This window comes from Ictalurus punctatus, chromosome 28 (assembly GCF_001660625.3).
Source record: "Ictalurus punctatus breed USDA103 chromosome 28, Coco_2.0, whole genome shotgun sequence".
NCBI lineage: Eukaryota > Metazoa > Chordata > Actinopteri > Siluriformes > Ictaluridae > Ictalurus > Ictalurus punctatus.
The window spans coordinates 4,701,382-4,845,162 of NC_030443.2; the positions used below are offsets into that span (position 1 = coordinate 4,701,382).

Genomic DNA, 143,781 nt, shown 5'->3' on the forward strand with positions numbered 1-143,781 from the left:
GATAATGAGCAGAAAAATCAGTGGTGATAGATGTAGCAATCCCAAGTGACAGTAACATCAAAAGGAAGGATATGTGATGCTGGAGATTTATAGAGAACTGAAAGAGAAGCAGAGAGAATGTCAAAAGGTACAGGTCGTATTGATGATAGAAGTCATTGTCACTGCAACGTAACATATTTAGGATAGACATTACATAACCCAGTTCAGTATATACACTCACTATCCACTTATCTTATAATGGGAAAAATGAATCTCAGTGACTTTGACCATGGCATGTTTGTTGGTTTTAGTAACTGATACTCTCCTGTGATTTAAATGTACAGCTGTTTCTATAGTTTACACAGAATGGTGCAAAAAACAAAAATATCCAAGTGAATGGTGGTTCTGTGGGCAAAAACACCTTGTTGATGAGAGAAGTCAGACGACACAGGAGCTGACTGGAAGGCCACAGTAATTCAAAAAAACCACTCTGCACTGACATGGTTAGCAGAAAAGCATCTCAGAATGCAAAACCATCGAAGCTTGAGGAGGATGGGCTACAGCTACATAGCTGCCTAGGTACAGTAGGTATGTACTAAAGGTACAAAAGATGTGCTCTTGAGGGTACCTTCAAGGAAAGGTACATTTTATTACCTTTTACTATAAAATATACTGGTGATCATTGATGCATTGCAGCTGTTTTGTGGCTCACAAATTCTGCTAAGCACCCAGAATATTTTAGCCCAGAATCTGGTTGCGTCTGCCAGGAGGTTAAAACTTGATCATCATCTTTCAACAAAATAATGATTGCCAAACCAGCACAGAAAAGACTGCAGGAATGCTGTCAAATCTCCTCATTTGACTATCACTGATTTTTTTATTTTTCCCAACAAACCTGTCAAAATTTTAAACCTGTATGTATCTGTGCGAACCTGAATGTAGATGTACGATGGACATCTCGACAACACAAAGACCGTAAACATACATCCAAAATAATTCACAAAGGCCCTGCATGGCCTTGACTTTCTTGAATGATGCAGGTTTTTGAAATTGCAAGTCCATCAGAGGGACCCTCATAACTTTGGGGAATTGAAGACGATTTTCCAAGAGCATTAGGAATCGCTGGACAGGTGCGCAATACAAGCTTTCACAATGCACTCCCTATTCAATACTGTAGCAAAATTCACTTGGAATATAACCAGCACAGAAACTTGCACACAATCATTATATAGCAGCGACAATTTCATGAATGTTTTCACTGGCAAAATTGAAAATATTCAACAACAAATTCAGACAATTAATTTACAACCAGACAGTCTTATAAGTAACCCTGTAGATAATAATATAGCAATATCACATCAACGATTAGAAGGTTTTACTCCCCTTACAGACGCCAAAATAATTTAATTGATTTCTTCATCACAATAATCAACTTGTATACTAGATTCCCTACCTCCATGTTTTTTCAAACAGATTATTCCAGAAGTAATCAAACCCCTTCTAAAAATAATAAATTCTTCCCTTAGCACTGGCTATGTACCGAAATCCTTTAAACTAGCAGTTATCAGATTCCTGATTAAAACACCTGACCTCGACCCCTGTCAATTGTCCAACTGTGGGCCAATATCAAATCTCCCCTTTATCTCCAAGATCTTAGAAAAGCTATGCTCTTACCTACATATGAATAACACCCATGAAATGTATCAGTCAGGACTTAGGCCTCATCATAGCACTGAGACAGTAAATGACCTACTACTGGCCTCTGATCAGGGTTGTGTCTCCTTGCTTGTGTTGCTTGACCTTAGTGCAGTTTTTGATACCACTGATCATACTATTCTCCTTCTCCAACCCCCCCAACATACACACACACATTTTTGCATTCACCCAGGTTATGTCCCAAGGAACCCTCATTTCTGTGTTATCTTCTGGCTCTCCCTTTTAGTTATGTTGTCATAGCTAGTTGCCAGAGTCCCTGATTGCACTCAAACAAAGTACATTGTCCTTAACCATTACGGGACAATAAGCATACCTAATATTCTCTCCCTCTCTATCCTTTTCTCTCACTCTCTCTGTCGAGCTACACATGATACTCCTGAGATACCAGTGATCCTGACCCCTTCTGCTCTCTGGATCTATCTGATCCATCCTCATGCCCTACTTCTGGTTGGAGTTTTCATCATTTGGAAGTTACATGCTCCTGCTGAGGATGGCCCCACATGCTGCAGCCTGGAGGTCACTGGGATTGCTGAAGATGATGCCCCTTGAAGACCATGAGGATGGCTTTGGACCTCAACTCATGTGAACAGTTGTGCTATGATGGCCAAGACTACAAATTGCTATTATAGCCTCAGCACTGCAATCACCACAAACAGTTTTGGGCTCAAGTCTCCATCAGTGAACAGTAGAGAAGTTCAACAAAACAGACTTCATGTAAAAACTGTAATGAATTTTCCTGGTTACACAACTGCACTATTTGACCATGTAGTATTAGTACATTAATAGAAGGGATTTATAATTACACTATTCTGTGTCACCCAGATGAGTATGGGTTCCCTTTTGAGTCTGGTTCCTCTCAAGGTTTCTTCCTCATATCGTCTCAGGGAGTTTTTACTCATCGTAATGATAAGGAAGGTAAAAGAGAAGCCATTAGTCACTCGAAAAGAGTTGCAGGATGACCTGAAAGCAGCAGGAGCAAAAGTTACACAGAGAACAATAAGCAGTGAACTGCACCACAATCATCTCTGTTCCTACACCTCACTCAATACTCCTCTGCTAAAAAAGCACAGAGATGTGCATCTAAAAGTATTTACACAAATCAGACCTCTTTTAAAAGAATAAAAGAGGCAATATGAAATGAAAATAGTACTCTTAGACAATATTCAGCTTGTCAGGTTCTGAGAAAGAAGGTTTGCCCGTATGATCCTAAGAACACCATACACACAGTGAAGCACGGCGGTGGGAGCATCATGATATTAGGCTGCAAATGCTACTACAGCGTTATACGTTGTTAAAAGAGGATACTAGAGAAGATTTTAATCTTAGCCCAGAAACTGAATTTGGGGAGAATGGATGGACATCTCGACAAGACAAAAACCCCAAACATAAAGTAAAAATCACTCACAAAGACCCTGCATTTTTATGCCTGTCTTTAATCCTATTCAACATTTATGGAAGATTTGGAAATCGCGAGTCCATGATAGGGACCCTCATAACCTTGGGGAATTGAACAACAATGCTGGAAAAAGCTAATTACTTCTTACTTGTCTCGAAGCTGTAATTGTCAACAAGAGCTTTGCAAAAAAGTACTAATGTTGGTAATTTGCCATGTCTGAATCAGTTCCCTATCAATTTTGTTTTTCTGTATGTATCTGCAACAAGCTGGATTTTATATTATTGGCATGGGCACACACGCACCATAATATGAAGATATGTGCTACTTATTTAGAGAAAACGTTAAGGCTTAGAGATTTGTAGGAATGAAGCAGTGCTACTGTGGAAATCAAGTTAGAATGAGAACTATTAGACCCCATCTCTCTAATTTGTGTTTTCTGCTGTTCCAAGCCAGAGGCAGTAAATTATAGGCTGCATTGTGTATTCTCTAAGATATACTTTGCATCATGCATTCTCTTAGAAGTTCCCTTTAAAGCCATAAAAAAAATTCTCACATTTCAGTTCTCTCAGATGTTGTATTCTGTTTCTAACTACTGCATCTCTGGCCTGTATCAGATGAGACACACGGCTAAAAGATCAAGCTTGGATGTTTCATACCAAATTTAGATTTGGATTATAAATTTAGATTATACTAATGTTGTTTTGCAGGAACATGTTGCTTGGGTACAAAGTGCAAAGTTGAAAGGTTTATCCAGCCACAGAGATTCTGCGGTAGTGTTCCTCACTAATTAATTTTTTCCCCCCTAAAATGGCCCAAGGCTCAGAATAAGCAAACCTCTGCTTATCATTTCATAGCTAGAAGCTCTGTATCAGCCCCTTTAGATATGCTAATTAATTAAATGGAGTGCAACAGATAGATCATTAAAACTGCATTTATAAATTCTGTGTATTCTAATAATTTACATTTGCTGCAAGATGTATTCATATTGTAAAAAAGAAAAAGAAAAATGGCTGACACCTGAGACAGAGCATTTGCTGGAAAGTGTTTTCTTAGGAATGTTTTGCTAGATGCACACTATTATCATCCATGAGGAAAGAACAGAAACAGTGCTCTTTTGTTAGATAATAACACTGCAGTGCTGCTAACTAATGCGTATTAGTTGAATGAAGTTGAATTAAGATAAGATAAGATAATACTTTATTAATCCCCAGATGGAGAAATTAGGGAAGAATTACAGAGTGGAGGCAATGGCAAGCCACCATCCTAAGGCGGCCAGATTTCTAGAATAATGTTGTTTTGTAGCAAATTTATATTAAATTTGGACACTTTTGTTTCAGGTCACATACTGCATTAATGCTGCAGAAAATGTTCTCCTGCAAGTTTCACCTATGTAATTATAAATGACGTTGGATGGAAAGATTTTAAATCAACAAGTAGCAATCCTGGCAAGGATTTTGGGATCTAAAAGCATTTACACAAATCAGATCTATTTTAAAAGAATAAAGGAAATCAAACGAAAAAATATTACAACTCTTTGGCTATAATTCAGCTCGTCATGTTTGGAGAAAGAAGTATGATCATAAGAACACCATACACACAGTGAAGCACGGTGGTGGGAGCATTATGATATAGGGCTACTTTTCTGCAAATGCTACTGTAGTGTTATGCATCGTTGATGGAAACAGGAATGGAGCCATGTAGTCGGACATATTAAAGGAGATTTTAATCTTATCAGCCATGAAACTGAATTTGGGGGAGAAGATGGGCATCTCGACAAGACAAAGACCTCAAACATAAAGCAAAAGTAACTCACAGATGTCCTGCATTTTTATGCCTGTCTTGAATCCCATTCAACATTTATGGAGGATTTGGAAATTGCGAGTCCGAATCAAAGGGACCCTCATAACCTCTGGGAATTGAAGACGATTTGCCAAGTCCAAAGGGCCAGAATTGAACAACAATGCTGGAAAAAACTAATTACTTCTTATTTTAGATTGTGTCAACAAGAGCTTTGTAAAAAAAAAATAATAATAATAAATAAAAAAAAGTGCAGATGTTGGTAATCTGTCATGTCTGAATCAATTCCTTATCAATTTTGTCATTATCACTAAACTTGGTTGCCTCTGCCAGATGGTTAAGGCATAGATGAATCTTTCAACAAGACAATAGTGATTCATGTTAGATCCAATCCATAACCACGTGCTGAAAATATAAAATATCAGTGGAAGGGATGGAAGACTGGAAGGAAAATTTGACAAAATCCCTACATCTTCAAGATATTAAACATTCCTTTCTTTGGTATAAATGTTTTGAAATTCTAAAACTTTGTTGATTTCCAGTTTAAAAATCCCATTCTTTTAGACCTCACTGTACATCCAGTACTACATTAAACTCAGTAGATTGCAGCAACTGGCAAGTGAGACTGATTGCCTGTGAATGTCCATGCATCAACTTAATTATGCATCAATATATATGTGATGCTCCATGGGATGGCATACAGAACCCCTTATATCAGTCAGGCACAGAACCAATAAGCAGTCGGGTGATTTTGAAAGATTTAATCTTGGGAATGGAGGCAGGATTGTAAAATGTGTCATAAATAATAAGCTTGGACCTCTGCTTTGATGATCCAGCATGTGGGTTCTGAGATGAGGTGAAGAGGTGGATAGCGGGTAAATCATATTTTTGGCTATCAAACTAAAACATGTCAAATATCTGAAGTCATTTGCAAATGTTGACCAAATCTCTATATCTCATGTTGGGATGAGAGTTGCTCTGAGCGCTAGATGATGCCTGTTTACAAATGATAAAAAAGAACAGACTTCAAGAATTAATGAAGACACTGGTGCAAACCAGAATAGGTTGTTTTCTGAACTCTAATGTTTTTTGTGGGAGAGTAATGCTGACATCTTTTGGGTTGTTTAAGAAACGCAAGCATGTCTGAGGTCCTCTTGTACGGTCAATTAAAATACTTACACAAAATTTATTGTGTACGGGTTTGCCAAGGTACAATCCTGTAGGCATATAGCAAATAAATGCAATGTGATGTGAGAAATTTGAGATTAAATGGGATGCTTTATAGTTCATTAGAAGGTTAGAAGTTTCGAGAAGGAATTCACCATTCGTGGAAGCTCATATTTTTGAGCTCAGGGAAAAGAGGAAATGATCAAAGGCAACAGACAATAGACTTTCTGGAGACTTGGAAGAAATTTTTATGTATTTAATATATAATATGCAAACTCAACTTATGCAAAATGTAGCCCTGAATATGCCTTTTTGCCCTATCTTTTAAAACTGTGTTGTTAAATTACTCATAAGCATCTGTCTGTCAATCATTTTTTTTTAATTATTCTATTTGTAAAGAAAATGGCCACCGCCTGCCAATAAGTCACTGCAAGGTTGGAGCTTAATTGACTCATACAGCTATAACACATGATGTGTATTGGATGGATTCGCACAAAAAAAATGTGAACAGTACAGTAGATATAAAAAGTTTTTTGTTTTTTTTTGTTTTTTAAATGTTTTACATGTGAAAAAAAAAATTGAGACCCAAGATTAATCGGGGGGGGGGGGGGGGGGGGGGGGGGGGGGGTTACATTAACCTGGTTGCATAAGTGTGCATACACCTAAACTAATACTTTTTTGAAGAACCTTTGGATTTTATAACGGTATTCAATTTTTTTGGGTAAGAGTCAATCAACTGGCACATCTTGACTTGGCAATATTTTGCCATTCGTCCTTGCAAAAGGATTTTAACTCTGTCAGATTGGCTGGGCATCTCCTGTACACAGCCCTCTTCAAGTTACCATGCAGAGTTTTGATTGGATTTTGGTCAGCCATTCCAAAACCTTGAACTTGTTTTGGTGAAGCCATTCCTTTGTTGATCCATGATCCATGAGCCAATAAGCTCATGTATATCCTGAGGGTCAGTGCTAATCCTCTGACTTTGAGCAAAACTCACTTGTAACGTATTTATGACCTAAAAGTTCCTGTATTTATTACCTGAATGGTCATCAGTGTATCACCTTGCTTAATTGGTTTATTACACCACAGCTCTGAGTTCTCCATTCTGATTGGTCAGGGGGTGTGGGACCATTTTCTATAACAGTAGCTCTGACAGTAGAGCAGATGCAAATCACGGGTTTATATGAATTCTATAGTTATCTACGTTATCGTTTCTATAGTAGCAGCTCGTTCACTGGGATTTGTACAGGTTATAGCTGCTATAGCGTACGTGAGAACAGGAACGAATGTATAATTCGTAAACAGATAAAAGCGTATAAATAAATAAACAAACAATTCCATAGTTGACAAATCGTTGTTGTGTAAGAGGAATAAAAGACGTTGGGATGTGCTTTTACTTCAGGATGGTAACAGTAACTTCTCTTTATCGCATCCTGGAGCTCATTTTTATTAAAGCAACAGAACGACACGAGGAGTGTTTTATTCATTGCATAAAAGGATCAAGCTACGTTAACTTACATACAGGAGCATCTCAAAAAAATGTGAATATCGTGGATTTCAAAATATTGGAACAAGATGGAGGCGATATTTTGAGATTAAAGAGAAAAAAATTAAACTTTTCCACGATATTCGCATTTTTTTAGCTGTACCTGTAAAGATCCTAAAAGCAAAAATCAGGTGAAATTAATGACACTGCACTGTGTGAGTGTTTTCTCGTTATCTTTTCTAGATTATTCCGCGGGTGCAGGAAGTATCTGAGACAGAGAGCGATCTGAAGTCTGCATCAGAGAGAGAGAATGAAGAGAGGGAGAGAGAGAATGAAGAGAGAGAGAGCAATAGAGAGAAGTGTTTGTGCCATTGTTCATGGTTTAAAAGCTGTTCTTGGTTTTAAAGCTGTTCATAATGTGTACATAAGGAAGAGAGAGAGAAAGGGAGAGAGAAGGGAGGAAGAGAGAAGGAAGAGAGAGAAAGGGAGAGAGAAGGGAGAGAGGAAGAGAGATGGAGAAGGGAGAGAGAGAGAAAGGGAGAGAGAAGGGAGAGAAAAGGAAGAGAGCTAGAGAAGGGAGAGAGAGATGATGCTGCGGGAAGTATGTGAGACAGAGAGCGGTCTGAAGTCTGCATCAGAGCGAGAGAAGGAAGAGAGAGAGAGAGAGAGAGAGAGCAATAGAGAGAAGTGTTTGTGCCATTGTCACTAACAAATGGCTGAAGTGCTGTTCATGGTTTAAAAGCTGTTCATACATTCCAGGCAATATAGGTGCACACAGTTATCTTGCATAACTCAATCCAGTTATACAAACCTGCCTGGAATTTGTTACGTTACATCCAAAGAATGGGTCAAAGATTTTTGTAAGTAATAGCCCCATTTCCAGAAAATTTGGGATTTTTTTTCTAAAATACATTGAAAACAAAAATCTGTGACTTGTCAAGTCTCTTGAAACTTTAATTAACTCACAAAAGTACAAAGAAAATATATTCAGTGTTTTCACTGACCAACTTAATTGTATTTTGTAAATATAAACAAATTTAGAATTTAATACTTTCAGCACACTCAAAAAAGTTGGGAAAGAGGCTAGATAAGACTGAAAAGTTTATAGAATATTTCTTTTCTTTGTACTTTTGTCATTCAGATTTCAATGATATCTTTTTTATTTTGTAAGGCACTTTGAATTATTGTTATTATTATATGGCTGAATAAGGTAATGCGATATTAAACTCCAACGCCAAACTTCTGCTCTAATCACCATGACTTCCTGACACGTTTCGTGTTACATTCTAGTTCTTTCCTTACACCTCTCTGCTGCTGGCTGTCTTCATGTACGTTCCCACGCTGTTCTGGCGCTTTTAATTATTATTGTTATTATTGTTAATAAAAAAAACTATACACGTTTATGGGAGTTGTTCTTCGTGTGCGTTTTCACTCTTTACACCGAAGCGCAGTTGAATTCACGAAGCTGATTGCTCGTTGTTTCTGTAGTAACGACAACTAACTCGTACTGCCTCGCACGCTGGACGCTCCACATAAACATAAACCCAAGCTGTCAAATACGGTGAGGTTTTCTGTGAGGAGATATTGATGTCAATTTTTGGAAGGAGTCTCCAGTGTCGGTGCTTTGTCACAGTCTGAGGTAAAGCCTCTTTTCTTTTTCAGGCCCCCCCCCTTAATCGTACCCGAGTTTGCTGTACCTCTCTGACGTTAGTTTATCCATCACCAATAAATCACCTTTAAAGTCTAACCTTGTCCTGCAAACTCAGATTTAGTCCTTAGTCAGTAGTTCAACCCGTAGGTACTAGTGTCAGTGTGTTTCAGATGAGAATGTTTGTTTAGTCTAGGACAGACATCAACTTTTACATAGCAGACAATAAAAATAAACTCTCAGAATATGATCTTGCTCACATGTACAAGTGCATTACTCTGTAAGGTTCTCAACATTTAGACCGGGCTATCTTTAAAAATAAAGAAATAAAAATTCCAAGGACTATGATCAGGAGAAATGAATTGAGTCGAATGAATCAGGAGAAATGAGATGTTTCCTGTCATTTGATTCGAGTGAATAAATTATACTGTAGTCTACAGGAAGGTAAGAAGGTCTTCATGTTCACGAATTGCTCAGTTGAGTTAAACCCATTCAATTCTCCAGTAAAACAGGTTCGTAACTATAAGAACAGCTATAATAAATAATAAATACGTTCAATAACGGTGTGCTGTGATTTCCACCACTTTAACAAAGTTCCACCACTAAAACAAATCAAACATGACCATCTAACTATGTCTGATGGATCCCGAAGTGCTTTTATAAATGTTAGATGTTCATTTTTACCAATACGGTTTGGTCATCAACCTTTCGCCCGAGCACAGGAAACACTAACACGTGTCGTATCGCCCGTGTTTGTGGAGCTCATTAACGGTTTTGCCTGGTTTCTGGTCCAGGAAAAACATCTTCACAAATTACACCCAACAGCTGTCGCCTTCTGTTGCCCTCTGAAGCAAGCACCCTGTTTTCTACGCAGCATTTCTGTTGTTGTTTTTAATCCCCAATAATTGGAGCACTTTGCTGGACACATGATTCAGGGTTCCGTTCGCTCTGATGAACTTTTATTCCCGAACTGATTTGAAGTGAAGTTCTCCGAATGCACGCTGGAAGGAGTACGCCAACGTTCACGCGACTTTTCCGAAGAAGCGGGCGTCTGCTCTGGAAGTCGAGTCCGTTCAGGCATAAAAGTGAATTAGCTAGAACAAACACAGCTAATGTGGCATGTGCGATTGGACAGCCACTTAACAGCATTAGAGGTTCTGTGCACGTCTGATGCGCTTTTTTTCCGCTGACTCTGACGAAGCCGACCTGCTCAGGTATAAAGGTGGAGAAGAGCCACGGCTCGTCCTCAACCACCTCTGATCTCTCAGCGTCTCCGACCACCTTCGTAGAGCATCTCCTCCGTCAAACTAACACAGGTAAGACAATCACATCTCCTATTATTTATTCATTTAATGGTTCTTTTGGGTTGTGTATATGTTCGGAAGAGCTAGCCAAACCCTATACTGCTTTAAAGATATTTACATTTTCTGTTATACTTTGGTATAGATTATTAGCAGATGTAAATATCTTGAACAGTGACGTACAGATGTGGGATCGGGATCAAATAAAACATATCGGGGTTTCCTTTCGAAAGAGTTTCTTCAAAACGGAAAGAAACATAAACTATTTCGGCTGTAAAATAAGATTTGACTCGATTTCTTACAAATTTGTATGAGCCCTAACTCCTAAATAATTTTAACCTTTGAGAGAATTGTTGCTTATAGCTGCTTTAACCCAGAAACTAACTTGTTTCTCAGGCAGACAATTATCTGTAAAACGACATTATAAAGCATGGAAAGAATTATGTTTAAAATGTTTATTATTTTTTATAATTATATATAATGAGAAATAAAACACTTCATGATGTGTCTGTCTGCTTCCTGTTGGGTCTCCACCTCATCCCAAGTGGGGATGGTTTACTTTAGTTACACGGTGTCTGATCACAGAGTCTAATCAAATACAGTGTTCTTCTTTTCTTGTTCCTGCCCCTCTGTGTCACTCAGACAATGGCGATTTGGCTCCAGGGTGGTGCTCTGCTGTTCGTGCTGGCGTTCTACAGTGCAGGAGTCAATGCTGGGGCACCCCAACACCTGTGTGGTTCTCACCTGGTTGACGCCCTGTACCTAGTCTGCGGCCCGAACGGGTTCTTCTACAACCCTAAAAGAGAGGTGGATCCTCTGCTGGGTAAGGAATAATTCACGTTTAAATGTGATTCTTTCTAGTGTTTATCCTCAGATTGAAAATGGAACCAACGTTTTTGGATGACTGATTTATGAGGCCTGTTTCCAGGGTTCCTTCCCCCAAAATCTGCTCCGGAGGGGGAGCTGGCTGAATACCCCTATAAAGAGTACAGTGAGCTGATGGTGAAGAGAGGCATTGTGGAGCTGTGCTGCCATAAACCCTGCAGCTTACACGACCTGCAAAACTACTGCAACTGAAACACCAGCAAACTGTCGTATTACCTGCTGCGAATGAGACGACAGCCTGCTTAATTGTGGGGGTTTTCCCTAGAAAATAAAAAGGTACATCAAATGAACTTTTACCGTGTCGTGGTTCTTCTTTAGTGACACATAAAGCATGAACTATACAAACAAGACCATGAAGAACAACACTTGAATCAGACATTATAGACTTTGACTAAGTTAAAAAAAAAAAAAAAAAAAAAAACTTGAAAAGCAGGATACTAAAGCAAATATTCACATTTATACATTTAGCAGACGTTTGTCCAAACAGTGGGTTTAAAACGACCCAAATTGGGTTATTTTTAGCCCAACTGCTGGGTAAATATAGAACAGAACACATTCTGGGCTAATCTAACGCATCAAGTTGGGTTGTTCATTTTAACCCAGCAAAACAGGTTGTTTTTTCAACCCAAAGGACAGTTTCATTTTTATAAAAAAAAAAAAAAAAAAAAAAAAAATGCTGGGTTCATTTTATGTCATAAATGGGTTCGTATTTTCCGGGTTATTTTCACCCTAACAAAAAAAAAAACAATCTGTCAATTACAAACCATCAGCTAACCATTTAAACTATTAACAATACTGTTTCTTAATGGTATCCACTAGATATAACATGTCACCAATAGAAGGACAACAAAGTAGAGTCCAGGAGAGACCCAAAGGGACCATTACAGTTTCATTCAAACCAACACAATTCCCATTATAACCATTAAAACAATTAATTCTTTCAATTGCTTTTTTTTTCCAGCAGGGATCAAATTAATTGTTGCAAATGATGAGATGAGCTACAACGCATATAATAATAATAATAATAATAATAATAATAATAATAATAATAATAATAATACTATATATTTTTTTAAAACACTAAATACACAAAAAAAACAGAATACAAGCCCTAATATTTAAATGGTGTTTAATGATTTGTAAATTATATCGAAAACATTACACTGTTATGAAGATATTTGCAATTGTTTGTACTAGGTCTCATTATGTTTGGGGCTAGAGCTCGTTGCGTTTACACTGTTTGGCCAGCAGGGGTCGCCAAAGTGTGGCGTGAAACAGTGAATCATTTTGATTCAATTCATTCGAAGCTTTGAAAAGCTTCGTTTTTCCCTTCAGTACTATTAATAGATTTTTTTTAACAATTCGTTTAGTATATTATTATCAGTATTATTATTTTTATTTTTTTAAGATCCCCGGATGCTAGTAAATTAGCATGTCACTGACTTACTAGCATTAGCATGTTCTGTTTAGGCTGGATTAGCTGAAATGTTTCTCGTGCATGCTGAAGTCTTTGCAGAAAGCTACAGAATGTTATTGCTTTAATATTAACAGCCACATTTGTGCTAGCCATGTTACAGAACTGTATCACAGTTTATGTGTTCTGTATGAACGCAGAAATGAATTTTTGTATAAAATGCGAATAGAATGTGGTGACAGTTATACAGGATAGTTTATAGTGAGAAAAATCGGATGGGAGGATCAAGGGGTTCAATTCAGAAAACAAGTTAATCACACTAATATAAGTGAACTCTACTGGAAATATCCTATATACTCACAAGTGCAAAACCTTTAAGTTCAGGTTCAACCTGCACTCCCTGAGCAGCTTCTTATGACTGGAACGCCTGATTCAAATTTTATGGAATTGAAAATTTAAATATGCAACATACAATAATGAAATGTTCATATGACGTACTTGTACATCAACCGGAGGCTAAAATACGACAATAAATGTGTTCATGATACTGCTAGAAATACAAAATAGAGCCAATCTAAAAAATTACACAATTAAAAACACAATCATAAAAATATATAAAATTGTCCTATTTTTATATACAATTCTGTAGAACCGCACAAAATAAACGAGTGTCTTATTGCGTGCAAAACAAAGTGCCTTTACGAAGACATGCAAGGTCCGCTAATCCAGGCTCGATCCAGACTCCAGATCATTCACTAAGAACGGCTCTTTCTCCCGGAGGATTTTACAGAATTCTTCTTTCACAGCTCTTCCACCCGTGTCGAGAGATCTGTACAGGAGCCTCATTTGCTTATAAGATGTTGATTCCTCTTTAATGTCATAGTACATTTCATCACGAATCATGTTCTTGCTTTTTAAACAGTCTGCTATCTCCATTACAGAAGAAACTCTCTGAATGAGCGTTTCTCTGTGTTTGTCCACAAACTCAGCACCTAAAATGCAGATGATAATCGAATGATTGTAAACATTAAACATTTAGACAGTGTACACAGCAACTGGATTAGATATGCAGCAGTATTTCATAGAAATATTTTAATATTTAAAACACAAAAAACAAATATATTTGCCATATAGTCTAACGTGAAATGTGCAATCTAATGTGAAACTTCCACCGAGTTCAATGTTACAGAGAGCCTTACCTGTTCTATCCATTCTGGCTCTCTCTGTACCTGATGCGACAAGACAGAAAACTAGACTTGATCATCTCATTAATATACAGCCCGAGCTACAGTTCCTGAAAACGAGCCAAAACCATTCGTTCATATTCAGTAACCAATAGGGGTGTTTCACTCTGTGTTTCACACCTGACCTAGCTGCTATTTTACACTATGTTTACAGAAGCAAGCAAGAAAGTGACACTCAACCATTGATTTCTTCAATTTCCCCACTCACAGCTTTAGTTCCTACCTGCAATTACTTCCTAAAAATCTTATCCTTGTACTGCTGATAGACGACATCTGTATAAGTGTACAGAGCTAGTCCATAGCATGTACCACGTAAATCAAACTTAACTTCTATTTACATTGAACTGGTGGGTATAAATTATATAGTGGGCTGTAGGCTAATCATTATTGTTACTACCATATCTTATCCAAGATAAAATAATAAATACATAAATAAATAATTTTAAAAAACTGGACAGGCCACACCACAAGTGACAATAGCACCCACTACAAGCCCACAAGAGACTACAAACTACAACATTGCTTCAGTGGCCCTGGCTTTTATGAATTTGGAAAATTGAGGTCAGAAATATCTAGTCTATTGTCTAATAATTATTTATTTTAGGAGTTTTGCAGGAATGTGTGTGTATATATCCTCTGCTTTAGTGGTATTGTAGGCTGTTTTGGTATTCATGACTTACTGCAGATACCACATTCTAGACCTAGTTGTTCTTTTCATTTCCTTGTGGCTTTCTTCAAGGCTCTCCTCCCAAAAACATACCAGTTGGTGGACTGGCTGCACTAACGTGTGTGTGCGTGTGTGCGTGCGTGCGTGCGTGCGTGTTGCCCTGTGATGACCTGGTGTCCCATCCAGGTTGTATTCCTACCTTGAGTCCCGTATTCCCGGGTGTAAGGATGTGTTCTAGCTCCGCTACAACTCTGTTCAGGATAAACAAATGAAAATTGCTTCTATGCAAATATAAAAACTCTGTTAGGAAGATGACAAACTACAGTACATTTTTTGTGTGTGTTCGTTCCATCATACCACCCATTCCTATACGGCACATCCCCGTGTGTTTCCTTACATAAATGTTGTATAATCTCAGATTGTCACAATATCAGGGTTTTTTATTTTGACACCAGTACCAGGTGTATTGTGATTGTCAATACTAAAACGATACTTTTAAATGAGTTATTTCGTTAGATAACGACTTAACTAAGTAGCATTAGTGCTGCATCAATCAGGACTCCATAAGAATGCCATATGTTCACAAAGGTCATACATGTGGGTGGCACACATTCACAGTCTACCTGCCCTGGATTTAAGAAACCATTCTGTAGGTGTCAGTGATAACACAAAGATAAGAGCCATGTTTTTACTTCTGCCATAAGGTGGATTGCTTACTATAGGGTTCACACTTGAGTACTGATCACCCTTGAGTACAACTTTTTACTTGAAAGAGCCACTTTTCATAAAAAAGTTTCTCATTTCCAGAGTAAATGGCATCTGTGTGTCTCATCTCTATGGTCCTTGGATAAAGAAAGGATAGACCTTACTTATCATGTTTCTCATAGACTTTTCAAGGTCAAACCAACGAGGACTGTACTGTAAGTGTAGCCAAACAATATACATTCGAACAGTAGCATTTTCCATAACAATGCGACTGAATCTGTATAGGAAATAAAGATTAATATAAAGAAAACAAAACACTCTGAAAACCACTCAGACAAGCTTATTACAAAGTCCAATATTCAGACTACATGTAATTCTACTACAGGTTCATTAACAACACTGCAATGTTTTTTTACTGATGAGCCTCTGAAAACAAGTTCTTTATTTCAAAACATAAACAGTACTTTTGAGGTCAGATATTTTTAAAACAGTAGAATCAACATGTAAAATCTGAAAAGCTTCCAAATGACTGCCAATGTTTAATTAATTATTACCAGGGTAAAGTTTCCCATTGATAAACGAGGCATAAAACATATATCAAACATACCGTATCTCAGATAACAGACAGATACAATAGCAGTATAGAAGAGGGAAGAAAAACAGTTGATGATTGATCAAATTTGTCTGAATAACATTTGATAAATACAGGTATTCTTTCTGATTTACTTTCTGAGTATTTTTATATTACTCCAAACCCATGTAAAAAAACTGAAGGGAAAAAAAACTACTGCTTGCAAAAGTATTCAACCCCCAGGTTCCAGAAGCTCAAGATGAATGCTATTGTTTTACTTAGGACCAAATTCACTTTTAATTGGCCTTCACCTGTGAAATATTAAAACATCTACCATTTTCTTTGTCATTGAGCAGACTGAAGGAAAGGAGTAAAAATGAAGACTAATGAGCATTCTAAGGAAGTTCAATATCATTTAATAGAATTTCCTTACTTAGGAATGAGGTGTAAAATGATATCCAAGAGGACATCCCAGTAATCACTGTCACGTCAATAGTTAGGATGCAGCATCACACCAACCAAGCACTACCAGGACAAGGCCTTCCCTCAAAACCCAGTGCAAACCCAAGACAGAGACTGTTGAGCTCTTAACTGTTAAGAGCTCTGTATGTATTTTCGAGGACTGTATGGGAGGTTGGCTAGAAAGAAACCATTGCTCAAGAAAAGCCACATGAAGGCACAAGAGTGATCCAGTGAAGATGTGGTTTTTTGGTGTGATGAGATCATGATTGAGTTGGTGTATTTGGGGAAGTTTCAAAGCACGGTGTGGTGTAAACCTAACACAGGTCATACCTCAGTTAAAACCATCCCTAACAGTGAACAATGGTGGTGGCCACATCATGCCCTGGGGATGCTTTTCATCCTCAGAATCGGGGCTTCTTATCAGAAATTTGACGGAGAACAGACGGGGCAAAATATAAGGTGGTAGTACAAGAAATCCTGCTTCAGTTTGCTAACAAACCCCCATAAAAAAAACCCTCAAGCTTGGGAGAAAGATTCAATTTCAGTAGGACAACTTTGCCAAACACAAGACCAATACACAATAAGCAATCCAGATCTGAATCTCACTGTGAATCTGTGGTACTGCTTGAAAATTGAAGAATGGGCAAAAATGACTCTCAAACAGTGTGCAAAGTTGAAAGGAAAGTACTAGCCTGAAAGGACTGAATACTTATGCAAGCAAGATTTTTTCTTCATTTTTTTTAGATCAGTGACAAATAATGATTAGTTGAAAATGTACTTGAAGAGCATAATGGTTTGCAATAACAATGCTGTCTGGTGTGCTATCTGTGTGAGTGTCATTTGTAATCCAGATGAATCTGATGACTTTGAAGGAGGATGAATACTTGAAGGCACTGTACTTGGTTGGAATATTTACTTTGTTTACAATAACACAACTGAAAAATGCAAGCATATGTGCTCTCCATTAAGTGTTAACTAAACCTGAACTGCTCCGATCTCCAGTTCCTCGACCAAGAAGGGCTGCTTCTTTTTAAGAATTTGATAGAATTCAGCTTTCACTTTTCTTCCTCCTGATTCCAGATGTTTGTACAGTTCTCTCATTTTCTCTTGAGGTGTTGACTGTACCTCAATGTAACTGTACATTTCCTTAGTGATCATTTCCTTGCTTCTTAGACTGTCCGCGATCTCCATGATTGAAGTAACTCTCTGAATGAGCATTTCTCTGTGCTGATCCACAAAGTCAGCACCTAAAATGCAGACAGTAATCAAATGATTGTGAACATTAAAGAGACTTTGTAAGTGTTACACATCACACTTCCAATGCATCAGGATATTGGATTGGTGAAAAATCAGCATCACCCATGGAGAACTAATTTCATTTACAACATTTACAGGAAGTTGTCAGAGTTGTAGTAATATTTTATAGAAATATTTCAATGTTTAAATTTGAATGGACTTGTAGGACAGTCTGTTGTGTAAGTCTATCTGGAGTCTCTTGCTTCCAAGAAGTAAACAAAGTCAGACTTACCTGTTACATCTGTTTTGGGTGAGGTTGCCTCTATACCTAATGTGACAAGACAGGAAATAAGGCTTGATATGACTTCATGTAATTTTTTTTTTACAGATTTAGTTATAGTTACGGGCCTCACAGTGGTGTTGGTGTTGCTGTGCACATGCCACCAGACACAAACACTAAGGAAGCGCTTGGGACATTTTACTCACAAGTCCGTGTAAATTACAGACTGCACAACCAGATGGTCTCTTCGTCAATGCTGGGGACTTTAATCAAGCTAACCTCAAACTAGTCCTATCTATATTGCACTGAAATGTCTAGTTTGCAAACAGAGGAAAAAACACATTGGTCCAGGCATTCACAAATGTACTTGAAGCCTACAAAGCCGAACCCCACCCCCGCCTCAGACGATACATATTCACTAGGCTAAATCCAGCCAACAGACCACTGCTCAAATGAAAGAGGCCAGTTCTCAAGCAACTAAGAATATGACCAAAGGGTGTCACTTCAGCTCTATTAGACTGCGTTAACTGTACAAACTGGTCTATGTTTAGAGAAGCAGGGTTAGGGTGACGATGACGTCACCACTGATATGGAGAAGTGCACATCATCTGTTACAGGCTACATTAGCAAGTGTAAAGAAGCTGTCACTGATTCCAAGAACATCAGAGTTAACATTAAGTGTGGTTTTTGTTTCAACCTTGTAATGTTGCCTTCAGATCAGGTGACATGATAGCACTCAGCATATGCTGCAGCAGTGAAGCATCCCTACCGAATGTGCTGAGTGACTTCTACACTTGGTTTGAGGCACAGAACGACATTCCTATGAGAAAGTCCACACTTCCACCAGTCAACCATGTGCTCTGTCTGTTTAAAGTGGATGTAAGGAGAACTCTATCTAGGGTTAATCCACAGACAGCCAGACAGGACCTGTTCTGTATGACTGAGGCTTTCATGGTGACTCATATCAACCTAGCAGGCCATACTAACTTCATGGAACTGCCTAATTGGCAATACAACATCTGCTTGGCTTGCCAATTCAAATGTTCAAGAAGGCGAGACCCTTACTGCTTATCAGGAGTTGCACTAGGCTAGGCTGGATTAGCACTGTCTGTCAATTGACCATCATGCCTGGTAACATCAATACCCCATGATGTTAGCTGTGGCAGGTTGCCATACTCGACTGGAAGTAGGTGAACTATTCAAGACAGATTAAAGAGGCCATGAGTATCCTCAAGGCAAAGACTACACATGTAGAAGTAGATGGTCGAAGGTCAAACTACTACTGTCCTGATCAAATTTAAGCAAGTGTGACCTGTCTACTCTCCACTGGGAGATGATAAGACATGTGTCTTGCAACCTATGGCTTATAGCTTCCTGTGGACGTCAGATAGTCAGGGTCAAGTTCACTTTAGTGTACTTGGTGTCCTATTCCAGAGTTGCCATTAAGTGTCTGCACTCAATGCCTTGGCTAGATTCCAAGACACTTAACAATGTTAACTTGATTTAAGTTTGTATCTTGTTGATTTAAGGCATTTTTTGACACTTAAATGTCAGAAATATAGGATCTCAACAAAAGTCATACTTGTTATATCAACTCAGTAACGCTGCTGGTGAAATCACATGATAAGAAGCTCCTGGAACTTGCAGAAACAAACAAATGGATCCAAGGGTCTCCCTTCCTGCTGCAAAACCCCAGTGAAAGACTTAAAATTGTCCGACCTGTTAAGTGGAACATCTGTGACATTACTGGTGCTGCCGTAAACCAGCCAGATCCCAAGAGAACCATAGGTGCGGAATATGTTCAGGAAGAAGTACCCTAAATTGCCCTCACAGAGGTGGAGGTGATTCAAAGCCATTGGGATATGTATCTTCTTAGGATTCTGAACCAGTGACTCCAAATGTTCTTCTGATGGGGTAGCCATAGGGATCCTTACTTCGTATTGTGTACCCAAGGAGGAGCTCCTGAGTGGCTGCTGATGCAGATACTTGCAAGTGTTGGCAGGCCACTTTTGATATTGCTTAATCTGGCTCAACTTACATGCCAGAAGTGATAAGCTACACTAGCTATCACAAAAGAGTCTTTGGTGATGATTGTGGAGCCCCAGATGCCTGTGGCCCTTTGACCACTGGGAAAGTTCATCCAAGTCCACCCACAGTTCAAATAGTTATGTCAGGGCAGCTGACATGAGGGTGAAGGAGGGAAAGTAGACCCGACTGAATGTCGGGCTTGTGGTTCTTCAAATCAGTGAAGAGAAAAGTTCTCATTCAGTAATTACGTTCTGTACATTGGTGGCACTTGGTTGAAGATAGGACTGCAGGCTTTGGTACAGATTCAGGGATATTTAAAAAATCAATAATGGGAGAATACTAAATGAAATCACACAAGCAGCAAAGAAACAGGACTAAGACTAAGATCCAGCCTTGATACAAATTTATGAGTTCCAACTATTAAGTAATGGTTGATTTTCTTGCTTTTGTCCATGAGGATAAATAGATAAATATAGCCAGTCCACCTACTGAGATGTTTTTGGAAGGTGGGAGGTGACTGCAGAACCTTTGTCGTTCTCTCCAATAATGTCTTTTCCTCTGGTCTCATCTTTTGTAATATATTTGAGTCTTGGTGAAAAAAGAGACAAGTTGTTGTCATAATTAAGATAATTGAAAATGACTATTCTACGGAAAACAGAAGATTGACTGATTTACAAAATAACTCACACACATGTTCGTTGAACACTTTTAACATCCTCTCCATCAGTCTCTCATCCTCTACTTCCTTCGACTCTTCTACTCGTCGTAATGTCTTCGGGACCTTTTCGAAATGATAGCATCCTTTTTCTGTAATCATCTGTATCTTCAGCAGCAGCTCAGTGACCTGAAAACCATCGTGTGCCTGTCTATTGTTAAAGACATGATATCTGTTTCCACATTTCTCAACCAGCCACCGTAGAGCCTCCCCTTCACTCTCAATGTGTCTCTCTATGGTTGTGTTTCCCAGAGAGTCCCCAAAGGTAAACAGAACTATGGTCTGACTCCAGATTTTGTCACCAAGAAGCTTCATGTATCCTGCTAATATTGTTCTGTCTTTCTCTGTGAATATCCTGTCCCCATTTACCACCAGCAGTACAGCACATGGTCCTGGAGGACATTCGGACACACTGAGGACAATCTCCTGTTTAAGCATCTCAGTGCTCTCCTCGACAGGTCTATCAGGCCACCATCCTGGAGCTTCAACTACAGTGAGATTCATCCCTGATACATTTCCCTGTCTCTTGACACAAGTTTTACTTTTACTGTTAAACTCTTTATCGTTCCGAAGGATTGTGTTTCCTGTTGAACTTTTCCCAGAATTCCTGCAGCCCAGCAGTACAATGCTCAGCTCTGAGAAACCGTGTAGGCCACCTGCAGGACACAAATATTCTGATTAAGACCTGAAAAGAAACTCTTTGTTCTCATAGTTAGGATAATCAGGAACAAATACTCTCCCAAAAACAGAACACTGAATTCACAAAATGACTTACGCATGTGTGAGTGAATGAATTCTCTGTGGTTTGACACCCAAAACATCCTCTCCATTGACCTTTCTATCTCTTCTTTCCTCCTATCTTTTAATAGTGATAGATTTGTGTCGATTTCCAAATGGCAGTCTTTGTTTCCTGCCACTATCTCCTCTATCTTTTCCAGCAGCTCTTTGACCTGAATATCATCCCTCTTTTGAATGTTAAAAACATGATATCTGTTTTGACATTTCTCAACCAGCCACTGGAGATCCTCCCCTTCACTCTCGATGTGTCTCTCTATGGTTGTGTTTCCCATAGTGTCCATAAAGGTGAACAGAACTATAGTGTGACTCCAGACTTTGTCACCGAGAAGCATCAGGTATCCTTCTAATATTTCTCTGTCGTTCTTTCTGAACATCCTGTCCCCATTTACCACCGCCAGTACAGCATGTGGTCCTGGAGGACACTCGGACACACTGAGGACAATCTCCTGTTTAAGCATCTCAGTGCTCTCCTCGACAGGTCTATCAGGCCACCATCCTGGAGCTTCAACCACAGTGATCTTCCTATCTGCTGCATTTCCCTTTCTCATTACAGAATCCACAGCTCTGTTTAATTGAAATGCTTCTCCGCGTAGGATGATGTTTCCTGCTGAACTTTTCCCAGCATTCCTGCAGCCCAGCAGCAAAATATTCACCTCTGGAAAATGGTTTGTCGGACCTGCGGTATACAAACAAGACTCTTTGTTGTGATAATTTGTATAATCTAGAAAAACTATTCTACTGCAAACAGAACACTTACTGAATTTATTAAATGACTTACGCATGTGCTTTCTAATTTCTTCTCTCTGCTTTGACACCTTCCTTCTTCTCTCCATTGATCTCCCTTGCACTACTCTCCTTTTCTCTTCCAATTCTTGTAAAATCTTTGTGTCAGTTTCAAAATGGTGACCCCTGTTTCTGTCCACCATCTCCTCTATCTTCTCTAGAAGATCTGTAACCTGCATATGATTCCTATTATCATTCATGAAAACATGATACCTGTTGCCACATTTCTCTACCAGCCATTTGAGGGCATTCCCTTCATCTTCAATGTGTTTTTCAATGGTGATGTTTTCCAGCGAGTCTCCAAATGTGAACAGAACTATGGTGTGAGTCCAGACCTGGTCACCAAAAAGATTCATGTGTCCTTCTAATATCTGTCTATCAATATCTTGAAAATTAATGTCCAAACCTACGACCAGCAGCACAGCATGAGGTCCTGGAGGACACATGGATACACTGAGGACAATCTCCTCTTTAAGTAAATTGGTGCTCTCTTCTACAAGTCTATCATTCAACCATCCTGGAGCTTCAACCAGAGTGATCTTCGTCCCTACTGCAGTTCTTTGTCTCTTTACACATTTTGCAGTTCTACTGAAGCCAAATCTTTTTCTGCCCAATATGGTATTTCCTGCTGAACTCTTTCCCGACTTCACATTTCCCACAAGCAAAATTCTCAGCTCTGAGAGATGTTGGTCTGATCCTGCAACAAAAAATAATGTTAACTTCCACAAAAAATCTATTTGTCATTTTGGCTTTGTCACAAACATTTTCTGAAACAAATAATAAGGAACATTTACATTTACGGCATTTTAAGAGCAGACGTCCTTATCCAGAGCGACTAACAGAAGTACTTTGAAGTCTCTATCAATAAATACATCCCGATATTAATTCACTAGGTCACAGACTAAGAATACCATCAGTCTTAAAACTCTGTTGGGAGGTAATATAGTAAGAAAAACACAAACAATACAAAATTTATTTGTATTTTTAAAATGAAAAGTACTAATTTAAGTACTTTAGGAATAGGTAGGTCTCTAGACGTCATTTGAAGACCACCAGTGATTTGGCTGTTCAGACATCTAGGGTAAGTTCATTCCACCACCTAGGTGCCAGGTCAAATGGTGCTCAGAGGTCGAATGGTGCTCAGAGGAAGACTTGCTAGGAGTGAGTTGCAGTAGTCCCGTCTCGAACTGACAAGAGATTGAACCAGCACCTGAGCGGCCTGTGCGGTTAGAAATGGACGAATCCTTCTGATCCTATAAAGGAGAGATCGTCATGAGTGTGTCAGATTAGCAATGTGAGAGGAAAAGGACAGTTGATTGTCCAAGGTTGCATGCAGTAACTGAAGGTGGGATCAAAGAGTTGTCCAGGGAGGTCACAAGATCCTGACATGATGATGAATCACCTGGGATGAAGAGCAGATCAGTTTTGCTGGGATTAAGTTGCAGCTGTTGAGCTGCCACCCATGATGAGATGTCTGCCAGACATGCTGAGATCTGAGCAGAAACAAGAAGACCTGAGGGAGGGAATGAGAGGATGAATTGAGTGTCATCTGTATAGCAGTGGTATGCGAACCCATGTGAGGATATAACCTCAGCAAGAGATTGAGAATAGAGGGTGAACTGAAGAGTGCCGAGTACTGAGCCTTGTGGGACACCAATGGAGGGTCTGCAGGGAACAAATGTGGATCCCCTCAACATCACCTGGTATGAGCGACCTTCCAGGTAGGAAGCAAACCACTGCCATGGTGCACCACGAATTCCAAGACTCATGAAGGTAGACAAGAGAGTCTTGTGGTTGACTGTGTCAAATGCTGCTGAAAGGTCGAAAGGATGAATACGATTACAGTTTGGCTGATCTAGCAGCATGTAGCTTCTCAGAGACAGCCAAAAAGGCAGTCTCTGTGGAATGTGCTGCTTTGAAGCCGGACTGGTTAGGATCTTGGAGGTTGTTCCGTAAGAAGTAGAGAGTTGAAGTTGTAGAGTTGTAGACAGTGCGTTCGAGGATTTTAGAAAGAAATGAGAGAAGTGATACCAGTCGGTAGTTGCTGATGTCAGAGAGATCCAGAGTGGGTTTCTTCAGGATGGGAATAACCCTTGCTCTCTCGAATGCAGTTGGTAAATGACCAGATGTTATGGAACCATTGAGGATAGTCATGATGAAGAGGAGGAGGTCTTGTGAGATGGTCTGGAGCATTGCGGAAGGGATTGAATCTAATTGGCAAGTGGCAGGATTGCAGGACAAGATGACCTGCAGGATCTCTTCTGTTGCTAGATTAGAAAAATGTTCCAGTGAAGGAGAAGGGGAATCCTCAGTAGGTCGTGTAGGAGTTATGGTAGAAGTGAAGGGCTGGCAGATTTTTTTTAATCTTCATCATAAAAGGTACACTATATGGCCAAAAATATGTGGAGACCTGACAGTAACTGTCTGTAAATATGTGGTTATTTCCCAAACTGTTGTCACAAAATTGGAAACACAATTGTCTAGAATGTCTTTGTATGAGTTAGTATTAAGATTTCCTTTCACTGGAACTAAGAGACCTAGCCTAAATCTGTTCCAGCTTGACAATGCCGTTGTGCACAAACTGAGGTCCACAAACATATGGTTTGCCAAGGTTGATGTGGAAGAAATAGAGTGTCCTACACCGAGCCCAGACCTCAACCCCACCAAACACCTTTGGGAGGAACTGAAACACTTCATGGCGGGCTTTCTTGCCGGACACCACTTACACCACCACTTACACCACTTCTAAAATCTTGTGGAAAGATTTCTCAGAAGAGAGGAGTCTGTTATAGGAACAACTCAATAATAAAGACGCTGGTTTTAGAATGGGATATTCAATACTCATGTGTCCACATACTTTTGCCCATATAGTATAAATATAACAACTTTGGTAATGACTTTTTGTGACTTCCAACACTGTAATAATATTTAAATGTCCTTTGCTCCACATTGAGAACCCCTCTTAAAGCCAATCAATTTAATTCAGTTCAGTTCAATTTTATTTGTTTTATGCTTTTTCAAATATAGTTTCATATCTCTTAAGTGACATTGCCAATGAAAAACTGCCTGAGACTATATGTTGTTATAGCTGTTATTATTGCTGTTCTGACTGAAGAATGTTTGGTATGATCACGTTGTGAGCAAGTCCTGGGATGAAAATATGGATTGTCTCTTTAAGACTACAGCAGCAGTTCTCAGAGACAATAAACACTTGACATTTGTGGATGTAATTGATATGATTGAGTATAGATAACCATGATCTAAAATCTTACCAGATCCGAGGTAAGTGAGTGCCATGTTTAACTGTTCCTCCAGCTCTTTTTCACATCTACAATGCAAGATAAAAACACATTTTGCTAAAGAACATTTCACAGTGTCATGCTGTACGGACATCAAAACCAGGATAAACCTGGCTAATTAACTAATTAAAAACATGCCACATCTTCAGCTGTACACAATGACAGCAGGACAGGTAGAGCTGGAACAGGAATTAGAAAGACATGAATCAAGAAACTGTGGCATGTACCAAACTTCAGCAGAATTCAAACTGAAAACAGAGCCAACTTACTATTACTCAGAAATATTCTTTGTTAAATGCAGGTCACCAACCAGTGATTCAGTTTTGTAGTGCCGTGTGAAAAAGCACACAAATAGAATTCATTTATTAATTTACAAAGATTTAAAAGCTACTACCAAGTTATTATTATTATTATTATTATTATTAACTGCCTAATCATTACTGTAAAATAAAAACTACAGATTAATTTCGGAAGAGGTAGACCGCCTTTAGACGTCATTTGAAGACCGCCAGAGACTCACCTAGGTGGAGTAATAAATTCTAATGCTGCACGTACATCAACAAGCTACTTGTAGAACCGGTTCCTTTAAATTAAAGATGATTCATTTCCAAGAAACTGCTGAAAGACAAAAACAAAGCACAGACTATAAGATGTCATGCTGCTTATTGCTGTCCTGGAGCTGGTTCACGTCAACAGGTCGCCGTGGATATGCCAGTTGGCCAGACGGACGATGCTGGTAAAAACTAATATACATTATTGGTGCTCAGACTGGCTTTAAAAATACTGCAAAATACTAAACAGTTCTTCCAACTTGCTGGGTTTTTGGGTGCTGGGTCAAACTGAGTTATTAATGAGCAAGCCAGCATACTAACAATAAAGACTTCCACATTTACTTTAACTACAATGAGGATGAAGAAGCTTGAACAAGCTTTATAGATCTAAAGCTTGATCTAAAGTAAAACTCCCCCTAACCTATATAAAAGCACCATCACAAATAAAACAGTGTTTAGTGTAGAATAACAGAAATAACCTTCAGACTAAGAATACATTACATTTGTGTAAAACGGTAAATGTAAATGAAAGGTTTCGATTAAAATATGAAAGATTATTCAAGGTTAAAATATGAAACATTCCATAAGCAGCAGAAATGATGTCTAGATGATTCCTACCTTACGCTCTCACTGTTGTTGAGGAAATGACATATGAGCAGTTCAACAGTCTGCTTTCTTTGTGCTTTAAGAATTTAAGCCTGTATATAGGTTGACGCCCACAGGAATGTACAGTCATTATGCAACCCTAAATAAAGGAACAGTTTTGTTTGACAACATTCGAAAAAGGAGTTATTTATTATCCATGACTTGAACTCTATGTATCTTCTGAACTATTGGGAGTTTGCTTCGGTACCAGCACCTTGTGTTCACTGTGTGCAACAAGAACAAGGATGACCAAAAAAAATACCCATAAAAACCTTCAAACTTGTAGAACTACATGAATATTTAAAGTGAAATATGTCATGTGAAAGACAAAGTTTAAAAAGGTTAATTACAGCTAATAAGACAGTGTTAACGTTTCATGAAAATGGCCACCTAAAGGATCCATCATTATAATTCCTTCAGTCCCACCTGAGGGAGCTGCTGTCTGCTCACGCTTCACTGACTAATAACTGTAGAAGCATCAACCTGAAACACAATACTTCTTCATTTCAACATCTTCCTATGAATATTAATAATATTTGATACTTTCACAGACTGGACTTCCAACTAGACGTTGACAGCAAGAGTGGGATTCCATGCGACCCAACAAAAAAAGTTTGAGTGGGTTGGATTGGATTGGTGAAACTTTCTAGGGATGCTGGTGGGATTGGTTAAGAGTGTCTGCATTAGTGGGTGTAATTGGTCCAGTGTTCTGTGGCAGTTTACAACAGGATCTTTCTAATCCTGTTATAAGGAGCTATTGATTTGGGTCTATGAATAAGTAGCTATTCATCTGATTTGGACGACAAAAGCACTGCTCCAGTGGGTTCCGAAAGTATTCAGATTCAAACCCTTCACGTTTTCAACAATTGATTGTATTATTGTACATATAATGAAATTAAAATGGATTTAATGATCATTTTTTGACCTTTAATCTGAATACAAAATCATCCATAATGACAAAATAAATTGTACACACACAATAAGAACAAAGAACACTGACATTACAAGTGTGTGCATGTGTTAAACGCGACAACAGTCCTGTACAGTCGAGTCCAAGTATTTGGACAATAATTGTATAATTTTGCCTCTTTACACCACTACAATGGATTTGAAATGACGTAGTTGAGATGTGATTGGAGTGTGACTTAACTTTAATTCAAGAGTTTTTTATTATTATTATTATTATTATGAACCATTTACATTACAGCTAATTTTTTTTATTTATTTATTTTTTTAACATAGTCCTTCCATTTTCCAAGTGGACAAATAAACAACCATAAATATTAGGATTATTTTTAATACTTTGATGCAAATACTTTATAGTCAGTGACTGAGATCTGGATTCCATGGACCTCACAAAATGCTTTCTTCCCTTGAGATGTTTTGCCAGAACTTTACTGCAGCTGCTTGTTTGTATAATAATAATAATAATAATAATAATAATAATAATAATAAACTTTTACAGTAGCTCTTCATGACCCTGTTGCTGGTTCACCGGTTGTCCTTCCTTGGACCACTTTTGGTAGGTACTAACCCCTGCATACCGGGAACATCCCACAAGACCTGCGCTTTTATCTGGGTCAGAGCCTGTATATCACAATCTGGCCCTAGGTCAAAGTCTCTCAGATCCTTACACCCGCCCATTTCTCCGGCTTCCAACAGATCAACTTCGAGACCTGACTGTTCACCTGATGCCATACAGTTTATACTGTTTATCCAGTGATGTAATCAGATGATGAAAGTGATTTATTTCAGAACAGGAAATAATGTGTATGAGTGTGTGTGTGTGTGTGTGTGAGAGATGTAAGCAAGATGAAGACAACAATACAATAGCAGTGTACTCCAGGATTAACCCTTTAAGATCCTTTATTAATACACTTATGAACAGCAGAACTACATTTACATTTTCAGAACTACACACTAGTCTATATATTATTAGTATCAATAGTATTATAAGTAGCAGTATAAAAATGAGTATTGTTAGTAGTAGAATTAAGGAATAATCTTAGTAGTACATGCATGTTGTAGAAGATGCTATAATTATTTATTTAAAATTAAAAACAATAATTATTATTATTGTTAGCAATAGTAGTAGTATTGATTTTAGTAATAAAATTGTTACCAGTAATTGCCTTAGTTGTATTACAGATCTTTTTATTAGGCGGTGTAGTATTTATAATATTAATATCTGTAGTTGCAGCAGTAGTAGCCATTATAATAGTAGTATTAATACCAGTAGTAACAGCAGTAGCTGTATATAAATAAACTCTCTATGATCATTTAAAGCAAAGGCAATGAAACAAATTCATACATCTGTAACTAACTTTGTTTTGTGCACATTAGATTTCAGGAGGTGTTAGTCTGTTATTCCACTAGAGGGCAAAATAGAGCCACACACACACACACAAACTCAGATACTGACAATATGCTAATGAAGTGTAATTATTCATTAACAAGCTGAAAATATGATGCTGTTGCGTGTTTCTCAGAATCAGTAATAAAGTAAATAAAGAGATTTGTTTGTAATTAAAATAAGTTTGACACCCCTGCTCTAAAAATTCAGATACAGCAAATAATAATATACAATATAGTCAACAATAATAAATGTCCATATTAAGTACTTCATCAAACCTCTGGAAATAAAAATACTCGAATAATCACATAATAAATCAGAATAAGCACAAATGTACACCTTTTTTTATATCACCCAGATGTGGAAATTATTTGAAAATAAGGTTGTAAGATTTACTTTTATATACCATATTCACGGTAGCAGTGAGAAATATAAAATATAGCATAATGTGTGTTAATGTCGTTTACTCAGCGTGTGAGATTTACTGCATTAAGTGTTGACTAAGCCTGATCTGACTCAGACTTCAAATCGTCTACTAAATAAATGTACTTCCTTTCAAGGATGTCATAGAATTCTTCTTTCGCAGCTATTCCCCCTGAGTCGAGACATGCGTACAATGCTCTCATTTTATCCTGAGGTGTTGGCTTTGCCTGAATGTTATTGTACATTTCAGCAGTAATCATGTTCTTGCTCTTTAGACCGTCTGCAACCTCCATTACTGAAGGAACTCTCTGAATGAGCTTTTCTCTGTGTTTGTCCACAAAGACAGCACCTGAAATACAAATGATACTCGAATGACTGTAAACATTAAACTGTCTAATTGGATGATGAACCTGTAAGTCCCTGTATTTCAAACACACACCGCTAACATTTACAGTAAATCATTCGGTTTGTAGGAATATTTTATATAACGATTAATATAACATTAGGTTTTCCTAGACAAGATTAAATAACCAAAATATTTGCACGTGTCCATGTTAGGAAATAGTTCAATACATTTGCAGTACAGTCTAATGCACCTAAAAGTGTATTCGTTCCAGCAGGTAATTAATTCAGACAGGCTTACCTGCTGTATCCGTGTTTGTTGAGACTGCCTCTGTATCTGACATGACAAGACAAGACAGCAAGACCTGAGACTCAGGACTTTACATAATTAAATGCCTAGAGATAAAGTTCATGAAAATAATCAAAAATCATTCATTCATTAACCTTCAATAACCAATAATAGAAAAAAATATGTAATTCTCCTGCCTTATTCAACCTCTTATTAAACGTAGAGAGACATTTAAACAAACGGTGGGTATAAATCGTTCAGTGGGCTATAGGCTATACATTTTGGTTACTACCATTTCTCATCCAAACTAGAAAATCCTGGACAGGCCACGCCCACAAGAGACAAACGTGCAACAGGTCATCTGCTGCTGTGAATGTAAGGATGGGAGGAGCTACAGTCTGGGCTAGGAAGAAATCGGCCCCAGGGTCACGTCTGTATAGTTTGTGCATTATTCTTATGAACACTGGTGGTGCTGTTGCTTAGTTTCACAACCCGTAATAACAGCAAATTTGGTTGTGTTGCTGGCAAAAACGTCATCAATGCCACCTTCTATTTCTATTATTATATTCTATGGGGTTAACCCATTTACACCGGCCACTCTTGAACGCGTGCACACTGCACATTTAGAGAATGAACATTTGTTCACCTGTAAGAAGCGGGACATCACGTGGGGTCCACACCTCCTGGCCATTTTCATCCAAAAGACTTAGAGTGATCTTATCAGGCTCGGTATTAAACAGCACCTCAAACGTAGGGTGATAGTTGGGGCCGTAGTCAAGATCAAACGTCTCTTTCTAAGGAAACAGGTGACCGAGATTATTCCAGAAAGTTAACAATGTTTCTTAAAATATGACCAAGTGTTGATGAGCTTCGTGTTGTAGTCAAACGAGTCGGACGTTACCTCTGGTTGAGGTACGTAATCACGCTCAGTAGTTTTACAGCACGGCCTGTATAGTTTCCCAGGGATCAGCTGACATTTGGAGGTTGTCTCGATGTTCTCATTGCACTTGCGTTGTTTCTGCACCTTCAAGAGAAAGGAAATGAAATGGTGTTTGTGGTGCTCATGTGGATAGCATCAGGAATAACGTAATATGTTAACATTTTCATTAAAGCAGATTACCTCTTTAACTGGCACATTCCCTGGCAACAGATGGATGTTCAGTTTACTCACACTGTGTTTTTCAGTCTTTTTTTTATGGAACAAGAGAACTTGGGCTCTAATGGGATACGCTTGGAATACCAGCGCTTTTAATAAACCAAAGAGGGAGAGACCATGGATGTGTATGATCACATGTGTGTCTGTTACTTTTAGCGGCTGAATGATCTCCACATTTCCACTAGTTGCGTGCGCCACAGTCAATTTAACCACATTGGTAACTGTAACAAACAATGAAGGCATTTTGGATCATCATCATCATCATCATCATCATAATAATAATAATAATAATAATAATAATAATAATAATACCACCCTCACTAATATTGGTACCCTTGTTAAATATGAGTAAAGAAGACTATGAAAATTGTCTTTATTGTTTAACCTTTTGTTCACAAAAATACTCTGCTCTCGTGGAAATCCAACAATTGCAAATAAAACACACACACACAAATATATCTTTGTTAAAATGTTTATCTTTGTTTCACACCTATGAAAAATAAAGTTGAAGTATATTTCCATTGATATTTTAGATTGTTTAGTACACCTGAGTGATTAGGAACCGGAAATTGTTCAACCATGACTTCCTGTTTCACAGGGGTACAAATATGAGGTAAGACATAGGCCAAATTCCCTTAGTCATTCATAACGGGTAAGACCAGAGGAATATAGCTGTGATGTGCGGCAAAATGTTATTGAGCTTCACAAAATGGGAAAGATTTACCAAGGGTGGCAAAAAAATTTTTTTTCACGAGTCAGCTCGGATTTTAATTAATTATTTAATTAAGTAAGTAATCATATATTTAAGTTTAATGGCGATGGTCTAGATGATGTTAAAAATTCTGTCTTCGATGCTTCTGCTCAAGAAAAATCTGCCGGCCTTGGTAGCGTGAACTACACGGCATTTGCGTATTATGTTTAATGAGCCCAGAAAATTGACCCAATTGCAGCTTATTTATTAGTGATTAATAGGTCATCATTTCAATAGGTAATAGGTCTCATGACTGAGATACCACAGCCTAATTAACCTAATTTGCAACTAATTAGGTTAATTGGGAAGGGGTCAGTAACATGATTGGGTATAAAATGAGTATCTTAGAGAGGCAGAGTCTCTCAGAAGTAAAGATGGGATGGAATCTGGATGGAAGCATATGTTGCTCTAAAACCTGTATATACCTTTCAGCCTTGATGGTGCAAGCTGCCCATTCCATAGGCACTAATGTACCCCCATACCATCAGAGATCAGGCTTTTGTACTGAGTGATGATAAAAGCTGGATGGTCCTTCTCCTCTTTAGTTTAGAGGACGCAGCGACCATGATTTACAAGAAGAATTTCAAATTTTGATTCGTCTGACCACAGAACAGTTTTCCAGTTTGCCTCAGTCCATTTTAAATGAACTTTGTCCTAGAGAAGACCGCAGCGTTTCTGGATCATGTTCACATATGGCTTCTTCTTTGCATAATAGAGCTTTAACCAGCATTTGTGGATGGCACGGTGAACTGTGTTCACAGACAATGAGTTCTGGAAGCGTTTCTGAGCCCATGCAGTGATTTCCATTACAGAATCATGCCTGTTTTTAATACATTGCCGCCTGAGGGCCCGAAGATCACGGGCATGCGATATTGATTTTCACCCTTGTCCTGCGTGAACAGAGATTTCTCCAGATTCTCGGAATCTTTTGAGGATGATGATGATGATGATGATGATGATGATGATATGTACTGTAGATGATGAGATATTCATAGTCTTCATAATTTTACGTCGAGGAACATTATTCTGAAATTGTTCCACAAATTGCAGGCGCAGTTTTTCGCAGATTGATCGGTGAACCTCTACCCATCTTTACTTCTGAAAGACTCTGCCTCTCTAAGATACTCTTTTAATCCCCAATCACATTACTGACCTGTTCCCAATCAACCTCCAGCTATTTCTTTTTACTAACACTTACTTTCCCAGCGTTGTGTTGCTCCTGTCCCAACTTTTTTGAGATGTGTTGCAGCCATCAAATTCAAAATCACCTTATTTTTCTCTTAAAACGGTACATTTCCACAGATGAAACATTTGATATGTTTTCTATGTTCTATTGTGAATAACATACGGGTTTATGAGATCTGCAAATCATTCCATTCTGTTTTTATTTTATTTAAACTTTTTTGGAATTGGGATTGTATGTACAAGCAAAAAAAAAAATTACAAGTTTTAAAAAAATGTATTAGATAGTGCAGACACTTGTTAAATAAAAACCTCAGAATAATTAATAAACAAACAAACAAACAAATAAATAAATAAAAACAGATTTTCTTAATTTACTTATTACCATGGTAATATGCCTTTATTTCGAGAAACTGCTTAATTTCATTTAAACATTCACACTATTTTTAATTAGCAGAAACAGGCTTCGACAGGAAATGCTCATTTCACTTACTCATTAGGGCAAACACACCAAATTTGCTCATTCTGAAAGATGCACTCTTCCATAGACCCTGTTAATAAATCAGTTCGGATGTTGTTTTCTCAGGTGTTATCACATTTGCACATTTTTACACGTGCAAATCACTGGTAAACCCAGGCCGGAGAGAATTATGTAACGCTAGCTATGTTGGCTCCAGGCTGGTATAAAGAATTTAATATTTAATGTTTGATGAATGTTGAGAGGATTGTTGAGGGCTGAGAGGAATAGCTCAAATCCAACATTTAGTTGGTTCTACAAGCAGCTATTATTCTTCATCTATATAGTGACACTGTGTATGTTACAAGAATGATTTTTATTACAAATGTGTCTATATGCAATTTAGTCTCATTTTAAACTTACATCTTGCGATGAGCAAGTCATTTTCAGTCATGTTAAATACAATACTGCAGCATCGCACACAATATTCACCTACACACCCTTTATTAACTGTTAGTGAATGGTCAACGTACCGGTCTCACAGTGTGGAAAGTGCAGACGATGGATACAACCTTCAGGGCTGTTGATATCATACAGAGGTCCCGCAGGCTCCTTTTGACCCAATCCATCCAAGCGTCTCCTGTCCCAGGATACTATTCTGTACAGCACTTCCCCTTTACCTTCCGTCTCAAACACAAGTTCAGTCACTCCGCACTTAAACCGACCAGCATGAGGGCAAAGAAACCTGAACAACAGAAAACTCAGCTGAGCATGTGTTTGAATGCAGGGATGGACAAATCATAGGTTTTTTTTTTAATTACATGATATTTATTACATAGAAGCTGTTGACATGCAGTAAATATGAATTTTATTCTATGAGACTGGATGCTAGATACATAAATACACCAGTAAGGCCATAAACATGCGCGATACACATCCGGCAGATACCTATAATTAAAATAATGGGACGTGAACAAAACCAAAATTAGAAAGATTAAACATAGAACTTTACACTATATACATGCTTACACCAGCGGAAGCACGATGGGTTCAAACGGGTTTATGGTATATGCCATGATCTATGGGATTGTGCAAGCACTATGGATAAGTGCGGAATTTTATTTATTTTTTGTTTGCTTGTGTTAGTGTTTCCATGTACACAAGTGGTCCTTATTCTGTGTGAAAAACACAAACAGAATAAACACCAAATAAAAAACTATTATTTTGCAAAACTCAGTAAATCTACTCGTTTGTGGGCTGAAAAAAAAACATAATAGCCGAGACAAAACCTGTGTCCCCTACTGTAGACGCCCAAGCTACTGACGTGACCAACCCTGGAGTGACCGAATTAAATAAGCATGTATGATACCTGTATTTATCTTCGTCCTTATCCTCAGAACACCTTTTAACCAGTTCAGGAGTAAATTCTTGGATGTCTTCTGGGTGCTGAACACTTCGGTTTGAAATTTGTTTCTAAGACAAATGTAAATAGTCAAGTTGGTGTCTCTTTATTTCTGAATTAAGATGCATTTTACATAAGTAGTTTTTTTTTTTTTTTTTTTACATAAATCAAGTAATTGTTCCCAATCAAATCAGTATCTATTTAGATAGTGTTTATTTATTCCTACGGTGGTCACTAAAGTTCTCTAGGTGTGAAGAATAAACACATTCATTCATTCATTCATTCATTCATTCATTTTCCCATCCACACACACACACACACACACATTTACACACACATCCATATTTAAGGACAATTAGCCACAGCCAGTTGACCTACTGACATGTTTTGGGGAGGTGTGAAGACCCTTGTAGGAACCTTGGGTAGGATGTGTGGGTTGAGGTTTGCCTGCTGACTCCTTTCCTATAAAACACAAAAATATTTTTAGACAGAATTTGAACAGATTATAATATATAAACTGTTCTAACTGGGCTTGATTAATCACAGTCCTCATGAGCGAGTCTAGTGAATGAGAGTAAATTACTAAAGCATCTTGGAATATTTATACAATGTTGTACAATAATTCTTTATTTTATTATTAAAAAATGTAACACTTGGCATTATTTCCTTAATTTAGCGCCACACAGGAACAGGGGTAAAACAAGACATGTTCTAAAGGTAGCTAAACCAAGAGGAGAATATTTTGTGGCAAGAGGATAAACAAACGTTTATTTATTTATTACACAGTGTCCTCCTCCTGCTCAACATTTTAATGAGTAAATGCAGACGTACTTACCAGGGTTGTTTAGATGTGTAATGGAACCGGGGCGGGAGGGAATAGGGGAACACATCCGAGCAGGCCGACGAACAGGAGGAGAGTTCGAAGCTGCTGAAAAGTAGTACAAAAGTAGGAATGAAAATAGGCACGCAAATTCATAAAATCAATAGCCTTACTCTTTTTTTTTTTTTTAAAAATGTGAAGCTCCTCATGGACCTGGCTGGAAGTCAGTGTTGGACAAGCTATTAATTCTTGAATTATTTATTCAACTACATTAAAGCTCTCCATCACTAACTACACTAACAATTACATGCCAAAAGTAGCTAAACTACACACTACTTTCAGTCATTGTTTTTGACTTAATAATGAACAACTAATATTAATTTGGACAGTTACTCATGAGGACCGATCGTGGCTCAGCGGTTAAGGCTTTGGGAAATTGATCCGAAGGTCTAAATGCTAGAAGCACCAAATGAGTAATTGCAAATGTTAAACAAAGTGGGTCAGGGGGTGTCAATAAATCTATAGGCAGATAACACATCAGCAAACACCACATGAACTCACCTGCAGAATCTTCCACCTTTCTTTCCTTTTCCTTATGTTTCTTTGTCTTTTTCTTTGTCTTATGCTCTGCTTTTGTGTCCATTTCAAAATGGCAGCCTCCATTTCCTGCCACCATCTTCTCTATCTTCTCGAGCAGCTCTGTGACCTGAGAGACATCATCTCTCTTTTCATTGTTAAACACATGATATCTGTTTCCACATTTCTCAGTCAGCCACTGGATGTACTCTTTTCTTCTCTCCATGTATTGCTCGAGGGTTGTGTCTCTCAGAGAGTCCCCAAAGGTGAACAGAACTATGGTATGATTCCAGACATCGTCACCAAGAAGATTCAGATATCCCTCCAACACATTTTTCTCACTCTTCCACGATTTGACGTCTAGACGCAGGACCAGCAGAACAGCGTGGGGACATGTGGATGCACTGAGCACAATCTCCTGTTTAAATGACTCAGTGGAGTTGCTTACAGTTTTATTTCTCTGCCATCCTGGAGCTTCAACCACTGTGATCTTCCTCCCTGCTACTTCTCCATGTCTCTTCACACACTCTGCGCTTGTCCGTAAAGCAAATTCGTCTCTGCCCAGGATGGTGTTTCCTGATGAACTTTTCCCAGCTTTCCTGCAGCCCAAGAGCACAATCCTCACTTCAGGGAGATGGTGTGCGTCACCTGCAGGGCAAAAATAGAAAACATTTTTGTCTCCATCAATGCCTTTGATTAAGTACTGGTTATGTTGTGACTACTGGGAACAGTGAGTGATGCATAACTGCAATCCGTGGGTTTGTTTCAAGGTTTTTATCTAAAAACTCACCAGATCCATAACTGAGGTCACTGGAGGACATCTTTACTCCACCTTTCTTTTACATCTGTGATGAAAAATGAAAACATTTGCTACCACATTTGATAATCATGGGTCATATGGGGAAATATGGGGGGAGTCCAGGAGAGGGGGGGGCATGCGAACGGGACCAAAACGTTATAATTTACTCTCCAGCGATAATGCATCATGGTAACAGAAGACAATATAAGGTTTCAATTCTGCTATAAAACCATACAAAATATCTAGAGGACCTCGTTCATAAATGCACGGAAGTAGAGACGCCAAATTTATCTAGGTTGGCTAAGCTACGTAATCTGATCGCGACAAACACAACTGCTTCTGCTGGCCTACATTGTATTCACGAAAATGAGCTTGTAATAAATGATCATGTGTTACACATTGAAATTGCACATTACTTTTGATAACATTAAATGACTACATTTACAAGTAGACGTGTTTTTTTTTCCCCCGACCTCTGTAGATGTGTGCAGATGTTCAAAATTGCATAGTGTCCTCATTTTTTGTATATAGCTATAACAATCTTTAAATGTTCCATGATGTAGTGGGTGAATGAAATGTCACAAGACAGAAAAAAACTGTCTGTCAGAAAAGGGGAGGGTCAAACATGTCAAACGTGTACGTGTACTATAGCTCAATAGCTCTTGAGACCATAAAATTAAGATTCCAGTAGACTGCTAAAAATAACAGAGAAAATAAGATACACGGATAATAATAATTCAATGTAAATAACCTGTCCATGAGAGTAATGTTGTAAATAAGTCCAATCCAAGACATTATACACACGATGCATCATCAAGTACAAGCCGTGAAGACAGAACAGGTAGAGCTGGAGCACGAGTAAACAAGACCTGAAACATTAAACCAGTCTTGTGACATTTTTGTTTTGTTTTACTGTAAGAACACTGCTGGAAAGAATGCATCATGGGACAAGTCAAACCAAGGACTTCTCATTACTGTACAGGACTTTACAGTACAGCACCAAAAACACAGGCTGAGTCGCTCAGACTGCTAGAACATGTTTGCTGGTGGAAAAGGAAACAGTTTGTGAATGATCGACATCGTAGACATGTTCTTTTAGGAAAAGAATACAACAGTAAGGCGATTAGAAAGTCCCAAATATTTGATTGATATAGTCGAATAATAAAGAAAACAAGGTCGTCTACCAGCTTGATCAGCTCGGCCTGAGTTTTAGCAGCTAGACGTTCAGACCAAGCTGGATTTATCAGCAGGCTAAGGTCCAAAGGTAGACCGTATCCAGGTAAAGAGATACCGAAGTATTTCTGAGAATGTACAGTAGTATGGCATGTATTTATCATTACAATGCTGATCAAAATACTTTACAATCCACAACTATTGGTTCTACTTTTAATTTTTATTTTAATGACTCGCACTACAAACTTTAAGTTACGTGACATGAAGTTCTCGATACACCTACAGAACAGATGTGTTTACAGGACATTAATAGTATTAGTATTATTTTTAAACCTGTTACGCTGTGGTAAATGGTCAATATGAAATAAAAAATTAAAGTAGATATAACAGCACATGCTTTGTGACGGAATTATTATTTCAATGTATTTATTTAGTTTTATTTTGTCACCTAGCCAAATTGAATTAGCACCATGAATAAAAGCACCATGAGAATGAAAAGATTATGTAGAATCGGCATTAATGTTGGAAGTGCAGTTCAGATAAACTATAATACTGTAAATTTCTGTAAAAATAGATTGTGAAAATGAAATGCTTTGAATAGATATAAAATTGCTGGAAATAATGCACAAATTATTCCTACCTGACTCTCTCGCTGCTACTGTTGAGGAAATAACAGGTGAACAATTTAAACTGTGTTCATTCTTTCTTTACTTTCTTTTTTTTTTTTTTTGCAAATGAGTTCAGCACCATCTACTGGTAGATAGTCTATGGCCTATAAAAGCACCATCACAAATAAAACAGTGTTTAGTGTAGAATAACAGAAATAACCTTCAGACTAAGAATACATTACATTTGTGTAAAACGGTAAATGTAAATGAAAGGTTTCGATTAAAATATGAAAGATTATTCAAGGTTAAAATATGAAACATTCCATAAGCAGCAGAAATGATGTCTAGATGATTCCTACCTTACGCTCTCACTGTTGTTGAGGAAATGACATATGAGCAGTTCAACAGTCTGCTTTCTTTGTGTTTTTGCTTTAAGAATTTAAGCCTGTATATAGGTTGACGCCCACAGGAATGTACAGACATTATGCAACCTTAATTAAAGGAACAATTTGTTTGACAACATTCGAAACTATTTATTATCCATGACTTGAACTCCATGTGTCTTCTGATCTATTGGGAGTTTGCTTCGGTACCAGCACCTTGTGTTCACTGTGTGCACCAAGTAGAAGAACAAGGATGACCACAAAAATAACCATAAAAACCTTCAAACTTGTAGAACTACATGAATATTTAAAGTGAAATACGTCATGTTAAAGTTTAAAAAGGTTAATTACAGCTAATAAGACAGTGTTAACGTTGCATAAAAATGGCCACCTAAAGGATCCATCATTATAATTCCTTCAGTCCCACCTGAGGGAGCTGCTGTCTGCTCACTCTTCACTGACTAGTAACTGTAGAAGCATCAACCTGAAACACAATACTTATTCATTTCAACATCTTCCTATGAATATTAATAATATTTGATACTTTCACAGACTGGACTTCCAACTAGAAGTTGACAGCAAGACTGGGATTCCATGCGACCCAACAAAAAAAGTTTGAGTGGGTTGGATTGGTGAAACTTTCTGGGGATGCTGGTGGGATTGGTTAAGAGTGTCTGCATTAGTGGGTGTGATTGGTCCAGTGTTCTGTGGCAGTTTACAACAGGATCTTTCTAATCCTGTTATAAGGAGCTATTGATTTGGGTCTATGAATAAGTAGCTGTTCATCTGATTTGGACGACAAAAGCACTGCTCCAGTGGGTTCCGAAAGTATTCATATTCAAACCCTTCACGTTTTCAACAATTGATTGTATTATTGTATATATAATTAAATTAAAATGGATTTAATGATCATTTTTTGACCTTTAATCTGAATACAAATCATCCATAATGACAAAATAAATTGTACACACACAATAAGAACAAAGAACACTGACATTACAAGTGTGTGCATGTGTTAAATGCGACAACAGTCCTGTACAGTCGAGTCAAAGTATTTGGAAAATAATTGTATAATTTTGCCTCTTTACACCCCTACAATGGATTTGAAATGACGTAGTTGAGATGTGATTGGAGTGCGTCTATATGCAATTTATTCTCATTTTAAACTTGTATCTTGCGATGAGCAAGTCATTCTCAGTCATGTTAAATACAATATTGCAGCATCACACACAATATTCACCTACACACCTTTTATTAAATGTTAGTGAAAGGTCAACGTACCGGTCTCACAGTGTGGAAAGTGCAGACGACAGATACAACCTTCAGGGCTGTTGAGATTATACAGAGGTCCCGCAGGCTCCTTTTGACCCAATCCATCCAAGAGTCTCCTGTCCCAGTATACTATTCTGTACAGCACTTCCCCTTTACCTTCCGTCTCAAACACAATGTTGGTCAATTTGCACTTAAAATGACCAGCATGAGGGCAGAGAAACCTGAAGAATAATAGAAAACCCAGGCAAAGATATTCTGCTATGCATGTCAGTAATCAAGAGGTTGTTAGAATGAATTGATTGACAAATCATGAATTTATTAACTGAAGGTGGCCATAAGATGGTGGCGAGCTAATTTGCTAGTCAGGTGCATTAATATAGACTAAGGGAAATCAACAATTATATGATTAATATACTCTTAACATACTCTTCTAATAAAGTTTTTGATGGAGCAGAGTGTTAAACAAAAGTTGTTCTGCTATAATTAAAACTGCAGGTATGTTACCTGTATTCATCCGTGTTCCTATCCTCAGCACCGTTTACATCCAAAATAGGAGCAAAAAGTTCAGGGTCTGCTGAGGGCTGTTAAACAAAATAGGAGAAATAGGTGTACAGTTTTTTTTTTTAGTTTACTAAATAAATGTGCTTCCTTTCAAGGATGTCATAGAATTCTCCTTTCTATGAGTCAAGACATGCATACAATGCTCTCATTTTATCCTGAGGTGTTGGCTTTGCCTGAATCTTACTGTACATTTCAGCAGTAATCATGTTCTTGATGTTTAGACAGTCTGCAACCTCCATTACTGAATTACATCACTGAATCAGCTTTTCTGTTTATGCACGAAGTCAGCACCTAAAATACAAATGATAATCAAATGATTGTAAACAGCACATTTCCACTGCAACAGGATTCATCTGGTGTTCACACAAATTGCATTACGTGGGAAATCAAATGAACCTGTAAGGCCCTAGGAGAACCATTTTCATACAGCCACCAGTAATATTTATAGGAAATTGTTAGATTTGTAGTATTCCATTTAAATAATTCCATAGAAAAGTTCAACAGCCTAAACATATTTGGATGTGTCCCTGTGCCCTCCTTAAGAAAACTGGGTCAGTACAGTAAAAAGATTGCAGTAGTAGGGTCTAATGTGTAAGAGGTTCTGGGTTTCTGGAGTGTCTTACTTCCAGTGGGTAAGTTGGATGTTAAACTCTGAGCTTCAGTCTTACCTGTTGTATCCATATGGTGTGAGGCTGCACCTGCACCTGATGTGACGAGACAAAGAACAAGACCAGATTCCAAGGGCGTAACCATGGTATGGACAAACCCTCCCCAATATCCAAAATTTGATAGTGAAAATTTGTATATTAAGGACATAGTTTTAGGATTACAGTTACCGTTTGAATTCATGTGATTTCTGAGTGATAGAAGAGCAATGACCGAATTGGATGATGATTTTAATTTGATAAACTGAATATCCTGTTTGTGTAACTGGTGTTATTTATTATATTAATGTCATCATGCTGTTATGTAGCTTGCTATGTAATAAGTGTACAACAATATATAGTGGTAACCTGAAATGTTAGTTATGTAAAGGGTACTAGAGTTTTCTTTTCTTAATACTAAAGACAAACTGCAATAACCAGTTCTGAATGGATAACTACAATACGGCCACAACTCAGACGTTAGTGCCATATCTCTCGTTGCCAAGCTGGCACATCTCAGCATTATGCTGAGCCTTATATTTGTAAAATCACTCAGCTGTACTTGTCGTGGATAAATCAACCTTTTTAGCCTAAATCAAAAACTTCAGAGACAGAGTTTAGTAGATGTCAAAAAGTAAATAAACTTTACTGAAAACCAATACAGTGTGACAGTCTGCAGAAAGTCCAAATTGTACATACACAAACATGTCTTTATATACTTTTTGGAAACAGTAAAATTATCCCTTGGTGGGGCATTCACCTTTTCTTTCTAGGAACAAACCAATCTCTATTGCCTTAATTAATTATTCATGTCTATGCGTTACCTTAAATTTGTGGAGCATCTGTCTGTCTCTATCGGCTGTCCTGGCTGATATCTACCTCCCTTCCTGAGGCCCTCTTCCAACTCCCTAACTAGCACGTGGCATCAAGGTCATTCATCCACAAAAGCGAACATCTAATGCAAATTTATTGCAGTGCATAAAAGTGCCAGTTGATACAGAAGAACATTTATTGTACTCAAACCACACTCAGAATTTAACTTGATCAAACATTGTTCTATGGATTTTGATTATGTTTCTAACTATTGATTATACATATAGATTCTGCTTTTTAACCAATATTGATTATTCAATTATGCTTAAGTAATAGTTCTAAATGTTGGTTATATATATTAAGTACACTTCATTAACATATCCCAATATTAGTTACACATTGATTACACTTCAGAGAAATTTTCTATACATTTTTCCTATGGGACTTATTAAATTCCATCTAGCTTGAGAGAGTAATCTCACAATCCAGTCCCTTCATTTACACCAACTAGTGATCAACGTTGTTACGATGCGGTCTATGTCAGTCCACGTCATGAACACTCCTTCCCTTATACTCACAAACAAAGGAGAAAAGGGTTCCCTTTTCTATACAGTGCAAATTGGGACATAGGCTATTGAAGATCCTAATTTGACTCAAATATTAAAAAAAGTACAAGAGTATGTGGTACACAACTGTTAATTCTGCCGACAAGGGTACAAAAATACAAGAGTAAATTCAATATATTTATGTATATAGCACTTCAGCTAAATGCCAAAAGACAATGCATAGCGTTTGGTATAAATGAAAAGAATGAACTAGATATGTAACACTCAGCCTAAATAACAAAATGTGAGTTTATCAAATATGTAACACCCAAGCTCAATTAGCAGAAATACAGCATATCATGCATTCTTCAACAAAGGTTGTCTCCCCCCAGCTGGACCACACACCCTGTCTGTGGGTTAGTGACCGAAAAGCCTACACATACAATTTCTGGGAATATTTTTATATATTACAGGCCTAGAGGTTCCAAATAATTTACACAACGGGCAATCTGGTAGATGTACAAAAATATTTACATTGCCAAGTTCTCGGCTGCTCCACAATTTTTGTTAAAAAAAACAAAAACAAAACAAACAGTTATTGATACCAGAGTAATTATAATAATACAAACTGTCCCACCCCACAGTCGTTACAAATGATGTAATCATTCGAACCACATTCAAACATTCAATGAAAAAGCAACAATATTTTACGAGTATTGTGTCCTCCTGTCCAGGCTTGGTCAGGAACTGAGGAAAGGTCCAGTGATTTTGAAAATCTTGAGCCATGGGTGGCATTCATTGTTCATGTAAATTCCCGCATTGTTCTGGTGAAAGGAAGACCTATAAATGTCTGCAGGTCTGTTCCGTAACACGATGCACAGATAAATTGTTTATCAATGAAATTTTGTTTTACTTTCCTTACACGCTTTTGTTGCTGGCTGTGGTTGTCTACATTCCCACGCTGGTCTGGCACTCCACTGCTGCTCCTCAGCTCTCGGCTTCATCATGGAGGAGCTGGAGCACTGCTACAACAACGCAATTCTCCTCGCCTCCAGCGACCCCGTCGCCAAGGACATCACCGAGGATTTCTGCAGGTAATTGTGCACCTGTGGGAAAAATTCTGAAGAACAAACCCTAGTTCGTAACCAAAGACTTTATGCCTTTTAGTCGTCATGAGTGTGTGTGAGACAGGAATCTGCGGCAGGCGAAGGACTGCGTTAAGTACCCTCTGGTGGAACAGTTTCTGAGAACCAAACTGGTGACACAGGCACTGGCGTGGAAGTACCTGCTATGTCGGCTTCTCACTCTATCCACGTTAATCCTGGCTTGCAGCTGCCTGCTGTACTACATCAAGGTGTCTCAGATTGACCACTTCTCCTGCGAATTGCACACTGGTATGTCAGACCTTCATGACTGATGGATTCCAGTGTACATGGATTGCATGCTGTCATGTCAGTCCCTACGAGCGTTTAATCGCTAATCCGTGTGTTCTCAGGTGTTGTCCTGAATCGGAGCGCGTGCCATGCAAGATGGTGTCCGTGGGCGTGTTCCAAGGCTTCAGCTGCGTTAATGTCTTTGTGTACATGATCCTGCTAGTGTTTGTGGTGATCCACGCAGCATGCCTACGTGCCCGGCAGAGGCAGCAAAGCCAGTTGCTTAAACCCTACGAGCGCCTGCCTGCCTTCGTCTGCACCCAGGGCCTGTCTGACAGCTGTAGTCGCTTTGCCGATCTGTTTAGCTTATATTTGTGAAATCACTTAGTTGTCCTTAGCCCAAATGTAGTGTCAAGGAATGAAACGCTGCTATCCTCATAGTGAACTCGGCGGGAGGATATACAAGTGAATGTACCGTTAATGGTCAAAACCGGAAGTGACGTTTGCATAGTCTACTTCACCGGTTTGAAAATATCAAAATTGAATTGACATTATTAAGAACAAACTAAGCCATGGTATGATGACTTCTATACTAATCTAAGGTCACCTACTATTTAGGTAACTAGTTACTGACTGTCTGGAAAAAAAGTTCGTATGTTCTGCTGCACTTTTCTACACTTGGCTGCTGTCTCCATTTCTTACAGACTGAGCGGCTAATATAGCAAGGAACTTGCGTTGAGTATGGGCGCAACCAAGTGTACAATTGGAGTGGGGGTCACACCTATTTTCCTTAACAAACGGAAATATATTAAAAGAGAATAGACAAATAAATAGAATAGATGTAGAAAAGACAGATCTGTTGGCAGGGTTGATTAAACGGGGACATATAGAAAATATTTTGTAATTATATATATATATATATATATATATATATATATATAGGGATTTCCTCAACATTGGGGTGACACGACCCCCCCTTAAAGAATGCGTGGTTACGCCCATGTCTGATTAACTTCACAGCTCTGTATTGCAGTGCATTAGTTCTTGCTGTATCTATAACCGATAACATTAGCTCTCGCTGTAATAACAGTCGATAGAACATGTTTCCTAATTTTCTGATGAAGAAACCCACCGAGGGGACATACAGAGGGGTGCACGTGGTACTGGCCACAGATAAACAGGTTACTCGTCACGGTGGGGCTTCCTCTGCTACTTATCTCCCTCGCTTTTGCCAAGGAAGTGTCCATGGGTGAGTGTGTGTTTGTGTATTCATAATCATCATTTTTGCTATAAAAAATAAAAATAAAAAATTAAAAAAAAACTTGCTTGGTTCTCACATTACTGATTAATTTACATGCATGTGTGTGTGTTTCTGAGCCTCTACTCTCCTGATCGTTTAAAGTTACCTCAGCGGAGAAGTTTTTCTGATTGGCCAGTTCAAATTTGAGCGGAAAATCCTCAGCGTAGGAGTTTGTCTGATTGGCCAGTTCAAATTTGAGCGGGAAAATCCTTAGCGGAGGAGTTTTTCTGATTGGCCAGTTCAAATTTGAGCGGAAAATCCTCAGCGTAGGAGTTTGTCTGATTGGCCAGTTCAAATTTGAGCGGAAAATCACTCTGGGAAAGTGGGGGCGGGGTTTAGCCCGGCAGGAGGTCAAATTTAAAGCATTGTACGTTTTTGACCAGTCATTAGTGACTAGTTTAATTTTACTCACCATTTTATTTGTGAAAGCAGATCAACAATATTAATTAATGTAAGATTTACTCTACAGAGGTTTTAGTACATTGTTTAAATTTTGGAGGGAAAGTTGGTTTATGGCAATAGGAGGATGAGTATGGCTGTGATTGTATAAAATACACACAGCTTTTAAATGTTTGCCTGTAAATCACTGCATATTAGTCATTTACAGGTGAAGCAATAATACTACTTAAAATAGTTTATGCTATTTTTACTATTTATGATGAGTCTTTCAAAAATATCTATTTTAATCTATAATGTGTCACATTTAAATCTACGTATTTCAGCCTTTTTAACCAGTGGAGGAACAGATATTGAGATTTATCTGTCAGCAGGTAGTTTGGATTTAGTTTGAGGTGATAATTATGAACGGAACGATTGTAATTGAACGGTTAATAAGTCAAGTGTGCGGATGCACACCGCTCCTTTGTGGACTTCTAAACCCTAACAGTATCTAGGTTACACCAGTGAGCTTCAGCAGGTGTCCCTGTTCTTCACTGGGTCTTCCAAACTTTGCTACCGTTCCTGCAGTGCTTGCTTGCAAGGTATAGACACTGATAAATGTGGATTAAATAGTCAACTCTTTTCTGCTCTTAGATTCACAGATTAGCTGTTTCCCACCCGCTAACTTCACCCCGCGCCAGGCACTGTACGTCAATTCTTTCTGCTGGGTTGCTGCTGGATGGCAAAGTACAGAGAACGGCTTCCCTCTATTGCTGCATAAGGTAACCCAACGTTAAACTCCAAAGCCAAACTTCTGCTCTAATCACTGTGACTTCCTGACACATTTTGTGTTGCATTCTAGTACTTTCCTTACATTCTTCTGTTGCTGGCTGTGGTTGTGTACATTCCCACGCTGTTCTGGCGCTTCACTGCTGCTCCTCAGCTCTCCTCGGACCTCGGCTTCATCATGGAGGAGCTGGAGCACTGCTACAACCACGTGATTCTCCTCGCCTCCAGCAACCCCGCCGCCCAGAAAACCGCCAAGGATTTCTGCAGGTAATTGTGCACCTGTGGAAGAAATTCTTAAGAACCAGGTTAGAATATGATCCGTTAGCAAAACTAAAAAAAAAACCCAGTTCGTAACCAAAGACTTTATGCCTTTTAGTCTTCATGAGTGTGTGTGAGACAGTAATCTGCAGGAGGCGAATGGCTGTGTGAAGTACCCTTTGGCGGAACAGTTTCTGTTTAAAAAAAAAAAAAAAAAAAAAAAAAAAAGGACACATGGGCACTGGCGTGGAAGTACCTGCTATTTCTGCTTCTCACGCTATCCACGTTAATCCTGGCTTGCAGCTGCCTGCTGTACTACATCTTCAAGGTGTCTCAGATTGACCACTTCTCCTGTGAATTGCACACTGGTATGTCAGACCTTTATAGCATGGAGGTCCTTCATGACTGATGGATTCCAGTGTACATGGATTGCATGCTGTCATGTCAGTCCCTACGAGCGTTTAATTGCTAATCTGTGTGTTCTCAGGTGTTGTCCTGAATCGGAGCGCGTACCCTCCGGTGCCATGTAAGCTGGTGTCCGTGGGCGTGTTCCAAGTCTTCAGCTGCATTAATGTCTTTGTGTACACGATCCTCCTCGTGCTTGTAGTGATCCACGCAACATGCCCATGTGCCCGGCAGAGGCAGCAAAGGCAGTTGCTAAAACCATACGAGCGCCTGCCTGCCTTCGTCTGCGCCCAGGGCCTGTCTGACAGCTCTAGCCGCTTTGATGATCTCAGCATCTACCTGCTGTTCCTAGAGGAGAACCCGAGTGAGCTCAAGAGCTTTAAATATGTGCAGGTCTGTTCCGTAACACGATGCACAGATAAATTGTTTATTAATGAAACTTTATTTACATTATGATTTGTTTACAATGACGACTCTGAAATGGGAAGACTTTGGTATGGGGGGGCAGGGATTTAAGAACATTCCATAGTTTAACATTAAAATAGAAACGATTTTAGTTTCATGAGATCAGTTGCTTTATTTCTTGCCATCACCTGTATTATATTTGGAGACAAGAATGCAACATGAACTGTTGAATGAAAAAATTGTCTTAAAAAAAATTTAGTTAATGACATTTGCTCACAGATAGCTGATCCACACCATGTGTCCTGCGAGTTTCTGCTTATAACCAGCATGTTTTGGTGCGAATGTACAGGTATTGGACTCACTGATTGTGGGAGAGACTGCTGGCTATTCTGTCCTGCTGGGCCTCTTGAGCTCTCTTGGACAATTGAGGACCACCACCAGTGGGGTGGAGAAAAAGTGAAAGCCTGAGGGTCAGATGAAGCAGTGGTGCTCAGTCTGTCTTTTAGTGTTCCCCTGAAAGACTCAGACTCCTGTTCTTGTCTTATGGGTGTTGAACCTGATGTAGTCTACTGCTGTTGTAGTTCATCCACCTCAATGTTTGATGTGTTTTTTTTTTTGGTTTTCGCACCACTCTGTGTAAACTCTAGAGACTGCCGTGAGTGAAAATCCCATGAGATCAGCAGTTTCTGAAAAACTCAAAGCAGACCAGCACCAAACAACATGCCATGGTTAAAGACATAGAGATCACACTGTCACAAGGTGGATATTTCTGCCCAGTGTTCGAGTTTCGTAGTTCTTTGCGTCTGAAGAGCTAAGGAGGCTACACTAGTTTACCTTAATAAGGTAAAGGAGAACGCCACGCCCCCCTCCCCCGAAACAGAAGCTGACCCCAATACAGGGCTAGACAGCATGACGGAGACTACCGCAGGACAGAGAACACTGGTGTTACTGTTGAATACATATTTCTAAAATTGTATGATGTTTTTGTTGAGTTTTTATTACACAAAAATTTTCTGGCCTTGACAAATAACCCATTTTACAAAACACTAAAACTAAGCATTTTCAACAAAATACAAATTAAACTAAACTAGCAAACCCGCGTTAAAAACTAATTAAAACTAAACCGAATTTGAAAACATGGAACTAATGAAAAATGCAAAACTATAATAACCTTGATTCCCACTGAAACAATATTTTGGGATACAGAACAAAAAAAAGGATTTGACACTGTTAGTTTGCTCAAGCTTAGCAATGTTCTACTGATCGCTGGAAGGTCATGTATTTCGTTTAGAGACATTAATTGGAGTAATTTAACTAATTATTTTAACTACGTAATTTAACTAACTTATTTTTCATCCATATTGGTGTAAGAGAAGCTTGGGTAAAATATATAACACACCAACATGTGTATGCAGTATGTGAATATATAGTTACATCAATGTTGTAAATAATAAAATCCACTAGTATTTGAAGATCATTGTGGTCAATTAGCGTTATCTGCCTGTTTTTAATGAATATTTTTTATGTTCTTAAACTGGTAAGTTAGTCTAGGGCAATCACTAATGTCATCTTTATGACTTTCAGATAGTACAAGAGACAGGAGCCTATCAGTGATTGTCAACTCACTGCACGATGGGTCAGTGGACTAGCAGCAGCATGATGTTGTGTGTTGTCTTAAATCCATTGCAAATAACTGAAATGTGAAATTAAATTAATCCTAAAATCTTAAAACACATGTTCATACACAATCACATATTTATGTATGTTGACTTTTGCTATGCACTTATTTACAGCAATGGATTTATAAATACATTTCTAATAAACTGGAAAGCATGTCAAGCATTTTGTCTGTCCTTTCCTCTGTGTTGTCCTTGTATCGTGTCCACCATGGTTTGCTGTGCTACAGAGAAAGGAGTATGAATGCATGGCTCATGTTTTGATAAAATGTCTTTTGACCAGTGTTTTCGTCCCCAACCTTGATTTCTGCCTTGCCTTGTTTTGTTTGTCTGATCGCCTGACCTCTATCTGTTTCTCGACCATGAACTTTGCCTTCTCCTTTGGATTATGTTGCTTCAATTCTGTATACCTGCAACTGCTTCCATTTCCACCGGCGGTACATAACACATAATGCACCCCTGGACCTAGAAACAGAGCACATTGCTGCTGATCACAGCTATAGTGCTACAGGTGACATGGGTATAATATACATGAAGTCTCACTAAGTCATATTTCTTATTTTTAAATTATATGTTCAATATTTATAAATTAGCAGTAGCATGTCTCCTGCCCCAATCAGTTCCAAAGATTGAGGAAAGAAGGGATGAGGACACATATATTAATAGGATGCATCATAAAAATAGCTCTCTTCCAGAAAGGAGATATTTTATTCTCTATTATTCTCTAATGTGCATTAAAGAAAAAAATGGATATCCTCATTTTACCCTCATCCCTCTCTGCAAAGAATCATGTTTGAAAGCCTTTTCCTGTAATTTCACAACCATGGATGAAACTGCATTGTGTGTGTGTGTGTGGGGGAGGGGGGGAATGGGATTTCCTCAACATTGGGGTGACACGACCCCCCCTTAAAGAATGCGTGGTTACGCCCATGTCTGATTAATTTCACAGCTCTGTATTGCAGTGCATTAGTTCTTGCTGTATCTATAACCGATAACATTAGCTCTCGCTGTAATAACAGTAGATAGAACATGTTTCCTAATTTTCTGATGAAGAAACCCACCGAGGGGACATACAGAGGGGTGCGCGTGGTACTGGCCACAGATAAACGGGTTACTCGTCGCGGTAGGGCTTCCTCTGCTTCTTATCTCCCTCGCTTTTGCCAAGGAAGTGTCCATGGGTGAGTGTGTGTTTGTGTATTCATAATCATCATTTTTGCTTAAAAAATAAATAAATAAAAATTAAAAAAACCTTGCTTGGTTCTCACATTACTGATTAATTTACATGCATATGTGTGTGTTTCTGAGCCTCTACTCTCCTGATCGGTTAAAGTTACCTCAGCAGATAAGTTTTTCTGATTGGCCAGTTCAAATTTGAGCGGAAAATCCTCAGCGTAGGAGTTTTTCTGATTGGCCAGTTCAAATTTGAGCGGAAAATCACTCTGGGAAAGTGGGGGCGGGGTTTAGCCCGGCAGGAGGTCAAATTTAAAGCATTGTACGTTTTTGACCAGTCATTAGTGACTAGTTTAATTTTACTCACCATTTTATTTGTGAAAGCAGATCAACAATATTAATTAATGTAAGATTTACTCTAAAGAGGTTTTAGTACATTGTTTAAATTTTGGAGGGAAAGTTGGTTTATGGCAATAGGAGGATGAGTATGGCTGTGATTGTATAAAATACACAGCTTTTAAATGTTGAACTTTTAACTGAACACTGATTATGATGAGTGATATTGTTGGAAGATGTACTTATGGCAGGTAGTCACATGGCGTGCTGCAATCTGCCTCGTACCGTCTCGATCAGGCTGCCGAAGTGCCTCTTCAGAACATCTGCCGGAGCCTGATGTCGTTCGGCCCCATGTGCAGCACGACCGCTCCGATGCTCTCATCCTTCTTAAACTCTTGCTGTGCAGCTCTCAAATTTTCATGAAAATTCTCTGAAGTACCACAAAAGGTATATCGTAGTTCTTTGGGATCCTCAATGTTCTGAACATAGTGTAGTCTGAACATCTTCGTTCTGAAACAATCTCCCCTTCCAGTATCACAGCAACATTCAGGACATCTGCTGGGAAGAAACCATCACGTCTGGTATCCTCACTCACAGTCAGGATGCCCACCTTAACTGTGACTTCCACATCATCAGTTGGCTAAAGAGACAAGAAGAGAGGACTAGTCATTTATTGTACACCACAACCACAATAGGAATACAATACTACTACTGGGAGATAGATAGATAGATAGATAGATAGAAAGCTGTAAGCAGCAATGGCGGATTCTTCCTCAAGATGGTGGACCATTTAAAAATGGACATGGTGGAAAAATGTATCCCATACATGCAACATTTCAACACATTTGGCAGATTTTAAGTTCATTTTTGTAGTTTTCCACAAATGATCACAAAGAAAATGTAATTGCTGTATTTTTTATGTTGAAAAAGTATATGATATGCTTTAGAAGGATGGACTTCCAATTAAACTCGACAAACTAGGAATAAATGGTAAGATATATAATTAAGTATTAGACTTCTTGAACAGAAGAGCAATAGAAGTTAGAGTAGGTGCAGAGTACTCAAAGAGGTATGCAGTGGAAAATGGTACCCCACAAGGCAGTGCATGTAGCCCAATACTGTTAATATTATGATTAATGACATATTTGATCATCTCGGAGTAAATATAGGCAAGTCGCTTTATGCGGATGATGGGGCACTCTGGGTTAGGGGTCGGGATGTAGAATATTTAAGAAAGAAAATGCAACATGCAATAGGGAAAGTAGAACAGTGGGCAAATAAATGGGGATTTAAACTATCAATTTCAAAATCACAAGATGTATGTTTTTCTAAATGCCATAAAACAGTACCACTTAAATTATATGGGCTAGACCTTGAACAGGTCAAGGTTGTGAGATTTTTAGGAGTGATTTTTGATGAGAAGCTGACCTGGGGTCCACATACTCATAAAATTAAGAATAAATGTAAAAAGATAATGTCTCTGTCAATGTCTGTCAGGGCGAGCAAGTAGGGCATCGCTCATAAATATCTATCAGGCTCTTATGAGGGCCGCCTTTGATTATGGCTGCCTAGCATACATGTCTTCATTACAATCAAATCTTAAAAAGCTCAATGTGAAACAGGCACAGGCATGCCAGATCTGTACTAGAGCATTAAATCACCAGTGACCGCATTACAGGTTGAGACAGGAGAGATGCCGTTGTGTATCAGGAGGGTTAAGATCATGCTGGCATATTGGGTAAATGTACAAGGGCATAGCAGGGTGCACCCCACGAAAGTCATCTTACAAGAATGCTCAGGAATTCTACAGGACTAACTTTAATAGCTTTGGATGGTTTGGAAATGCAAAAGGCACAAAGCGCAGGTCTCAGTGAGCTAAAAGTAAGCCCCATTGTGACGATACCAAGTGTACCACCCTGGAGATTCATAAAACCATCTGAAGATACAAAATTACAACAAATTTTAAGAGAATTCTAAAATAGTGCCACAAGGGATAATAATTCAAAACTATATGGACCAGTATCAGGATAAATTACTCATATACAGATGTTTCCAAACAACCTGAGACAGGCTGCACTGGTGAGGCCTTTTTCATTCCTCGGTTTGAAGTAGCAGTCAAAAAAAGGCCGACCGATCATTTATCAGTGTACACTGCAGAATTATTAGGAGTCCTATTGGCATTGCAGTGGTTGGAAAAAAATAATCAGAACCAAGATGTCGCTATAGCCTCTGACAGTCTGTCAGCACGATCAAGCATACAGTCAAGGAAAACAAGACATTGTTTACCAAATTCTTTATCTGCTTCTCATACTTCATACTAAGGGGCTAAATGTTTCCTTCTTCTGGGTTCCAGCACATGTAGGGATAGAAGGAAATGAAACTGATATACTGGCAAAGAGATTGATATAAACATGAAACAGCTGATATACAAGTACCATTAAGTAGAGCAGATCAAAACCATTATAAAAAGGGACACGCATATAAAATATGGCAGGAATACTGGGACACAGCTCACGCCAGACGACATCTATATACCCTACAAAAACAAGTAGGCATGAGTGAGGCAGGGCAGAAAGGAAGAGATGAGAATTACGCGTCTTAGAATAGGTCATGATGGCTTAAATCTAGCATTAAACAGAATAGGAAAAACACCCCACTGGACTCTGCACACAGAGCAGTACACAAGAGACGGTAAAACACATTCTGTTAGACTGCAAAAGGTATGGGGAAGAAAGAACTGAGCTAGAGATGCAGACTGGAAAACAAAACCTGACACTAGAGAACTTGCTGGGGAAAACATCTGGGAAAATGCACCGCCCTAAAAAATTCTGGGTTAAGTGAGACACTCAATCTAGTTGGAATATCTAGTATATAGTTATTCATCACTTTATTTTCTTTTATTTATGCAGTATTGTTTCGGTATTATTATTTTTCTATTTTATTTTCTCTGCCATTCTACTGCCCACCCTCCAATCCAGTAGGTGGCGGTAATGCACCGTTAACTGGTTTGCCAACGGCCATTAAAACTCAAAGAAGACGAAGATGCAGATTTGGGCGTGGCCTGTAGCACCACCTTTGAGCTCATGTGGGCCATTTGTTTTGTGGCAGTTACTCGTGGCCTGTAGAATCAATGTGTGGTAAAACTTACCATTCAGATCTTGCAGTACTGGCACTTTAGGAAAGTAATAATAATAAAATAACTAATAATAATAATAATAATAATAATAACAACAACAACAACCTTCCTCAAAGTGACTTGTAGAGCGCACAGTGGAAATGGTCTGTGAACACGTGCTGATTACACGTGCAGAACGATCAACCAACACGTGCAGCCCTAACCGACTGAACAAGTGAGAACGACTCAAATGATTCTGAAACGGTTCATTTAAGAAATCATTACCAAAGCCGCTTATCCTTTTTCGATGGTTTTAATGAAGGAACTGAATCAGTTGAACCGACTCTTCATTTAAGCAAAATCACCCAGTAAGCCAACGCCGACGAGACTTAATTAAAAACTTAATATTTTTGATGCATTCAAACGAATTGGACACGAATTTATAATTCCAATACATTTAACTAAAAAAAAAAAAAAAAAAAAAAAAAACAACCTACAATCGGTCTGATTAGCTTCAAATGCTCAGAGACAAAAAGGAGACACGAATTTGCTTGAGAGAAACAACGGATTGAGATTATTTTATTCACACACAAAAAAAGAACAATACTCGCTAAAATAATAATAATAATAATAATAATAATAATGTTACCGCAAAAAAGTGACAAATTACCTCCTTAAAATAGTTTACCGCCTTAAAATGCATGTGTTGTCGCAATGCAACTCATCTATCAGCAAACTGTCAAAGTTAACCAAAATCTAAGAGAAATTTTGAGAGTAATATCAAATACATATTAATATTGAGATTAATATTATATAAAATGAGTTACCCGACATGGATGCATCCAAGATGTCCACCGATGAAAAAAGAACACAATCATCCTTGTGAGGGACACTTAACGGCGTGCGGAAGTGACGTAGGCAGTAATGTAATTGGTTGATAGTTAATACATTGTGTTGAGAACGTGTGATTCCATATGAATAATTAAATGTTGAGCCAACTTGTTTAAATGACAATAAAACTAAATCGGCTATTAATTTGATCAACTGAATAAAATAAGTTGAACTTACTAAAGTCAATAAATATTTTTACAGAGTACTTTCAGTGTGGACTATATAAAGAGACTTTTTATAGAGATGTTTGCGAGATTAAAGAGATTTTTGTGTGAGATTTTAACCAAATAACCTTTTTGTCTAAGTCATGTTTTAAGCTATTTTTTTAACCTTAGCGGTTTCAAAGTGCTTTACACTGGTTCTCATTCTCACACACCAAGGTTATAATCGAAAACGAACGAAAACTAGGAGTGAAAAAAACCTAGTTGTTAACTGAAATCGAAATAAAAACGACAACTAACTAAACCTGTATTGTCTGTTTGCAAAACTAACTAAAATAAAATACAATTATAGAGCAAATGTCCTTAGTTTTTGTCATTGTCAATATCTTTGAGAGTTGACATTTCCGACTGGGAAGCCGGAAATTACGACATTTCATGTCAAATTGAACACAGCATAGCTCCTCTCACACCATGCTCCTCTCCTGGCATCATGGCGGTACCGGAAGTTGGAAGAAAGTGGCAGAGTCCTATTTGGGATTACTTTATATATGACTGTGTGTCAGATAAAAGCAAGTGTCCTGCAGTGGAAGGTGGTGAAATATGTGGACAATTTATTAAAGGGGAAAATCCCACGAATTTGAAAGTACATTTGAGAAGCGCGCACAAGGAGGCTAACCTAGTTTACCTTAATAAGGTAAAGGAGAACGCCACGCCCCCCTCCCCCGAAACAGAAGCTGACCCCGGTACAGGGCTAGACAGCATGACGGAGACTACCGCAGGACAGAGAACACTACAGCAGTGCTTTCACCAGAGAACCGGTAGCTGTTGGTTAGTAAATACACAGGAACACCACAATGAGAGGAAGCGCTGGTTCATATGTTTATTGATACTGAGATGTCTACACAACTGTGTGAGTCGATTGCCTTCAAAAAGTTCTCCACTTTACTCGAACCAAAGTTCAAAACACCTGGAGCTGCAAGAGTCAGTAGCCTTATTGGGGCTAAGATGGATACGGCAAAGCAGAAACGAAAAGAGATCATTAAAAATGTGAGGAAGCTGAACCTATGTGTAGATGGTTGGAGCAAGAGAGGATTAACAGAATCTTTCATGGGTGTGTCAGTTTATTTGTGCCCATATGTACATTTTATGTACTGGTGTTATTGTTGAATACATATTTCCAAAATTGTATGATGTTTTTATTACACAATACTTTTTCTGGCCTTGACAAATAACCCATATTACAAAACACTAAAACTAAGCATTTTCAGAAAAAAAAACAAACAAACTAAAATAGCAAATCTGCTTTAAAAACTAATTAAAACTAAACTGAATTTGAAAACATAAAGTCAAAACTAAATAAAAACTATAATAACCTTGACTCCCACTGAAACAATATTTTGGGATATAGGACCAAAAAAAAAGGATTTGACACTGTTAGTTTGCTCAAGCTTAACAATGTTCTACTGATCGCTGGAAGGTCATGTATTTCGTTTAGAGACATTAATTGGAGTAATTTAACTAATTATTTTAACTAAGCAATTTAACTAACATATTTCATCCATATTGGTGTAAGAGAAGCTTGGGTAAAATATATAACACACCAACATGTGTATGCAGTATGTGAATATATAGTTACATCAATGTTGTAAATAATAAAATCCACTAATATTTGAAGATCATTGTGGTCAATTAGCGTTTTCTGCCTGTTTTTAATGAATATTTTTTATGTTCTTAAACTGGTAAGTTAGTCTAGGGCAATCACTAATGTCATCTTTATGACTTTCAGATAGTACAAGAGACAGGAGCCTATCAGTGATTGTCAACTCACTGCACGATGGGTCAGTGGACTAGCAGCAGCATGATGTTGTGTGTTGTCTTAAATCCATTGCAAATAACTGAAATGTGAAATTAAATTAACCATAAAAACAAAAACTTAAAACACATGTTCATACACAATCACATATTTATGTATGTTGACTTTTGCTATGCACTTATTTACAGCAATGGATTTATAAAGACATTTCTAATAAACTGGAAAGCATGTCAGGCATTTTGTCTGTCCTTTCCTCTGTGTTGTCCTTGTATAGTGTCCACCATGGTTTGCTGTGCTACAGAGAAAGGAGTATGAATGCATGGCTCATGTTTTGATAAAATGTCTTGACCAGTGTTTTCGTCCCCAACCTTGATTTCTGCCTTGCCTTGTTTTGTTTGTCTGATCGCCTGACCTCTGTTTCTCGACCATGAACTTTGCCTTCTCCTTTGCGTTATGTTGCTTCAAGTCTGTATACCTGCAACTGCTTCCGTTTCCACCTGCGGTACATAACAAACAATGCACCCCTGGACCTAGAAACATAGAGCACATTGCTGCTGATCACAGCTATAGTGCTACAGGTGACATGGGTATAATATACATGAAGTCTCACTAAGTGAAGTCATATTTCTTATTTTTAAATTATATGTTCAATATTTATAAATTAGCAGTAGCATGTCTCCTGCCTCAATCAGTTCCAAAGAGGAAAGAAGGGATGAGGACACAAAGATATATTAATAGGATGCATTATAAAAATAGCTCTCTTCCAGAAAGGAGATATTTTATTCTCTATTATTCTCTAATGTGCATTAAGGGAAAAATGGATATCCTCATTTTACCCTCATCCCTCTCTGCAAAGAATCATGTTTAGAAGCCTTTTCCTCTAATTTCACAACCATGGATGAAACTGCATAAAGAGAATGAATCCATTCATGGTCCATTGCAGTGAACGGAGTTGAAGCAATTATCTCTCAAGGGCTCTATGTTTTTCTTTCATTTTCAGCTGTATCTGTCTGTTTGGCTTCGTGCTTTTCAGACTATATAACATACATATGACATAACAAGGCTACTTGCATGTCTGGAAATTTAACGAACTTGAGTAGCTAGTACTTACCGACACATTCCCTCTCAATCGGTTTGAAAAGTACAGGCAATAAGATTATAAAATGCTGAAAGAATATCAAATCATGAAAGAAAAATACGAAAAAGACCCAGGACTGTTGAGCAGCTAAAATCCTGTATCAAACACGAATGGGACAACCTTCTTCTCCCAAAACTCCAGCAACTGGTCTCCTCAGTTCCCAGACATATATGAACTGTTGTTAAAAGAAGAGGTGATGCTAGACAATGGTAAACAGGGCACTGTCCCTACTTTTTTCAGGTGTGTTGCTACCATCAGATTCAAAATTACCTTATTTTTCCATTAAAATGGTACATTTCCTCAGCTGAAACACTTTGTTTTCTTTGTTCTATTGTGAAAAAAAATATGGGTTTATGATCTTTGCAAATCATTGCATTCTGCTTTTATTTACATGTTCCACAACGTCCCAACCTTTTTGGAATTGGGATTGTGTATATATATTTGACAAGATGACTGCTTATCTGCAGTTGAAATAGGATGCATTTCTACATGAATGGATACTACCTGAAACATCTGTTTTAAAGGAAATAGTTTGAATGAATTTTAACATATAAATCCTGCACATGTGCTAATGTGGACATTTTATGTTAATAGGCTGTCAGCCCGCCACCCCTCCCTCTCTTTTTTTACTTTTATTTTCTTTGCATGTTTGTTTGTTTGCTTGTTTATCTATGTTTGTAAAAAAAAATAAAAAAAATAAATAAATAAATAAAAACTTTAAAATTAAAATTATTTCCCTTCTCATTAGCCATACAATTGTGATTATTAAACAGAGAGTGAATTTGTGTTAACAGTTAATAAGCATTTAATTCGTTCATCAACTTCTACAGTCATATTACGTTTATTCATTCCTCCAGTAAAATATCAGTGCGCTTCAAGGCGCCATCTAGAGGCGATTGAAGGTAAGTACTGGAACTGCGAATAAAACGGCGCTTTAAGAAAGCCGGACGCGCCGCTGGTCTGTGACGTCACGACGAGAAGTGGAATATAGAAGGCAGCTTGTTGTCTTCAGAACAGTTTGTTATTCTACAGTTAGTGGTTGCATTAACCGTGAGTTTGGACTGAACGAAAATTTAGACATGGATTTCAACCTTGCGGAAATTTTACATTCAGGAATGAGTCGTTCTGAGCTGTACAGGGTTCTATCATCAGAGGGAATTCGTGCTGCAGAAGTCAAGTCTGGTGTTTTGCTGTACTTGTCTACAGGTGGTCTGTGAGCTGGCGACCCTGGCTGTCCACTTGGTTACTTGGTTAAAACAAATGCTTGTTTTATGTGTAAATATTTTCTGAACTGCACAAATATCATGTAGCTACAATTCTAACTGGTGATTCGGTCGGGACTTGATCTCTTCTGTTCACTTATGCTGTGTGCTTATCTTTACTATCTTCCCAAGAGCAACAATCAGTTTTCATAAACTGTTTCTTTGTTTACATTGTCACTACTTACTATAGTACATAACTTGACTACATGAACAATGGACAATATTACAATTTGAATATAAATAGTCATTTGATATTTAGCACCTAAAAATGGCCAGTAACAGGTGCTAATTTCAGTAAGTGCAGCGGACGGTAGATTTACCCTATTATTTAGTTACCAGGAAAATACCACCATTTTAGACAAATTAGTTTTAGACTCTGTGTTTTTTGTACGAAATGTATTTTGCTGGAGTACTCTTGTTATCTTATTCTTCTCATTGTTCTTGTACAGTATTCTACAGATGGCCAATCGATCACAGAACAAAACTAGTTGCATGTAAGTTAGGAATTTTTGCCCTGCACTAATTTCTTAGTACATTTTGAACTGAGCAGATTGTAATGTCTGTTTGAACTACACTACAGGTGTCAATGCTGCAGGCGGTTACATAGTGCATTTCACAGGTATCTTTATTTTACTCTGGAAAGTTATGTTACAAAACATATTTGTGCACATGGCAGTACATCAGTGTTACATAATCTTGCCTGCAGACTACATTATTCTGGCTGAGTGGGTGGAGGAGAACGTGCAGATAAGTGACACCATATCTCATGTTATCCGATGTGCTTTCACAATGCTGGAAATGTCCAAAGTCCAACGGTGTAAATATTCCTATGTGGACAATATCAAAATAGGTGCTTATTTAGTTCTACATGCATAATTTAGTGTCTTTATGTTTGTTAGAATATTTACATGTTGTTCTTGTTTGTGGTAGCATTATCAGCTGGGGCGTTCACCAAAATGAGACTGGGAGAAGAAGAGAGTCAGGTTTGTGCTGTCATTGGCCCGGCTGTGGAAGAGATACGATCGGCTGAAGTGCTGCTGAAGCGACGCAACATCATTTTGTGCCCTGAAGCATGGCGGCACTGTGACAGACAAAATCTTATTGTCAAAAGTATTAAAAATGAAGAAGCTGTCAAGGTTGGTCTTAAACCTCATCTAGCATACTTTTTTGAATTCCCTTTCCCTTAAGTTCCCTTTCTCTTCAGTTCAACTAAAGGTTAACTTAATGATATAAATGTTGATACATCAGTTGCTATGCAGCAGGGAACAGAAAAGTATGTCAGTGGATGACCTGCGCCGTTACAACATTCACTTTCCTATGAAGAGTAAGGCACTTTTTTCACACAGCTTTTAATAAGTAAATTTCTATTGTTACATAAATCAATTTACATGTTTTATTTCTTTAGACTATCCAATTACATACATATTAACAAATGAAGAGAGAGAAACCTTCATCCGTGAGTTTATGATTCATACAGCCTGTAACAAGGTGAGTACTATTTGAGGCAATAATGTATCAGAATTAGTATGTTAGATGGTCGTACAGTACACATTCTTGGTCAGAGTTGGACCTTGGTGTTTGCTTCGTGCTCCAACTGCACTTACAGCATAAGTGTAAATGGAGAATGGGACGAAGTTATTTATTTTTCTTCTATTAGATACATGAAAATCAGCAATGGCAAGCCCCCAATCCTGGCCTGCCAGAGATATGGCCTACCACCATCATGTTTGTGTATCTGCAATTCGTGCTGACTCAGATGGATCTGAGATTCGATCGTCACGAAGTCAGCGAAACTATTGCAGGGCAGATGTTCAGGTGCCGTGGGAAAATCTGCAATGTCTTCTTTTTTGAAGAGGTACGTTTTCCAGGTTTTCCTGGTTACTTTATTATTATTATTCTGCTTATTATTATTATTATTATTATTATTATTACTACAGTCAGTAACAGACATTTAACTGGGTAAACAGTTGATAATTTTACAGAGTTTAAAGTATAAAGTAACATACAGTCACAATCACAATTACAGTTTTATTTTCATGACGAGATTCTTACCTACTCGAGCGCACGGTGGCTTAGTGATTCCAGGGTCCGGGGTTCGAGTCCCGCCGGGGCCATGTGTGTGCGGAGTTTGTATGTTCTCCCCGTGCTGCGGGGGTTTCCTCCGGGTACACCGGTTTCCTCCCCCAGTCCAAAGACATGCATGGTAGGCTGATTGGGGTCACTAAAATGACACCTAAAATGTCAGTAGAATGGGTGTGTGAGGGTGTATGTGTGTGCCCTGCGATGGACTGCCAGCCCGTCCAGGGTGTACCCCGCCTTGTGCCCGATGCTCCCTGGGATAGGCTCCAGGTTCCCCCGCAACCCTGAAAAGGAGTAAGTGGTTGAAGATGGATGGATGGATGGATTCTTACCTACTAATAATAAGGTCAAGTTTGATCAGCCTTCAGAGAAAACTCACACCTGCCATTTTTACCACTGTAAAGCTGAATGGGAACATCACATGCAGTCATTTCTCTGTATCGGTCATGTGATTTCAGGGCTGTATTTTTGTGTGTGCCGTTGGCTTACCTGGGGATAAGAGACAGGATAAGACTGCTCAAGCAGTGCAGGCTGCCTTGCGGATACATGATACATGCTGCCAACAAATGGACAGTGTTTCGTAAGTCACAGCATGGAGTGTCCCAAACAAACTCCTCATTATCATTTTACGCACTTACACACCTGGAGAATTTCGACTTGTCCTGTTTGTGTCCTATAGGAGTATCTCTATAGGCGTAGCTACAGGAAGAGTCAAGTACAAGTTTGAAAAGAGCCCTTTGAGAGAATGTTTCAGTGGTGAGTGTTTTCCTACACAGCGTTACTTCAGTGTTCTCTAAACATTGATATTTTGTTAACTGTTAAAAATGTACCATTTCCCTCTGTGACAGTGTATGGAGAGAAAGTGCGTGAGGCTGCAAAGTTGTTGATGAAAAATCCAGGGATTGTGTCATGTGATGAGCCGACCAAACACTACTCCATGCTGCCTCTTTCAACCTTTAAGCTTCCAAATTGGACCCATGAGGTTGTGTAAGTGTATTATCGTGGCGATGCCAATCAGATGTAAATGCGTACAGTTCTATTTTTATTGTATTTTAATTTTTTTGTGCTGTATTGTAGTTTTTTTCTACTGATTGAAATCATCTGAACACAATGAGTGACAACCGATACAAAAGTGGATTATTTAACAATAATCTGAGGAACTGGTACTGCATTACAGGTGTGTTCTTGAACCTGGATTGTCATCTGATGAGATGAACGCCAGGCGATTGGGTGAGTGTTTAACTTTCGTCAATGAAGCACATTCCTTTTTTTCTAAACAAGGCTTACCTCAGCAATGCACTTACTACTTTTTGTTATATCTTGTCTAGCTTTGGCTAACATATGGACAATGCTGTACGAAGAGAAGGAGGTGGTGAAATATGCCGCTGTTATTGGATCCTTCACCGATAACAACTTCAACTTTGAGCAGCTGAAGAATACGATGCCTCCTAGGGATAATCAGAAGCTCATAATCCTCCTGAGATCACTGTTTAGAGTGGGCATCTTCAAGTGTGCCTCAGAGCCCAGGAACATCTCATCAACCAATTCCTGTTACTGCAAGAACAACTGCGAAGGTAAGAGATTATGAGCGGATGTGATTTATTTATTTTTTTCCCCTCAACTTTAATGGCTTGTTATCCTTTTCTGTCTTTTTCTTGGGTTTGCCCAAAGTATTGAATATTTGTCCGGAGGGATATAGCCAAATAGTTTTAGGTTGTGAGTCTCCATTGCTGAAACATGTGGTTTTGTTTAGAAAACAAATACATGTGCTTTTGAGGAATGACAGAGGATTTTAATATCGCTCTCAAGTTTAAGGTCAATCATTTCGATTACGTGTTTGTTTTTTTTGTGTAGACTACTGAAACTAAATTGTTTTGTGTGGTAGAGAAGGGGATTTGATGCATTCTTGTCCTGATAAAGAAACACAACCTCAAGGTTATAATGCTGACAGAAAGATAGAGGAAGTTAAAAGACGTAAAAATAGTGAAGAAAAAGTTGATGAAGGGGAAACGGTGACTAATCGTATTGAGGCAAGTGCAGGAAGAAGAAGAAAGGAACCAAGAAGGATGTGTTGAATGAAATCAAAGGAAAAATATGTGGGAAAACAGGACAATGTTGGTATAGATGTAGATGATGCAGGCTTGTTCTTTTCCTCTTTTCAGGGAGGATGAAGCAGTTTTTAAAATGCCAGCAACTAAGAGGAAATTTAATAGATGAGAAATGGAAGAAAAAAATCAATCTCAATGTTCAGTTCAAAATTTGAGGAGGGAGAACTTGGTACAGATGAGTTTTCAGGCTCAGAAAGTTAGAGAGTCCTCTGATTTGTCAGTTGTTGTCACGTAATAAACGTAATGGACGATAGAATGGACGCAAGTGCAGAAAAGAGCTTTTATTTGAAGAGAGGCAGGCAGACCAGTCCAAATCATCAGACAATTGCGTGGTCACAAAACAGGAAATGGGTCAGGTGATTGGCAAACAAGCATAAACGAGGCAAAACCAGAACCAAGAACGAGATCAAAACAATAACACATGAACCGAGAACAAACGCTTGGTATACGGAAAACTCACTTCACAAAGTCATAAATGACAGTCTGCCAGGAGGAAAGCTGCCACTGAGTTGTGCCACACAGTCCTAACTTTACTCCCAAGAAAGGTGATCTGAAAGAGATCAAGAACCGGAGGTCAGAGGCTTTATTGTGTGCTGATTGTAAAATCTTACCAAAGGCTTTGGCCACTAGGTTGAAAGAAGATTTCAGGCAGATCATACATACGGACCAGTCTTACTGTATACCTAACAGATTCGCAAGGACGAATTGGAAAGTGGAAATGGTTTTTGCCAAAAGATTTCCTGTAGGGGGAGAATTCGTATCAATAATTTACTTGCATCTGTTTTGTGGTATTATTTGGCAGTTTTAGAGCCTTCAGTGGGTCTTCCTGAAAAAGTTAAAACAATTATTATTATTTTATTTTTTTTGTGGGAAAACTACATTGGATTCCAAACAGTGTGCTGTATTTGCCATTAGAGGAAGTGGGTCAAGGGTTAATACATGTTGCAAACCTGAAGAGCTGCTTTTAGATTGCAGTTTAAGAAATTGTATCAGAATTTATCATGGGCACAAATAGTTTGTCTCCTTGTATGTGTGGTTGGGGGATTAGGTTTTGGGAAGAATTTCTTTTGGACTGACTCTAAAAGGGTAAATATTAAAGTAGTTTCCAAATTTTATGAGCATTCAAAAAGACTAGAGTGTGGTTAAAGTCTCGAGGTCTACAAATTGTGTACTGTTTCTTGAAGGAGCCTCTGATCAATGGAGTGTGTTTGGATTTATCTTGTGAAACATGGATTGGACAGAAATGAATAAATACGCACGCAATCACAATATAGGATCTCGTTGACCTAGCTCGGTGGCATTGGATAATAGTCTAATAATAACCCAGAGACTAGGCATTCAGTCTATAGGGACAGTTGGACACTTATTGGAAAGATGTTGAAGTCTTTTAATTGAAGATGGAATGAGTCTTTTACACAACTGCTTAATTGCACACTTCAGCCTAGATGCCGAGCATAATTTTCCAGGTCTAAATATCTCTCCAGATTTGCCGGATGTAGAAGTTAATTGTCCATTAGCTGTTTCAAATAATTTAATTGACTGGAGTTTAACATCAATCGGAGGCTAATCATTGTATTAAATATGTGTAAAGCAGTTAAATAAAGAAAGTCTGATACATTTTAATGCTCCTTGGAGGATTCATGTATGTGGAACTTCAAATTTTAAACCAATGGTGCGTGCTCATGGAATTCATGCCAAGTTTCTTGGAGGTCTGCAGTGTAGCATTTTGCTTGGTGTTATGACTGTTAATGATTTTTTTTTTAATCTGTTTTAAATCATTCTGTACAAGATAAATGTGTTTTGTTTTGTAATCAAAGTCTTGTGAAAGTCTTTTAATGAAATGTTTACCATGCTTCTTTTCATTTTTGACTTTAAATATTACAAAGGAAACAAATGAAGGGCCGTTTGATAAACTTTGTATTGGGTCAGGCAAAAATTAAAGTGGGAAACAGAAAATCAATGTTGGAAATGATTGTAATTTAGTCAATGTGTTCAAACGACTTATGTTCCGCAATGGGATATCTTTTTTTGGAATTTGAAAGCATATTGACGTTTGAAGAGAGATTGTGAAAGGTTGAAGACAATATTCTGTATTTTGCCGATGGAACAGGATGAAAAGTATGTTTGTTTGGGGGGTTTTTTTGTGCTATTGAACTGATGTTTTACTGGTAATAATAAAGGTGATTTACAACTCTAGTTCTCTCAACATACTTCACTGACTCGTTCTTATGAAAACATGGATTACAAAAATTAATGTTTGATCAAAGATCATTTTTGACATCACTGGATAACATTTACGTTTCCAAAGCATGGCACAATTTTGAGCAAATAAAGAATTGTTGTTAATCCTGATCAGCATCACGAAATCCTTGTGATTGTACTGTAATCACTTAACAACCCTAAATGTAACTCTTCTGTAATACTGAACAGTGCACTTAAACACTTAAACTGTTTCTCTCTCAGAGTTCATTTGGTTCTCAGTGGATCCTGTGTGGACGTGTCGGCAGATGAGTTTCTGCACCAAGGGTGAAATGGAGACATATGTGGATTTAATCTATTGCAATCAATTCGACGGTTACCACAGTGGCCGTGCCGAATTCCTGATGAAAAAGACCTACCGCTGCAGCAAGTGCAACGCCAGGAGTTTCCAGTTCGAAGAGGAAGTGGTCATAGATGACAATAGCGAGCATCTCCAAGAGATCTACAAGGCAATACGGCATTATGAGATCTTTCGTAGCCAAGGTCAGAGATTGAAATCTTGACTTCCATTCCAGGGCCTAATTCATACAAACATATATCAAATGCTTAAACCTTCAGATTGGTTACAATGTTGGCCAATACCAGATTTTCACCAATACTGACCATTTTGTTGAACCGTATCAGCCACATCAGCCAATTTTATCAGCAAGCCAATTAGTTGGTCAGGTCCTATTGTGAACAAGTTAATTCTTATTCATTACCGTTCTAAACATGCAAATATACTGTAGACACACACACTCAAGAACTCTATTGAGGTCAGCTTATGTTTATAAACACTGTGAGAAAAGAGTGTAGAAATTGTAAAATAAGTGTTTTTTCTATGTAGGGATGTGCTCTCGAAATAAGGTGTACACAACTGAAGGAAATGGGTGAGGATACAGTGATTGCATTGATATAGACAAAACATTTATTATAAAGATGTGATCATGATTCAGAGCTTATGTACAGATGCTGATAAATCTGATGGATGCATTGCTGTAATGTAACCTCACCATATACAGGGAGTAACATTGCTTGTGTGTATGTATGCAGTAATGATACAGAGAACTTCCTGGGCAAGGTGATGTCAGTACTGACGGAAGCGCGTGATAGGACGACTGCAGGCAGCTGCTGGTGTGCTCAGCTAGTGGAGACAGTACTCATCCCTACACTGAAACACTGGTGGCTTTCAGGATGCGTGTCCAAGACATTTTACTACCTGGTGGAGAGTGCAGCTGCCTTTGTATATCTTCAGAATTATGATAGGGTATGTGTGTAGTCTAACTGCTTATTTAACTGTATAACTGACCTAGTTGTGATCATTACACATGACTGTGAGAAAGTGTGTCTTGTTGCAGGCGTTGCAGTATTTGACTAAGGCCAGGCACTTTCCGGAAAATATAAAAAAAGGCAAGCCTGCATTTCCATCAGCCTTTAGACCTTCCCAATATATCGATGACTTTCATCAAGTATTTATGCATCGGCTCACAGGAGAGGTATGTAAAGACTTGGGTATCCAAGACTCGAATGCAAATCCAAAGTGCAAATATAACTTGGCAAATACAAACAGGTCTTCATTATGTCTTAATTTCTCCCAGATTCTGTTTAGAGCAGGGAAAATTCTGGAGGCAGAGGAGAATTTTAAGAACGCCTTGAAGATCCTGAACTGCAATCTGCCTCGCAGTTCTGTTGCACAATCCTTTAAGCTCATATACGAGAAGCTGAAGAAACTCCATTATCGGTCCAAACAGTTCCAGATCCCAAGGTATGAGTCTATTCATGTTATCATTGCACAAGAAATGAAGACTGTCAGAATGCAGAACGTTTTATAAGATGATTGTGTCTGTGTGTGTCTCTGTGTGTGTGTGTGTGTGTGTGTGTCTGTGTGTGTGTGTGTGTGTGTGTAGGGAAAGAAAGCTAGAGCGTCTACATGAATGCATCAATTGTCTGTCTTTCCTTTGGAAAATCAATTGCATGCGTGGCCGGCTCAGGTGTGCATCGCTGGCCATCACCATGGAAATCAATCTTGCCTTCCAGAGTACCAGTCCGTTCAAGGTCAGTGTCAAAGTTCAACAGGATTAAGACATGCGGACATGAGTCTGATTTTAATTATGATTCCACAGATTAATCACAGAAAAGGAAAACAGAGAAAGGTGAATCAGAGCAGAGAAAGAGTCTTATTAAAAGTGTGACCAATCATATTTAATGGAGGACATGTTTTTTGTATTATTTGCTTTTAGTTAACTTCAGTCCCTTATTATACCTTTTAATGTATGAACCTAGATTGTTAAACACAGATCTCAGACAGCCATGATCTTTTAAAGATTTGTGCTTTCCTTCAGGTTTGTTAAAGTCTTGTGGCCATTCATGACTAGATTGTGATGCCCATGACACGGACAAGAATAACAAGTCGTGTGATTGTGTATCTGCAGATCGTCTACTCCGCCATCGACTATCTCAAATACAGTCAGTTTACAGGCGAGAAGAGCGAGTGCAAGCGTCTCGAAGCCTTCCTGTACAGAACTTGTGCCAGCCTTTCAGACCACCCTGGGGGACGGAGGCTGATAAGCCACTTGACTCAAACCCTTGCCGTCGTTAAAATGTGCACAGGGGACCTGGAGCAGTCAATCGAGTGCAGTATGTAGACGTGTCCTTCTTAAAGGCTCAGTTTCCTAATGTGTATATGAAAGAACAAGACTAAGTTTGTGGTGGTATGCGTTCGACAGCTATTCGAGCTCAGCAGCTGTGTGAAGTCCAGAACATACCCGGTTTGGACGTGAGGACCACAGCTGCATTACACCTGCCTCTGCTCCTCACTGACAGGTGGGTATGGGTTGGTGTTGCTTCAGTTATTGCTTGAAACAATTATACCTGATGATGCAGAACATGTGACTGTGTGTGTATGTGTCAATGTGTACAGATACAGCGAGAGTGTGCAGCAGATCCAGACTCTGAGCAAAGAAATGTCAAGCAGCATAGCAAAGGGCTGGTTTTATGCTGCCTGCATGAACTTCTTTCTGTATGCTGGTATGCACTCTGTCAGTCATGGGAAGATCCATGATTATTATTCTGTTACACGTGAACAGCAATGGGAAAAAATTCGTAATGGAGCAAAATAAAATCTATGTATTACATTTTGCAATAGAAAAATTAGATCAGTATTTTTCTATTCTACAATCTTCAAGTACGAATTTTAGAAATACTGTTGTGTAATTTAAATACATATTTCAGACCCATGTATCATAAGTTCAGCCCATCCCTGTCCATGGTCAAATCAACTTTTAGCTGTTATGTTTATGGATAAACAGTAAACCGACCTGAAAATAATTATCTGAAATCTGTCCAGCACGAACCGTTTTGTCCTTGTTTGGTTCAGGATTTGTATTCAGACCATTCGAGGAGTGTTTGGCTTTTGTGGAAGAGTCTCGGTCAGATGCCAACCTGGAAGCTGATAAGAGTCTGATGCTGCATCTTTACTCTGCAGTGGCTCTGTGGTGAGACGTTGCTCTCAGTCACATAGAGTAACTTTACCATATATGACTCTCAGTCACATGTAAGATAGCATTCAGGATTGGTGTAAGACTAAAATACTGGCTCTGTAAGCGTGTGTGTGTGTGTGTGTTCAGGTATGCACGGCTGGAAAATTGGGAGATATTTGCTGTCTTCTTTGATAAGGCGTATAAATTGTACACTTGGATTCCAACCTTCATTGAGTCTATCAGTAGTGGTGGGGTCATGCTCCTGGAGTGCAGCATCCTACTCTTCAGGAAAGAACTGATTGATTGCAACCGTCAAAGAAGGATTACCCTTAAAAGAGCACAAAAGGTTTTTTTAAAGCTTTAATTCAGATTTTTTTTTTTTTTTTTAAATGAGCGGAACTGAAGCAAAAACAGATAATACACTTTTAATGTGAACCTGTCTGGAGAGTTTTTCCAAACTTGGTCCATACGTGATAAAGAACTACTGTGTATGTGTAATATTTTACGATATAGCTTCTACACTACATAAACATTACCTCAATCACTATATACATGATGTAACATGCCGTATTTTCTCACACAGCTCTCTTCAGACTTCACACGTTTTGGAAAAAGTCACATCTTCACCCCACGTGTGTTGCACCTGAATGCTTACCTGCACCACCTGACTGGAAGGAAAACGCTGGCGCAGGACCTCTTCAAGGAAGCTCTGGTGCTGTGTGAGAAACAGGGCAACCTTCTAGACCAGAAGTGGATCAGGCAGAGCCAGGTACACAAGCTCAACCATGAATGTCCTCACGCTGTCCACCGACTTCCTTTTACCATTACCCAAGAAAAATGCCTGAAAACTGACTGTATATCATAGAGTCTTAGTGAATTTACATTCTTTAGTGAATCTGGTTTCCTCTCTCGTAGGTTGACTGCTCTGGTGCATGTAGCCACACTCCAGCAGAGTGGTCTACAGCTGTTCTGAGCATGCCCAGATGGGACCAAGCAGCAAAACTCCAGCCTGAGGAGCTGCTTAACTATCGCTTCCACTGAAACAAGCAGAGGTTAGACGGCGTTCCCATATTTTGTAAAAACTTGCAGGTGGTCAAATGTGGCATGAAAATACAAATTGGAAATAAAATAGTGACACCAAACCCAAATCTGTGTCTGTCATTATGAAATATTATGGCGTGAACTGCAACACTTTTAATCATGAAACATTAAAAGACAGACGTGCAAACAAACGTGCAAACAAAACAGAAGGATGTATGTACGTGTGTTTAGTTACTGTCTTACTGTGTGGCCACATCATTTGCCATCACCCCCCCGCAGAACCTCACTGACACAGCGAGAAATCACCCGTAGCATTAGCTTCACCTGGAGCATACTGGACAATAAATCAAAAGGGCTGCATGGCCAAGTACCACTGCGTAATTCTGCTATCTGCTATTACTATAGAGCCTTATGGTCAGTTTCCACAATAAACTCTCCCCAACAGATAATATTTTGGGGAATCTCGAGCCCATTTCACAGCCAAGCACTCCTTTTCGATTGTAGAATATCGGACCTCTCTAGGAAAGAGTTTATGGCTAATACAAGCCACAAGTTGTCGTCCAATGGGTGGCCCTTGCAGAAGCACGGCTCCAATGCCTCGTTCCGAAGCATCTGTTTGCACAATAAACAATTGATTAAAGTCAGGCAACACAGGGTCCTCACCCAGGACAGTCTGGATGTCTTGAAAAGCCATTTTTGCTTCCTCAGACCACTGAAACTGGTTGGGGCATCTTGAGTACACCATATCAGTCAAGGCTGCTGCTCTGCCAGAGAAATTGGGAATAAATCTGTTATAAAAAACCTGCCATACCAAGGAATGATCTTAATTCTTTTTGTGTTTGAGGTATAGGACACTGTTGAATGATTGTACCCTCTTCACCTGGGGTCTGACCACCCCTTTAGGAATGATGTAGCCCAGATATTCAATTTCAGTTTGGCCACAGCACATTTAAATGGATTGATGGTGAGGCCTGCTTGTTGGAGTCGCTGCAGAACTTTTTGAACGTGTTGTAGGTGCTGTTCTCAAGTGTCACTGTAGAAAACAATGTAATCTAATTTGTCGGTCGTACAAGACAAACCATCCAATATCTGGTCCACAAGCCTCTGAAAAGTGGCTGGAGCAGGAGACAGGCCAAAATGAAGAACCCTTAAATGAAATAGCCCTCGTAGGGTTCTAAAGGAGGATAACTCTCTAGATTGAGGAGTGAGAGGAATTTGTCCTTATCCTTTGGTGAGGTCAACGGTGGTCAGATACTTGCTTTGACCTAGGCGGCCAATTAGGTCACTTATTGGGGGAGTTGAATAGGAATCAAACTTAGACCGTTCGTAGAGGGTTCAGGTATCGAAAATCGATAGAGAATCTTAAGGTTCCGTCGTTTTTTGGAACTAAAACCCCTGGTGATACCACTCACTCTTAGAAGGCTCGATGATTCCCAACGTCAGCATCAGCTCAATCTCTTTCCTCAATGAGGCTTGTAATCACTCAGGTATTCCATAACTCATCCTTTTAACAATAGCATCACTTTTCAACACAATCTCATTTTTAATCAATGTTGTGATGCCCAGATAGTCAGAAAAAAGTTCCGGGTTGCAAAGAGCTCTCACCTGCTGATACCTTTTGGCAAATGATCTAAATTAACACATTCTGTTACCGGCTGAGGCAAATATTGCTCTTCCAGTTCCTCTTCCTCAATCACCTGTTGAATCATCAGGACTTGCGACTCTTTCTCAGGATGAGGAATCCACCCCTTAAGCAAGTTAATATGTAACACTTTACTAGACCGGTCCAGACCATGTGTGGCAATTTCATAAGTGGTGGGTCGAAGCTTCTGCTTGATCTCAAATGGACCCTGCCATTTCGCCAATAGTTTGCTCTCTTGATACCAGCACTTTCTGGCCAGGGTTAAAGCTCCGCTCACAAGTGGACCGATCATGCCATGACTTCTGTTAGCTTTGTGCTTCAGCCATGTGAGTTTGAGCCAGTTTTGTCATTGCCTCCAACCGTTCCTTCACCTGCACAACATAAGAGATCACATTTACAGGGCCCCCGCTACCCTGGGTTCCTTCCCAGTTCTTGAAGCATGGTCAACGGGCCTCTCACCTCATGTCTATATATCAATTCAAAAGGAGAAAATCCAGTCGAGGCCTGGGGAACTTCTCTATATGCAAACAGGAGATAGCACAGCCACTGGTCCCAATCCATGCCCAACACACTGATGAATATGTGAAGCATTTGTTTGAAGGTTTGATTGAAACGTTCTGTGAGGCCATATAAGGAGTTGTATGTAAACTTTCGATACAAGATTATACACCTGCTTTAAGAGAGTGGACATGAAGTTAGTACCTTGATCAGTAAGAATCTGACATGAGAACCCCACTCTACAAAAATGTTGCATCAAGCTTGTTGCTACATACTTGGCCTTAATGGCCTTTATCAGGAACACTTTGGGATATCTGGTTGCATAATCAGTTACGACAAGCATGAATTGATTTCCAGCTCAACTCCTTTCTACAAGGTCCACAATATCCATACCATCCATTCATCCATCTTCTACTGCTTACTCCTTCTTCAGGGTCATGGGGAACCTGGAGCCTATCCCAGGATAGCATCGGGCACAAGGCGGGTTACACCCTGGACAGGGTGCCAATCCATCGCAGGGCACAATCACATACACACTCACACATCCATTCATACACTACGGACACTTTAGACACGCCAATCAGCCTACCATGGATGTCTTTGGACTGGGGGAGGAGACCGGGGTACCCGGAGGAAACCCCCGCATCACTGGGAGAACATGCAAACTCTGCACACACACGGCCACTGTGGGAATCGAACCCCCGACCCTGGAGGTGTGAATCGAACGTGCTAACCACTTTTTTAATAAATAAATTAAAAGAATTATTTGTACAGCATTGTATAAATATTCCAAGATGCTTTAGTGATTTACTCTCATTCACTAGACTGGCTCATGAGTTCACAGGTTCCTGTGATTTTGATTTATTTATTATTATTATTGTTTAAGCTCTTTAATGGCAAATTAAGCAAGATAATTAAAAAGTGATGTTTTCATTCTTTAAAAAAAAACTATTAGTAATCCCCGTCTGAAAAACCAAGTTTTATTTACTCCTGTATTTATTTATATCTCGTTATCCTTTATCACGGCTTGGGTTAGAAACATCCGGATTTCATCAGTTATACTGTATCTAGGACACTGGTACATCTATGGGTAACTACAACACGACACTTTTATTTAACGCATAACCAAAATGCTTTCACTGGACCTTCAGATTCCTGAAACATTTAGGAAGTGGATTGTTTATTTACAATAAACCTCATAAGCTACTGTCAGATATTCAGATGTTCTTTATAAACTGTGTCAGTAAAATCACATGACTCTATATTCAGATCAAGGAATCTTAATTTTTAGACACATTTTCATATTTATTCCTATTATCTGTTCAGAAGGATATTAAAGAGGAACATTTACAGATCGTTAGACTTCAGTTTTATAAAAGGGATATTTTCAGTCACGTTCGTTAGCTGTTGTAAAATCCTTGAAGTGATGTGACTGCCTGAAAATAACTCTTCTCCAGGTTTAAAACCAATGAAACTATGACAGTTCTGTGACTCCAAATCACAGGTTTATATTACTGTGCTCTTTCTAATGCTTTATCATCTCTATAGCAACAGCATCATTAATTGGGGTTTGTAGGAAAGATGCTAATTAACTGGTTTACAACAAAGAAAAACACTTATGTAGGATACTATTATTTTAATTCCTATGGAAGGAGTCTCCAGTGTCAGTCAGGATAGAGGAGTGTAAGCCTTGCAGATTTGTTTTATGACTTTCAAAAGAAAAAGGCAGCGGGTGAAGGAACAACCATTCATAGCTGCTATAACGTATGTGAACAGGTTTCAGTCGTTCTGCAATATAACAACATTTTTTAATCAAAAATTGCAGTTGTGGGAAGAAAAAAATAAACATCAGGGTGGTAAAATAGTAACCATAACAAACCACCGCATCACAGTTTATTTCTTATACAGCAAAATACTAGACAAAATCAAACGAATGAAAGTTAATGCATGTGCCAACAAACCGTCGTTTAAGCAGTTAAAACACTTGATAAAACACTCAAGCACTTTTCTATATTTCCTCCCTCGCCCAGACATCATCTTGGGTTGATTATGTTCCAGTCTTGGATAAGAGTTTAACATGTTCATGTTTATTCAAAACACTACTAGACCTCTTGCTCTTCAGACGCAAAGAACTACGAAACTCGAACACTGGGCAGAAATATCCACCTTGTGACAGTGTGATCTCCATGTCTTTAACCATGGCATGTTTGTTGGTGCTGGTCTGCTTTGAGTTTTTCAGAAACTGCTGATCTCATGGGATTTTCACTCACTTTTGCAGTCTCTAGAGTTTACACAGAGTGGTGCGAAAACCAAAAAACATCCCGTCAGTGGAGGGCCTACACGCTGAAACACCATGTTGATGAGAGAGATCAGAGGAGAATGAGCAGACTGGTTTGAGCTGACAGGAAATCTGTAGTAACTCAATCACACTTTACAACTGTCGTGAGCAGAAAAGCATCTCATAATGCAAAACACATCAAACATTGAGGTGGATGAACTACAACAGCAGTAGACTACATCAGGTTCCACACCTGTAAGACAACGTTTCAGGTTCTGTGCAAGCTGACATGCTTTTCTGGTCACCTTCCTGAGACCTCTCTCATCAACATGGTGTTTCCACCCACAGAACTGGTGCTTACGCAGTGTTTTTGTTTGTTTTTCACACCATTCTGTGTAAACTCTAGATTCTGAAATACTCAAATCAGACCATCTGGTACCAACAACCATGCTATGGTTAAAGTCACAGAGATTACACTTCCACTGAAACAAGCAGAGGTTAGACGGCGTTCCCATATTTTGTAAAAACTTGCAGGTGGTCAAATGTGGCATGAAAATACAAATTGGAAATAAAATAGTGACACCAAACCCAAATCTGTGTCCGTCATTATGAAATATTATGGCATGAACTGCAACACTTATAATCATGAAACACTAAAAGACAGACTGAGCACCACTGCTTCATCTGACCCTCAGGCTTTCACTTCTTCTCCACCCCACTGGTGGTGGTCCTCAATTGTCCAAGACGGCTCAAGATGCCCAGCAGGACAGAATAGTCAGCCTCTTTCTCCATCAATGAGTCCAATACCTGTACATTCGCACCAAAACATGCTGGTTATAAGCAGAAACTCACAGGACACATGGTGTGGATCAGCTATCTGTGAGCTAATGTCATTAACTGAAAATTTTTTTTTTTAAGACAATTTTTTCATTCAACAGTTCATGTTGCATTCTTGTCTCCAAATATAATACAGGTGATGGCAAGAAATAAAGCAACTGATCTCATGAAACTAAAATCGTTTCTATTTTAATGTTAAACTATGGAATGTTCTTATCTACCCCCCCCCAAAACCAAAGTCTTCCCATTTCAGAGTCATCATTGTAAACAAATCATAATGTAAATAAAGTTTCATTAATAAACAATTTATCTGTGCATCGTGTTACGGAACAGACCTGCACATATTTAAAGCTCTTGAGCTCACTCAGGTTCTCCTCTAGGAACAGCAGGTAGATGCTGAGATCGTCAAAGCGACTAGAGCGGTCAGACAGGCCCCGGGCGCAGACGAAGGCAGGCAGGCGCTCGTATGGTTTGAGCAACTGGCTTTGCTGCCTCTGCCGGGCACATAGGCATGCTGCGTGGATCACCACAAGCACGAGGAGGATCATGTATACAAACACATTAACGCAGCTGAAGACTTGGAACACGCCCACGGACACCAGCTTACATGGCACCGGAGGGTACGCGCTCCGATTCAGGACAACACCTGAGAACACACAGATTAGCGATTAAACGCTCGTAGGGACTGACATGACAGCATGCAATCCATGTACACTGGAATCCATCAGTCATGAAGGACCTCCATGCTATAAAGGTCTGACATACCAGTGTGCAATTCACAGGAGAAGTGGTCAATCTGAGACACCTTGAAGATGTAGTACAGCAGGCAGCTGCAAGCCAGGATTAACGTGGATAGCGTGAGAAGCAGAAATAGCAGGTACTTCCACGCCAGTGCCCATGTGTCCTTTTTTTTTTAACAGAAACTGTTCCGCCAAAGGGTACTTCACACAGCCATCCGCCTGCCGCAGATTCCTGTCACACACACACTCATGAAGACTAAAAGGCATAAAGTCTTTGGTTACGAACTGGGTTTTTTTTTAGTTTTGCTAACGGATCATATTCTAACCTGGTTCTTCAGAATTTCTTCCACAGGTGCACAATTACCTGCAGAAATCCTCGGTGATGTCCTTGGCGGCGGGGTTGCTGGAGACGAGGAGAATCACGTGGTTGTAGCAGTGCTCCAGCTCCTCCATGATGAAACCCAGGTCCGAGGAGAGCTGATGAGCAGCAGTGAAGCGCCAGAACAGCGTGGGAATGTACACGACCACAGCCAGCAACAGAAGAATGTAAGGAAAGTACTAGAATGTAACACAAAATGTGTCAGGAAGTCACGGTGATTAGAGCAGAAGTTTGGCTTTGAAGTTTGGCTTTGGAGTTTAACGTTGGGTTACCTTATGCAGCAACAGAGGGTAGCCATTCTCTGTACTTTGCCATCCAGCAGCAACCCAGCAGAAAGAATCAACGTACAGTGCCTGGCGCGGGGTGAAGTTAGCGGGCGGGAAACAGCTAATCTGTGAATCTAAGAGCAGAAAAGAGTTGACTATTTAATCCACATTTATCAGTGTCTATACCTTGCAAGCAAGCACTGCAGGAACGGTAGCAAAGTTTGGAAGACCCAGTGAAGAACAGGGACACCTGCTGAAGCTCACTGGTGTAACCTAGATACTGTTAGGGTTTAGGAGAAGTCCACAAAGGAGCGGTGTGCATCCGGACACTCGACTTATTAACCGTTCAATTACAATCGTTCCGTTCATAATTATCACCTCAAACTAAATCCAAACTACCTGCTGACATAAATCTGAATATCTTTGTTCCTTCACTGGTTAAAAAGGCTGAAATACGTACATTTAAATGTGACACATTATAGATTAAAATAGATATTTTTGAAAGACTCATCATAAATAGTAAAAATAGAATAAACTATTTTTAGTATTATTGCTTCACCTGTAAATGACTAATATGCAGTAATTTACAGGCAAACATTTAAAAGCTGTGTGTATTTTATACAATCACAGCCATACTCATCCTCCTATTGCCATAAACCAACTTTCCCTCCAAAATTTAAACAATGTACTAAACCCTCTGTAGAGTAAATCTTACATTAATTAATATTGTTGATCTGCTTTCACAAATAAAATGGTGAGTAAAATTAAACTAGTCACTAATGATTGGTAAAAAGCATACAATGCTTTAAATTTGACCTCCTGTCGGTCTAAACCCCGCCCCCACTTTCCCAGAGTGATTTTCCGCTCAAATTTGAACTGGCCAATCAGAAAAACTCCTCCGCTAAGGATTTTCCCGCTCAAATTTGAACTGGCCAATCAGAAAAACTCCTACGCTGAGGATTTCCCGCTCAAATTTGAACTGGCCAATCAGAAAAACTCCTCCGCTGAGGTAACTTTAACCGATCAGGAGAGTACAGAGGCTCAGAAACACACACATATGCATGTGAATTAATCAGTAATGTGAGAACCAAGCAAGTTTTGTTTTTTTTAGCAAAAATGATGATTATGAATACACAAACACACTCACCCATGGACACTTCCTTGGCAAAGGCGAGGGAGATGAAAAGCAGAGGAAGCCCCACCGCGACAAAAGTAACCCGTTTATCTGTGGCCAGTACCACGCGCACCCCTCTGTATGTCCCCTCGGTGGGTTTCTTCATCAGAAAATGAGAAAACATGCTTTATCTACTGTTATTACAGCGAGAGCTAATGTTATCGGTTATAGATACAGCGAGAGCTAATGTTTTCGGTTATAGATACAGCGAGAGCTAATGCACTGCAGTACAGAGCTGTGAAGTTAATCAGACATGGGCGTAACCACGCATTCTTTAAGGGTGGGGGGGTCGTGTCACCCCAATGTTGAGGAAATCCCCCCCCCACACACACACACACACACAAAATATATAGTACAAAATATTTTCTATATGTCCCCGTTTAATCAACCCTGCCAACTGATCTGTCTTTTCTACATCTATTCTATTTATTTATGTCTATTCTCTTTTAATATATTTCCGTTTGTTAAGGAAAATAGGTGTGACCCCCACTCCAATTGTACACTTGGTTGCGCCCATACTCAACGCAAGTTCCTTCCTATATTAGCCGCTCAGTCTGTAAGAAATGGAGACAGCAGCCAAGTGTAGAAAAGTGCAGCAGAGCATACGAACTTTTTTTCCAGACAGTCAGTAACTAGATACCTAAATAGTAGGTCACCTTAGATTAGTATAGAAGTCATCATACCATGGCTTAGTTTGTTCTTAATAATGTCAATTCAATTTTGATATTTTCAAACCGGTGAAGTAGACTAGGCAAACGTCACTTCCGGTTTTGACCATTAACGGTACATTCACTTGTATATCCTCCCGCCGAGTTCACTATGAGGATAGCAGCGTTTCATCCCTTGACACTACATTTGGGCTAAGGACAACTAAGTGATTTCACAAATATAAGCTAAACAGCATGATGACATTAACATAATAAATGGCACCAGTTACACAAACAGAATACTCAGTTAATCAAATTAAAGTGATCATCTGAGCCAGTCTTTGCTCTTCTGGGGAAATAATGGAACCTGGTCACAGTGCAGGCAGCACAGCATTGCTTGGAAGCATCCGTGGGGAAATTGTATTTACAACATATATAGTGTTGAATTTAATTTCATAGGTAACCATTCTTTGTGAGTTTGTTTAAAAGTCGTGTTTAAATGTTAGCGTGTGTGGTTCAAGGTTATAATCGAAAACGAACGAAAACTAGGAGTGGGGAAAAATATATAGTCGTTAACTGAAATCGAAATAAAAACTAGGCATTACCCCCCAAAAAAACCCCGACAACTAACTAAAAGTATTGTCTGTTTGCAAAACTAACTAAAATAAAATACAATTATAGAGTAAATGTCCTTAGTTTCGAGTTGACATTTCCGACTGGGAAGCCGGAAATTACGACATTCCATGTCAAATTGAACACAGCATAGTCCATGCTCCTCTCCTGGCATCATGGCGGTACCGGAAGTCGGAAGAAAGCGGCATAGTCCTATGTGGGATTACTTTATATATGACTGTGTGTCAGATAAAAGCAAGTGTCCTGCAGTGGAAGGTGGTGAAATATGTGGACAATTTATTAAAGGGGAAAATCCAACGAATTTGAAAGTACATTTGAGAAGCGCGCACAAGGAGGCTAACCTAGTTTACCTTAATAAGGTAAAGGAGAACGCCACGCCCCCCTCCCCCGAAACAGAAGCTGACCCCGGTACAGGGCTAGACAGCATGACGGAGACTACCGCAGGACAGAGAACACTACAGCAGTGCTTTCACCGGAGAACCGGTAGCTGTTATTTAGTGAACACACAGGAACACCACAAGCGGGAGGAAGCGCTGGTTCATATGTTTATTGATACTGGGATGTCTACACAACTGTGTGAGTCGATTGCCTTCAAAAAGTTCTCCACTTTACTCGAACCAAAGTTCAAAACACCTGGAGCTGCAAGAGTCAGTAGCCTTATTGGGGCTAAGATGGATACGGCAAAGCAGAAATGAAAAGAGATCATTAAAAATGTGAGGAAGCTGAACCTATGTGTAGATTGTTGGAGCAAGAGAGGATTAACAGAATCTTTCATGGGTGTGTCAGCTTATTTGTGCCCATATGTACATTTTATGTACTGGTGTTATTGTTGAATACATATTTCTAAAATTGTATGATGTTTTTGTTGAGTTTTTATTACACAATACTTTTTCTGGCCTTGACAAATAACCCATATTACAAAACACTAAAACTAAGCATTTTCAAAAAAAAAATAAAACTACAAACTAAACTAGCAAACCCACTTTAAAAAACTAAACTGAAATTTGAAAACATAATGTCAAAACTAGATAAAAAATAAAAACTAATAAAAATGCTAAACTATAATAACCTTGACACACACTCTCCCACCAATGGTAGCAGAGCTGAGCAACTTGGAAATCAGTGTCTTGCCCAAGGATTCCCTCCACAGTTATGTCTGGTATCTGACAGGTACCTTTATCTGATAAATTTCTCCAATGTGAGCAGATGATTATCAGCACAGTGTAATAGAATGTTCTATTATGGACAGAGAAACAGTTATATTCTGCTTGTTCAAATTTATCATTAAAGTCTGGCATCATGCACAGAAAGTTTACACTGTATTATTCACATCCACAGCAGAATTCTGGAGTTGATCAATAGAGGAAAGAAGAAGCAGGTGAGAACAGCATTAAAACTAAAAGAACCTGAACAGAAGATTTGAGATTTTTTTTTTTAATCAGTAGAAAGAAGAGACAAACAAGCTAGTACCGGATAAAAACAGGTTTCTTCAAAAGACCAGCAACAGAATGTTTTTTAAATGAACAATTATTATTGAACCCCCGACCTTCTGATCAGTAACCCTTAGCCTTCACCGTTGAGCCATGACTGCCCGTCTATATTTCTGCATAAATATGATCTAAATAGATTTTCACACAAGTCCTAAAAGTAGACAACAAGAACCCAATTAAATATATAAGACAAAAATATTATATTATATATACATTTATTTATTGAGGAAAATGATCTAATATTACATGTCTGTGAGTGGCAAAAGTATGTGAACCTATGCTTTCAGTATCTGGTCTGATCTCCTTGTACAGCAATACCAGCAACTATTTCCAGTAACTGTTGATCAGTCCTGTACTTCGGCTCCAAGGAATTTTAGCTCGTTTCTCAGTACAGAACAGCTTCCACTCTGGGATGTTGGTGAGTTTCCTCACATGAACGGCTTGCTTCAGGTTCTTCCACAACATTTCTGTTGGTTTAAGGTCAGGACTTTGACTTCGACATTCCAAAACATTAACTTTCTTCTTCTTTAACCGTTCTTTGGTGAACGACTAATGTGTTTAGACTCCTTGTCTTGCTGGATGACCCACTTTCTATTCAGATACAGTTCACAAACAGATATCCTGACATTTTCCTGTAGAATTTGCTAGTATAAATCAGAATTTATCGTTCCATCAATGATGGCAAGCCGTTCTGGCCCATATGCAGCCAAACAGGCCCAAACCTTGATACCACCACCATGTTTTACAGGTGGGATAAGGTTCTTATGCTGGAACGCAGTGTTTTCCTTTCTCCAAACAAACAAAAAAATTATGTTTTGGTATCATCAATCCACAAAACATTTTTCCAACAGCCTTCTGGCTTGTCCACATGATCTCTAGCAAATGCAGACATGCAGCAATGTTCCATATTGAAAACAGTAACTTTCTCCTTCCAACCCTGCCATACACACCACTGTTGTTCTGTGTTCTCCTGATGGTGGACTCATGAAGGGGCGGAGCTTGCAGATGAGAGAGGCCAGGGCAGTGAAATATAGGAGAAATGTAGAGATGTTTGCTTGTTGCCTGTGTTTAAATGCTTACCGTTATGAGGTAAATACTGAATATGAGCCGCTCTGAAATGCGGACACACTTCAGCCAAAGCAGCAGATATGTTTATATGTGGAACAGAAAATTTAAGATGGGTAAAAGTACATGTTCGTCACCAATGACTCAATAACCTGTCAAACGAATCCAGCACAATACACTGTGGAATTGTGCTTTAAAAATAAGTATTTCTAAAGTTTTTCTAAAGCATACAAACTACTTTTTAATAAATAATTATACCAAATATTTTTGCAGGAATGACAGAAAACATTTTTTAAAAAGGAATAAAACTCTGAGAAAGATACAGGTGCAGCAAGGCGGCATCAGACAACTTAATGACTGAACAACTGAACTGGAAAAAAAAATAAAAGAAGAGAAGGACAGAGAAAAGAGAACTTGAGAGTGAGCTGAAACTAGAGGTACAGTGAAGGACAGAGATGGAAGAAAATGTAAAGGAACTAAAACAAAAGAGGGAGAGAGATGGAGGAACAGTTCAGCAGACAGATGGAGGGGAAGGACAGAGAGCTAGAGACTCTTAAACAGAAACTTTCAGAGCTCACAGAGACTCTGTTTGAGGAAGTTTATGAGAAACCTGCGAAAAGTAGTTCAGAGAGAGCAGCTCCAACAAAAGAGGCACCAAAGGGAAGGTCTCAGATTTCAAAAGGTTTGCTTCACAAAATAACAGATATTATAAAGCCACAGAGACTCACCCATTAAAAAATGGCCAAGAAGCAGAAATAAACTCCCTGAGGGGAGATTAGTCTGGTATTCTACTGAGGTGGAAGGATGGCTGAGAAAGCCCCATGTCGACTTTCCTGTGTTGGAAAACTTAGTACAAAATGTTGACACTGAAGTCTCCTTCCGTTATTGTTAAATGAAGCTCTCCGTAAATAAAACTTCACCAATTTTTGGTTAAATAATAGCATAGCATGTTTTTTTAATGAGTTCTTTATTACAGAAATTATAATGTATTAAAATGTCAGAACTGCTGTTATAAAAAATGAACCAACACCTTCCGACCAAGTATATTTAATGATGCTTTAATGGTAAAATTGTAGGCTAGTTAGCAACAGATGCTTTTAGTGAATTAACATTGCTTTGTTCATATGAATTTGGAAACCAAGCACACGTACAAGCAGACTACTCTTTAAGAAGGAGTTACTAAACAGGAATACATCTGACTCATTGAAAAACAACACGTAGCAGAACAGCATGACCTACACAGCATATATAAAGCAAAGAAAGACATTTATGTTCATTGTTAACTCAGTAAACTTGTCTTGTATGCAGTCTTATAATAAGGTAGGGTAGAACTGCAGTGTTTCACTATCACTAGCATCATTTTCTTCATAATCAGTAATCCTGATTGGCTCAACTATAGCGGTCACCAAGTGTTCAGTGGGATTTGTAGTTTGCAAGTCCAGTGAGGTGACTTGCCCTCCAATAGGGAGTGCGGCGTCTGTTGTGTGACAGGGAGATAAAGCGTACATCTCCAGTTGATCTTGAGAAGTAGAGGCAACCTCAGCAGTTACAGCAGAGACACCAAGGTCAGTCGAGCACGCAGGGCCTACAGTGGAGCGGATTTGGCTCGTTAACATCTGAACAAGCTCCGAGGCATGTTTCTGCTCTGTGATGATCCTCAGAGTGAATCTGGGTTTATGGTTTCTACCTGAACCTGCAAAAGGCACGATCTCGATTTCTGCCATTTCCCTGAGAGAGAGAATAAGAGAGGAAATCAAGTGCTAATCAAGTGCATGTGGGCATGTTTGTTCATGTATATGTGTAGGTGTGTGTGTCAGTACTCTCTTGTTTTGTGTGTGCGACGGCTCCTTAAGAGACAGCAGACCACAAACATGTAAATAACTGTGAGCGACAGGACCACCATAAATACGATGAAAACATCAGATTTCAGCCACTCAGACATGAAGCTCACCCTAGTGTCAATCACACACACACACACACACACACACACACACACACACCAGACTTTACCTGTTCCATTCATAATGACATAATGATGTATAGTAACAAGGCAGAAATACTGTATTTAAGTGTTTTTTTAATGATATATTCTAAATAACTGAAGTATAAATGCATTTGTCAAATTTCACCTTAATTAATTACCTTTTTAAAAGTAACCAGCCACTTTAAAAAAAAAAAATGCTGATAAACGTCTACATACACCTTCAATACTTACTGCAATACACACTCTTACGTCAGTTCAAAAATAAACCCGACCGTTACTTCAAGGCTGTCTGACCACTAAAACGACTCTAGGAGTCGACTCTCAACGTGTGTTTCAACAAATCGATTCAAATAGCCGACCCAGAGAACCGACTCATTCGCGAACGATTCCGTTGTTCCCTTTCAAAGTGAGCTTCACGCGCGTCACCGGCATCTGAGGCTTGTGTACATTTACATTTATTCATTAAGCAGACGCTTTTATCTAAAGCGACTTACAAATGAAAAAATACAAGCAAAATATGTAATAAATATAAATATAAAGATGGCGGCCCGAGATCTCACCTCGTTATGACTAGTTGCACTTTGATTTGTCATTCCAGTGTATTTCTATTTCAGTGGCTGCAACTCTACTGCACTGCTAGCATTTTGTGCTAATTTCCGGGAAATATTGAGACGATCCGCCATTTCTGTAAGTTGACCCAACTCTCTCCCTCGCTCTCAAGGGCTCCGAGTTTTTCTTTAATTTCCTGCCATCTCTGTCTGTTTGTGCCTTTACCGACTGTATAACATACATATAATATAACAAGGCTACTTGCATGTCTGGAAATTTAACGAACTTAAGTAGCTAGTACTTACCAACACATTCCCTCTCAATCAGTTTGAACGCTACAGGCGATAAGAATATAACATGTTGCTAATATTACGAAATGGTTAACAGAAGAGCTAGTGGTTTTAGCAAGACACATCGAGATTGCATCATGATAATGAGACTATTTGATCGCAGACTCGAGTCGGACAAATAAATAGGAAAATTCTCACTCTTGTGATTAATTTGCTGTTTTGTGCACGCTCACGTGTTAATTTGAATTCTAATGCTTTTTACATTATATAATTGTTTATCGATTTATGTCGAGAGGGGCACTTTTAAATAATTTAGAAAAAGAGCAGGGGCTCAAGCCCCCAGAGCCCCCCATTCTGCACATCACTGCCTCAGTGCCAGTGTGACAGATGCCCTATGGGTCTGCGACCAACGCTGCAACTCCCCCAGTTTGCTGGATGTGAGCTTTAACTTAATTTAACCTTTTGATCTGATTTTTTGACCTGATGAATTCCAGAAACATTGGTCATCCGAGACAAATTTTGAGAATCCTAGAAGATTCTTGTAATCGTACGCCAAAATCGGTAGTCTTTGATCACTAGTTTGACGTGTTCCTCGACAGCCAATTAATAGCCGTTGCGATCAAATGTATCCTCCGATTAAATTCTGGCAGTGTCAAAAGATTTGAGGCACAGTCGTGTAGTAGTGAGGCTTCTCCTACTCCATATCAACCTTCTCGCATCTTGACTGTCGTACAGTCTGACATTAATGACAACTGAGATCCTACAGTGACATGGCATACAGCGAGGATCATGTTCATACAGTCTGACAAGCAACAGTCAAAAAGCACATTAAAAATCATATTAAACATATTAAAAACATTAAAAATCGCACAGTGTGAACCTGGCTTAATAGAGGTTTATGATTTCATCAAGGGATTGAGAGAGCCAGGTATAAATTGTTGTTGGTGTGTTGCACCACCAGGTTATTGACAATTTTATGCTGTTATCAATTGCCATCAACATTTTGGCAAATTCACAGTATTGTATCCCAATGAATGATTTGACTCACTCCTTTTTGGTTTCATTTGTTGAGCATTATCGCTGTTTGTATGGCAATGAACAGGTAGTATACAATATTCATGTCTTGGTACATCTTGCTGGCGATGTAAAATTGCATGGTCCTTTGGACAGCATATCTGGCTTCCCCTTTGCAAACTTTCTTGGAGAGCTTAAGTGTGATGAACAGGCCATGGAGGCTATGTTAGGATCAATGTGCAGGAACTTTGATTGAAAATACACAATCAAACAATCCAAATTGGTAAGCAGTGAGACATAGTTGAGGTGCAGGCAGATTAAGTTCTGTAACCCAAAAGAGAGTCCAACCAGGCAAACAAAACAAAGGATAATCCAAAAAATCAGTAATTCCAAAAAACAGGCAAAGGTCAAGACATGAAGCAAATATGGCAGGCAATGGAAAACGGCTCGGTAATGCAGATGAACTATCAATACTTTGCAAAGGTGAGGTGGAAATGGCATGTTTATATATGCAGCAAACCGGAAGTGAGCCTGAGGCACATGTCCATGTTTAGTATTCGGATAAGGGCTCCCTCTGGTGGGTGGATAGATGTGGAGCAGCCTCATTCATTACATTAAATTAGTGTTTCTCAACTAGGGGGGCACAAATTGTTTTCAAGAAAAAAAACAGACAGGGCATCATTTTGGTACTCTGTATTTTATTGCTTTTCAAATAGAATGTACATAAATGAAAAACCCTGAGCTTTCGTGCCATTATTTTCTCCACTTGTCGATTATTGTCTTTACAAATGTTCCATGGTATATCAAATGCCTTGGAAATTTTTTGTAACCCTCCCCTGATTGATATTTTTCAACGAGATCCCATCCATACCTACTTTGTAATCTCTTTGCGGCCTATGGTTTTTCAAATTGGATGTTACCAAGATGGTGTCGGTGGAAAAAAATCCTTCTTCTTCTTTTGCTTTTAATGGCAGTTGGCAAACCAACTTAAGGTGCTTTACCGCCACTTACTGGACAGGAGTGTGGGCAGCAGATTGGCAGGAAAACAAAAAAAAAGAGTAATAATAATAATTTATAACTATATATACTAGATATTCATACTAAATTACTAAAGTCTCTCACTTATCCAAATATTTTTCAGATAATTAATTAGAGGACGGTGCACTTTTCCAGATGTTTTTCCCAGATAGTTCTTTAGCGTCATGTTTTGATTTCCAATTTGCATATCTAGGTCAGTTCTTTTGTCCTCATATCTTTTGAAGTCTAACAGAATGTGTTTTACTGTCTCTTGTGTATTGCAGAGGCTGCAGAGTCCAATAGGGTGTTTTCCTATTCTGTGTAATATTAGATTTAAGCCAACATGACCTATTCTAAAACACATAATTATCATCTCTTCTTTTGGGTTCCTGCCCTGCCTCATACTCACGCCTACTTGTTCAGGAAAATCCTCTAGGAACAGATGTACTTTATTTGGGGTTAATCAGTGAGGTGTATACTAATTTGTATTTAACATGAGTTTGAAAGTGATTGGTTGATTCTGAACACTGCAACATTCCCAATTATAAAAGAGTATGCACACTTGTACAAGCTGGGTACTGGAAGTGTTTTATTATTATTATTATTATTATTATTATTATTATTATTATTATTATTATTTTCCCTAAAATGATTCTTATTGTTTTCACTTTAATTAATAGGTTAAAATTTCACAATAAAGGTAGGTTTTGACATTTCATTTTTTTAACATCACAAAAACCTGCCATTTTTACAGGCGTGTGTAGACTTCTTATATCCACTGTATATTCAGAACTATATTTTGAGACTGTCTGCTAAGACTGGGGTTTGAGCACCCTCAAGGGGTGGAGTTAAGTCCAAATACCATTTTCCTCCATATTTTCTCTCTAATTTAGTCTTAGCCAATTTCCACCCAGCAGTCAGGTCTCCTCTATCATGCAACAAACCAGCTAATGGTCATACTAAATTCAGGCAAAATCCATGCAGCCTATCAAAATCATTATTTCACATTTTCAGGAAAATGCAATGCCTGAAATTCAACAACTGTCTGAAACTTGGCTGACCCCAATGGTCATTATTCAGCCAAACATCCAGTATGCTGGGGTCACCTCCAGGGTTAGGGTTACCTATTCAGCTGGGACTGACCTAATGGGTAATGGGCACAGATACAAAGGGGGATAGAGCTTTTTCAGTTGTTGCCTCTCGTTTGTGGAATCAAATGCCACTGGACATCCGCCTTGCACCTTCTTTTACCACTTTTGAATAGAGGCTTAAACCATATCTCTTCTCCCAGGCGTTTAAATCAAATTTTTACTATTGTCTATGGTCTCTTATTATTTGGTTTTATTCTGTTTTACTTTCCTTGCTCTGTTCAGTGCTTTGGTCAGCTTTGCTGTATGAAATGTGCTATTTAAATAAAATGTACTTACTTACTTACACAGATGGCTCATAAGTATCTTCAACAACAGATGAAACCCTGGTCTGTTCAGTCAGAATGAGGCTATCAGCAACACAGTCTGTTGAATGCTGTGTCATCAATAACAGTGACGAGCAAACAGCTGAATCACCTGTTTGTTCAGCGTATAGAATGACAGTTGTTTTAAGAAGTCTCCTCTTTTTTTTAAAATATGAAATTATTTCACCATGGTCATTTCTATTGGTTGTTTTTCTATTAGCATCTGCACTTCTGTAGTCAGTTTAGCCAGTTTGGTTTTGTACCACTGTGTGGTGGACCCCTTGTGTTTGGTGTGAAACTGTAAACACTACACTGTAGCCAGACAGACGTCATATCCTCCATACATCTTTTATACCGCTTATCCTTCCTTCAGGGTCACGGGGAAACCTGGAACCTATCACAGGGAGCATGGGGCACAAGGCGGGTACACCCTGGACAGGGTGCCAATCCATCGCAGGGTGTGCCCACATACACATTCACACACCCATTCATACACTACGGACACTTTGGACACGCCAATCAGCCTACCATGCATGTCTTTGGACTGGGGGAAGAAACCGGAGTACCTGGAGGAAACCCCCGCAGCACGGGGAGAACATACAAACTCCGCACACACAGGGCCATGGTGGGAATCAAATCCCCGACCCTGGAGGTGTGAGGCGAACGACTAAGCCACCGTGCGCCATATCCTAATAAAATTGAATAAAATGGACAGTACGCTACTGAAAAATCCAGAACATTACATCAATTACAGCATGGACGAGTTGTTTTTGACAAAACAACACAACAGTAAGGCAATTACCTCCAAAATGTATTGATCAATTTAGACATAAGGATGCTGCAAAATCCATCTGTAAGTCCATCTGTTTGACCAATTGACCATGTGTTTTTGGAGATGGTAGCTCAGTCTAAACTGGATTTCTCATTAGGAAAATTTTGGCAGTACTCAGGTTTGTTTGTGGCTTAAAGGCAGTAGTACATTTTATTCATGGTTATTAATTTATTAACAGAATGATCTATTCTGACAATGCAAATTGGTGGTGAGTTTAATATCTGGACCATAAACATTAAAACAGTACCAGTGGCTAACCCATCCGCCATATTGGAAGCGTCCAGGCTGCCATATAACTCCATATATGCATGTTATCCTGGTGTACTCTGATTTATTTATTTTTAAATCAACTGTAAATGGCTTCATGTTGAATAAAAATTTTCCACAAATTTGCCTTTTTACATTCACGACAAATGTCTACACACAGAAAAAGATTTAAATGTCACTTAATATATGTAATGGCTGCTTGGAAAGCAATTACATTTTGATTAAATTTATGACTAGACATCTGCCTTTTTTTGTCGGCCAAAAATAATTCTACGCATGCGCAGTGCACAGGAAGCGCAGGCAAACAAAGAGGAAGCGCGTGTGCTTGACTTAAAGGGGGACGCGGTGTGCAGCGAGCACAATTGTTTGCTTCGGTACGCCATTTCAAACAAACAAAAAGAGAAGAAAATCGGAATTAGGACGAGAAGAGAACACAAATACCGATGAGGTAAGACGGGTGGTTTGTTTTAGAGCCGGTATGAGCATGTACATTACCTGCCTTAGCTGACAATCAAGTCAGCTTTAGCTGCAGCAGTTAGCAGTGCCCTCAGGCTGAATCCTAAATGCTCCTGTACTCCCTATACAAGTGCACTAGGATAGTACAATATGATGACTTAGGCACCCTATGTTGCGCACTTGATATACAATACGTGGATATTCTGGATGATACCTAATACCGGAGTCGCGATATGGTGTGTAACAAGTTAGTTAAGCAGGCTAGCTTCATTGTCGTGGTTCCAGTGAACAATATGTTCTTGTTGTATGATTGAACTGCTTTTACATTTTTACTCACCTTATTATAAATCGAATTGAGTTAGCTTTGTTAGCTAACGTCTTTTACTTTGCAAGATCCAGCGTCCTCTGTGAAGTTATTCAAATTCAGACACTATATATATTTAAAAAAAAATAATAATAATAATTCAAAAGTATAGTGGCTGCTGTTATTTGTGAGTTAAAGTTTACTTTGTATCTTAGTATTGTTATTATTAAATGCAGAAATTCAGTCTTAAGGTTCAATTGCAAACACTTCCTGTTTATTCGTGTGACGTCATCACGCTGAAGTAAAGATGCCACGTGAACTTAATGCTGATGTTGATTTTATGTTTATCCTGTCCTCTAGATATCACACTGCCCTCTGTAAGATGCCCCACCTTCCAATGTAACCCGGATGCATGGGCTCGGCTTTTGCAAGGCAGCAAGAACCCTCTGCAGGACTTTCCGTCTGTGCCAGACACAAAGCACGTGTCCGTTCCTCCTGCAGTACTGTTGCCCTCTGATCCACGCTTGGGGCTTTGCCTTGTCAGCGAGACCGCCGTCGAGACGCTTCGGTCTCTCATCTCAGGCTTTCCTCGCCGTCTCTCGGGCCACGTGGCAGGACGAGCGGACGACCATGGCTGAGCAGAGATTCTGTGTGGAGTATGCCAAGCGAGGCCAGGCAGGCTGCAAAAAATGCAAGGAGAGGATCATGAAGGGGCTGGTGCGCATCGGGAAGATTGTGCCCAACCCGTTCAGCGAGTCTGCAGGAGAGATGAAGGAGTGGTATCACGTCAAGTGCATCTTCGAAAAGCTGGAGCGTGCGCGGGCCACCACCAAGAAGATCGAGGACATTACTGACCTGGAGGGCTGGGAAGAATTGCAGGATGAGGAAAAAGAGCTGATCAATAAGCTTGTTGCAGGTATGAAGGGAGTTGGGGGTGCAGGGGATCCACTCGGTGATGCTGTTTGAATGCTTAAATCGTCCACTCTCTGTCTCTCTTGTCTGATAAGAACTGGCTGCTAAGGCTAACGCAAGTCCAAAGAAGAAGGTGCAGGCCAAGTTAAACACCAGCGGCCAGTTATCAGCTCCTCCTGCTGATCCGACGGTGAACGCGCCACGCAAGTTTTCCGGCTTCACAGGTATTCACCGGAGATATGTTAATATCGGCAGCACAGTAAACTCTCGAAGAAACTCTTTAGGATGTCCTTCTGGGTGGTGACGGTAAATCCAGTTCACATTGGGCCATATCGCACTGCCTCGTTATTGATTATTTTCCAATAACAGCATGTCACACCATGTTCTAAGCTTTACATGTACTATCATATACGTCATTATAGACAATACAGTCTAACTCGCTCTTGAACCTCTGGGGTTTGGGGGGGGGTTATAACTCGCCTCCACCCTGTGTGCGCAGAGTTTGCATGTTCTCCCCGTGCTTCGGGGGTTTCCTCCGGGTACTCCGGTTCCCCAGTCCAAAATACATGTGCTGTAGGGTGAATGTGTGAGTGATTATGCCCTGTGATGGATTGGCACCTTGTCCAGGGTGTCTCCTGCCTGTTCCCTGGAATAAGCTCCAGGCTCTGTTAGGCTTATTAGGTGGCTTATTTTGATACCTCAATATATCGTGCTCATAGAGTACTTATGCTGTCCGTCTTCCACAGCAACAAAGGCAGGTCCATCTTCGTCGAGTCCAGGGCCATCACCCGCAAAAGCGTCTCAGGGCAGCACGCTGTCCACTCAGTTTTGCCAGCAGGACCACAAGGACTGTCTGTTCCGCGAGTTCCGCAAGCTCTGCGCCATGGTGGCCGAGAAGTCCAGCTACAATGCAAAGACAGAGATCATCAAGGACTTCCTAAAGAAGGGTTCTGCTGGAGGTGGGAATTAGGAATAGGTCAGAAACTATGGTTTCCTTTTGTTTCAAAGAAATGCCAAAGGAGAACTAGCACAACCTCTTCTTCTGTTTCTCTCTCTCCCTCACTGTTCCTCCCACAAAGACAAGTTTAAAGGAGATCTCTACCTGACAGTGAAGCTGCTCCTCCCAGGCGTAGTGAAAAGCGTTTACAACCTCAACGACAAGCAAATTGTCAAACTCTTCAGCCGCATCCTGAACTGCAACCAGGACGAGATGGTGCGCGACCTAACACAGGTCAGTAATCCTGTAACACATTAAAAACTATACGATTTGGAGAGGGGGGAAAAACCCGTTTTAATTTTTTTGGGGTCGAAGGGAGACGTGTCCGAGACGGTGAGGATGTTTTTTGAAGCCAGCAACTCGTTTCCTCCTTCAACCAAGAGTTTGCTGACCATCCAGGAAGTGGACGCTTCGCTAACTCGCCTGGCTCAGCTCACTAAGGAAGACGAGCAGCAGGCAGAACTGGAGGACATCGCGAAAAAGTGAGCCTCGTCGTCTTGTCGGTATAGCATGTGTCTGACAACGTACAAAAATGTGTGCGTGTGGTTGCAGGATTTCTTCTTTATTTATTTAAAGAAAACTCCTTTGTTTGGATAACAGATGCACTGGGAACGACTTGAAGTGTTACATCCGTCTGGTGAAACATGATCTGAAGATTAATTCCGGTGCCAAACACGTGTAAGTATTCACTAACAACAGTTACGAAGGGATACAAAGTAATAGACGTCATCTTTTGCAACGTACTTTAATATCTCTTGCAGTGCACTGATTGAATTCGTTAATTAATCGACCCATGCAGCAAGTTTTTGTCCCAGTCAACAGCTATTGATTCCCCCCCCCCTCCCCTTTTTTTCCCTTCTCTGCACAGCCTGGATGCTTTAGACCCCAACGCCTACGACGCCTTCAAAGCCTCTCGAAACCTCGGCGACGTGATCGACAGAGTCCTGCGCAATCAGCAGGAGGCATCGAACGGCGGCGGCCCGAGGAAGCACTTGAGTGTCGAGGCCACACTTATGACCCCCGTGCAGCCCATGCTGGTTAGAGCTACTTTAAAAAGTTTTAAAAGCTTTAAAAACTCGAGCTATGAATTATTAGTCTATCCAGGTGGATAATCCATAATTCAAACATTTTATTAATTATCACCCAAGGCTCATCGTGATCCACAGTGGACTTTAATGAATTAAGCTGCGACACCTTTGAGTTTTGAGCCGTTTGTTTTTTGTTTTTTGTTTTCTTCTCCAGGCCGAAGCCTGCAAGTCCATCGAGTACGCCATGAAGAAGTGCCCCAACGGAATGTACTCTGAGATCAAGTACGACGGCGAGCGCGTGCAAGTGCACAAGAACGGTGACCACTTCAGCTACTTCAGCCGCAGCCTCAAACCCGTGCTGCCTCACAAGGTACGCCGGATAAAATTTCGCCCTTGTAGAAACCAGCCCATTCGTTTGAATCGAACGATTGCAAGATGGATTCCTTTTCTTTCCCAGGTGGCCCATTTTAAAGACTTCATACCGCAGGCTTTTGCCGGAGGCCAGAGCATGATCCTAGATGCTGAGGTTCTTCTGATTGATACCAAGACCAGTAAGCCTCTGCCGTTCGGGACGCTGGGAGTTCACAAAGTGAGCGCTTTGCCGAGTTCTTATATTAACGTAGAGGCGTGTGATTAGCGATGTCTGTCCGTGACGTTCTGCCTTTGTGTTTCAGAAAGCGGCGTTTCAAGACGCACAAGTGTGCCTGTTTGTTTTTGACTGCGTTTATTTTAACGGTGTCAGCCTCATGGACAAGTGAGTGCTTTATTAACGGTTCTGTTCGCACCTTTGATTTATTTATTTATTTATTTATTTTTATTGAGGTCTTGTCGTGTTTTCCCAGGCCGCTTTGTGAGAGAAGAAAATTTCTTCATGATAACATGGTGGAGGTTCCGAACAGGATTCTGTTTTCGGAGATGAAGCACGTCACGGTACGTTTTCCGTTTCCTAATTATGTACGCACGTCAAGCATTTGGACATGCTGGATTGAATATGGGGGGGAAGGGGTTTCCATTTGCCTTACAGATAAATGTAAACAGTGATGTCAATGTCCCGGTGTAAGTTTCTAAATGAAAGTTTGTTTTTCCGAACAAGCCGGATTTCCACAAGTGCCACGCAAATGCTCTTCCATATGATTTTAAGAAGGAAAAACCAACTCGATGCCCATGATATGAGCGAGAATAAAAACAGTTGTGTTCTGACAGAGAGCTGCTGACCTGGCGGAAATGATCACGCGAGTCATCAGAGAAGGACTGGAAGGACTCGTTCTGAAAGATGTCAAGGTAAAGCGACTCACAGCGAAGAGTTAAATGTCCTGCTCACAGCCCTAATGCCAGGTAGCAGTCTGATGGTGCTGAGGTGTTGTATGCAGTACATGAGTGAGACCTGATCTCTGTATGTCGCAGGGGGCGTATGAACCTGGTAAACGTCACTGGCTGAAGGTGAAGAAAGATTACCTGAATGAAGGTGCGATGGCAGACACGGCCGATTTAGTGGTCCTGGGGGCGTTTTTCGGAACCGGCTCAAAAGGTGTGTCTACTTCAAGGTGGCATTTGTCACGTTTAAAATTCTTTCTGGAACTAGAATAATCATAATATATTATACATGCATTTGAACAAGTGCGGTTTGTGTTCACATTTATTTTCTGGCCCAGAACGTAGCTCAAGGCAATGTACACAGTAGCGTTCATATATATGGTGTCAAAATATCAAAGCCCAGCTATAGCTTTGCTGATTTACATTTGTCCCGTTCTGTTCCGCGTAGGTGGAATCATGTCCAGTTTCCTCATGGGCTGCTACGATCCCACGACAAAAAAATGGTGCACAGTGACGAAATGCTCCGGAGGCTATGACGACGCCACGCTGGCCAGGCTGCAGAAGGAGCTGGACGTCATTAAAATCGGCAAGGTAAAAAAAATAATCCCAACCTTAGCACTTCATCTCCATCGCCCTTAATTCCAATTACAGTATCCTGATGATGGGTTATTTTACTCTCTCTCACAGGATCCCAGCAAGATTCCACCCTGGCTAAAAATAGTCAAGAACTACTATCCAGATTTTCTCATCCGAGATCCTGAGGTAAAGAAAGAACACGTCAAGGATTTACACTGATCAGCCATAACATTAAAACCACCAATAAGTGATGAGGATATTAGGCCGCAGTTGAACAGTCAGTTCTCAAAGTTGATGTGTTCAAAGCAGGAAAAATGGGTAAGCTTAAGGATCATAGCGACTTTGACATGGGTCAAATTGTGATGGCTAGACGGCAGATCTTGTGGTTGATACTTTCCAAAAGCTGTCCAAGAAAGGACAACCAGTGTATCGGCGACAGGGCCATGAGCACCCAAGGCTCATCGATGCTTTTATATTTTGAACAAACGTATTTAAACATGTTAATAATGAACTCTTATTTCCTTAGTTCAATTTGCAACGGTTCTCTCGTTCACAGAAAGCCCCAGTTTGGGAGATCACAGGAGCCGAGTTCTCCAAGTCAGAAATGCACACCGCTGACGGCATCTCCATCCGATTTCCGCGATGCACTCGTATGCGTGATGATAAGGACTGGAAGACGGCCACCAACCTTCCCCAGCTCAAGGTTTGGCAACTCTAAGAAGGGATGATTACTATATACATACACTATATGCCCAAAAACTATGTGGACGCCTGACCAAAACTATGGGCCTTAATATGGAGTTGGTCGCCTTTTGCTGCTGTAACGACTTCCACACTTTTGAAAAGGCGTTCTGCTAGATTTCGAAACGTGGCGTTCAAATTCGTCCCAAAGGTGTTCAGTAGGGTTGAGGTCAGGGCTCTGTGCAGCTCACTCAAGTTCTTCCACACCAATTGACGAATCGCGTCTTTACGGAGCGCGCTAGATGCAAGGAGTTCTTAAGACGTTCTAGACAGTTGTGATTCCAGCAGTTTGAGGGGGACCCACATACATGTGGTCAGGTGTCAACATACTTTTGGCCATATAATGTACATTAAACCAATGTAGCCTGGGACTAATATTTGTGTTTTAAGGCAAGATTTGTTCTGGGTCACGTGTAACATCTGCAATGCCATGCTATGAACAAACCTCTTGGTGAGTAGATACAAGGGTTAAATGGTCGACATGTCCATTTTGCAGGAACTTTACCGCGTTTCGAAGGAGAGGTGCGACTTTGAGGTGACCGAAAGGCCGTCTACAAGCAGCAAAGACGACAAAGGCTCGTCAGGAGGAGACAGCGGAGGCAGCTCACCGTCCACCTCCAATGGAGCAGCAAGCTCAAAGCTAGCCAGTAAGTGCATCCAATTTCCAACATTCAGTTTCAGGTTTTATAAATCCTGACTTGTGCGTAGATTTTGTTCAGTGATTACAGTTAATGCAAGTGGTTTGGCACGTTGTCATTACACCAGCCATCTCCAAGTTAAGTAGGAGGAAAATCTGTACAACCTGGCATTCGGGAACTGCCTTCATTTGTGCCATATTCCCTAAAGCTCATTAAATGAAAGGCATATTTGTTCCAGAAAATGGTCATACTCCAAAGCGAAAGCCGGCGAAACCCGTAACTCCATCCCCTGCCAAGAGGAAGCTGCCCACTGAGGAACACTGCGCAAAGAAGGTCTGCTGCATGTTGAAACTGACAATTTTTCCCCCTACACCGTACATAGCATGCTACAGCTTTTGCACTTTGTACAGATTTTTTTCCGCTCTCCTGCAGAGGTTCACTTGGGTCACTTGTTCTGACTTGTTTCAGATTAAGGTCGAAACATTTCACGACAACGGGCAAAGCAAAGCAACCGCTTCTCCAGCTAAGGCTGCTGACCCGCAGCCTGAAAAGGTCAGTGTTCTTTTGTGCAATGAAAGAGTGAAGAAGAAGAAGAAGAAGGGGGGGACATATACAACAAGAGAATCAGTCACGCACTGTAAACACCGATTCATTTTCTATAACAGTAGGTGGGTCAGGGTTTGGGAGTGATTGTGGGGGTAGAAGTCATTGACAGAATCACCTGTTTCATGGATGTTCCATAATATCAAGTATAACTGTAAATGGATGAAAAAGTATGACTTGTTCTTTAATTAAAAAAAACTAAAGCAATCCCTGGCTGTGCTGTAAGAGTAAGAATAAAACACTTCAACGTGCTGTTACAGGGTGAAAGAAAAAAAAAAATACAACCAGCGTGAATTTTTGTCCTACAACAGCATGCCCCTTGTCTTTTATTCCTTACTTAAAAGATCAGTTGGAAGTCATCTATGGAAAAAACAATTTTAATTAAAAAATTTTTGCAGACTCTGCTGAACATCTTCACCGGCGTAAAACTGCACCTCCCAGAATCGGTGCAGGAGTTTGAGAAGCTGCGGCGCTACTTTGTGGCGTACGATGGCGATCTCGTTCCGGATTACGACGCTGCGTCTGCGACACACACGCTAGCCGACCCCGAGGAGGGCAGCCAGGCGCAGAAAGTCAGCTCCAACTGGATCTGGCAGTGCGTAAGGAAAAGACGAGTGGTTCCTCCCTGCTGAAGGACAGAACTGCCCTGATGGGGCAGCGTGCTGCTTCTGGAAACATTTCTTCTTGTGTAATAAGGAAAAAAGTGGCCTTCAGACATGTTCATTCAGGACAAACTTTATGAACTCGTGGCAGTTTAGTCTTTGAAATGCTATGCTACCATGGTGTGGTAGATCAATAGCAACGTTTCCAGTACAAGCTTTCCAGTACCTCCAAATCGGATCAGTTTCATGTGTTTTTTTTTTTGTCTTTTGGATAGATTTGGTAGTTCTGGGATCATGATCTTATGCAGAAGCTCAATCTTTGAGCATGTCATGAGCTGAATGTCATTTTATAGAAAACAAAACCAGCTTTCTAGAATAGGAGAGAACATAGCTTAGCCTGTGCACAGCAGAACACACACCTGGGGCCCCGTTCTTGGTGCGTGGATTAAATTAGCTGGATTTGTTAGTTGAGCAAGATCGGCTCTGGAGCAGGTTAAAAGTTTGATTTCTTACATTTACGATATGGACAATGAACGATTTGAGGTTCTGTTTTTAAAAAAAAAAAGAGGGAGAACCAGTTTTTTGGCAAAGTGTACAGTATTACACGAGTCAAATTATAAACACACCAACATAAAGCAATAAAAGTCTGGGACTGTCCTAAATATTAATGCAAAACAAAAAGGTGCAGATTAAAGTGAACATTTTTTTAATGCTTATTTACAACAAAACCATATTTCATGCTTTTTAAAAAAAAAAAAAAAAACACTGACAGTGTTTCATTAACATTTCTCACCACTAAAATAAACACTGCTTATTTATCATTGTGTTTGTTTGGTATTTAAAAAACAAACAACTATGTCCCAACTAGCTACATATAACTGCAAAGACTCGTACATTTACAGATTCCTTCTTTGTGGTGTATTTAATGAATGATGTTAAACCACAGCAGTGATTTATTTTCTACTACAGCAAGGTTTATATTAACGCGGTCCTATGAGAATATATATATAAAAATAATAGTTACAAGGATAGGGTTGCGAACAAGTAAATTGCTGTGGTACAAGAGGAATAAAACATTTCAAGGCGTGCTATAAGTCAACTTCAGGGTGGTCGTTGATCGATTTATTTTCTTTTTCCTTCCTGTTTTTATTCCTCACTTAAACTGATTCGGAACAAAAGTTGATGTTCATAAGATGCTCCGATTCTGTAGTACTCTCTGTAGAAAACTGGAATTTCCTACTGAAAGCATGCAGATATATATATATATATATATATATATATATATATATATATATATATATATATATATATATATATATTTTCATTCCATGTCGTGACTTTTCGAAATATGTTGGGTACCTAAAAGGTTAGCAGCTTCTTATGAATCAGTGTCCAATTTCCTCTTCCCAGCAAAGCCAGGCCACGACTCTCCCTGAGACTGTGGGCTCAAATCAAACTCCTCCATCATGTAGCAAGGCTTTTTTAAAGAAAAAAAAAAAAAGACGTTAACAAACATCTACAGAATACAAGAGGATTGTTTACTCGACAACTTCATTTCACTAACAAACGTCTAGTCCAACGTTTTCTTATATGCAACAGTCAGCTCCAGAATTCTTGGCACCCTTGGTAAATTTAGATGGGTGAAAGAGTTAGGAATAAAATGGTTAACTAGCTTAATCTCACACTGAAAATGAGAGAAATCTGATCGTTTAAGTGAAGTAAATTTATTCAAAGAAATATATATATTTTTAACAAAACCATCTGTCGCAATAATTGGCACTCGTAGAAATTACCTCCAATGTTTATTTTTAAAGCAAGGGTGCCAATAATTCTGGAGCCGACTGAAACATCATCCGTAGGAAATTTTTTAATTTTTATTTATTTTAAACAATGCTCTGTTTTTCTTCTTTATTTTCAATAATTAATGTCAAAAAAAGACTTTTTTTTTTTTTTTTAAAAATTGTAGCCAACCAGTTCCCAGCTGCTAAAGTCTTTCCTATCATCACTTATAGAGTATGTTGAATCCCCCCTGAAAATTACATACGTGGTTTACATACTAAAGCATTTTTGTTCTTGCTTAAATGCACCGCATGAACGGTTTTGATTCTTCTACTCGTCACTATACAGAGAATTTCAGTTTCTCGTATCAAAACCCTTTACGTCCAACATATAAGTATTCTCCCGTTTCCTTCTAAATGAGTTGAACAGAAAACTGACCTGTCGAGAGGATTTAAGAAGAGCGGCAGTGCGTAAGTTGGAGGAAGCTCCAGGCCGCTCCACTCGCTGCAGGAGGATTCGTGTGCGTGGAACGTGACTCCATGACTGCCCCAGTCCTGCCTTCACCTGATTGTTCCCATCTCGCGTCACGTGATTGGTCACCTGACACATTCATATCCAAAACCGTTAACCATTCACACTATAATAGGCGATTGAAGGAATTCTTTCTCCAAGGGAAGCCACCGAAGAGTCTCACCTAGACATCATCAAGAACGAATTACTCACCAGAACAGCTACGTTAAAATCTTTGGCGATCACCTTCAGCTCTGTAGCTACCTGCATCATCAAGGACATGCCTACAGAAAGTGACAATTCATTCAACTTGATGAGGTTGAGAAATATTTTGATACAAACAAAAAAAAATGTCCACCTTCATTCTGTTTTCCTCCAAGCATATGGGAGAGCACGGCAGACACGGAATCCACGATCACGGCTTTGACTGAACCACCAACGTCTCCCTAAGAGAATCAAACTCTCTGATCAAACTAGAGCATATTTGCCTTTTATTTAAAATCAGTTTTAAAAATTAGTTTACCTTCTGGAGACCGCTGGCTCTTAGACTTTGAAGGCAGGACAATAAGGCGAAGACGTCAAACACTCTGAGCACGCTGATCCTCTGAAGAGCATTCATCTAGGCACATGTATATACGCAGCAGTTATGATAGGAATAAAGCTCTTGGGAGACTTGTTACAGGAAAATAATAAGCGAAAATTTGAGACATTTAAAAAAATAAAAATAAAAATGTCCCTGTCTAAGTTGTTACTATACGAACTATAAATGTATGATGATAATCAGTCAACACTTTCTGACCAATCAGATTCGAGAACGCTGTGGTGCTGCGGGAATCGTCTCCGATGTGGGAGTCCTACCTGCTCTGCTGTATTGACGGTTTTCTGCTGGAGCATCTGAAGCAGCCGGGCAGCGCTTAGTCCTCCGTTTGTGTCGATGTACATGACCTTCTGCTTGAGCTCATGTGCAACGTTGACAGCTACACTGAAGCATGTCTGAGGGTTAAGACGAGATAGGGGGGAAAAAATCCAATAAAATGAGACAATGTGCTTTAATGACGAATTATCTTAACACTATAAATTGGGGGTACTCCGGTTTCCTCCCCCGGCCGAAAGGCACGCATTGTGGGCTGATTGGCATTTCCAAATTGTCCGTAGCGTGTGAATGTATGTGCGATTGTGCCCTGTGATGGACTAGAACCCTGTCCAGGGTGTCCCCTGCCTTGTGCTCCGAGTTCCCTGAGATAGGCTCCAGGCTGCCCCACGAGCATGTGAAGGATAAGTGGTATGGAAAATGGATGGAAATCAGGGATGCCAAATATACGGGCCCGATAATCCGGCCCATTGCACATGCGCTAAGAATTTGATGCTGTAACCATGTTTCTTTCCAAAAAAAAAAAGGAACTAATTTAGGTGTTCTACAAAAAGGGAGGTGAATACTTATGCACACACAATGTTTATTTTATTTGCACCTGCTGCTGATGGTGTTTTTTTTGGTCCAATGTGTATGTTTGGATGTGTAATGTGATTGGATTTAGCTAAAAATGAACCACACAGGGATGAAATTGATCTGCACTTTCAAACTTTACTCTACTGCATATTATGCCATTTTGGTGGGTTTGAATGGGAAAGCTCACCTGTGTTTTACCCGTTCCTGGTCCTCCACAAAGTTCAGTGATCTCCCCTGTGTACAGACCCGAGTCAAGCAGGTTATCCATACTACGCAGTTGGAGAGGAGGAAAGACAGACTTCAGTCGTAAAACCACCATAACAAGGTTGTACACAGGTACACAATTTACACACAAGTATACAGTACTGTCTCTGAGGTACCAGCATTACTAGCAAGAACAGGGACGAAATCTGTGTTAATGGCCATGGCTTTGGTGTGATGATCAGATGTTGACCAAAAATGGCCTTTACATACATCTTTTATCACTTACTAGCAAATATACTGTATCTCTCCATGCCCCCCACCACCAGATTTTCACCAAGCAACATTAAGGAAAAACATTAGGCAAACTGTGACCACTATTTTTTATTTATTTATTTTTTAAGTAATGTATGCATTTTTTTTTTACTGACAAACCAGACCACAGTCCCATGGCCCCACATTTTCTATTGGCACACACGAACAAGTTATATATATATATATATATATATATATACATATATACATACACACACACACAAGTGAACACTCCTGAAAATTTGCCTCATTCCCGTTCTGTGCCCTTTCCCCTTCGGTCAATCGGTTTTTCCGCCAGGCAAATTTTATTCACGTTTGGGCTGAACGCTGCTTTAGAGGCAGAAAAGTACAGTTTACATATGTCACCATGGTAAGGGGTCAAACATCATAACTGCTTTTGTTAAATCACAGATAGAAACAAAGTTTATGCATTTTCCAAAAACGCAGCCATTCACAAGAGTTCGTACAAATGTCTGATTGTCTAGGAGTCCTGGAGCATCGATATCTTTTGCCAGTTCCCCGCTGCACGTTACTGTGTTACTCGTTCAGTTCTGTTCACACACTTCTCTGTACTGAGACATAGGAGCATGGAAATGCAGTCACCTGGCGATTCCTGTGGAGAGAATAGACGTGGAGCTCAGCAGCTCGTCATACAGGTCGGCTCCTGAGACTGGAAACGCCGCGTGCTGAGCCAGAAGCACACGCCGAACTGCCACCAAGGCCTGGAAAGAACAGACACATTTCAAAGTGCAATTATCTTGCACTGCCTGTAGCTCAAGACCACTTATCTGGTTAGAGCCAAGTTTGGAGTGATGCCTCAACATTATATCAATATTGAGAGCATTTATGTCACAAAACACTTGTCTGAGATATCATGGTTATTGTGATATATGAACATTTAATAACTCTGATTGAAAGCTGTTATAGTTTTGTGGTATTTGTAAAATGTTTACAGACTGACAAAGTTTTTGTCTATTGACTAGTTGGCTGGTTTTGGGTTGAGTTTAATTCCGGGTTTGCCATGACACCAAGATGTTTTGTGTTTGGGATGGGTTTAAGCCTAGTTTTGTACAGACTTTTTTTGTGACCCAGTTCGCTGGTTCTGGGTTGGGTTTCAGTCTGGTTTTGTACATCTACATTTTACATTTATATGGCATTTGGCAGATGCCCTTATCCAGAGTGACTTACATTTTCAGATAAGATATTACTTTATTAACCCCCAGATGGAGAAATTATATAATTAGCTCTTCTTTTTTTTCCTCATTTATACAACTGAGCAATTGAGGGTTAAGAGCCTTGCTCAAGGGCCCAACAGTGGTAGCTTGACAGTGCTGGGGCTTGAACACCTGATCTTCTGAGCAGTAGCCCAGAGCCTTTCACCACTGAGCCACCACTGCCCCATACTGTGGGGACATCAAGCTTTATTTTATTGACCAGTGCGCTGGTTTTGGGTTGCATTTCATTCTGGGTTTGTCAGGGTTTTGAGTTGGGATTTTGTAGACCATGTGCTCTTAATGTTTTGCAGTATTTGTAAAACTTTGACAGACTGCCAGAGCATCCAGCCAATCAAATGTACTCTCTTTTCCATAGCATTATATTAGCCAGTGAAAATAGATTTTAGCATAACATGACCGTTCTCCAATCAAACAACTGATGTGGAGGGTGTCACTAGGGTTATTTTTCCCATCTGTTTTGTAACAAATCCCAACTCCTGTGCTATCTTTTGGCTAATCTTTTTAAACTTTAAACATTTACATATTACAGGTAATACCTACAGATTATAAGCTCTTGGCTCTTAACGTAGTTCTTGGCACATACAACTTTTGTTGTTTTAAATCCATTTCCCTTTCAGTGTTAATTTATCCCTGCAGATATTACCTAAAGTGTCATTGAAGTCAGGGATATTTTGTTGTTTTGTTTGTGGAAATGCAACACTGTTGTTTTGCTGATAGTTTCTTAATATGTTGTGTCACAGAAAGTCGAAGGTGCCCTTTGATGGACTGATATCCCAACCCGGAGGTTTCTCTGACCAGGATAACACGGATACTGATGGACGGATGGATGAATGAATGAACGACATGTTCTGAGGTAACATCAGTTGACTAAATTCAGAAAATGAGAGAACTAACCACAATTGTGTTCAAATTCAGGACTCGTTTGACTTAACATCTTAGAAAGATGGACAAATTGGACCAAGTGTTATTAAGTGCAGACGATATTAAATAAGTGTACAGCTCACTACAAACCTTATAGGACACTGAGCATTTCTGGGCCAGTTGTTCTGGGTCAGACAAAACAAGGTCCTCGACTGAAAGACAAATATGGTTAGTTATATCAAGGCTAAATTTACATTTAATGGGAAAATAATTCTGTTTGTCAGGCAGGCAGAACCTGTTCTAACATCTTCTTCACGTAGAGCTTTGACGAGATCTTCACTCAGCCCTGGACACAGACCTTCCCTCAGAAGCACCATGACACTTCCGGTGGAAGTAATTCAGTAATCTGGAATATATAATAATATCCGTTTATTTACCTAGCTAATTATACACAACTAGCAACAAAATAAAACCTGCTAGCTAGCTGTAGATATTAACATGACTACAACAAACCGAGCAAACAAATCTGCTGCTCATTAATAATAACATTCCACATGTAGGCTGTTGTATTTATTGTAACAGTTTCTGGAAGAAAACAAAATTCCGTTTGATAAAACTCACTCATATTGAAATCTTTGCACATCTCGCCTTATCAATGCGAAGACTAGTAGATTGACAGAGCACCGAGCCAATCAAATGTACTCTTTTGTTTTCGTAGCTGTATATTAGCCAATGAAAATAGATATTCCCATGACGCTAGAATTCTCTGGCTAATAGACAACGGACTGAGGTTGTTTTTCCCACCCATATTGCGATAAACCCGCCTACAATGAACTGGTTGGCTAACAGCTCTCACTCACAGCAGCGCCGTTTTCACGTTGTTCGCGTAAAAGCACTAGCCAATCAGCTCTCAGAAGGCGGGATTTGTCGGAAAACGATTGGGCTGAAATGCCAAGGGTATAAGGGGAGGGACAGCAAATCAGTGTTGCCAGGTTCAGAATTTTCAAACTCACAAGTATACAACTTTATGCTTATTGCTATACAGTATGTTTACATTATATATATATATATATATATATATATATATATATATATATATATATATATATATATATATATAACTGTAAACACATTTATAGACAATATTATTACTGTATTAAGTGGATGAATGTATTATTTCTCAATCTAAGTACAGAAATTCTTTATTTGTGACAATGTATAGTAGAATAGTATAATAATATGAAACCACAAGGCTGCTGTGTTTAAAAAAAATTATTAGGTTAATTTTAAATACACCTATGCTGGAATAACAGCATTGGTTGAACTTATAAGGTTGTAAATGGCATACTTTGCTACAGTGGTCCATTGTGTATTTGTGCCACCTCATAGTTCCAGGGTCCCCAGTTTGATTCTGAGCTCATGTTCCTATCTCAGTTTTTCATGTTCTCCTCTGTCTGTTAAGGGTTCTCTGGTTTCATTCTACTGGTTTCCAGGATGAATTAACACCTTATACCCTGTTTTCCCTGGAATCCACTGTCACCCTGACCAAGATAAAACTGTAACAGAAGACAAATGAATGGATAATTTTGGGTGAAATAATCTTGAGGTGGACTGCCTCTTCTAGAGGTTGGATCTTTGGGCTGGTTTAATTCGCTGTTTTCTGGGCTGATTTTGGCAGGATTTAGTAAAGGTTGGAGTGGATTCAGGCTGGTTGTACTGGCCATGGGGGTTCTTGGGCTGGTTTTTTTGACCATTGGGCTACAGCCAATGGAATGGTTTTAGTGCTGGTTTTACTGACTCTTGGTCTGATTTTGGGCTGAATGATTGGTTTTAGGCCTGGGTTTATACAGACATCTAGCTCTTTTTTATTGACCACTTGTCCGGTTCTGGGTGAGATTTATGTCTGGGTTTGTAGGGACATCCAGTTTTTTATTGACCAGCAGGTTGGTCAATAAAAAAGGACACCTTTTTTATTTTTGGTGTGAGGGTAATTGCATTCAAAACAGTGTTACCATGAATGCAAACTTTAATACACTGAAAACGACACACTATTAGCATCACATAAATGAACACCTTATGCCCATAAAAATATGCACAGAAAAATGGGCAGTGATAGCTCAACAGTTAAGGTTCTGGATTACTGATCAGAAGGACAGGGGTTCAAACCCTAGCAGTGCCAAGGCACTGTTGGGCCCCCAAGCAGGGCCCTAAACCTACTCTGCTCCAGGAGTGCCATATCATGGCTGACCCTAACAAGCTGGGATATGTGAAGAAAATAATATCACTGTAATGTATATGTGATAAGTAAAAGCTTCTTCTAAATATATATAAATAAATAATCACTCTGCCCACATTTTAAATTTTTTCATACATTCTTTTGAATGGCTATGGAATAAAATAAAATATTAGATGCCATGAGTGTACTTGAAATTAAACATTAAATTAAAAATTACCTTACATGGCCATTGGCATTGTTTCTACTCAGGACATCTATCATTTGCTGCTATTGTCCAGCAACTCTTTGGCACTGTACAAAACAGCGCTTCACTTTTGCACATTTGCTGAGAGTAGGCTAATGGTTGAGAGGCAGGAATTTGGCCAATAGTTGCTGCAAGAATTGGACCAATTTGTGTGCAAGAAGGCAGGAATTACAGAGAGGGGTTAAGGCAATGCAAATATGATGCATTATTAGACCATAAGCACATCATAATGAAATCCTTGACATTTTCTCAAATTTAGAAATCCCAGCCGGACACTTTTGTAGGGTCCGAAAAAGAGGACATGTGGACACCCTCAAATAGGTTTTCCAGGGGACCAAGCTTTTTTGTTTTGGGTTGGTTTTAGGTCTGTGTTTTGCATGGACATCAAGCTTTTTATTTTGCCCAATTGGCTGGTTTTGGATTGGGTTTAAATCTCGTTTGTCAGGACATCAAGGTGGAATTGGTTGAATTGGTTGAATTGGTTTTAAGTCTGGGTTTTGAAAAGATATGAAGCTGTTTTTATTGACCAGCTATCTGGTTTTGGGATGGGTTTGTAGGGACACTTTTCTGTTTTGAAGTCAGGTCCGGGTTTGTAGGGACACTTTTCTGTGTTGACTTCAGGTCTGAGTTTGTAGGGACTCTTTTCTGTGGTGACTTTAGGTCTGGGTTTGTCAGGACACTTTTCTGTGTTGACTTCAGATACAGGTTTGTAGGGACACTTTTCTGTGTTGACTTCAGGTCTGGGTTTGTAGAGACACTTTTCTGTATTGATGTCAGGTCTGGGTTTGGGCTGGGTTTTTGTCAGACTTGGCAACCTTGCAGCGTCGAGCTCTCTGTCGTAGTTCGAGGGCTAGGCTAGCTGTCTGGAGTGTTCCAGATGTTTATTGTATATTAGAAGGGAGTTTGCCTCGAGCTTTTTACATCTCAAGGGAAATCTCAATGATGGGAAAGAGCGCGAGCCGCTCATGTACCTGTCCTGCAGCGCGCGTGCTTACTTCTTCGTCTGAAGCAAAGCTGAAGCTAGCCTGTTAGCCTGCGCGCGACCTATCTTCAGCTGTACAAACACTGACCCCAAAATGGTGAGTTGACGCTTCCAAGCAGACCTGGTCAGATAGAAACCTAAACACTTTGTTAAATGTACAGCCCCCCCCCCCCCCCCAATTTCCTACTATACTACAGCTGTCTAACGTTAACCTTTGTTTTCTATCCGCCGGTATTATTTAAAGCTAGGTAACATTAATCCAGACAAGTCGTAATGTTAAGTTAGCAAGCCGCTAATTTAACACAAAAGCAGTTTATTTTGGATGTAGTGAACATTTTCACAACACTGAGGTATGTTGAAAGCATGTAGGTTATCTATTAAAAACACAGTGGGGAGTAAACACTAGTGTAAGTGACTAGCTGCGTAGCTGCTTGTCATCCTGTGTTCCTGTGTGTTGATGCAGCTGGACGACACTCAGAGCACTTTCTAGCTGGATTGCTCAATATTTCTTGGCTTAAACATCAATAAACCCTTCAACAAATTATAACCAAGTCAGCATCATTATAATTTACTTATTTATTAAATAAAAAATGTTTTGTTTTTGATTATATATGTGGCTCAGTTTGCTTGATTCTAGCTAACTTTTGATATAGTATAATATATGAGAGAGAGATAGTCTTGTTTTAATTTTATAGTTCATCACTTGGTTAATTTTAAAATGGCTAATTTTTTTTGACGACTCATCCTGTACTAGTCTTTTGTCCATCCAATCAAATGCTGTGGGCGGATCTTGAGCGGCAAAACATGGTTTGTTGGTGAGTTTTTGGCTGTGCATTTTCCCAGACACTCTTCGCTTTTACGACCGTCTCTTAGTTGAGGGGAAAAGTGGTTGGAGTTTACTCATTTGAAAGAGGTGCGAGTTTGGTTGAACCTGTGAGAGTTGGCGGTTATGTGACGAGAGATTCTTTTCAGAGGAGTGTTTAACCAACTTTGAGTTCTTCAACGCTGGATTGTCTTGCTACCTCAGATGTTTCTGAGCTCAAACATGTATGGCATAACTCCAAAAAACACTCAACATCCCGTCATCTTGGATATCGTCTTCAGGATAAAGTCAACAGCCATGGGTGAAGGCGTCGTCGTGAAGTCCTCCACAGACAACTGTACGCTGTTGTCTGTATTTACCTTTGTTCGCCAAGTTCCTGTCAAGTTTGTTTAGATTCCCTGGGGGTGTGGCATATCTCGAAATCTATTGTCGGAGTAAAACAATCCAGCACTTCGACGCACCGTCACTCTTCATTACAAAATACATCAACGTATGGAATTCGTGGCTCTTGCACCAGTTTCATGGAGACTTTCACCAGAAATTCAATCTACTCAATTGACAACCTAGCCTGAATGTAGTCCCATCAGTTCAGTGTCTGTTGTTGTTGGATCTGGAGCTGAGTGGAAATTTAGAGTAGCCAGTCCACCCACCGGTGAAGAGAATTTTGGAGGGAACCAGAGAACCTGAAGGAAAACCACATGGAGACATGCAGAACATGCCAAGACAGCAGCTCGAGTTTACCCAGATTTTCATATGCTTGCTCTAAACAACATCCTTAAGCTTCTTTAAAATTATTTTAAATGATCAGTTTTGTTTTGATTTTGTTTACCAACTTCCCAAAGATTATGAATCCATGAGAGATACTTAATATGTAATGACTGTGCTAAGCAGAATTTTTCCACTACATCATAATAATATGCTAGCAGGATATGTGCATCATGCATTTTATGACTGACAGCTCCATGAGTGATTTTGCTTTCCGTGAGGCTGAGCCAAGAACGATGACTGAATTACATGTGTAGAAAGTCTAGAGAGGGTAAAGCATTGGAAACCTGCTATTTTTGGCATGATTAATATTTTAAAACTACTGGAGTAACATTCCAGGAGTGTTTTGCCTATGCAAAGTAAACTGCATTAGGCTAGCATCCACTTGGTTTTGTTTTTTTTTTTATTTTTTTTGATAGGAATTGGTAGGAAGATTGAATTCAATTGGTAGTAAGATTGAATTCTACAGAATCCTCACTTTGCATAGGGCCACATCACACCAGGTCATCGTTGGTTATTTTCCAATGAGTGCAACCCTGCTTGTTTTATTCCTTACATAATTATGTGTGAAGCAATGATCATATAACGGTTTGTTGTGGCATGCTGCCTAAATGTTCAGTTCTAGACTGGCCTTTTTCTGTATGCAGGTGTTCTTGCTAAACCCTCTGGAGAACCTGAAGACCTACATAAGCAACCGTCCACCGCTGGTCATATTTATGGTCAGTGTAAGCGCCGTGGCCATTACGTTCCTCACGGTCGGATATTTCTTCAAGATCAAGGAAATTAAATCGCCTGAAATGACAGAGGTACGGGGTGCTTGCTTTTTTGTTTTTTGTTTTTAAATGCACTCTTGCAATTTGGGTAAAAAAAAAAAAACCTGAGGCCCAGTTTTCAACTCTCACAGATATGGACTATGAACACAAGCATATCCAATTGCTTTTAATCTCTGTGCATTTTTACAGTACAGACGGTATAAAATACAAGTTATCTTCCCGGTTAATAATGACTTGGCAGATAAGTGGATGTTGGTTTACATCATATAGTAGTCTAATCAGTAAGCCAGCTGATAAGAGTTATCATTCAGTACACTTCCAACCCACACTATATAACTCGCCTATAATCAACAACGGTGAAAACATTAATTACAAAACCATTTTCAAAATGATTACAGTATTTTTCAGTTTCGAAGAATGCACGTCTACTCGAGCCTGTCTTGTTGGGTAGCGTGAAAAGGAAACGCAGAACATCATTGTGTTGACAAGACTCGTCATAACTCAAAACACTGTGCACGTGACAGTGTTTACTGGATTTTTAACCACAATTGAGTGGTTACGGTCCAACTATTGCACCAACGAGTATCATGATCATACAGTGACTTTTTAAAAGCTTTAAGTGTTAATAATAATAAAATATATTTTCATGCGGTGATCCGCGGGGTCCAAGCACCCTTCGCGGATCTTACAATCGCCAGTTCTTGCCAAGTTACATGGAACACAAAAGAGACCATAGAGCTACAGGGTGTCCCAAAAGTCTCCATACACACCACGTCGGTTCAGCCTTCGTCAGTGGATGTTCGTGGACGTTCGTGGATGTCCACTTCTCGGACACTTCCAGTCTCTTTGAATTTGTTAATAAGTTTGGCAGCTGTGTAGTGTGCGCTTCCCACGTATCCCTTAAAAGTCCCTCGCAACAGGTTCCCGATCCAGCCGTGAGAATGATTTCAGTGAGTTTTTCTTTTGTCAAAGGCATTCTTAAAGGCTATCTGAAAAAAAACATACAGAGACTGTAAAAGTATTTTATTTATTTTTTTAATTGGAAGACATTTTGCAAAAAAGTTTTAAGTTCCCCTATGTATTGAGACTTTTGGGACACCCTGTAGATCAAATGGAGAAAAGAAAAATCTAACTGTGTAACAACTTACATTTTTTTCTGCATGATTAGTTTTAGGGCAGAAAAAGAATAATACCAAGGAGTAGAAAATAGGGTTCTAGTGCTTGGGCCCTAAACAGAAAAACAACTGGGTTCCAGCACTTTGTATTAATCCCCATAATTGGGACAGTTAGTCATTTCAAATGGGAAAAACTGTGGACAGACTAAATATACAAGTGTGGAAGGGACTTTCTGAGGTCTAAGATTGAGCAGTATTTGGCTAGCGATTTGTACACTGCACAACATTCTTTCACAACAGTACTTCCTGTCCTGTCAGATTATGTCGGTAGTTTAAACATGGGGAAAGTCCTCTGAAATGGAACTTTAAAAGTCTTTCTTCTACCATATGGACATGAGTGGGTGAAATGCTGCCCAAAATTCCCTTTTACCTTTTAAATGGGGAAATGGGGATATCATTAACGGTTGAATGTTTCAGTACATCAACGAACCAATGATCTGCACACTCTTTAGGACTGGAACACCTTTCTGCTACGTTTTAACGAGCTGGACTTCTGCATCTCGGAGAACGAGACACTCAAGCATGGCCTGAACGAGTCGACGACACCGGAGAGCACGGTGACGAGTAGCCAGTCACGCACCAGCACTCAAGCGCCATTGCTGCTGGAGGACCCAGGTCCTATTAACATCTCCGTCACCATTACTCTCACCCTGGATCCTCTGAAGCCGTTCGGCGGTTACTCGCGCAACATCACCCACCTGTACTCCACCGTGATGGGCCATCAGGTTGGCCTGGCTGGTAAGTGTGTGGTAAAGCTTTTAAGGCTGTGTGTACTGTGTTTTTTCCCTGTTGTTTTTTTATTCCCTATTTTAATAAGAAATTCTGTTCTTGAAGCGTAGAATGAAACCGATAATATGCCACGGCTGTTGTTTTTCTCTCAGGTCGTGTTGTTATACTAGAGAATGGAAATATACAGAGACATTTACATTCCTTTTACAAGACGCTATAAAGACAAATTTGGCTCCAATCCCAGCCCGTATGTTGGCTTCTTCTTAAGCGGTCAGAAGGAAAACAAGAAATTGTTTGCGCCTAATGCTGCATATTATTAAACAAAGAAAAAAAGTGTTTGAGCTAGGTGGTTATTGATTTATTGATTTTTTTTTTTCTTTCGTCCTAGGTACTATTAATAATGTGTTACTCAGGTGACATCGCAAACTGAAGAATGGTTTTATTGTTTAAGCAGTGTGGTCTTGTTAATGAGTGATAACAGACCTGTGTGTGTCTGTGTGTGTGTTTGTCTGTCTCTGTGTGTGTGTGTGTGTGTGTCTGTGTGTGTGTTTGTCTGTCTCTCTGTGTGTGTGTGTCTGTCTGTCTGTGTATACGTGTGTGTGACTGTGTGTCTGTCTGTGTGACTGTGTGTGTGGGGAACAGAATAGCGTTCTTACTGGAAGCGTTAAATTCGGACTGAATCATTTCTGCATGTTATTTTTTGTTCTTCAGCCAAATGCAGAGCCGCTAAAGCAACAGTGTGGGATGTGTTCTGCCTTTATGGAACTTTTGATTATGTCTACGTGCATGTATTTGTGTGTGTGTGTGTTGTGGTTGTAGGCAGGGAAGCTCACGAAGAGATGAACATTACTTTCACCCTGCCTGCATCCTGGAACTCGGACGACTGCGTCCTGCACGGACGTTGCGAGCAGGTGGTCTTTAGCACCTGCATGACCGTTACTGCCGTCAGTAACGTCTTCCCCGTCACAGTGTAAGTTCCGAACTTGTATTTATCCTGTGAATCGGCATTGTTGCCTTCAAATATTGACACAGTTTTACACCGTTGATTCAGTGATATCTTGTCAGTCGGGTGTACGTTGAACAGCCGAGGCTCTACCCATGTTGTCTGTCAATATCCAGGTCTAAATTAAACAAAAAGGAGATACTAGTGTTTGTGATGGTAAGGTTGGTCCTTTTAACACAATAGTGCTAAATACTACTGAACATACATAAACAGGTTTTTTTGTGTGTGTTGTTTTTTCACATGTAACAAATGTCAGATGTTTATTTAGCATTTATAGATGGAGTCTCCAGTGTCTGAACTTTGTAACAGCCAGAGGTTTCAAAATAAATAATTAAATAAACAAATAACATTTAAGTTTTCAGACAAAACAAAAAGACCTTGCTATTTTGCAATATCTCTGTAATAAGCTGCATTTGTCCTGTCTTATTATAACAGGAACTAACTTGTGCCGAGGATGCTCCATAAGGTTAAATGCAACCATAAACCATTAAGGAAAAATAAAATCATGTGCTTTTCCTATCAGTATGCCCTTTTGACAATCACGCACAACCACAGTTTCATTTTCATTGAACAAAATGATTTAGACCGTCAAGATTAATGGTCGAAAAGCATTTTGTATATGTGCTGAAGGTATTTTGACCCATTCTTCTGTACCACACCTTTTAAAGGTGTGGTACAGGAGTATAACTGCAGTGATCACCACAACACGGTGACGATAGCACACAGACAAACATGGTGTCTGTGTTTATACACCCACCCCCATCCATCCATCCATCCATCTTCTATAGCGCGTATGCTTGTCAGGGTCACGGGGAACCTGGAGCCTATCCCAGGGCGCCCACAAGGTGGGGTACACCCTGGACAGGCTGCCAATCCATCGCAGGGCACAATCACATATACTACGGACACTTTAGACACGCCAATCAGCCTACCATGCATGTCTGTGGACTGGGGGAGGAAACTGGAGTACCCGGAGGGAACCCCCGCAGCACGGGGAGAACATGCAAACTCTGCACATACAGGGTCACATTGGGAATCAAACCCCCAACCCTGGAGGTGTGAGGCGAACGTGCTAACCACTAAGCCACCATGCGCCCACCCACCACCATGCTTCACAGTTTTTGATAAGGATTTAACGCTGCAAGTTAGTTAGTGTTGTTGTGTTCTTTGTACCACACACTGTTCTTGTAGCTCTCTGGAATGTCCAGGTTTCATTTTGTTGAAACTGATAGCAGTGTTATTTTCGGGAAGAGCAGAGATTTCCTCCACGATAAGCTCTCATGAACACAAGAGATGCCTGCAGGTTGTTAGCTGTCACTAACAATCGTGCGATACTGGTTTATAGGTTCATTATAAGTTTTTTTTCACATTCCAGTAATCATTCAAGTATACAACGCTTAGGGCTTAGGTCAGTTAAGTGTAGGTTGAAAGTAGCTAGATCCTCAAAAACATTAAGCTAAACCTGAAGAGTGTATAAACCGATACCACTGTGCAGCTGCGAAAAGGATTTGATGTTGGAATTTAGTGTTTTCAAGTTTCCAACCAAACATCGTTTTGTCCTCCAGGCAACCGCCTCACTGTGTTCCGGAGACGTACAGCAACGCAACATCCTGGTACAAGATCTTCACCACAGCGCGGGACTCGGACACCAAGTACACACAGGACTACAACCCTTTTTGGTGTTACAAAGGCGCCGTCGGGAAGGTGTACCACACTCTGAACCCTAAACTCACAGTCATCGTGCCAGAAGTGAGTCTCGATTTTCTCTTCCCGTCCTGTGGATATGTCTTGGTGCTAGTTCAATTATTGTTTATGCACTTTCCAGAGAAAGCAATTGCATAACCATGTAATAGGATTCCAGCAAAGTACTTTAATGGCATGAGGTTACAATGGACTTTAGCCAATTTGTGTGACTAACTTAACTGGCTTGAGTTTCTTCTCAAGTGTTCTTGAGCTGTAAGACTCCTCTTTCTGCCTTTCTAGGACGATCGCTCTCTCATCAACCTGCACCTAATGCACACCAGTTACTTTCTGTTTGTGATGGTGATTACAATGTTCTGCTATGCAGTCATTAAAGGTAGACCTGGCAAAGTAAGACAGAACAACCCGGATTTCTGTCCAGAAAAGGTTTGATATGTCCTTTTCTTAAATTTGTAATAAAATTTAAACAAACAAACAAAAAAAAGACCTCATATAGAACATCACTTATATACCTGTCTGTGTAGTTTATTTGTTGAATTCAGCTGTTCAGTCTGTGTGTATGAATGATGTTGAATTTGTTTGGTCAGAAGGTGTTCATTATGTAAAACAGCCACTCTGACAGATGCAAATGCCCCAGAACCACACAAATTGCTCTGCCCTTGCCTGATCCGCATTAACTGGCTAGCCCGGGAAGACCACGCTCGGCAGTATCACTGTGCTAAATTTTAACGGGTGAATAAACAATTTATATGGCTTGCTAAGCTCACAGCTGAGGTGTATGGTAGGGACTGAATTCGGGCGGTAGCCGAACTGGCCCTTTTTTCGACGTGCATTCATGTTTGGGTTTTCAAAAAAGAAAAATGCACTGAGTGTATTGCACCAAGTGAACCTGTGGCTTCGCTGAACTACACTTCATCTATCAGTTACTCTAGTGCGACACCATTTTATACACGCTTTTGAGTATTTTGATGGAATAAACCTCTTTAAAGCGTTTAAACAGTAAAATCCGCTTCGTGAAAGGCCCTGACCGTCGTGCATGATTTTCGTGTAACAGCACACCCCTTGATTTGTAGAATGTTGATATTTTACAATTTTTACATGCTTACGCTGTGTTTTTCAGGTAGCTTTGTCAGAGGGATAAGAACGATCCTAGGTGAATATATGGACTGAACTCGTTCAGCGTCAGACTGGAATGAACCATATCGGAAGTGGAGGAGGGGCTGGGAATGGAAAAAAAAACAAACAAACAACTTGTCGCCTATTGAACCCAGGAGGAAGGTGACGACAAACTGTGATGCGAATCTCTGCAATGTTGGGTCACTCCAACCAAAGACTTTCAAGTGCCTGTATCTACTGTGTAAATGCTTGTAGGACCCTTATATTCAGTACGGAAGCACTTTGCCTAAACTACCCCCTTCCCCCTGTGCCACAAAATATGTGAAGAAAAGAGACAGAACTTATGTGTATTATCATTCAAACATCACGCCTGATTATTTTTTTTCCCAGCACCTTTTTTTGTCGGTCGCACACAGAATATCCCACTCTCTTATTCCTAATGATAATTATCCATAGCGTTACTGACTGTGTTTTCTTTTTTCAAGCTTGTTTGGTGGCATGATCAGATTTCAGATAGACTAGTGTCTAGAGAATGGCCTGGAAAGCCAGTAGACCGCGAGGCGATGATTTCTAAACTAGATTTATTATTTTTTACACTGATTTTTGCCTTTTTTTGTTGTACATTTAAAGCGTGTATGTGTGCAACCTAGATGCCAGTAGGTGCAAGGGTCATTCAATAAAAGGAAAAAACAAAACAAAAAAAGATTCCAAGGCCTGAAAGACAGAACACATTTCTTCTTTAGGATTTGGCTGGACGATGCTCCTTTCAACACTGACGTGGAAAGAGCCGTCGTTGATGGATTCTCAGATTCATTAGGACTGATTCATCTCACCTCAGATTTTCACGGTGGTTCACGTACAGGTAGACTAAATGAATGTACAGCATTCATGGAAATCACACGTACAATTACACTTATTTAAAATGTGATGTAAAAAAAAAAAAAAAAAAAAACGACGTAGTTGTATCATATGTAATCTATTACCTCAAACATTATTGCTTCATTTTATCTGGACATGAAATAGCTTACATTTTTATGATTCAGAAATTCTTTCCTGTTGTGCGTTACATATCACACATTTGTGTTTAAACCTTTTTGCCTGTTGCCTAATTCCACATAGGAAATGCGATATCATTCTGTAACACATCATCGTCCATGTTTGTGTTTTCACATCCGACAGTGCAATTATTCAATTAATCACCCGTGTAGAAAATGTCAACGATTAACATCAATTAGAAAGAGGAAGATTCACATGTATGGCGGTTTCCACAGCTTTTGCTTCTGCCTCGCTGCTTCATTTTTCTTTTCACCTGCTCTCACAGTAGATCGTCTTAACGTCCGTTTAATTTTGCTTACGAGTCAGGATTAATGCCCGACCTTTTTTGCTTTTACCAGATGTTTACTCATCTTTAGAAAGCGCCGGGGCGGAGGCCTGTAAGTGCAAAACACATTAACCAAAGCTAAAACACAACCACAAATCAGCAGCATATCAACATTGATTGGCTACAGATTGGCTCATCGGCCCGAGAGGCCCGGAAAACGGTAATCGGAAAATACGAGTCTAAATGAATCTACTGATGGTTTTTTTTCCGAGTTTAATTTTATCAAGGGCATTCATCTAGGGTTTTTATTTATGCTGTTAACGTTGCATGGCATTAATATGTGTACGCTGAAGACTCGCCTAAAGGAAGCAGCGTTTTTCAGAAGAACGTATTCTTCCCTAGAACAGCTTAAGTAATGTCACGTTTTAATTATTTTTTGGAGTTTTTTTCCCTTAATAGTAATAGTCACACTCATACCCTGTGCCCAATCAGCAACAAGCATATGAAGAACCATTTTGAGTTGACGTGTTTCTGATTTTGCCTTCATCTAACAAAAGCACCCTTTTTCATTTGGTCTCGTCTTTATCACTGGCCGTTCACAAACACGTGCTGTTGAACCACTAACGTGCCTTTGCATTAATCATCCATGGAAACAGCACGCCCCACTTCAAACACCAGAACTAAACATAACAATATTTCGATAAATTAGTTTCATAAACAAATAACAGGTCAAATAAACGTGTTTTCAGATTCTGACATACTTTAGTTTTGCTTAGTTGTTGGGTTTTTTTGTTGTTGTTGTTGTTGTTGATTTGGTTTTTCATTAGAAAACCAAACGCCAGTTTAGTTAAGATTAATTCCGCTATATAAAAAGGATATGTGTCAGAAAAGCAATACTTCATATCTAAGGTGTTTCTTTTTTCTTTTTAATGTATTGTTTAATATAAACAAATTGCTCAGTTTTATGATGATAGAAACGTGAGTTTTTAATTCAAATCATTTTTAATGCGACTCCAAAAAAAAAAAAGGTAGGTAAGTTTAGAAAAGTTGTTTAAAAAAAGGAAAAAGCGTGGAGGGTAAAGTTATAAAGGTTCTGTTGGATATTTTCTTGGTGCAGTGGAAATGTGTAATGGGTTTTCTGAACGCTCCCTGTTTTTTTTGTTTGTTTTTTTTGGATCATATTGATCTGTCCCCTTGTTTACCTTTGAGTGAGATGTATTCATTACACAATTCCCAAGTTTGAATTCTATCTTTATGCCCTTAACATAGGTTGCTCTTCACAAGTGCGTGATGCCATTGCAATCCTTTCACGTCTTAATGCATGATTGTAAATGTCCTAACTGCTGACCAGTCCCTTAGAATACAATCCCATTGTTTCTGTGCTGTTTGTAAATGACTGTAGGCACACGCTTCGCTGAATAAAAATCAACCTAGAAAAATGAGCGCCATCACGTGTCATGATTATGGTTCGGTTGGGTCCTTCCTATATATCATAAAAAGCACAGACCATGTCAGAAGCCGATTTTTTTGCTATTACAGTTATGGAAAGAAAATGACTTTTCTGTTATGTAAGATCAAAGCAAGTCGCACAATGAAATGTCCATTAGAGGAACGACGAGAACGAAAAGAACGCTAGATTTGCCTTGAAGCCGAGGTTTTCTGTGGCCGTAGCGGTGCATTGGAGATGGCGCGTGCACTTCATAGCCATCGGGGTGGAACTAATTAGGTTTTTGGTCAATAAGGAAATCAGTGGCTGCTTGTGTCGGCCTACCTGAAGAAGAGCTCTTGAGCTTTTCGTGGATTTTCTGACTTTGATTGTACACTCACCATCCACTTTATTAGGAACACCTGCGCATTCATGCAGCAGTTTAATCAGCCAATCATATGGCAGCAGAGCAATGCAAAAAAACAAACAAACATGCAGATACAGGTCAAGAGCTTTAGGTAATGTTCACATCAAACATCAGGATGAAAGGAAAAACATGATCTCTGTGACTCTGATCGTGGCGTGGATGTTGGTGCCAGACGGGCTGGTTCGAGTATTTCAGGAACCGCTGATCTGGTATTTTCTCACACAACATTCTCTATAGTTTGTACAGAATCGTGTGAAAAGTGAAGAGCAGTGTGTAAGTGGGTTGAAATAGCTTCCAGATTCATTCGAGCTGCCAGGATGGATATAATTACTCTTTACAACCGTGGTGAGCAGAAAAGCATCTCAACATGCACAAAACTGATTGGTTACAACAGCAGAAAACCACAACAGGTTCCACTCCTGTCAGCCAAGAACAGGAATGTGAGGTTAGCATGGGCACAGACTCATTGAAAATGGACAGTTGAAGATTAGAAGAAGAAGAAAAAATATTCGCCTGTCCAGTTTGGGTGAACCTGTGCCCATGATAGCATTCGAATTCTTGTTCACTCTGACAGGAGACGAACCTGTGTTGTAGCCCATCCACCTCAAGCTTCGATGTTTTGTGTATTCTACGATGCTTTTCTGCTCACCACAGTTGAAAAGAGTGTTTATTTGAGTTACAATAGACTTCCTGTCAGCTCAGACCAGTCTGGTCATTCTCCTCTGATCTCTCACATCAACGGGGTGTTTCAGCCTTCAGACCATCCATGCACATGATATTTTTTATTTTATTTTATTTTATACCATTCTGTGTAAACACTAGAGACTGTTGTGTGTGAAAATCCCAGGAGATCAGCAGTTTGTGAAATACTCAAACCAGCCCGTCTGGTACCAACATCCACGCCACGGTTAAAGTCACAAATGCGACGCTTTTTCACCATTCTGATGTTTGATGTGAACATTTAGTTGAAGCTCTTGACATATATCTGCATGATCTTATAGATTGGGCTGCTGCCAGATGATTGGCTGATTGGATAACTGCATAAACATGCAGATGTAGAGGTGTTCCTAATAAAGTGGATGGTGAGTGTATGTGTGCTGGTGTATAGCATGATCAAGAAATTTGAAATAATGTTATGTAAGGAATCAAACAATTGGGGGGCATTGTTATGGAATCATTGTTGTAACCACCCCGTTGTTTATTATTTTAGGTTGCGGGACTATTTGCAGTGAGATTGAGGTGTTTGGATACTCCTGGTGCACCTGATACACTCTTACCACCAGAGCAAACAATAACATGTCTAGACTGACAAATTGCCTAGCAACAGTCATTATGTAACTAAAAGTGCACCTGTGGTAGGTTTTCTAATATGGCCAATTTCTGTAGGTCATTTTCCTAATAGGCTTTATTTATTACGGACCGTACAATGTTAAATTAAAGGAATAGTTAAGCCAAAAGTGACATGCACATTTTTTTCCCCCTTTACCCAAATGTCTCAACCAGGATGTTTGATGCTCAGACTTTCTTCAGTTTTACAATAGAGCTGACGCACACAGTATAGCACGCTGCTATCTTCAAGAGTATATCAGATGGGTAGAAGAGTACAAGTAGCTAACTTGGAGCATATACGCTACGTGTGCAAAAGTTTGTGGACACCTGGCCATCACACTCTTCCCCAAACTGTTGCCACAGAGTCGGAAGTTTGTATTGGATGTCTTTGTACGCTGTAGCATTACAATTTTCCCTCACTGGAACTCAGAGGCTCAAACCTGTTCCAGCATGACAATTCCCCTGTGCACAAAGCCAGCTCCATGAAGACATGGTTTGCCAAGGTTGGAGTGGAAGAACTCGAGTTCTTGAGCTCAACCCCACTGAACACCTTTGGGATGAACTGGAAATTGGCACCAAGCCTTCTCACACAACATCAGTGCTTGACTTCAATGATGCTCTTGTGGCTGAATGAACACAAATCCCCACCACCACGTTCCAAAATCTAGCGGAGAGCATTCCCAGAAGAGTGGAGGTTGTTATAAATGAATCTGCAATGAGATGTTCAACAAGCATGAAGAATGAGTGTTATGGTCAGGTGTCCACAAACTTTTGTCCATATAGTGAAGTTTGGTATCATTCTGTATGCACCTAAGTGGTGTGATAAAGTCTGAAGATGAAACTGATAATGATACAGTTTCAAATTGATTTGTAGGTGGCTGCCTCACAGCTCCCGAGTCCCCACAAATTCTTCCCATGTCCACATGTTTTTCCTGCTGTGTTCTCTGGTTTCCTCCTAGTCATGACTGTAGGTGGACTGGCGACTCTAAATTGCCCTCAGGTGTATGTGTGTGTTACCCTGCAATGGACTGGAGTCCCATCCAGGGTTTCTTCCTGTCTCACGTCCATTCTTCCCGGATCCACTGTGACCCTGACCAGGATATAACAGTTACTGAAGATAAATCATTGAATGAAGTAATGATTTGTATATTTCATTTTAATACAACATATTCTGCGATTTCATAACCTTTGTGTGACAACTTAGGGCTGATGTGTACTTCTCTGTCTGCATGTTTCCTAACATATGCGTTTAAACTTCAGTATGGGGAATAATCATTTATTTATTTAGAAATAGTAAGTCGAGGAGCGACCATTGTAGTGGTCTAAAATGCAACATTATAATATGAATTAAATTCACAGTTTGTTCTGGTCTGTTAAGTGCTCTGCCCAGAAGGCTTTCTCTCGCGCACGCGCACTAGGGACGAGTATTCAGATCCTTTCTTTTTGTGTGTGTGTGTGTGTGTGTGTGTGTGTGTGAGAGAGAGAGAGAGAGAGAGAGAGAGAGAGAGAGAGAGAGAGAGAGCGCGAGCGAGTCAGATCACTTGTCTTAGCTCAACAACAAGAGCCGACTCCTTCATCTCAGTGTCATTTTTTTTCTAGACCGGACACAATTTGCTATATTATGACCAGCGATTGTTTTTCATTACTTACCCATGGGTGAAATACTCATCTTTCACTTATCAAAATTATGCAAGTCTGCTCTGAACATTCACCTCAAAGAGCCGACTCAAAGAGCCGACACGTTCGCGAACGACACCCACAGCCACTTTCCCCTCATTAGTGAGATTGGGCGACATTTTTTTTGACTAGAAGAAATAACGAAGTGTTTTAAAACATGCTCAGAAAAGTTGTTGGGGTGACGACAATATCAGGTGAACGTTTTCCGCAGTATTTATTTATTAAGTTGTTGTTTTTTGTTTTGTTTTTTCCCCCAAAGGACTTATTTTTGTGAAATCAGTGCTGCGCGCGACCTACAGCTACTAAGTAAATAGTGTTTTTGTTTTTGTTTTTGTTTGTTTTAACCTCAGCAGGTTAATTCTTTATAATTACTAATGTAGCTTGCAGTGATACATATTGTAACGTAACCATAGCAACCTAATTTTAGACTTAGTGAATGATTTAAAAATAGATGAAATGCTCATATTTTGAGAAAAATAACCATATTATACGACTGCAAAACTCTGAATTTGGGTTTAGACTTGGCCCTTTTTGTTCTACATATCATTTTCACTGATAAAACTTGACAATATATACTGTGAATGTCCTAAAAGTTGCTTTAAAAAAAAAGATAATGTTATAATGGGTACTTCATAAACCACAAAAAAACCCCAACTTTATAACACCTCACAAGCCATAATGAATAAATGTCTCATACCTCGCAATGAAAAATGTTATGATTTTACCTCAGGCACCCATGTCATCCTAAGTGTCCTGATTATATTTTAAGTTCTTTTAAAATAGTCTTCTAAAGTCTTTTAAAATACACGAAATTCTAAAATTACTACTTACCAACCTACCACCAAGCACATACTAAACAAGTCTTTGTGTACATGTTAAAGTCTTACCTCAGAAACCTGCTACAAGTTTCTAAATGTAGCTAAAATGTCGCCTTTCTATATGATGAAGAGGGGTTTTTTTTTTTTTTGGCCCCACTACTTCTTGGTGAGTTCTTCCTAAATTTCTGGAAACATCTTAAATCCAGTCTTTTTAGTCAAAATCTTTTCCCTCCTAAAATGGTAAGCCTACATAATTTAAACCTACATTTCTGAAATCAACTGTCTAACATAGGTTAAATTCAGTCTTTAAAACACTTCATATCCTAACGATACATTGCTTGAGATGTTGCGATTGCCTCGTAAAACCTCTTTTGCAACTTTCTGAATGTATCTTAAATTCAAGCTTCTAAGTAAGGAACAATATGTGAACACATGCGCTGTTATTATAAAATAAGCAACGATTGAGTGCTATGAAGCTGTTACCGCTCCAAAGTTGATTATTTTTCTAATATTTCCAATACAGGTGCACCTCAAAAATTTGAATATCGTGGAAAAGTTAGTTTTTTTCCCCAAAGTGAAATATTTCAAGCCTTTTTTTTTTTTTGCTTTAATCTTGCTTTAAAAATTACCATACTGTTCAGAAGGTTGACATTTCTGTATTATAAATTCTTTATTCTAATATTTTGAGATACTGTTTTTTTGATTTCCATGAGCTGTAAGCCATAATCATTGAGATTAAAACAAAAAAAAAAAGGCTTGCAATATTTCACTTTGTGTAATGAATATAGAATATCTGAAAGTTTCAATTTTTGAATTAAATTATGGGAAAAAATTAACTTGCACCTGTGTGTGTGTGTGTGTGTGTGTGTGTGTGTGTGTGTGTGTGTGTGTACGTTCCAAAGAAACCGGAAAGCAGAAAGTCCTCCATCCTGAAGAATTTCCCATGGTGTAAAACTTACTGACTGTTTCAAAGTGCTGACACTGGAGTCTCCTTCCATATATATTAAATAAACTTCTCACAGTATCAAGCTTCACAGTGGCGGTGATTTATATCCCCCCCCAAACCCCCCCCCGTTAAATTATCACATGCTTTTTTAGATGCTTTGGAGAGTCCACCATAGAAGTCCCTGGGTAATTTGTTACTATTGGGTAAAAGAGCGAGAGCATCAATGTAAACCCGTTGTTTGGATTGCAGTCAGAACTAAGCTCACAGCTACACGTGAGTGTGTTAGTGAGAAATGCTGTTGCAAATGTAATAGTATACATCGCAGCTCGTTTTCCCAGCAGCACATTTGCCTTTGGGCTTAAATAATGTTTATTCAGTTCAGTTTAACGTGACAGCTAATCATGTCACTGCAGTCTCAGTACACAGACTAAAGAAGTCACTGTTCATGGGCCGGTAGACATGAAGTTGATGACGTTTCGCTTCTCTCCTAGGAAACCTGCTGAGTATCTGGGAGGGAACACACAGCAGGAGGAGGGGGAACTGGTGTAACATGACCTGTTTTTTTTTTTTTTCTTTTTTCCCTTTCACTTATTTGCAGAGTTGAAGATAACGTAGCGTCCGTCGGCAGAGGCAGACCGTGTTCATTGTAAGTGTTTTTAATGCCCCGGAGGGAGAAAAGTCTGTGAGGTCGGAGTCTTTTTGTGTCCCACCTGCTGCCTTATCGTGTGTCTCCAGCTTTGAACTGCCTCTGTGTGTGTGTGTTCCTGGAAGGAAGTGAACGTCTTGCTTGACAGGTAAGGAGTTTCTCGAGGTGAGACGCTTAATCTTCAGGCTTCAGGAAAAGTTTAGGGAATGATGAGGGTCCCGGGTTTCCAGGTTTGCTCTGCTTTGACCTGTTCACTTCTTCTCCTTGTTTGAAAGCTGAGCTCTTGAACTGCATGTACCTCAGAGCAGCCAAAGCTGAAGTCTTACAGAGAGTAAACCTTGTAATGGTTTTGTGTTAATGATCAATAGTACACATGTATTATAGACTTCTCATTAAAAAGGCTTCAGATGTTCAACTTATTATAAAATGCCTTCTTATGCCCAAAGATCGGGTCATGAGTCACCAGGATTCTCAAAACTTCCACAATATTATTGACTCAACACTTTTACAGCATGTACAACAGTTACCCCTTCGGGGCCGTGGGTTGGTACCCCATACAGGGTGTTCGAGTATTATCTCATTTTAATCAGGTTTTGGCAGATCAGAAAGCAACCCGCCTGTTTGGTGTGTTAGTATGATTTGACGTTAGTATGGTTTATCGTGATTTGTCATGCTCAATTTTCAACGAACATGCATCTTTATTGTTATTAATCAGAACAACAATAAGCTTTTAACCATTGCTAGTATGTTAATGTCTAAGTTAATATTACGCAACAATCGATTTTTATATAAAATTCGGCTTTTTAGACGTGGCATTAGTGTTTTGCTGGTGTTTTGAACGCCAACATCAACAAAACCAAACGTCAAGTTAAAAATCACTGTTTCTCCAGATGTGTGAAGTTTTTCCTTCTTTTTTGGGGGGGTGGGGGGATGAAGGTTTAACTATATAAATTGTCCACGTGTCTTATCTGCATATTGGATGTCTGCTTTCTTTGGAAGAAATCAAAGCACTCGTCTTTTGCAGCACTATGTTCGACGATCGCTAATTCCAACGAAACGAAAACAATGGAGCCTTCTGTCAACCTTCAACATGGATTGGGTCTGCCTACCCCAGACCCTCTGACCAAATGAGATCACAGTGACACACAGCGCCCAGATTTAAAGGCCAGGTCAATAGTAATTGGTTTAAACCAGGCCCGCGTAGGGAAGTGTATCTTTAGGGGCCACTTGGCTGTGGTGTGTTTTTAATCACAGCAGCCAGAGGAGGAACAGGATGTTTTAAAAAGGATTGTTCTACCATCATGTGACCGAGCTTTATCCGCAGAGCTGCGCTGACCCGAGACCAGGTTTGGCTCAAGATTGGGATGTGACGAGGAAATCTCATCATAGATCAGAAGCGGCTCAGTGTAGGGTTTGTTTCCTTTTGTGTGTGTGTGTGTGTTACGGTTTGACACTGCTGGCGCTCTGTGAGGTAAACTCTTTCTCTCTTGTTTTCTTTGTCGCTGTATGTCTTTGTTTGCCCACAGCCTTTTTACATGGATTTTCTTGGCATGTGAAAGGTGCATGGTGGTTGTCCCAGGCTATATAGGTTCATGTTCTAGGGTTGTATTGTATTTTCTTACCTCTGTTGAGGGGGGTGAAAAACAAAACATTTTCATTTCACTTCAGGTTTTTAGCAGTTTAGACAGGTTTAGTAGTATTAGTATTTTTTTTATTTTATTTTCCCCCTCAGCACTTATGTCTTATAAAACATAAACAGTAGAATTGTACAAAGGGCATTAGGTCGCATGGAAATGTAAACAGCTTCAGTTGCCTGGTTGTAAACGAGGTGTGTGTGAGAGAGTGTGGCAGGTGTTTTTTTTCCTGACTTTTTCATCCTCTGATATATAATATAATATAATATATATATATATATATATATATATATATATATATATATATATATATATATATATATATATATATATATATATATATATATATACACACACACACACACACACACAAAATATCTAAACTTTGTAATTTTGCATCAGAAGTTTAGGATTTTTTTTTTTTGCACATCTTATACCCCCTCCCTCTCTTATAGTCAGAGAGGAATACTGACTCGTTGTTCAGCACCCGAACGAGGGAACTGCAGCACCAGGAACAGCTGTCAGGACTAAGCCATGGGTCTCTTTTAACACAAAGCACATCTAAATGCAAACAAGTCCTCACTGAGTTTTGAATCTGACATGCCTTTAAGCCTGGCAATTTTGTTAAACGTCTTCCAGTCTCGTTTTTGTGATAAGGTCATGTGGTGTATCTGAACCTGTGTGTGCGTGCGTGCACTAAACAGCTGTGCAGCTTTTGTTCGATGTGGAAAATGCACAGTGGCAGTGTCACTGCTAATTGGTGCCCCAAGGCAACCATCTAACATTTATTGCCTTCTAAACTGACTGACATTAAGGGCGAATGCATTAGGCGCTGTATGCTAGCTTCAGGAACTTGTCTGAAAGGTTTTATGGCTCCTCTTTAGACAAAAACAAAGTGAATCAATTCAGTCTGCTGCTGTATAAAAGATCAAATATAAGGAATCAGAGGCATGAATTGATCTACTTTACAATGTGTAAATAAGGTTGAACAAATGTAAAATCTTGACGTGTACGTATTGTTTTCTGTTACAGAGTCTACTTTGAGTTATGACCGACACCATGTTTGGTAGCGGGAACCACCAGTGGGTTTGCCCCAATGATCGACAACTTGCTCTGAGAGCCAAGTAAGGAATTTAAAGCCATTTCACTTTCCACCAACACGAGCTTATCAGTTCATTATTACAAAGCTGGACTGAGTATATCAAAGCGGCGAAGTCTTAAAAGAAAAATCCAGCCTTTATTTAATAATAAACAAAGAATGAATGTGTCTAAACTTTTGACCGGTAGTGCATATGTAATATGTACCTGGATTTTGTAGTGTACTGTAGTAACGTTTAGACTTTATTGATGAGCTACAGCATGGTACGTCACTTCATCAAACCATGGCAGAAAAGCCTCCAAAGGAACAATCAATCCAAAATATATGTACAGGATATACTTTTAGCTTATAGAAGAATTCAAACTGATTGGGCCTCCAAACCAAATATAGAATAAACTTAAAGTGCAACTTATTTTAACTGCAGAACGTTTTTTTTTTTGTTTGTTGTTGTTGTTTTTATTTGGCACGTATAGTACAGCTTCCTGGTATTAATATTACAGTACGTTTGAAGACAGTATTTGAAATAAAACGATGCTAAATATTCAATTTAAGACATGTATTAACTCTCAAATAAGATCATGAAGATACAGGATCGTTAAAGTCTGGTTTTAGTGAACGTGTTCCAGGTGTAGCCTCAGATACTCCATCCGCCTCAAGCATCGGTGTTTTGTGCATTCTGAGATGTTTGTTCTGCTCACCACGGTTGGAAAGAGTGGTTATTTGAGTTGCCATAGTCTTCCTGTCAGCTTGAAGCAGTCTGGGCGTTCTCCTCAGACCTCTTGTCATCAACAAGGTGTTTTTGCCCGCAGTACTGCCCCTCACTGCATGTTTTTATTTATGTATTTATTTGTTTGTTTGTTGTTTGGTTTTTTAAGCGGATGAATCCTTATGTGAAAACGAATTTGGATAATGCTGTTTTTTTTTGTGTGACAGACTACACACTGGCTGGTCGGTGCACACATTCCAGACAGAGAGGCAGAGAAAAACTCAGATGCTGAACAAAAGGGAGCTGGACATAATCCTGAGCGTCATCCACAGAGCCGAACAACTCGAGCTGATCGAGCAGCACCGAATCGGGTAGAAATCTCAGCGATCTTTCTCTGTGAACGCCCTTTTCTCATTCTTCTCACTCTGTACTTCTATAGCTACATTGTTTTGACGTGGACCATGTGTGTAGTTACATGAAAGGTAGTCCTGTTGGTAAAGGTTATGACCTTTTTTAATTTGTGCAGACGGAGTGCTATGACCGATCCTGGCATTTGAATGACTGCATATCATGCACGTGTCTATCTTAGCTTCTTTTGCGTCTACGTTACTTCTATGCGTGTGTGTGCGTGCGTATGGTCTCTACGTATAAACGCCGCATGAATCGTGTTTTGCAGGCGTCTAATGGAGCGTTTGGATAACATGAAGAGGTCTTCGGTGGGGAATGGCCTGTCTCAGTGCCTGCTGTGTGGAGAGGCTCTGGGGCTGCTGGGAACTGCTTCAGTCCTCTGCTTTGACTGCTGCAAGGTACAACAACACTCCTTTCACTATGCTGCAGGATTGCTCGTTATCACAGTTCACAATATTTTCCTTGTGTTTTGAGATAAGAGCAGAATGTACGATTGGGAAACGGAAATGAGCTCATTGTTTGTAGGAGAGCTGGAGAGAGTCAGCTGGCTCGTTTAATTTACGTTGTTTTCCACACAGTGCTGTGAGTAGTTCTGGGTAGAAATGGAAACTTGGGGCTGGAACAAGAATGTTCATGAATCCTAAAATTCAGAACATCGCATTGTCTAGAAAGATGGCGTCTGGCAATTTGACAGATTAGGCAGATGATCAACCACAAAGCTTTCCCCAAAGCCTGTCTGCAAACATTTTCTTAATTACACACCACTTACTGCAAAAATAAATAAATAAATAAAGATTAGATTATAATTTTCAAGCTTCTTTCAATCAACTAATACTATAATAATAATAATAATAATAATTCATGATTCAAGATTTTATGTCATATACACAGTCATATACAATATATAACTTCCAGTGAAATGAAAATAATAATAATTATTATTAGTAGTAGTATTATTATAAACTTAATTTTATATAGCAGCTTTCCTGCATTTAAAATGCAGTGCATTACATGAATAAACAAAATGGAGCCAAAAAAACATTGGCTAATAATAATGCAATATAATAATAGCAGTGACAAAAAAAGAAAACATAATAATGTAAAATATACACAAATTATTATAAATGAAAATAGAATAAAAGTACAGTATTTAAAATATGATCTAAACGTAGCATGCCAGTAAAAGTAAGGCAGAAAATAAAAGCTAGTTAAAAGCTAAAATGAAAACCAAATGAAATTTTAAATCGGCGATAGATGGAGCCTGAAAGTTTATTGGTAACGCGCTCCAGATCTTTGGCTCTTAAAAACAAAATCTACTAAACGATGAGGTCGATAAAGCTATCACTAGCACTAACCTAGTGACTGTATCTTGTTATTGTGTCATGTCGTTCAAAATGTTTTGGAGTTTTTTTTCCTGCTTGAATTCAGTCAGCAACAGGATTCTGAAGCTCGTGGCCAGAGAAGAGTACAAAAGATACCAGAGGCTCTGTGGGCTGAAAATACATTCAGTCTACAATGACAAAATCATATACGTTATGCAGTAACTAATCAAACGTGGAATAGACACTAAAGAATGTGACACCTCAATATCTGGTTAAAAAAAATGGCATTGTCTGGAGAAATATGAAAGTATCTGTGCATACTCTCTCTGTTGCTAATAAATATAAATAGTGTAAATAAAAAAAATCACCTCGGTCACGTTTTCTTTTCAGTTGTAGAAAGGGAGTGGACCATGACAGTGACCCCATTTTCAGTAATGTTACTGTTTGCAATGCGGTCTTTTAAGTTGTTTTAGTATTTTGCACTTTTCCACACAAGGCATCATATGATAGAGGAGTGTTGTAGATTCTGACCAAAGCAAGCCTTCCCGATTGTTGCACTTAATGTTGTATATATATATATATATATATATATATATATATATATATATATATATATATATATATATATATATATATATATATATATATATATATATAAAAAAATAACAGAGTGGGAAGAAAAATGACTCTGGTCCTCTTTTCTAGTCAGATGCAGTAGCACAAAATTTCCATAAGCTTGCAGCAGAGAGCTGTAAAATGCTAATCTGCTTCGGTTTATGCTGTCCTAATGCAAGTGTCTGGTACCACCAACAGGGGGCAGTGTGTGTCTAAATTACACACCACAGCCTGTTTGCTGCCTTGATGTTGAGATTCAGGATTTGTTTGGGTTATTTGTCAACAGCCTTGCCCAGCTTTTGAGGTCAGTGGTGCCAGATGGAAGGAGTGATTCAGCATAAAACACACACTCAGACTCATTTGTTGTAGAAGGACTAAGGACAAAACCTGACTACACATTTAACCTGCCTTAGTAAATATATGTGTTTAAAGTCTTAAGATACCTTAATCTGTGTTTGCTTTCTGCTGGGAAGGGCACAAAATATGCACCTAGAAAGTCTTAATAGTTGCTGCCTTTCCAGTGTCTACAAGTGTTTCGATGCAATCAGTCACGAAAATGTCAAGTGTTTCTGGTGCCAGAAAGACTGGTTTGAGTATTTTCAAAACTGCTGATCTCCTGGGAATGATGTGGGGAAACAAACAAAACAAAAAACATCCAGTGAGCAGCAGTTCTGAGAACTGTTGATGAGAGAGTTCAGAGGAGAATGGCCGGAATGGTTCAAGTTGACAGGAAGTCTACGGTTACTCAAATAACCGCTATTTACAACCGTGGTGAGCTGAAAAGCATCACAGAATGTGCATAAGAATCCCCTCTGGCGTGTTTTCGTCTTGATACGCTGTTACTGATCAGTCTGGATCGGTCATGTTAAAATGTTCCTTGCACAAATTCCAAGTATTGTGCTTTCTGAGATGCTTTTCTTCTCACAACATATGTAAAGAGTGGTTATTTGAGTTGCCATGGCCTTCCTGTCAGCTTATTCACCAGTGTAGCCGTTCTCCTCTGACCTCTCTAAGGCAAATGTTTCCACCCATAGAACCTGCCGCTCATCTGATGTTTTTTGTTTTTCACACCATTCTGTGTAAACTCTAGAGACTGTCATATGCGAATATTCCAGGAGATCAGCAGTTTCTGAAATATCCAAAGCAACAACCATGCCACTGAGATCACAGTCGCAGAGATCACACTTAACCCCCCACCCCCCCATTCTGATGTTTGATGTGAACATTAACTGAAGCTCTTGTCCTGCATGTGCATGATTTTATGCATTGTGCTGCTGAAACATGGTTGCCTGATTGGACAATTGCACAAATTATAAACAATATTTAATTAGACTGGGACAGGAATGTGTCATTAAAAAATTTTCCCGGAAGTGATGAACTACGGAATTCACACGAGTTTCTCCAGATTTGTTCCTATTTTCTGTTTTCTAAATAAAATAAAATCCTAAATACACTATCGTACTGGTATCTATGATACGAAGGGACCGGTACGAAAAGCCGTGATTTCAAGGGTACTTTAAAATCTGGCCTTTTGTAAGCACTGCTAAAATGTGGGCCTGGAGTTAGCTGTCATTCATGGCCTGACACAAATTATGCAAGGCATTCATGCTTACTGTTAGGATTCCTTTTTGGAGAGCTTGTGGAAAATTGAAGGGCTTTCTGAGTGGCCTCTCTGGCTCGTTCTCTTGCTCTCTTTCAATCCGAGTCCCTCTCTCAAAGCAGCATAAATAAGCAGGACTCCTGAAAGAAGGAGTAGTAATTACTTTAGGCTTTTGTCTTTCATTATGGATCGCTTGATTAAAGGTTCTTTCCTGTTTCCTGTTACAATTTCGTTTGAAATCTTTTCAGTTTATTTCTTGGACTCCAATCCACTCGAAGCCATGCCAATATCTTCTAGTAATTAATTTTCTTTTCGCAAGCATAGAGTGTGGTTTTTCACTAGCATTGGTAGATATACATTATTGTATGTGTGCTTCCATACTTGACGGTGAATTATACGTCTCTGAGCATGTTTGACCACCTCACTATATTTTCCAGAATGGTTGATTTAAAACCACGCAGGATAGCATTTATTGATCTCTTCTGCAATTTCTTCAGCATGCAGGAAGATGTATGTGAGGTGTCTCCCTGCAGCTCTTGTAAGATGTATTTATAGGATCTTCAGTATTTTATTCTTTAGCATAACTTATGTTCAGACAACATGTGTATAAGGAAACACCAATATTTGTGGCCTCAGAAGTGCACCACCCAATAAACAATGTATTGAGTTAGTGATATCAGGTAAAATATAACATAATACAGGTTTATAAAAAATATATTTGTTAAATATATGTGCCACAATTATTGGCACCCCTATGAATTATGAAATATATTCTCATTGATATTTAAATTTTTTTAGTATACCTGGATGACTAGGAGCAGGAAATTGTTCAACCATGACTTCCTGTTTCGCAGGTGTATAAATATGAGGTAACACATAGGCCAAATTCCCTTAGTCATTCATAACAATGGGTAAGACCAAAGAATATAGCGGTGATGTGCGGCAAAAGGTTGTTAAGCTTCACAAAATGGGAAGTGGCTATAAGGAAATAGCACAAGTGTTGAAAATGCCCATTTCCACCATCAGGGCAATAATTAAGAAGTTCCAGTCAACTGGAAATGTTGTGAATCAACCTGGAATTGGACGTGTGTCTATATCGTCTCAACGCACTGTGAAGAGGATGGTTCAAGTGGCCAAAAAATCTCCAAGGATCACAGCTGGAGAACTGCAGAAGTGAGTTGTGTCTTGGCATCAAAGTCTCCAAAACTACAATCCGAAGTCACCTACATCACCACAAGTTGTTTGGAAGGGTTTCAAGAAAAAATCCTCTACTCTCATCCAAAAACAAACTCAAGTGTCTTCAGTTTGCCAGACTCTACTGGACCTTCACATGGGATCGGGTTCGATGGTCAGATGAAACAAAACAGAGTTTTTTGGTAATAAACACAAGAGGTGGTTTTGGTGCACACAGAGAGGTAGTCATATGGAAAAGTACCTCATGTCCACCGTTAAATATGGTGGTGGCTCTTTAATGTTTTGGGGCTGTTTTTCTGCCAGAGGACCTGGACATTTTATTAGGATACATGGCATCATGGACTCTATCAAATATCTAAAGATATTAAATGAAAACATGACTCCCTGTGCCAGAAAGCTTCAAATCTTCCAGCAGGACAATGATCCAAAACCTACATCAAAATCAACACAAAAATGGTTTACTGACCACAAAATCAAGGTCCTGCCATAGCCATCCCAGTCCCCTGACCTGAAACCCATAGAAAACCTGTGGGGTGAACTGAAGAGGAGAGTCCACCAGCATGGACCTCAAAATGTGAAGGATCTGGAGAGATTCTGTATGGAGGAACGGTCTCAGATCCCTTGCCATGTATTCTCCAACCTCATCGGGCATTATAGGAGAAGACTCAGAGACTCAGACTATCTTGGCAAAGGGAGGTAGCACAAAGTATTGAATAAAAGGGTGTCAATAATTGTTGCACACCTACATTTAACAAAGAATTTTTTCTTTGATGAACCTGTGTTTTGTTTGCAATTGTTTGATATCAGAGCAGATCAAAAGATCAAAAGGTTAAACAATAAAAACAAATTTTCAGCCTTCCTTATTAGCTCATATTTAGCAAGGGTGCCAATATTAGTGGAGGGCACTGTATGTTAAATTCTGCATGTTAAATTCCGGATTCTGTTTCATCAGAATATCAGCACATGTGATTGTTAATTTCCTGCTATGTCTTAAGAAACTTTATCATGTACAGAATGTGCAGAGAACATTACCTTTTGTCTTAGTTTGTTGATTCAAACCATAATTTAGCTCCGCCCACTCATGTTCAAGACAATTTCTGTAAAATACGAAACCTACTTTTCAAAGTAATTCTAGGATTTTTTTATTTTTTTTTAATGAAAAGCTTATCAAAATTGGTGTGAGTAGGATCTGAATCTCAATAATGATCAAAAACACATTGAGATTATTCAATAAGATGTCCACCACACGCCAATCAAACTTTGAGGGGCGGAGTTTAGATTATTCGATACTCACGATTAAGTGCATGGAAACACAAAAGCCATATTTTGAAGAAGATTCTGAGGATGTGGTCATTGATGGGGGTGGAATGTAATTGAAACATCGAGCTGAAACATGGTGCGCTGCATCATTGTGCTAATCTCTTCCTGGATTTTTAATGATTCCTGTGCTACTTAAAAAGATGTCAGCCAATCAGCTTTCAGCAGGCATTTCACATGGTTGGCATTAAGAACGGTTGATACAAATGGTGCATTTTTATATGTTATTTATTTATTTTTTTTCCAGAAAGTGTGCACTAAGTGTGGGATTGAGACGGCATGCAATCAGAAGAGAGCTCAGTGGCTCTGCAAGATCTGCAGTGAACAGAGAGAGGTAAGGCCACAATCTGTTGTCCAGATCCAACAGAACAAACGGCATTTTTCCATCTTAATCTGCAAGGGGAAAAAAAGCTTTGTGAAGCTTAGTGAGGATGAGTATGGCTCATGAAAACTGTTCGGTGCATCATTGTGACAGAATGTGAATAGACACACGCCAATACTCGAGCACTCCACATCCATTATAAATCGAGGAGGAGAGCGTGAACTGATGTGAACTGATGCTCCATGCTTCTCGTTGATTGGGGTCTTTGAGGGTTCATGCATTTTAAGCTCGTAGCTTTATCCGAGCATGGGTCTTGAGGGGAATTTGAAATGAAATCTAAGACCCGTCAAGTCAGCGTGAATCGATTGGGCCGAAGAATCAAATATGCAGTCATTTTATCGTGTAGAAATCCATGTAAAATTGAAATAAGTCTACAGATTGCTGCTTATACAGTGAAACCGATATTTGCTTAGAACTCCTGGAGTTGCAAGCTCTTGCTGGGCCACCTGTGATTCAGATAGGTCAATATTATAGAGTTTTACACAAATACACCAAAATGCAACTAAATCATTAATCCAGACTATTTATTCACACCCATTTACAACTAGAACACAGTAGCAATGCTGCCAACACCATGCAAACCAAACTAACGTTTTATGCTGGATGTGTGCTCTATGGCTAATCTCTCTTCAACCCCCCCCCCCCCCCCTTTTTTTATTTATTTTGCTTTAGTTTGGTATTCAGAGTAGGGCTTTACACTTGATGAACCCAAATGTTTGCTATCACTTATTTTTGTGAAGCAGCTGTTCAGTGCCTTTGTGTGCATCCAATCAAAGTACAGATCTAGGTTAGATATAACAGGCGGATTTCACTAAGCCGCAGCGTGACACAAGCCCAGCTCTCTCATTAGACAAGGTGAGTGCAGAGTGCTACTGCTCTGGGGTTCATAAAAGCATCATTCAGTGTGTACATTTTAGTACACTGTCGATTTAACAAAAGCGAATTGTTTACGTGCCAAAAAAGTTTAGTAAAACTTGAGATTATATTCAACTGCCTGGAGCACCACTGTGAGTCACTTGTGAAGCTGTATTAAGGAGATAGTGGCACAATATGACTGACAAGGTACTGACTAATCTTATCATAGATGGACAGATAATGGAAGCCTCTTGTAAAAATGACTGTTCTATGGGTGGATTTGGGAAGCGATTGCTAGCCACCTGCTGCTCTTCCCCAGGCAGTCATATTTTGTCAAATTCCTCCTCTAAAAGGTTGTTTTTTTTTTTTTTTTTTGGTGTGCCACGGCTTCCTGTAGGTACAGTATTCAGATTTATGGAAAGTTCCATTTTTGCAGAAGAACTACATGCTTTAAGGTTCGTACATGGAACAGCACACAGCGACTGAATTCTTCGGTTGCTGTGGAATCTGCAGGCAGCTGCATTGAGCTCGGTCTCTGCAACCGCCATGCTTTGAAAAGGTCAGCGAATTATTTGCTTACGGGTATAATGTAATACATGTTTGGGGATTGATAGGATTTGTGTCTCCATAAAATATACGGCCCGATGTACTGCAGTGGTAGTTTGTGCATTTGTTTTTGGCAATGAGGAAAGAGGAGTAGCATAGAAGCTCTTTTTTTTTTTAAATTAAACATAGTAACTCATTCACTTGAGTTATTCACCATTATTCATGTGCAGTGGTTCTGTGGAGACTCATATTTTAAAACACCTGTATCTCTTTGCAATAGCAAATGTAATGGATTGTTGGTAAATGTTGGTAATATAACCATTAGTGAATGGAAGTTCGATTCAATTTACCAATCCAATTCTTTCTGCCTGCCTGTTTCATTGAATCAAATGTCCAATTCGATCGATTCATTTTCTCCTGGGGAACATAAAACCTTCAAATTGTGACAAACTCCTATTCTGGTTCATAAGATTGACACTTGGAGTTGTGTGTTTTCAGTGTATTTCGAGTCAAACCTGAGAGAAAGCCATTTGCCCAGATGGTGTTCGACTCCATGAACAGCTGCACAATGGATTTTGGAATCAGCACATTCGCTGGTTTTCGGATCATTTAGGCTAATAAAACTGCCGACTACGATGTTCACCGAGTGAATTGCTTGTGTTATCTATCCATCCATTCATTCACTGCCCTTCATGTGTACCTGCGTGTAGGGCAGCAACAAAGAACATCCGTTCGTTTTCTGGGCCAGCTTCAGTATTATTCCACAGGTATGCTTCGAGACTTTGGTTTCTGCTGCCACTGTTTGCAGCCGGGTGCTCTTAAACCTGCCTCTTTCGCATCTTCCTTCTGGTGTCCAGTGAAGGGAAGTACAAGGGATGTTGTCCCTTTCTCCTCAGATGACATACCAAAGCCATCTCCTTTGCCTTCTCATGATGGCAATCAGTACGTAATCCAACATAAGCCCGATTAAGACGATACTCTGATTAAGAAACTAGCATGTAAAAAGCAATTTTTTATTACCTTAATCCGATTAAAGTCATACTCCAAAGTAAACACAAATCGAATTAAGAGGTGTGGCGTATTCCTGTTTTAGTTGCATTATCGATGTGCATGTACACACCTTAATCACACTATTAACGGGAGTTTTACAGGACACATACACACAGGGCAGTGCTCAACCGTTTGACAGCAAACGAGAGTACGGCTGCGTCCGAAACCATGTACTTACTAAATAGTAGGCGAAATACGTGTTTCAGCTACTATATAGTAGGTACGTATGTGGTTTGGGACGCAGCCCACGGCTTCAAGCAGTCGTCTATTAGCACGTATAGCAAGACAAATAAGGTCAATAATTAGATTACAGCTGTCCATGTAAACGTAGTCAATGTCCAGGCTCTCTTGATTGCACCAGAAGATCATTTGCTGGTTGAAGATGGTGTTGGGCCAGAAGGTTCGCAGGATTCTTATGAGGTGCCGTATGTGGAAGGTTGCCAGCTTGTTTAGGTCACTTTGTCATTCTCCAACATTCTGAGCCATACTGCAGAGGAGAAAGAAAACATCTCTAGTACAGTCCAGACATGGTGCTGATACAATACTGGAGTGACCTTCACACATTGCTTAACATTTTACAGGTACTTCTGGCTTTCTTGTACTTCTGCTGCCCAGGTAGGTAAACTCTACAGTTGTAGGCAAGTCTGTGACTTGTATTGGTGTCGGATTTGGGATGTTCAACATCATCCTCACCTCTGATTACTGGTTGTGGAAAGGTGCTAAGGCGAGATTTTTTTTTCCAGCATTGTTCAGTGTTCATTAATGGGTCCATCTTTGTCGCATGACCCAGTCATTGACACTATTGAAGAGCAGTGCTGACATCACACATCCCTGTCTCACACCCTTCTTGGCTTTGAAAGTACACTTGCTGTTTCCCACTTGGCCTATGACATCGGAGTAAAAACTCTTGATAAGAATAGTAGCTTGTGTCGTTATCAGTTTAAGGAACGTTCTCCTTTCAATTTCGCTAGTCAGTACACAGCACCCAGAGCCATTTTTTAGTTTTTAGCTATCGTTTATGTGAACTTCCCAAGTGTCGGAAACACTGCTGGTCTTCTTTGAGACAGGAAAGGTCAATTAGCAGAATAGTTGTTAATATGTTGGACCACGCAGTGTTTTGTGTTATAACGTAAATGTCAGTATTGTACAAGAAGTTTTAAAACCAATAACATAAATAAGTTTTATTCAGATGGACTTTTTCTACAGATTCAGTAAACGATTCATGAGTCGTACCTCACTAACAACCATATTAAAGTTCTGCCCATGTTCTTTGTTGTATAAATCAAATAAACTGTTTTTTTTTTTTTTTTTTTCTTTTTTCTTTTTCTGCCAACCATAATGTGGAAGTGTGTCTTCTGACCTGACCTCCTGGTGTTGACCATGGATGAAAATAAGCTTTAGTAGATGTAATACATTGCCTAAATTGAATCTGGATGTTAGCATGCTAATTCCACGTTGGTGTCTTTCATTTCTGTCGAGTCTGCCACTGACAAGGTTCAAAAAATTAAACGCAGCAAACACGGACACATTTTCTGAACTCGGCTCCCTTTCAGTGAGAGGTATGCACATTAGCGTAGCCTTTAGCATTCAGCACAACACGCAGTGTTCCTCATAATAGCACTCCAATTAACCACATGCGTGCACTCTCACACACTCAGCTCTGTTGTAAAGACTGATGCAGACATGGCTAAGAGAGGGAGATGGATTACAAAAAAAGCTGACTAGAAGCAGAGGTTTAAAGGGATAGTTCAATTCTATCATCAATTACTCACCCTCATGCCATTCCACACTTTTTGGAGCTTGAAAGTTTCGGTTACTTGGACTATAAATTGAGGGACGGAAATCTCCCAGGTTTTATGAAAAATTTCTTCATTTGAGTTGTGAAGATGAATGAACATCTTACGGGTTTGGAACGGCATGAGGGTAAGTAATTGATGACAGAATTTTCATTTTTGGGTGAACCATCGCTTTAACTTTATAGGTAGTGAGCAGGGTCTCATGACCACAGATTTGGGTGGGGGAGGATGAAATGAATAACAATGTGGTCTCGAACAAAATTAAGTTGAGAGGACGTAACACTTGGCTCATGCTATAGGATGCTATCTAGTGAATTTTTAGAGTGACCCTGTAATATGAGACACTACAACATTCAAGATATCCAGAATGCAGTCTAGCAGCGCATTTGGAGCAGTTGCAGACATACCTTTTGGAGGATGTTCGAAATAGTCACCAGTTTGCCAGTTTCAGCAAATTTCCAGCCCAACTACATATCAACAACCATACAGAATACCTGGGAACAATGTCATTGTGGTGCACACGCATTTTTATCGTACAGTTTCCATTCCATAATCCCCCTTTCCCTCTATCATCAATCCATCCATTTTCTCTACCGCTTATCCTACACAGGCTTGCACGGAGCCTGGAGTCTATCCCAGTGGACTCGGGGCACAAGGCGGGTGACACCCCGGACGGGGTGCCAACACATCGCAGGGAACAATCGTACACACATTCGCACACCACAGACAATAGAGATGCCAATCAGCCTACAACGTATGTCCTTGGACTCGGGGAGGACAACCCGACTACCTGGAGGAAACCCCCGTAGCATGGGGAGAACATGCAGACTCCGCGCACACAGGGCGGAGGTGCGAGAACCAAACCCTGGAGGTGCGAGAACCAAACCCTGGAGGTGCGAGACAACCTACCTACCTAACATACCTTTGCAGTATATCTTACAATAGAAATGGTTCTACATCATAGACCCGCTGTGTGCACTTACACTTTGCCTTTGTTTGCAGCAATACTCTATATTAGATTTAATTTTGATTATTTGTTATGAAACAAGATCTTGGTATTTTTAAACTACTTCATTTTCCTGCACGGCCTTGTCATTAACCGATCTGTTCACTGCCTACCCCAGAGCCCCTATTCCCCCAGCTCCCCATGATGCAAGTATGCATCATGTTTCCTGCCCCAGTGAGGCTCTAATGGCATTTGTTGCAGTCACCATTTTTGAGCACTAGGTGCTATAATAACTCTATGGAGCTAAATGGGGCTGTGATCACACAGCTCCACAACTGAGCAAATGGAACCTCAGCTTAAATTGGGCAAATAGCAAAATTTTCTAAATCGTTGGTCACCCAAAAGAGATATTGAGTATTTCAATGGGATTTAGAATGTTTGGAGTTGTGAATGAAGGTTGGTTCACAGCTTTGGGTTAAACTATGGACGTGGCGCCACTCATCAAGTAAGAATGGCTAGGTGCTGAACTGTGCACCACACAGTCTTGGCACATCAGGTTTTTATGTAATTCTTGCCTTAGATTTTTAACATTGGTTTGGCATTAGTGTGTCGGAGCAAACTTTTTGAAACATTCATTTACCAACTATAGACAAGAACTATCTTCAGTGGGAAGGAGGGAAAAAAAAAGAACAAGGCGTTGTGCGACAGACGGTATGGCCTCTGCAGAGCCCTAAACTTAACATCATGAAGGCTGTCTGGGATTCCTTGAAGAGATGGAGGCAAGTGAGAGCCAAAGTCTGTAGAGAAAATATGGCAAGTTCTCCAATATGCTTCTAACAAACTGCTCGACGATTATCTGCGTTGTATCTAAAAGAATTTGTTTAAAAGCAAAAGCTTCTTTACTGAGTTTGTGTATTATACAGGGATGCAGCATCTTTTTTTAAATTTTTTTTTTTAGACGGAATAGATATTTTTGCACAAGTGTTGATACCTCAAGTCAATATCGATACCTATATTGATAGGTACCTTAGATCAGTTGTCACCAACCCTCTTCCTTCCTGCAGGTTTGATCTCCAATCAAAATCTAACACACCTGTTTTTGTTGTTCAAGAACTTCTTAAGGCAATGATTCGATGGTCAGGTGGGCACAATTAGGGTTGGAGCTAAAGTCTTGAGGAAGGAAGATCTCCTGGAACAGGGTTAGTGATCACTTAGTGGCCTTAGACCGATTAGTGTTGTTCTACTTCAGTAGAATGCTTCTGTACAGCTGTAAATGAAGTATGTTTTTGTTTTCATTGTGTCTGTATCTCTCGTTGTGTGTGACTGATCATCAAGAATGACATACTGGGTAAGGGCTGATCTTTTCACTCTCCTAGTGTTGTCTATACACATTGGTTATCACTATTATGTTCTGGTAGCAATGAACTCCTCATTCTGAGTTTTATGTTAAAAGATGTTTATCGGGTTACCCTTAATTAAAGGAAAAGATATATCTGGATATTTTCACATACCAACATGGAAAACCTCCTGCATCTCTCTCTCTATATGCTATAACTACAGTTGATTGCTTTTTCAGCTGCTGAGGGACATGGTAAAGCATGGGCGGTTTATGTAATTGTGTTTGCCGAGTTGTTACTGGTGTGCACATTGTAAGACCTGAGCTACAAAGAGTGCGCAGAAGCATCTTATTTCAAATGAATTTGAACTCCAGCGCGGTGCAGTCACAGGAACACTTGCATCAGTCCATTAAAAAGAAATTGTACTTGAACACCACAGGACTGTAATACAGTCGGATTAGTCTGACATTCTGCCTCGAGCCCTCTCTGTGATGAATATCGGAGAACATTTAAGGACATACTGTATAAATCCAGATAATAGTTTTTTGCGAAACTGTCCTGCCTGATATATAATACGTTTTTGTGCGAGGCAGTGTTTTTTCTGAATGTCGGTCTCATACATGCTTATCTGGCTGCTATGAAATTTACAGACCGGGGAGTCGGGGGAGCTCCCGCATTTTGTACCAACTGTTCAGCCAGTGAGCCGGAGTTGCCAACGAATGCTCTTAGTCAGAACCTGTTATCAGATGGGCTGCTGCTCTCCTTCCTGAATGTGCTGCTTTATCAGAGTCATTCAGTGCTGATCTTGGTCCCCTGCTTCCCTTCTTCCTGCGTGAACACTCCATTTGTCTGGCAGTGCGACCGCCACATTCAGAGGTTACATAGAGACGGGATATAAGCACATTTTTAACTTGCTTGGTTTGTTTGTGATTTTTTTTTTCTTTCCCTTCTATGAAAAACAGACAAATGTGACATTAAGAGGATATTTTAGTTTTCTTGTTTTCTTTCCTGGTGATCTGAGGTGTATCGTTATCGTGATATATTTCCGTACACTTTTCTGATATATCCTGTGGACCATGATGTGTCCTTTTTATAACATTCTTAAAGTAAGGAAAAAAGCCCCAAAAATGTCAAAGATGTTTTATAGGACAATAATAGGCCTGACACCAAGCGGCGTTATTGTTACCGCTCCAAAGTTGATTGCTTTCTACAACAACATGACCTGAAGTGTATTATTCCCCTTATACCACAGCAATGATGTTAAATATGAGTAAAATAATGACATACTGTGGATATGAAAAGTCTGAGTTTTTTTTTCTTTCGTTTTTTCCAATCTTCACCTGTCCAGTTGAGGTGAGCATGTGCCCATGATCGCCTCAGATTCTTATTCTTGGCTGAGAGGAGTGGAAGCCAGTATGGTTTTCTGCTTCTGTAGTCCATCCACCTCAAGGTTTGATGTTTTGTGCATGCCGAGATGCTTTTCTGCTCACCATGGTTGTAAAGAGTCATTTATTTGGTCTGCTATAATCTTCCTGGCAGCTTGACCCAATCTGGCCATTTTCCTCTGGTAACAAGGCTTTTCGACCCACAGAACTGTTGCTCACTTGATGTTTTTTGTTTTTCGTACCGTTCTGTGTAAACTCTAGAGACAGGTGTGTGTGTGTTAAAATCATAGGAGATCAGCAGTTTCTTAAAACTCAAACCAGCCCAATTTGGCACCAACATCCACGCCACAATCAAAGTCACGGCGATCACACGTTTTCTTCATTCTGATGTTGGATGTGAACATTAACTGAAGCTCTTGACCTGCACCTGCATGATGTTCTGCATTGTACTGCTGCCAGATGATTGGCTGATTTAGATAACTGAATGAATGTGCAGATGTACAGTGGCTGGTGAGTGTAGATATTTTTTGCCCGGAAACTATATTGCTTTGAAATCGACAACAGAGCGGATTTGTATTCCATCATTGTACATTTGGTATCACTTTGATGAATAATCTCTTCCTAAAAGCTTCTGTCAAGAGCAGGCAGTGTTGATATTTATGCATCAGAATACACGATCAAATACGAGCTATAACTTCTCTTCATTTATTTTTTTTTTATTTCTGCTTCTGCTGTCTTTGGCTTTTATTCAGGCCCTTTCACAATCAAATTTGCCATGGTTTGATTTGGATAATGAAAAATGTTAGCTTGGCTTAAAAGTGCCTCTAGGGTGCATGCAAAAAAAAAAAAAAAATGCGGTCTATCATATTTGAAATGCAAGCTCTGCATAAATTTAATCACATTGCTTACTCATTTATTCCAGTAAGTGCATCTGTATAGCCCCACAATTTCAGAATGTAAGAGACACAAAATTGGAATACCTTTTGCTTTTCTGATAATCCAGGAGATAAGACATGAATTAAATGTCTGGGCACAGGGATGCCATGTCTGGAGGTTGATAGTGAGGACTGTCAGGATTGCACACGAACCTCCAGCATGATGGTGGTTTGGACGTACAGGGCCTTCAGGCCATCGTAAAGCT

General features: G+C 39.5%; 8 protein-coding genes, 3 long non-coding RNA genes and 1 pseudogene across 15 annotated transcripts in view; 6 read left to right on the forward strand and 6 right to left on the reverse strand.

Moving 5' to 3' along the window:
* The first annotated feature begins 10,395 nt into the window (after positions 1-10,395).
* On the forward strand, positions 10,396-11,665 carry LOC108259786 (insulin). Its single transcript, XM_017459506.3, has 3 exons — positions 10,396-10,505; positions 11,133-11,313; positions 11,419-11,665. Exons 2-3 carry the CDS (start codon positions 11,136-11,138, stop codon positions 11,565-11,567), a joined length of 327 nt encoding a protein of 108 aa, XP_017314995.1. The 5' UTR covers positions 10,396-10,505; positions 11,133-11,135; the 3' UTR covers positions 11,568-11,665.
* Positions 11,666-15,824: 4,159 nt separating this feature from the next.
* LOC108259772 (uncharacterized) lies at positions 15,825-39,158 on the reverse strand. Its single transcript, XM_047152096.2, has 20 exons — positions 39,137-39,158; positions 37,315-37,369; positions 36,510-37,172; positions 35,964-36,056; positions 35,511-35,590; positions 35,096-35,199; positions 34,260-34,471; positions 31,301-31,557; positions 31,082-31,204; positions 30,827-30,974; positions 30,193-30,228; positions 29,628-29,898; positions 28,318-28,481; positions 25,551-25,691; positions 22,274-22,975; positions 21,473-22,171; positions 20,670-21,353; positions 20,472-20,570; positions 17,967-18,002; positions 15,825-17,685 (listed from the first exon to the last, which is right to left on the reverse strand). Exons 2-20 carry the CDS (start codon positions 37,343-37,345, stop codon positions 17,414-17,416), a joined length of 4,815 nt encoding a protein of 1,604 aa, XP_047008052.1. The 5' UTR covers positions 37,346-37,369; positions 39,137-39,158; the 3' UTR covers positions 15,825-17,413.
* Positions 39,159-40,622: 1,464 nt separating this feature from the next.
* Positions 40,623-42,054, reverse strand: LOC108260291 (uncharacterized). The gene is made up of 4 exons (XR_001811120.3): positions 41,989-42,054; positions 41,505-41,611; positions 41,264-41,340; positions 40,623-40,980 (listed from the first exon to the last, which is right to left on the reverse strand). It is a non-coding gene; the product is annotated as an uncharacterized LOC108260291 (long non-coding RNA).
* Positions 42,055-42,623: 569 nt separating this feature from the next.
* LOC128629367 (uncharacterized) lies at positions 42,624-47,643 on the reverse strand. Its single transcript, XR_008393737.1, has 2 exons — positions 47,248-47,643; positions 42,624-45,982 (listed from the first exon to the last, which is right to left on the reverse strand). It is a non-coding gene; the product is annotated as an uncharacterized LOC128629367 (long non-coding RNA).
* A 3-nt stretch (positions 47,644-47,646) lies between these two features.
* On the forward strand, positions 47,647-49,045 carry LOC128629312 (pannexin-1; the record flags this gene model as incomplete). Its single annotated transcript, XM_053676799.1, has 3 exons — positions 47,647-47,788; positions 47,908-48,218; positions 48,911-49,045. Coding segments are annotated over 3 exons (588 nt in total), but the record flags the coding sequence as incomplete, so codon positions are not given.
* Positions 49,046-59,484: 10,439 nt separating this feature from the next.
* Positions 59,485-70,911, forward strand: LOC108260381 (adenylate cyclase type 10). Its single transcript, XM_017460641.3, has 26 exons — positions 59,485-59,736; positions 60,242-60,286; positions 60,373-60,411; positions 60,499-60,642; positions 60,723-60,928; positions 61,041-61,116; positions 61,198-61,280; positions 61,450-61,647; positions 62,330-62,451; positions 62,551-62,627; positions 62,720-62,858; positions 63,049-63,101; positions 63,200-63,445; positions 66,443-66,721; positions 67,065-67,107; positions 67,271-67,484; positions 67,576-67,713; positions 67,816-67,982; positions 68,125-68,272; positions 68,650-68,854; positions 68,944-69,040; positions 69,138-69,244; positions 69,594-69,711; positions 69,844-70,042; positions 70,280-70,465; positions 70,612-70,911. Exons 1-26 carry the CDS (start codon positions 59,610-59,612, stop codon positions 70,735-70,737), a joined length of 3,582 nt encoding a protein of 1,193 aa, XP_017316130.1. The 5' UTR covers positions 59,485-59,609; the 3' UTR covers positions 70,738-70,911.
* A 4,253-nt stretch (positions 70,912-75,164) lies between these two features.
* Positions 75,165-78,732, reverse strand: LOC108260382 (pannexin-1-like; annotated as a pseudogene).
* Positions 78,733-83,419: 4,687 nt separating this feature from the next.
* Positions 83,420-84,682, reverse strand: LOC124626474 (uncharacterized). The gene is made up of 3 exons (XR_006981339.2): positions 84,529-84,682; positions 84,207-84,338; positions 83,420-84,114 (listed from the first exon to the last, which is right to left on the reverse strand). It is a non-coding gene; the product is annotated as an uncharacterized LOC124626474 (long non-coding RNA).
* Positions 84,683-84,999: 317 nt separating this feature from the next.
* lig3 (ligase III, DNA, ATP-dependent) lies at positions 85,000-98,297 on the forward strand. 2 transcript variants are annotated; one of them, XM_053676943.1, is made up of 21 exons: positions 85,000-85,057; positions 90,913-91,468; positions 91,560-91,688; positions 92,211-92,423; positions 92,544-92,695; positions 92,777-92,943; positions 93,062-93,139; positions 93,330-93,498; positions 93,704-93,859; positions 93,947-94,078; positions 94,164-94,243; positions 94,332-94,419; positions 94,693-94,770; positions 94,894-95,017; positions 95,252-95,394; positions 95,491-95,565; positions 95,936-96,082; positions 96,617-96,767; positions 96,997-97,091; positions 97,227-97,310; positions 97,760-98,297. In XM_053676943.1, the coding sequence occupies exons 2-21, from the start codon at positions 90,961-90,963 to the stop codon at positions 97,991-97,993; spliced, it is 3,003 nt and encodes a 1,000-aa protein (XP_053532918.1). In that variant the 5' UTR covers positions 85,000-85,057; positions 90,913-90,960; the 3' UTR covers positions 97,994-98,297. The 2 variants fall into 2 exon arrangements, with proteins under 2 accessions (XP_053532918.1, XP_017315528.1); XM_017460039.2 differs by lacking the exon at positions 85,000-85,057 and adding an exon at positions 90,083-90,240.
* Positions 98,298-98,646: 349 nt separating this feature from the next.
* rad51d (RAD51 paralog D) lies at positions 98,647-105,028 on the reverse strand. Of its 3 annotated transcripts, XM_017460042.3 has the most exons (12): positions 104,933-105,028; positions 104,607-104,717; positions 104,462-104,523; positions 102,819-102,937; positions 101,887-101,968; positions 101,111-101,245; positions 100,776-100,871; positions 100,611-100,698; positions 100,466-100,536; positions 100,181-100,342; positions 99,323-99,440; positions 98,647-99,202 (listed from the first exon to the last, which is right to left on the reverse strand). In XM_017460042.3, exons 2-11 carry the CDS (start codon positions 104,686-104,688, stop codon positions 99,342-99,344), a joined length of 996 nt encoding a protein of 331 aa, XP_017315531.1. In that variant the 5' UTR covers positions 104,689-104,717; positions 104,933-105,028; the 3' UTR covers positions 98,647-99,202; positions 99,323-99,341. The 3 variants fall into 3 exon arrangements, with proteins under 3 accessions (XP_017315531.1, XP_017315530.1, XP_053532920.1); XM_017460041.3 differs by lacking the exon at positions 98,647-99,202 and having other exon boundaries at positions 99,282-99,440; XM_053676945.1 differs by lacking the exons at positions 98,647-99,202; positions 104,933-105,028 and adding an exon at positions 104,825-104,916 and having other exon boundaries at positions 99,282-99,440.
* A 2,563-nt stretch (positions 105,029-107,591) lies between these two features.
* tmem248 (transmembrane protein 248) lies at positions 107,592-118,619 on the forward strand. Its single transcript, XM_017460043.2, has 7 exons — positions 107,592-107,870; positions 110,009-110,167; positions 111,762-112,047; positions 112,858-113,008; positions 114,607-114,790; positions 115,025-115,168; positions 115,863-118,619. The coding sequence occupies exons 1-7, from the start codon at positions 107,868-107,870 to the stop codon at positions 115,881-115,883; spliced, it is 948 nt and encodes a 315-aa protein (XP_017315532.1). The 5' UTR covers positions 107,592-107,867; the 3' UTR covers positions 115,884-118,619.
* Positions 118,620-121,903: 3,284 nt separating this feature from the next.
* The window catches only part of doc2b (double C2-like domains, beta), a 155,751-nt gene continuing 133,873 nt past the window's right edge, over positions 121,904-143,781 (forward strand). Inside the window, exons 1-6 of one of the 2 annotated variants that reach the window (XM_017460595.3) lie at positions 121,904-122,232; positions 124,401-124,596; positions 127,115-127,206; positions 128,115-128,258; positions 128,564-128,693; positions 134,591-134,677. In XM_017460595.3, coding sequence (XP_017316084.1) covers positions 127,130-127,206; positions 128,115-128,258; positions 128,564-128,693; positions 134,591-134,677 — 438 coding nt within the window. In that variant the 5' untranslated portion in view covers positions 121,904-122,232; positions 124,401-124,596; positions 127,115-127,129. Of the gene's footprint in view, positions 122,233-124,398; positions 124,597-127,114; positions 127,207-128,114; positions 128,259-128,563; positions 128,694-134,590; positions 134,678-143,781 lie in introns of those variants that run through there. The other variant, XM_047151752.2, reaches the window with a different exon arrangement.

Excerpts from the sequence above, each read along its gene's own strand:
- rad51d (XM_017460042.3), bottom strand. The coding sequence starts at position 104,688 with ATGGTGCTTCTGAGGGAAGGTCTGTGTCCAGGGCTGAGTGAAGATCTC. Across the intron at positions 104,524-104,606 it reads TGAAGAAGATGTTAGAACAG|TCGAGGACCTTGTTTTGTCT; the intron begins GTTCTGCCTGCC and ends TTTGTCTTTCAG. Across the intron at positions 100,872-101,110 it reads CCGTCAATACAGCAGAGCAG|ATGAATGCTCTTCAGAGGAT; the intron begins GTAGGACTCCCA and ends ACATGTGCCTAG.
- tmem248 (XM_017460043.2), top strand. Across the intron at positions 110,168-111,761 it reads AATCGCCTGAAATGACAGAG|GACTGGAACACCTTTCTGCT; the intron begins GTACGGGGTGCT and ends CACACTCTTTAG. Across the intron at positions 113,009-114,606 it reads AACGTCTTCCCCGTCACAGT|GCAACCGCCTCACTGTGTTC; the intron begins GTAAGTTCCGAA and ends TTTGTCCTCCAG.
- LOC108259786 (XM_017459506.3), top strand. The coding sequence starts at position 11,136 with ATGGCGATTTGGCTCCAGGGTGGTGCTCTGCTGTTCGTGCTGGCGTTC. Across the intron at positions 11,314-11,418 it reads AGAGGTGGATCCTCTGCTGG|GGTTCCTTCCCCCAAAATCT; the intron begins GTAAGGAATAAT and ends GCCTGTTTCCAG.
- LOC108259772 (XM_047152096.2), bottom strand. The coding sequence starts at position 37,345 with ATGTCCTCCAGTGACCTCAGTTATGGATCTG. Across the intron at positions 35,591-35,963 it reads TACACATCTAAACAACCCTG|GAAAGGAGTCAGCAGGCAAA; the intron begins GTAAGTACGTCT and ends TGTGTTTTATAG. Across the intron at positions 25,692-28,317 it reads GGTCTTGTGGGATGTTCCCG|CCAGGTTTATCCTGGTTTTG; the intron begins GTATGCAGGGGT and ends TTAGTTAATTAG.
- lig3 (XM_053676943.1), top strand. The coding sequence starts at position 90,961 with ATGCATGGGCTCGGCTTTTGCAAGGCAGCAAGAACCCTCTGCAGGACT. Across the intron at positions 95,395-95,490 it reads ACGTCATTAAAATCGGCAAG|GATCCCAGCAAGATTCCACC; the intron begins GTAAAAAAAATA and ends TCTCTCTCACAG. Across the intron at positions 97,092-97,226 it reads AGGAACACTGCGCAAAGAAG|ATTAAGGTCGAAACATTTCA; the intron begins GTCTGCTGCATG and ends GACTTGTTTCAG.
- LOC108260381 (XM_017460641.3), top strand. The coding sequence starts at position 59,610 with ATGGATTTCAACCTTGCGGAAATTTTACATTCAGGAATGAGTCGTTCT. Across the intron at positions 60,412-60,498 it reads TTACATAGTGCATTTCACAG|ACTACATTATTCTGGCTGAG; the intron begins GTATCTTTATTT and ends TCTTGCCTGCAG. Across the intron at positions 69,245-69,593 it reads GAACTTCTTTCTGTATGCTG|GATTTGTATTCAGACCATTC; the intron begins GTATGCACTCTG and ends TGTTTGGTTCAG.